This window comes from Hyperoodon ampullatus (assembly GCF_949752795.1).
Source record: "Hyperoodon ampullatus genome assembly, chromosome: 6".
In the NCBI taxonomy this organism is placed as follows: domain Eukaryota; kingdom Metazoa; phylum Chordata; class Mammalia; order Artiodactyla; family Ziphiidae; genus Hyperoodon; species Hyperoodon ampullatus.
In genome coordinates this window covers 113,637,434-113,755,035 of record NC_136919.1, presented here as the reverse complement: position 1 = coordinate 113,755,035, position 117,602 = coordinate 113,637,434, and the positions used below count along the sequence as shown (strand labels likewise).

Genomic DNA, 117,602 nt, shown 5'->3' with positions numbered 1-117,602 from the left:
CATCCCACACAGTCGCCCACCGGCAAGAGAGGAGAGTTCCACAATGAACTCAGAAGGTCCCTGGGTGGACCTGTCTGGAGGACAACAAGGCCTATATAAGGGTCTGAGAGCTAACACGTGTTGAATTGGCTTACTCTGTACCAGGCACCCTCTGTGCCCTTTGCATAATTTAACTCATTGCTCTCAACGGTGCTATGTGGTGGTACAATTGTCATCCTCATTTTATAGATGAAGACATTAAAGTAGAGAGGTTAAGTGACTTGCCCAAGCTCAACCAGCTAATAAATGGCAGAGCCAGTTCAACCTTTCCTCCCCTTCCGGAGCCCAGCTCAAACACCCAAGTAGGGAGGGGGTCAGGCCACAGCAGGGCAGATGCCTGATTTGTGTTTGAGACTGAGGTTTCATAAGACAATGGCTCAGCCACCTGGGGGAAGTGGCCCTGATTCGAGGAGGCAGTCTGGAGAACCCCACCTTCACGATGCCCTTCATTTATGCAGCACTTGATACTTTCAAAAAGCATTTACAAAGTTCCCATTTCTCTGCAACACCTCCCTTTGAGGCAGGCTAAACAGAAATAATTATTCCATTGGATCTTTCCTTACGTCACACCTCCGTGCAGTGATGGAGCCAGAACTCAGACCTCTCGTCTCCTGCCTGCACTGGGTCACGCTGGCCCATCCCTGCACACACAGAAAGCCAGCCCACAGTTGTCCCCAGTGAGGAGGGTGGCTCCAAACACCCACCCACCCACCCACCGCAGGGACAGCAAACATGCATCTCTGCCCGTGGAACAACAGAAAAGCCAGACTGAGGACACATACGACTGTATTTTGTACAGAATGTGTACATGCCTCCATAAACACATAAGAAGGAAGCAAGTCCTAAGTAATTTAATAAAATAACCAAAAAAAGATAGGCGTTCCATCACAAACTCTCCCTCCTCCCATTAGCCTAGCATAGCACAGTGGTCAACAGGGCAAGTATTGGGGTCAGACTATCCGTTCGAATACCGGTTTGATTACTTGTTAGCTGTGTGACTCTAAGCAAATTGGTTAACCATCTAACTGTTTTAGTTTCTTCATCTGTGAAATGGGGATAAGAGCTCTGGCCTCACTGAGGCCTCAAAGATGAATTAATCCAAAATGAGGTTAACCCACGTAAAGCATCTAGCACGGTATAAGGCTGGTGGAGATGGGACCCCCTGCATACAGGTGAGGCATTCTAGGAACTCCAGCTCCAAAAGAACCAGATCAAAGGCTCTCCTGGTCTCTTCTAGCCACGGACCCCAGGGTCCAGGGCCAGAAAATCACAGGTCCTGCTGCCAGCCTTAGGTGGTGACCTTTCTCTACCACCCAATACAATTTGTAGACAAAATCAGAAAGGGCCACTCCATCCTGTTTGCCCAACCCTTAATCTATGAGGGGAAGGGAGGATGTCACAATGTTAATCAAGTGACCGTGGGTCCTGGCTGAGCATGGGCCCCCGCTGTCCACACACAGTCTGGCTCTGAGGGCCCTCAGCCTGCTGCCACTATGACCACCATTGAGCAGGCTACTGCACAGGTGAAGCTGAGGCTCGGGGTGCATCTTTGAACCCAGATAGGGAGCTCTGTACTGTTAGGCTGGGCTCTGCCCTATGCCAGCTGCTTCATTTGCCAGGGATGAAAGATAGGAAAACTGAAGTGTCACCTTCAGTCACCGCAACGGCCACCAAAGCAGCCCTGGGGGTCACATGCTGCAGGTAGTTGAAGGGGCTGGTCTGCTGAGGCACAAGTGCAGGATAAAGGCGGTGGAGCACACGATGCCAAAGGCCAGTCAGATGTCACATAAGTCCCCAAAGGGCTAGTAGCCAGCTGCCTGGGCTGCCACTTTCCAAGGCATCACCAGCAGAGCCACCAGGAGGTCCAAGATGACCTTTTGTGCACGCTGGTGGCAAAAGTGCAACACGCCAGCACACACCAGGACGTTTCTCAGCAGCGTACAGGTGAGAAATCAGAGGAGCCCCGCACTGACGCCAACGCGTAGCGGGCCTGACTCACCCCTGCTCTGCCCTCTGCTGGACTAGGGCTTTGGTCACCTCTGGTGCCGCCGTGAAGGCCTCCTGGCTGGGAGTTCTGGAGGCTTCCGAGCAGGGCCGAGATTTGGAACAAAGGCCAGGTCGTGAGGCCAGGACGGAGGCACCAGCCTTCTCCCTTAAAATCAACCAAATGCACCCCAGGCTTCCTGCGGGGTCCTTCTCCCTGCGCTGAAGAGGTGCCCCTGGCAGGATCCTGCTGTTGGAGGAGGTCCTTGCACAGCGCAAAGAATAGGACGTCCTGGATTTTACCCGGTGAAGGGAGCAGGGAGGTCTTGATCCGTGGTTCCCGGACTCCTCCCAACGTCGAGGAAGACGCCAGTACGGGCCCAGTAAGGGCCCAGAGCCTGCGCCAGGGACCGACGTGGGGGCATGAAAGGCCTGGGCGCAAGAAACGGCTGGAGAGGGAAGCGTTATGAGGGACAGGCAGGACCCGACCGGGGGCGCAAGGATCCGATAAGAGCGGACTTCCCGTCTTGCTCGGTCGCCTTCCCCCGAGGACCCGACTCCGGAGACCCGACTCCGGAGACTTTTCCGACGGGTTCCCCGCGCCTGGCATCCAGCGTTCGCAGCAAAACGAGACACGCGCCCCGCTCCAGAGCCCCGCGGCCGGGTACCCACACGCCCACTTCCTCTGGAGCGCGGGATTCGCTCGCACCTCCTTCCCCGGGGGTCCGGTGACCCAGAGCTGCGCTCCGCTCCTGCCCCGAGCCTGCGTCGCAGAGTAAGCGCCAGTAGGGACGGGATCGGCTCTCCCAGAGGCCTAACTGCGCGCGCTCCAGGACCCTCCGCGACCCCTCCCCGAGTCCCCGCCCCTTTCCCGCCTCCCCAGGTGCCCGCCCCCTACCAGTCTCACGGGCACCCCACCGAGTAGAGACTGGACAAGAGCGACTCTGAACATATCTCCGACTCTGGAAGCTTTTTTTCTAGAAGGATCACTTCTTCCCACCATGGCTCGTCGCTGGACTCTGGAGGACCAGAAGAAATGTCCTCTTGCTATAGCGGTGTTTTGAGACGACGGAGGGGCCTGGGGGATCCTGACGCCAGAGAACCCCGTATGCAGTATCAGTGACAGAGAATCAGAACAGGGCGCTAAGGAATCTCACCTCTTCCCCATCGTCCTCTCATTAATGCCCAGGACGATGCCTGCAGCTCGCTTCTAATCCTGGAAACTGGTAAAGACAGCTGAGATTTGGGTCCATTCTATAAAGGGCCCCACCCCCAGAAGCTCTAGTTGGTGCTCCTGGTAAACAAAAACAAAAACAAATTCGGTTCTGGTTTCTGGAAGTTTCTCTTCCAGTCCTCTCCTACAATCAAAGGGAATTATTCATATGAAACTTGCAGAAAAGCTGCAGTTTTCAAGAAACAACATGGTATGTGTGTGCGCTTCATAAATCTGGTAGGATGATCAGAATCACAGCCAACTCTTGCCCTAATTGGGACTAGAGCAGAAAAAGAGGAAAGGAAAAGAAGAATGCAAAAATTAGATTCACCCAGCTAAAGCCTCTCTCCATCATTAAAAGGGATTCTTTACCCAACTGCACTGTGTAGGGAGGTGGGGAGTTTTCCCCACACCATCAAGCAATTCTTGGACACCTGCTGGGTGTCCTACAATTCAACTCAGTGCTAATATTATCTACTGGGAGATAGCATCAGATCCCAGAGGTTAAGGGCTCAGTCCCACAAGAATGACCTCCCCTACCCAGCTTCAGATGGCAATCACAAGTCCAGGTTGTTACCTATACTTCTGACAGACTGGCTATAAGTCAGAGATTCCCACACCCCCTCTTTGGGTTCAATTAATTTGCTAGGGCAGCTCACAGAACTCAGAAAACCTGCTCTGGTTTATTACAAAAGGCTATTAAAGAATACGAATCAACAGCCAGATGGAGAGATACATAGGGTGAGGTCTCAAACAAAGGCGCTTCTATCCTTGTGGAATTTGGGGCCCCATGTGGTGGCATGTGAAGACATTTTGGTTACCCAACCTGGAAGCTCTCTGAATCTTTTTGGGATTTTATGGAGGCTTCATTACCTAGGCAGTATTGATTAGATCATTGGCCATTGCTGATGGAACTCAACCTCTAGCCCCTCTCCCTTCTCTGGGGGTTGGGGCAGGGGTGGGGGAGAATGAATGTTCCAACCTCTTATCACGTGGTTGGTGACCTCATTAACATAAACTCAGGTATGGCTGAAAGAAGTTTTTATAAATATCAAGACATCTTTTTTGTTCTCATCGCTTACGAAATTCCAAGGGTTTTAGGATCTCTGTGCCAGAAACAGGGACAAAGACCACATATATATTTCTTATTATAAATCACAATCACAATCATCCACTGGTAACCCTGGACAAATTATTTACCATTTCTAAGCCTCTGTTAATTCATTTGTGAAGTAACAGTACCTGGCTCATTGGGAAGATTAAATACATTCAAAGATCTTAGCACAGCCAGAGAGTCATGGAGATGCACTGTCCAGGGCGCCCTTCAAGGATTTGCTGCCCAGCTGCAGGGAGTGTGGTCAACAGCCTCCCAGCCAGCTGTCAGCTCCTTCTAGGCTGCCCCAGCTGCAGAGAGCCACCAAGCTGAGGTCAGGCCCTTGCCAGGAGTATCTGATGACTGAGGGAGAAGGGTAGGGATGGATAAAGGCCTAGCTGTTTCTGCTTGATACGAGATATTCATGGACAATACTTGCTCTAGAATTTTCCACCAGTGTGACCAAGAGTTTAGGGGGCCTGCACTGTAGATTGACCTCTTCTCCCTAATCGTGCTTCTTCCCATTTTCCTTCACAGGTGGTGACCCTGATACCCCAAACTCTGTCTCCAGGCCTGCTTCTGAAGAGCCCAACCTGTAGTGTCCAGCAGACAGTAAGCACCCAATAAATGTTAGCCACTGTTCATTTTTTTAATTATTGCATTAAAATAGGAACCATAGTCCAAGATTGGGCATTCTCCTCCCAACCCATCCAACCCCTGCTCTACAAATTCCTAGTACTATACTAAACCTTCATTGTGCCAATACCTTGGAATTACCCTTTGCTATAGACGTTTGTGTCTTCCCCAAATTCATATGTTGAAATATGTTGAAATCCTAACCCCCAATGTAATGGTATTAGGAGGTAAGGCCTTTGGGGGGCAGTAATCAGGCCGTTAGGGTGGAGCCCTCATGAATGGGATTAGCGCCCTTATAAAGGAGATGCCAGACAGCTCCCTTGCCCTCTTTCCATCATGTGAGAATATGAGAAGGGGGCCATTTGCAACCCAGAAGAGGGCTGGCCCTCACCAGAACCAGACCATGCTGGCACTCTGATATCCGACTTCCAGCCTCCAGAACTATAAGAAATAAATTGCAGTTGCTTGTAAGTCGCTCAGTCTATGGCATTTTGGTATAGCAGCCTGCACTGACTAAGACACCCTTCCTCTGACTTTAAGTTCCTGAAAGGCAGGGCCCCAAACTAAAGCTTCCTTCTTTCCTCCTCTGATTTGTTAGCTCACATGTAATAGGCACATCACTTGAGTTTGTGTTTTGTTTTTTAATTTTATTTATTTATTTATTTTGTTGCACCGGTCTTAGTTGCAGCAGGCGGGCTCCTTAGTTGCGGCTCACTGGCTCCTTAGTTGTGGCATGTGAACTCTCAGTTGCAGTATGCATGTGGGATCTAGTTCCCTGACCAGGGATCGAACCCAGGTCCCCTGCACTGGGAGCTAGGAGTCTTAACCACTGCACCACCAGGCAAGTCCCTTGAGTTTGTTAATTTTTAACTTTCCTGGGTCGAGAACTTCAGCATGGTATTTTTGTGTGGCTGAATTCTCTTCCAACATGTATAATCTAAATACATTTCTATTATCCTAGGCTAGCCCATTATTATCCTAGGCTAGCGCAATAAGCAGGCCTACACTCATTACACTGTGCAGAAGGATGGGAATCCACTAGCTGAGGTTTGATCTGCCCTGCAGTTCACAAAATGCTTTGGGGGTCCCTTGGGGGTATCATGTCACCTAATCACAGCACTGGTTATCTCACAAGGGCCCTAAGTCTGGCTCCTTCAGGAAGTTCAAGGCAGCCCAGAGCTGCAAATTTTTTCTGCACAGTTGATGTGCCTGCTATAAAATACCAGTCAAGAAAGATTACCATGGGCTTCCCTGGTAGCACAGTGGTTGGGAGTCCGCCTGCCGATGCAGGGGACACAGGTTCGTGCCCCGGTCCGGGAAGATCCCGCATGCCGCAGAGCGGCTGGGCCCGTGAGCCATGGCCACTGAGCCTGCGCGTCCGGAGCCTGTGTTCCGCAACGGGAGAGGCCACAACAGTGAGAGGCCCGCGTACCGCAAAAAAAAAAAAGAAAGATTACCATTATGGTGCATATCAGCAAAGGAACAGTGTGAAGACTGTCCTGGTTTCCCTAAAAACTGGAAACTGGCCAGCCAGTTAGGAGGTGGTTTTCTACACACAGAAGTCTGTGCAATCACAGCACTGACAGCCAGAGGAAGCTGAGCTGCCAGCTCAAAGCACTGACACGCCCGACTACCACCCACCCACCACCGACCATGAGAAGTAGTGTACTTTGGAGTTACATGGTTTCTGAGAGCCTGCCTTAAGAGGAGCCTGGTGTACTGAGAGACTACCAGCCCGGAAGACAGCAGTCCTAAGTTCCCATGTGAACTCTGTGCCTTGGGCAAGTCACCAAAGCTTCCATGTCTTCATCTGTGAAACGGAGGCTTTGCCACCAGTTGCTGAGACTCCTTCCAGCTCTCATGCTTGGGTGTCTATTGTTTCTGTGCAGGAGGAGGAAAGCAACCACACTTTCCCCAAAGAGTAGCTGCAACTTGAGTAAAATGAAACGTTGGTGGAGAAAACAGTGAAATACTTCAAAAGACAAGAGAGTTGCCGAACTCCCCCGTCAACCCCAAAGCCAGGCTGCTTTTGGATTCCTGTGCGTCAGCAGCTCTGCCAGTGGCCTCGCCCCTCTGAACAGCTTTGGTAGCTCTCTCTCTTCTCCGATGGCCTTGATGACATTGCCAGCAGATTGAACCAGCATATCCTGACCTCTTCCTGGGGTCTGCTCAACCTTGGACACCCTCTCTGCCCTTTGGGCAGGCAGCGATCATCACAGCAGTTTCACCCTTCCTGGGCCCTCTCATAACAGGGTGCCCGACCTCGGAGCCCACGCAGCCGCAGGGCTCTGGCTAAGAGCCGCTTTCTGGGAGGCCCAGCAGACTCTGAGGCTGAGCCCGTTCCCTTCCTCCCACCCCCACCTGCCCTCCGCACACCACATTCATGTCCCCAGCGGACAGGGACTGGGGACTCTCCAGCCACCTTTCCAGGCGTGGCTTTGCTGTGGCACTGCCCTGACTCCCGTCACGAGGCAGCAAGGTTTCAAGAGAAGGGAGAAGCAGACTGCTCAGAAGGACCCTAAGACCATCAGAATTTCCGGATCACCCTGTCTGTCTGCATCTCTTTATGAATGAGAAACAAGAGGCCCCGTGTTTCCAAAGCCACCAGTTAGTGGCGGAGTTGAGAACTGGAACCAGGTTTCCTGATCCACATCAGGACCAGTCCCTACCTGATGAGCTACACTTTCTCTCCCTACTTGATCTCAGTGGAATTAAGGATATATGATATTCTAAAACTTGTAGATTGCTTGACAAGATTTAAAAACCCCAAGGAAATATTCAAGGGGAATGAGAGCTTGGCCGTCGTCTCTTCAATGAAGCCCTCCCTGAGCCCTTAACTTGAAATAGTTGTTCCCTGAATGTCCTTGCTGTGTCTCTGGACCCCATAGGGAACTTCACTCCCAATAGGACAGCATCTGAACCTGATTCATCTGGGCCTGATCTCTCTGCACATAGAAGAAAACTCACCAGCTCCCTTATTAAACCGAGTCAACTCCTTCAAGAGGAGAGAATTCTGAGGCCAGACCCAGGCCCCCCACGGGAATCCAATGCCGAAAATGCAGCCACCACCAGACGGCGGCTTGTCTTCACTCTGATCCAAGCCCTGGATCAACCTCTTAATTTCCTGTTGCACAGCAAAGAACCAGGACGAAACATTGGAGCAAGGACTCCTTATCAGCTCAGGTCAGCGAGAGAAAGAGTAACAAGAGAGCAGATAAGAGGCTCCAAGTCCAGGCACTTACACTTTGGGGGGCGGAGAGGGTTCCCTACTACATCCCACCCCGCCCCGGCCTATCTTCACTCTGTTCTGTTCAAACCGTCTCTGCCCTTGGCTCCTCCAGTCGCCTTTTCCTGGTTGGTTCACCTGCTAACGTACCAAGTGCTGCGGCAGATCTTCTAGCCTGTTCTAGCTCTGCTCGCAGTCTCAAAACCTGTCTCCCGCCGTGGACGGCAAACCCCACGCATGTAACAGGCGCTGAGTAAATACTGGTGCCAGACTAAAATATGGTACGATCACACGGGCCGAGGAAAGTGGGTCATCTAGAGGGAAGAGGGAAAGGAAAAGAGTAAGGAAAGTGATGACGCATTCTTAAACAAAAGAGGCCATTTAATAACAGCATCGGCGTGAGAGCGATCAGGTAGGCTGCCCACTTTCCCAGCAGCTAGGGACTCCCGCTAGGAAGCCAGTCAGCCTTCTCCTGTGGTGTCAGTGAGAGAACCCGTGTGTGTGTGTGTGTGTGTGTGTGTGTGTGTGCTGGAGGTGAGGGTGGGGATGCAGGAAGGAACAAGGCACTTTATACAACCTAAAAAAGAGACGAGGACGAGGCGCTCAGGGTTTTTCTTTTAATTATTTACCAGATAAAAAAAGAAAAAATAGTGATTGTTTCTCTTCACCCCCAACATTTCAGTTTCCCAAGGCCGAGTGGGAGAGAAACTTGCTGAACAGTGATTTGTGCTCCTGGCCTGGAGCAAATTCCTCCCCTCTGTTCTCCGTCACCCTAAGCAGGAAGGGCAGGGCCAAGGGCCAGGCAGGTGTCCGGGACTGCGCAGCAGAGCGGCAGTATGGCTGCTCTCTTCTCCCTGCTGCCAGCGCACTCAGGCCTTCTCCTGCCTGTCCCCCTCCGCCATCCTCCCCCATTCGTCAAAGGAAGTAGAAGGACGGCCCTTCAAGAGGCGGGGCCGGGCGCAGCGCAGGACAGGGGAAGCACACAGCAGACGTGACAGAGGCCACTGTCTTCTGCATCTATTGCACATCCTGGCTCAGATCCCCTGCCCCGAGTGGCGGGCTACAACGTAACATGCTTCTGAAATTCAAACAACCTGCTGTTGTCTTCCAGGCTCAAGAAGGGGAGGTGTGCTGTTGTGTGGCTTCTTCTGATTTATGTATTTAAGTTATATTTAATTTATTCACCACGGGGGCAAGGCATAGATGATGCCGTTTTAAGAAAGCATATGGGGTTTGGACACCCGGGGCCCTGTAGTCCCCTGGGCTTCTCCTCGTCAAGTTCAAAAGACCAAGTGTAACCATTTCTCCAGTCAGCAGATCTTCTTTTGCATAAGATGGAAGAGGCGGCAGTGGCCACCAACCCCACAAGGCCCCTCTCCAACTGTCAAGACTCTGAGCCACTCGGGGGTTACCCCTCTTTCTGAACACCTGGAGAATCTGAACCCCAGAGGAGAACCTTTCACACTGTGTGTTTCTCCATAACGTGGCAGCTGTTTGATTCTCCTTCTTCTTGCTACCAGTGGAAACAGAGAGGGGCTGGGAAGAGCTGTGTAACAGACCTACTGACAGAATCAACTCCTCTGAACACAGTGAGGGTGGGGGACGAGGACAGCTTTTGATTTGGCAAAGCTGCACGAATCTTTCGCCTTCGCTGGCTGGAACAAAGCTGGTGGGGGAAGACAAACCTAACTGAGCCCGTGACAGAAGCCGCAGGCTCTGAGAGACGACAGGGCAAACACAGAACTGTATAAACTGTGGCACTATAAAGATGAGAAGGCAGGGCCACGAGCCCAGCTGGCAGCACGCCTCGCGAGCACGCTTCCAGAAATTCTATCTGTCCCGTAGTAAGTGGTAGCATCCAGATACATCAGAGTGGTGGTCCTTCCTCCTCTTTCCAACACATTCCGAGAGTTTCTCGTTTAAATAACTATGTACACACACACAAGCCTGGTCTCTCTTTGACACGAGGGTCCTTCACTTGAGGGTCCTACAATGGCTTTATAGAGTCGGTTCCAATTGTCTTTTTGGAGATTTACTGCTTGGGACCAAACCTGCAAGGAGAAGAAATGACTGAACTCTATACCAGGTAGAACTTTTTTTTTTTTTTTTTTTGGTACGCGGGCCTCTCACTGTTGTGGCCTCTCCCGCTGCGGAGCATAGGCTCCGGACGCGCAGGCTCAGCGGCCATGGCTCACGGGCCCAGCCGCTCCGCGGCATGTGGGATCTTCCCGGACCGGGGCACGAACCCGTGTCCCCTGCATCGGCAGGTGGACTCTCAACCACTGCGCCACCAGGGAAGCCCCCCAGGTAGATCTTTGAGATGAAAGCATCCCAGTGTTTAAGGGACCGAGTCTGAATAATGAGCCCACAACTCCCTCACCCGACTTCGGTACCCTGGCAGATTGGGCAATGGGGCTGGGACACGTTAACCTCGAGCCTCGCTACTGTCAGCCAGAGGACCACAAGCCCACCAGCAGCCCTGGGAATACAGCTCCGTACCTCCCTCTGATAAGGACAGTTTCTCAAGTTCAGCTTCAAGTTCAGCATCCGAGATCCTAGGGTGAGGCACACTGTTGGTATAAAACGTCTCCTGGGGGTTGTCGGGCAGATCCAAAGGTTCTTTGGTGGTGTCCTGAAGGAGGATGTCCAATTCCTTCTCCAGTTCCTCACTGTCAAAGTCTGGAAAGAAAAGACAACATAAGGACACATAAAGTCCAGGGAGGAAACGCATTAATGAGTCAAGGATTGAGGACTGCAAACCCAGCTCGGCTTTACAAAAGATGCCCAGGCCTCCTTGAAGGTTTATTAAAAAAATCGTGTGAGTTGGGAGGCAGAGGACACCTTCAAGCAGATATGCTTTTTCCATACACAGAGCTAAGTCATCAAGGAGGTGTATTTTGCTGACACCATGGAATGGACCCTGCTTCTCCTTGCCCTTGAAGAGGCCTAGGGAGTAAGGGACGCCGGAGCACCAAGGGGTCGTTAGCACAGCCTATCAAGGAGGAAATGCCAATTCCTTCTCCTTACTCCTGTGGAGAAGCCCCAGAGAGAGGGGAGGATGGGCCAGCCCTGCCTGCACCAAAAAGAGCAGATCCACGGCGAAACCTATCACAGCACAAGGAGCTGAAGTCACCTTAGAGAGGAAAGAAGACGGAATCACCATGTCAACTCACCTAGGCCATTGGTTACCCCACCAGCCAGAGTCTGAGAAACTTCGTCCTGGGTGTCACACAGCTGTAAGAGAAAAGCACAACGCCTTGAACTCTGAATGGTCTTGGGGTCTCAGTGTTCAGGGTTACAAAGTAATGCTGCCCAATTGGAGAATCAAGGAAAGCATCCTCAAGTTCACAAGGTAAACAGTTTGCGAAAGAAGGAAGTATGACAATGTCACTTCTGTCCTCAGGAACCGCCTTGTGTAGGTGTGTCCTCCCACCCCCTCCTGTACCTCTTGAATCTGATCCACAAGGCTCTCTGCCTTCTCCACGGTGACATCCTTCATGGAGAGTTTCAGTGCTCCTACCCCGGCCTGATATGCATTGAAAACCTAAAGAGAAAGCAAAGTTATCAGTGCAGATAAAGAACACTGGGCAAAATACAGACAATATTGTTTCATCTCCAAAAGAAAGCTTTGTGGTTTTTTTTCCCCACCCATGCATGATTCACCCCATGTCCACTGAGGCCAAAACTGCCCAATGGAAGAGGCAAAGGCAGTCCCAAGCATATCCTGAAAGAACCCAGGCCTCCTCCAAACAGCAAAGCCACAGCAGAGGGGATGAGCGGTGGACACCGCAGAGACCAGCCAAGCACTGGGGCAGAGGGGCAGTGGCTACCATCTGATCTGTCTGCGAGGCATAGATCCGGTCCAGGATGCCTTGAACAGTGTCCAGCTTGGCATGCAGGGCTTCGATGCGCTTCTCTGTCCGCTGCTTGGCCTTGAGAGACCTCAGGGCCTGGGGGGGCGGGGTGTGGAGACATGGTCATAGTCAGGGTCAGACCGGGTAGGCAAAAGGGCTAGAGGAAGAGAGCCCTTCCCAGATGATAAGACCATCCCAGGTTTGTAAAACAAGCTGTGGTGTCTGGGCCACCCGCAGACTGTTCCCCTCGAGAAGGTCACTCCCTGAACTGGGGCTCCTCTCGCTGTGGGCACAGGCACACAGCTGTGGGGGGAAGACAGAGAACTCACCAGCTGCTTCTTTCCTGCTCGGCATGCCCGGCGGGCTTCTTCTTTATACCTATGAACAAAGGGACAGCTCAAGATGACGAGGCCAGAGGATGCGGGTGGCACGGTCCTGAAGTGTCCCCAAGACTAGCACTTTTAGTGAAGGTACTTTCAAATCTGAAGATCAAATTCATACTACCCAATGGCCAGAAAAACGATGCCCAACAGCCCACCGCCAAACCCCTGCAGCAAGCTGAGATGTGGGCTGGGCGGGTCTGCCCGTGGGAAAGGCAAAGGACCAAGGAAAAGCTGTTTCAACCCACAGCGGGGGAGGGGCGGGTGTGGGGGTGTGCAAACATGCTGACGAGGCACCCTGAAGACAAATGGTAGGGAATGACTTCCTACCACCACCAATGACGCTGGCCTTCCCACAACATGGGGTTTCTCCCACTGTAAGAGGGCGTGAACAAGCACATGCTAATTCCATGTCTACATACCCTACTTTTTGGAGAAGTGGTAATGTGCCTTTAGCAGGGACGCCTTGCATAGTCATTGGAGGGGAAAAGCAGAGGTCCCTCAGCAAGACCCCTGGAAGGCAGAGACCTGTCTCGTTCACTACTCTATCCCCAAGTCCCCAAGACAAGGCCTAGCTGAATAAACACTGGTTAAATGGATACTAGCACGGAAGAGCATAAACATAGTGTGAAAAGCTGTACTCTTTGGGGAGGAATTCATTTTTTTCTCCTTTGTGATAGTCTGTGCTTTCCATGATGGCTGCACTGAACAGTCAGTACTTTCACAATGAGTAAAAAAAAATAATAATAATAACCTTTTTTTTTTTAAGCACCCACAGACACCAGCTCTAAGGGCCAGGGTGGAGGTCAGAGGTGCTCAGCTCAGGGGGAGTTACCTCTCTGCTTCCTGGGATAAGGACTCCACCTTGCGCGACAGCAGCTGTTCGCTCTGCATCAGCTGGTAAACCCCGACATCTACGTCGTTGACAGGAGAGACCTTGGCATGTGGGCCCCGGGCAAACTTCACAATCTGAGGGACAGGGACAAATTACAGCTGCCCCGACCCCAAATGCTGAGAAACCACCAGGCAGGGATGCTGGCGGGCATGTCAGTACACACTGAACAAGTCCTCAGTGAGTCAGGGAAGGAACAGCGAGTTTCCATACCTTCTCCCCATTCTGCTCAAGGACGGTGACTCGCTTCTCTTTCTGCAGCTGCAGCAACACCAAGTAGAAGGTCCTCTCGTCCAGACAGGAGCCCGCACAGAGGGTGCTCAGCTCTGACAGGGCCACCACGGGGTGCGAGGAGAGAGGGGAGTTCTGATACAGACGATACACCTCCTCAGCCTTCTCCTGCAGGGAAAGTGAAAGGTGCTTGTGGGCCCTGATCACTGCCCACGGAACCCGGAGAGCCCTGACCCCGTGCTTCAGATCCACGATCACACAAGGCAAGAGCAGAGGAGCACCGACCCTGTCTTCAGCTTTGGAAATGGAAAAAGGATTTGTGTTTTTTTAAACCTCGGAGGAAAGTCTGGGGAACACGGACGAAATGAGGTACGTCATATACTGGGAGCCAGATGTGTGCTTGCCCTTCCAGCTAGGACTTCATGTCTCTGCAGCTCCCTGGCCCGTGGTCCCCCGAGGGGAGAATGAGGTGGTGTGGCGGGGTACAATGGCCGGGAATGAGAGCCAAGGCCTGGTGGTTGATCTAGCCTGTGTGACCCTGGACCAGTCAGTCTCACTGGTCCTCAGCATCCCACTCACCAACTGGAGAAGGTGGATGAGATGAGATTTAAATTCCCTGCCAATCCTGGTCTCTCCATTTTTATGCCAAATGGCAATCCTGCAAACCGGAAAATTATTGAGTCTATAGTCTTATGTGACAAATGGGTGGGATAGGATTTTGGTGAGAAGTCTAAGAAATACAAGTTCCAAAAAACAATGCCACTGTCTTCCTCTTTCACGGAAATTACTCTCTCGGTCTTCTGTAAACAAGAAATATTTACTGAAGTATGCACAGAATGCTATGAAAATACAGGGAAGGAATACCCAAGGAGTTGAGCAATGGCTCAGAAAAAAAAAAAGATTGTTGAGCAGAATCCTGTAGGGTGAATAAGTCATTAGGTGAAGTCGGTGGGAAAGGCATCGTGGGAAGAGGGATGGTCACGAGTCCCTCAACGGCCGGGAGTCTGAGTCCAGCGTGGTGTTTACGGATGCGGGTGGGAAGGGCTGAGACAGCAGAAGCCCTTCTACCTCATACAAAGTGTAATGTATCTTCTATGCTGTCCTTACTCTGCAGATGGTGGGTAGTCCCTGAAGGGAAGGCCATGGCTAGATTAACAGAGATGTAGCTGACAACGGGGAAAGGTTGGATTGTAGCAGTTAGGCTCAGAGGCAGGGAGACCACTGATGCAAGAGAATACGAGGGACTGAACAGGGCAATGGGAATAGGGACAAAGAGGCAGGGATTCAAGCAAAAGTTAAAAGATAAAACTGGCAGTCCATGGTAACTGGGTCTGGGGGGAAAGGCAAAAGAGGAATCTGGGATGACTCCTGGGTTCTGGCTTGAGTGACTGGGTGGATTAACAGCAAGAATTCAGGAGGAAAAGCATACTTTAAAGGCAAGACAAAACATTCCATTTTGGACATGTTGGTTTGGGATGCTTGAGATTGTACAGGAGATAATTGGATATAAAAATCTGAAGCTCGAAGGAGACGCCAGGACAGGAGATATATTAATCTGAAAGTCCTCAGCATATAGAAGGTAATTAAAATCGCAAGAATGCAGATAGCAAAGTAATAAGCTGAAGGAAGACCAACGTTCAAAATGTTCAGGAGATGAAGGAACTCACAAAAGCGATCCAGAGGGCTTCCCTGGTGGCACAGTGGTTGAGAGTCTGCCTGCCGATGCAGGGGACACGGGTTCGTGCCCTGGTCTGGGAAGATCCCACATGCCACAGAGCGGCTAGGCCCGTGAGCCATGGCCGCTGAGCCTGCGCGTCCGGAGCCTGTGCTCCGCAACAGGAGAGGCCACAACAGTGAGAGGCCCGCGTACCGCCAAAAAAAAAAAAAAAAAAAGCAATCCAGAAACTGCTTGGGGAGAACCAAGGAGAACCTGCACTGTAGTGACAACAAAGTCAAGGTAACGGAAAATTTTAAGGAGTGAGTGGTCAACAGTATCCAAGGCAGCAGAAGAGTCTAATAAGACAGAAACTAGAGCTTTCATTAGATCTGACTGTGCTGTCAAATAAAAACATTTACTACAAAGCTACGGTAGTAAGAACGGTGTGTTGTCCACACACACATACATTAATGGTACACAACAGTAACAAATGATGTTAAGACAACTGGCTACTCATTTAGAAGAAAACAGTTTTTCTCTACCACATATACAAAAATACATACCGAATTATTAAAACTTAAATTGAGAAAATGAAAGTATAAAATACTTCGAAGAAAATATTTTAAAAATCTGATAACCTTGAAGTAGAGGATGCCTTCCTAAGCAAGAGCAGAAATTCAAGAGCCATAAAGGAAAATTTGAGAACTCTGTAGAAATATAAAAACGTTTATATAGTAAAAGACATCATAAATAAAAATGAAAAGCAAACAAGAGACTGGGAAACAATATTAACATCCCTAATACTAAATATATTATGTATCTATCTATCCCTAATGAAGAACTCCTACAAATTAATATATAAGACAAAGAATCCAAAATAAAAACAGGCAAAGGATATAAAGAGGCAATTCACAGAAAGGAATATGTAAATGGCCAGTAGATAGGTGAAAAGATGCTCAAATCACAAATAGGAAGTATCATTTTTGTTCATCAAATTGGCAAAATTTGAAAGATTGCTGTTATCCAGCGCTGGCAAGGATGTGAAGAGCCTGGACACTTTAATGCAATCTTCATGAAAGTGTAAATTTATACAAACTTTTGAAAAGTAATTTGGCAATTTCTGTTAAAATTTAAAATTACATATGCATTTCTAGAAATCAATTCCATAAAAATAAAAGTAGAAGTACATACATGTAGGCACGAGGCTGTCAAAGAAGTATCTTTTTGTAGTAGGGAGAAATTGGAATGACTCAAATATCCATTTGGTAACTATTGCATAAACTGTGGCGTGTTTATAGATTATTCTGCAGCCATCCAAAAGAATGAAGTAGATCTATATTGTGTAGGGACCCGGAAAGATGCTCATGATATACTAAGGTGAAAAATAAAAAAAAAAGGAGGTTGCAGACCAATAGGTGAAAGCAGATTCCATTTCTGGAAAAAAAATGGAGTGTATGTATATACATATGTATGTATGTGTATATTCATTTATTTACTTAACTAATATTTACTGAGTCTCCACTATGTACCAGGCACTGTTCCCAGAGCCCATGGAACTTCTCCTTCTGGTAGGGGAGACAGCTTATATAGTAGATAAGTAAACAAGTAAATAAGATTTCCAGGAAGTATTAAATGCCAACAAGAAGATACAATGGAAAGTAATATAATAGGCTCAATAAGAAAAGATGTGTGTGTTTTTACAGACACAAGCAGGAAGGGAATGGACCCAAAGAGATGGAAATGGGATGAATAGAAAGGAAACTTTAATTTCTTTCTTTAAATTTTTAAATAGCAAAATGTATGGGCAATTTTTACTTTTTGGTATTTTTTTCAAATAAAATTAAAAGTTGCTGGCTGCTTTCTGTGTTTAGACTTGGGAAAATCAATTTACCGCAGAAACAGGCTTTTTTGTTTTATAAAAATATCCAGATAAGACCCTTTATTTTCACACATGAAAACAAGTCTCTAACCAGGAGAAAACCATATCTTTGAAGTCACCATATATTTGATAGCAGATGTCACCGAAAGGGAATAAGTGTTAAGTGTTCTATTTAGTGATGTAAGCTGGGTACAGATTTAACAGTCCATGCCCCTGAAGAGTTAAATTTATTTTTCTACCTAAATAGGATTAGACTACTTTGCTGTTAGAAATTATTGTTGGTTCTTAGAAGATCTATGTAATTCCACTCCCACCCCCATCTCTGCATTTGCTCTCAAAAGACTGAGTCCAAAATCACATCTGTGGGGATAAGTGGGTCTACCTCTCTTTGCTCCAGACTGGAGAACACCGGAGGTAAAAGACCGCTAGGAGGGATGGAGCTGGCCCAGAACCACCTAAAACACCCCACGGTTTCTGTGGGGTATTGGCTGAGCCCCGGAGGTCCTGGAGGTCAGGGCCCTGGGAAGGGAGGGGGTGCAGCGCAAAGCGGGAGAGGTGTTCCCCTGAAGAAAATGCATGCTGCTCAGTCAAAACTCCTGGGGGGACAGAGAGCTGGTAGATTTTGGAGACCTGCTCCCCAGGCCGAAGGGTGGTGCTGGGGGGGTGTCTGTGGAGGTGAGGAGAAACTGGAGCTTCTCATGGGGCGGAGGCGGGGGATTCCGACCTGCGTTCGGCAGTGTGGAGGCCTCCAGGGCTATGCAAGGGCCCTGGGGTTGGGCTTGGTCTGTGAGTTTCAAAAATAACCACTGTCTCCGAGTCTACTCCTGCCACCTGGTGTTCAGTGAACTTTACCAACACACACACGCACACACTTAAGGTTACTGTAACCTCGCCCACAGCAATCGGGTGGAATGATGGGGGTGAAGCAGGTCTGCCCTGGGTTAAAGGGTGTGTGGAGGTGAGGACGTGGGGACAACAAAGCTTGGCCGAGAAGGAGAGACAGAGTGGTGACTAGCAGGGGCCCCAGGTCCCACAAGGAGTCATCCTGAGATGGGAAAACCAGAGTGGGTTTAGAGGCTGAAGAAGGAGAGTACCGACAGAGAGGGGAAAGGAATATACAGACCTGGAGGGTCACAGGTGCCACAAAGGGGAGGGAGAGGCTCGAGAGCACACGTGGGACACAGGAAGGACACTTCATCCTCTGAGCTTGGGGAGAAAGCAGGGCTCAGAGGAAGTCAAACTGGAGGTGGGAGGACGGACAGCTGAAGGCATGGCTAAGGGGATTCTACCTTCTCAGTGCAGTGACTGCAGAGAATGCAAGGCGTGTGGGAGGGCCAGGGAGGGGACGAGAACACTGGGCTGCGGAGTGGCTCCCAGGGCCCTCCTAAAGCTGGGGACCTTGAAAGGGGCCCCAGGCTTGGCGATACAGCGATTTTCTCTGGCAGGGATGGTGGACCATGGGGCTGATCTAAGGTGGCTGATTTGCTGGTGTCTCTGGTGTGGCCCGAAAACTGCAGAGGCGCCCCAGGGTGTTGATATGGGAAGCAGTCAAGCATCAGCTGCATGCTCTGGGCTGCGGACAGAAGGCAGGCCAGGAGGAAGCTGACTGACCAGGAGAGCATGAAGGGATCAAGGGCCTGGTGGCTTCTTTGATGGAGGTAAGTAAGTACAAAAGGAGGACCTCTGAGCCCAGTTCGCTGATTTAGGGGAAGGCAAAGCTGAAAGTCTAAGGCCCTCAGAAAGAAATTTTTGTACATAAACTACAGAAGGCAAAGCATTTTCTAAACTTTAGTTTATCATTAAGCCCTACAAATACAGAAAAGAATCAATTGTGTGTTAACTGACAATTCCTAGACAGAGGCTCACCCTTGAAATGTACAGGTCCAACTAACAACTAAATACTACAAAGTACAGCAAAAGGGAGGTTAGATAAACTCAGTTATCAACTCTGTCACTGTGTAAAAAAGATCCGTTCTTTTTCTAACCATTCACCCAAGCAACCCAAGGAACGTGGAGGGTCCTGCCATCACCCCAGATGACACCCAGACCTCTGGCTTCTGAGCACCCACCTTAAGAAGCTCCAAGGCCACGAGCACCTCCTCGGCAGGAACCTTATTATCCCCTAGCATATTGGAAAGAGTCCACTTGAGGGGCTTCAGCAGGAAGACTCCGACCCCCCAGGAGATCCAGCTGCTGTCTACACTGGCCATGAAGTCTGACTCCCGCTGCAGCTCCCCTCGACTGCAGGCAAAGAAAGAAAAAGACACGTAGTAGGATTCCTGCAGTGTCCCCACCTCCCTCCTTACCCCCAAAGAGGAATTTGGTCATCATCATAAACACCATTTACCGGGCACCTACTCCGTGCCGGCTACTGTGAGCGGTACTGTTTACGCTCCAGCTCTAAGCCTCACAATTTTCTGCAAGAAGAAATTGAGGGACTGAGAAGATGACAGAGGCCAAAGCTAAACTATGATTTGGCTCCAAAATGCAAGCTCTCCACTAAGAGTACAGAGAGGCACCGGAGGTCACACAGCCTATGTTGAGACTTCCCGTTACAAACGGAGCTCAAAACGATAAAATGAAAACAACGATAATGGATTAATGTCAAGAGCAAGACATGAGGAAGAATACAAAGACATTCAGAGAAAGGGTTTTCTGCTATTCCTAAGCTTGGGTGGAGATACGACATAAGCATTTCACGGTACTAGTGTTAAGTAGCTAAATTTACTGAATGCTTCCCCTGGGCCAGTCACTATGCTAAGGGCTACATAAGGAGTATCTCTTCAAATACTCACAATAAACCTAAGTACAGTTATCATCACATTTTATAACTGGTCAGACTGAGGCTTATGGAGGGGCATATAATTTTTCCTCTGTCACGTAATTTTGCACGTGGCAGAGCCTAGATTTGCACCCAGGCCATCTGGTCCTCGTGCAAAGCTGTTAACTACTCTGCTATGCTGCTTCTATGGAAAAATATCTCCCTGAGAAATTCTTCAGGTCCCAGACCCCATCAAGCCCCAAGGGGCATCAGTGGAGTGCCAGCAGTCAGGAGAGGAGAAACTGAGGTACTAAAGGTCTCTGGGTGGGAAGTGGCCGAGGATGGTCCTGTTGTAATAAGGAAGCCCAGGCTCTTCCTGCCCCTCACTGACTTTTTCAGCTACTGTCTCCCCACACTGGGCATGAACTGAAACTGTCCACAGTACACTTTCCTCGAAAGGTGAAGTTCCAGAAATGGCTTGCCCCATTAATGTCAGCCAAGGGAAGGGGGCTGGGGAGAAGGGAGATCTCTTAACCAGGAAGAGCAGAGAGCTAAAAGCAACATATCAAAGTTGACTTTCGTCTTCAGTCACGGAGGGAGTCACTGTGCTAGGGAGGCTGCTCTGGGTATGACATATACAACGTGAATTGCAAATGCTTTAGAATCAGAAGACCCGGCGTCCAGCCCCGGCATGGCCTCTATCTAGCTGTGTAACCCCCAGCAAGTCGCTCGATCTCTCTGTGGCTCAGCTTCCTCTTCTGTCTGCTGAGGATAATTCTACCACCTCACACACAGGACTGCTGAGGGAGCCAGATGGTGTACGCATAATACCTGCACGCTGCGAAGTGCAGTACGTCTGTTTCACGTGCATGCTACCACCTCAGGAACCTCCAAAACCCTGCACCTGTCGTACAGGTAGCACCTACAGGACCTTCTCGGGTCACCAAGAGAGGCCAGACACATGACCTGTGGCGGGGATGGGATGGAGGCTGCTGGCAAAACCCGTACAGGCCTCTTCCCCACCACTACCTTCTTCTTAGCTCTGCCCTTCCTTAGTTCAATAAATCCTGTCTCACAGACCTTCTGTTCCGGGGTTATTCAAATGTGGAAGCCCCGATGAAATAACTACATAACGGGATTCTAGTCCAGACAAATCACTGTCACCTCCGCCAGGCTGGCTTCTCCTCTTACCGTCTGGATCTCATCTAATCTCTCCCTCTAACTGAGGGGCTATCCTGGCCCCTCAATCTCCCCCCATACCCCGCCTCCCTCTCCCTCCAAACACCCCTAACCCGGCCTCCTTCTTCGCCCAGTGAGCAGACACAGACGGCTCCTGGAGGCCAGACCCCGGGCTGGTCGCGCTGCGCTACGGAGAACGACCTGGGTCCCTGCCCGCGGGGAGCCGCCCCGCCCCTGGAACGGGCCCGCCCTCACCGCAGCAGGTCCTGCAGCACGGTGGCCAGCCCCAGCGGGACGCTGCCCTTGCGCTGAAAGGCCTCCTGCAAGTCCCGCAGACGCAGGCGCACCACCCCCTGGCGGCGGCTGTGGCTCAGCACCAACGGCGCCCAGAAGCCCATCTTGCTGTCCCAGTCGGTGCTGTTCACTTCGCGACTCCTTTTGAAAGCGGAGAACAGGAAGGACATGCGCTCCTCATCCTCCTCCCACTCGGGGGGCAGTAGGCCCGCCGGGTCTCCCCCGGCCGGGGCCTCGGCCTCCCGCTCCGGGGACCACATTGGAACCCCAGGCCAGCCGAGGTTCCGAACACAGCCCTGGCCCTAGTCCCCTTCCGCTCTGGTTCCTTCCCGGCTTCCGTTCCTGGGCCACCTCCTCCTCTGTCATTACGTCACCGCCGCGTGAAATAAGTCCCTGCCTCCTCACAGCGCATGCGTTTCTCTACCGGCTTGCGCCAGGAGGCGGGATGATGACCCTATTTTCCGAGAAACTCAGAGCGCTTGCGCCGACCCCTCCTCCCGCAGCTTTTGTGCGGAAAGGAGGACGTAGCGCTTGCGCGGCGGGTAAGTGCGTGTCGCGACCCCCGGTAATCGTGGAGTTTGGCATGGTGTTGTAGAGAGGCAAACGATTACGCTCAGACTTGCGGTGGTTTCAGGTAGTAGGACTGGAGAGTCCCGCTAAGGGGCGCCAAAGGCGCCAGGATCGCCCGCGTGGTTCACCGTTTAGTGCTCCTCGACCAGGCGTTCTTACTTCGGACATATAATTTAAACTTCCAAGTTAGCTTCCGTTACGGTAATATCCGCGGATAAACGAAACTCTTGGTCACTCAAGCTCTGTGACAGTATATACGCCGAATTACAGGGATATATAAGGTTCTACTTGCTCCCCACCTTCTGGAGTGTCCCTCTGTTTCCTTCTCAGAATCAATATCCTATGGATCCCTTAAGATCCAGCTCAATTCTGATCGTCCTTGAGGGACTTCCCTGGCGGTCCAGTGGTTAAGACTCCGCGATTCCACTGCAGGGGGCATGCGTTCCATCCCCGGTGAGGGAACTAAGATCCCACATACCACGCGGCGCCTCCCCCTCCCCCTCTCCCAATCTTCCTCGGAACCGTTTCCGACTGTCCTGATGATCTCTTTCCTGGACTGAACAATTTAGCATTTACTAGTCTGTGTCCTGATATTTAAGCAATGGCTTAAATATCTACCACGCATAGTGGTTCCGTAGAAATATTTCATAAACTGAAAGGTGAGGAACTTCACTCTTGCCCTTCTAATATCTTAGGATCTTGTTCGAGTCTCACAAAAAAAATCTCATGAGCAAGGAACACGTCCAGTGTGTTAAGAATAAATTGGTTTTCTTTTTAACTGAACCACTTAAAAGGCGAAAGGAGGCCTCCGCACGCCTACTGGCTCTCGGGACTGCGGGGCGGCGAGGCTGCGCGCTCTTCTCGGAGCCGCTCGCTGCAGGAGCGAGTCCGGTGCCCCGGCCCAAGCCTGCGAAGCCGCCGCCGCCCCGCGACGACCACCGCCGCCCCTGCCCTGCCGCCGCCGCCTCGGGACCAGCTGTATGAAGGCCACAGTCTTCAATGAGTAGACATATTCCTCAGGTCTGTGGTGTTCTTGGTCACAGGTTTATGGAGTTTCTGAAGGGCAGTGGAGATTACTGCCAGGCACAGCACGATCTCTATGCAGACAAGTGAACTGTAGAAATTCATTATACTCCACAAAGATGCCCCCATAAGAGTGCTTAGAAACAGTGATTATTTAATGTCTGTCTATAAATCTCATTTTGTGCTGTTATAGAACACCTCCATTTTGAAAATCTGCATTGTACAGAAGCACATGTTTTTTAAGGTCTCCAGACAAAAAAGCCTTATAGTTAATTTTAATGTTTGCACTCTGGGGGTAGAAATACTTTGTTATTGTAGCTAAAACAATTCTTAATCATAAAATTTCTGAAATTCTTGTAATTTTTTTCATACTTACCTGAAGTTGTTTACCAACTTATTTTTGTTTGAAGTGTGATTCCCAACCTCTCTTGCAAAAAAAAAAAAAAAAAGAAGTGGGTCTCTGCTAACGAATTGAGCAGACGTTTAATATTTTATATGACTTTTGAGCTCTGTAACTTAATATTTGGATACCTGACAATTTGTTTTATTATGTAATGGATAAAATGGTGATGTGTATTAACGTTAGCTCAGCCATATATTTATACTGTCTGGGAACATGTGGTTATAGTTCTGTGGGAGAAATAATTTGTCATTGTTCACCAGCTTGTAAAAATCTAGTGTGAGAGCTTAAACATTAAATAAGTGATGAAATGCAAAAAAAAAAAAAAAAAAAAAAGAGTGAAAGGAGTTTCTTGTTTAATGGAACCAGGTAACAGTCATCAGAGTTGAATGTAAATTTGGCTTCTGCTTCTTACTGGCTGTATGACCTTGATCAAGTACTTAAACTTTCTGAGCCTCTTTTGTAAAATAGTATTTCCTAATAGGGTTGTTTGAAGGAAATGTTATGATGTATGTAAAATACCTAGCACATAATGTAGTAGGTGCTCTCACTGAGAGGCAGGATGTTTAGTAGTTGGGACTCAGTGTAAGGAAGAATTTTAATAAGCATTTTAAAGGAGGGGAAGGGATATGATTGGTTACATGAATGAATGTGTCCATTGATACTAATGTGTTGTGTTATAGTATTACAAGTACTTTCACAGTCAGTACCTCATTTAATACTCGTAACAACTGACAAAAATTTTCCTCGACCCCACTCTGGACAGGCTCCTCTGAAGCCTCTTCTTAACTATACCTGTCCACCTTGGCCCATAAAGACATGAACAAACACTAACATAGTTTCTGGCAGCTCGAGGCATATTCATTGGATGACCCTAGCCCCCCTTAACATGCCTACCTGGGAAAACTCAAGGTTGTCAAAAAATTTACTGTATGTTCCAGCCAACACCCGAAGACAGGGCTCCTGTCTCCTGGCCTCTGTGGGAGGGGAGGAGTCTTACTTTGATAAGCCCTAGTTAGCAAACCCAGATGAGTTTTACAGGGATCAACCCTCCCTTCCTGTAGTTTGTAATTTTTCACTGCCCTGACCCTACTGAGACACCCTCACCCTCTTCCCTCGTTCTCCCTTTAAAGAGCCCAGTCACCTCTGTACAAATGAAAGTTGAGTACAGTTCACCCTGGACTCTCTTCTCTATTGCAGTAGTATATTACTGATTAAAATCTATCCTGAGCACTTTAACTGGCGTCTGGCTTTGTAAACAAAGACCAGACTTTGACACAACCCTGTGAGATGTTTTGGCACTTTTTCCATTTTTCAGAAGAGAAACTTGAACCACGACTATTTTGAGTCTGGTGGAGAACATTCCAGAAAAGAAGAATAGTATGTAATGTGAGCAAATGAGTTGTACCCTGAGAGCCATATTTTGGCCATGCTCTCATGTCCTATAAAATGGCCAGTTGGTTTGTGTCATGAGAGAGACCAGGTTGTTTTGTCCCCTAGGTCTCTGAGTCTGATAAAAGTCCTGCTCCTAAGCGTTTTCAGGAGACCAAAGTTGTGCACCTGTGACCATCTGTATCTCAAAGAGCCACTGGGTTCCTGACACCTCTGGGCGCAGAGTTCTCTGCTTCCACCTGTTGGAGATTGGAAGAGCTACTGGGAGTGGTGGAGAATGGAAAGAAAGCTCTGCTGATCTTGAGGGGGCGATTGGGTATATGGCGAGCTCTTTCACACTGCCGGGCTTCCAACGGCTACACTCTTCCTCTGCTCTGCAGGACTGGCTCTTTTTCATCCTTAGGTCACAGCTTAAAGGTCACTTCATCAGAAAGGCCTTGTCTGAACACCCCATCTAACATAGCACCCTTGGCATCTTAGATATCCTTGTTTTTGTTTTTGTTTTTGTTTGCGGTACGCGGGCCACTCACTGTTGTGGCCTCTCCCGTTGCGGAGCACAGGCTCCGGATGCTCAGGCTCAGCAGCCATGGCTCACGGGCCCAGCCGCTCCACGGCATGTGGGATCTTCCCGGACCGGGGCACGAACCCGTGTCCCCTGCATCGGCAGGCGGACTCTCAACCACTGCGCCACCAGGGAAGCCCCTTGGCATTTTAGAATGGATGGGTCAGTTTGACAACACCTGCTGGTTAATCTTAACATCACAAAAGGAAAGACAACCCAACATTACTTGCCTCCCGAAGTAATGTGATGGGAAGTACACAGAACCACCTGTGAAGTATTTTTGTCAAAAAATTGAACCTTAATCTGATCAAGGCATTAGATCTAAGTACTAGTTGATGGAGGTTAAAAAAAAAATCAGAAGGTAGAGGAGCATGTTCGTGAAAACTGAGGTTGCAATTAGCAAAATCCAGACTGGGGTATTCTATTAGATAATGACCTTGTTTCTTCAAAAAAAATAATGGCAACAAAGAGACGTTTAATGGGCAATGTTATTAGATCTGATTTGGGTCCAATTTACACAAACAATCATAAAAACCCATCTATGATCATTAGATACTTTCAATATTAAACTGGGTATTTGATGATATTAGCAAATTGAGTGCAATGATATGGTGATTATGTTTTATTAAAAGTATATCTTATAGATACATCTGAAGTATTTATGAGTGAGACTTATGATACTTGTGGCAGGAGGTTGAGTGGAGGACAGTAGAGAAATATCTGAGTATAAATTTCATATTTTGTACCCAGCACATAGCTCGACACTTAGATATTATTCATTTTAAAAATAAAGAAAGAAAGAAATCACCTAGACCTGCATTCTTGTTTCATCTCTATTAGTAAAGAGCTGCATGGCCTCAGACAAGCAGGTTTCCTCTCAGATTCCTCCTCTGTGAATTAAAGGTTTCTATGTTACGATCTTGAGTTTTTTTCTAGCGCCCACCTTCTGCTTCTGAATGTAATATCTACTGTAGATGTGTGATTGCAGAAGTTCTTTAGTTCTGCGGAGTCTGAAGAACAAAATGCCACCTAAACATCAGCATATCATGGCAGTGATATGTACTTACTGATGCTCCAATATGTTTTTGGCCGGACACCGAAGCAGCCTCACTTCAGCCATAAAGCACAAACTCTGCAGATGCTACCGCAATGCCTCCATGCTGCACGATGCTCTGTGTCATCTCACCTGCTTATTGGGGATGCTTCATCATTTTTGTAGCAATATGCATGCCCTGTTGCATTATCCAGTTATTTCTAGTTCTTATCTCTACGATTTACAGCCATTAGGACTTGGCTAAGAGAGGACTGCGAAGGAAAATACATTATTCTTAGCCCACAAGGTTTATAGGGGAAGAAGCCAGGCACCGCTGTGTTATGGGAGATTTCCCCAATCTTTGTTTCCTCTTCCTTCCAGCTCCAGGCTGGATTGGGTGTCCCTCCTTATTTTTCTATAACCTGTGTCCCTCTCTATTATTTAAAGTGCCACATTGTTTTCTAAGTTTCTATTTGTGTGCCTGTCTCTCTGACTAGCTTAAGTGCCTTCCTGGTAGGGACAGTGTTCTTAATTATGTTTGTTTCTAGCACAGTGCCTGGTACATCCTAAGGACTCAGTTTGTTGAATGAATAAATGAATGAATTTAATTGATCAAACTACAAGTAAAGAAACAATTTCATCAAGGCCTATCCTTTACAGCATAAGAATATTTATCCAAGTATAATGTACTAATACAGTAACTGAATCTTTTATTTATTTGAATGACTATTTGTTTCTTAGCTGTTTTGGGCTGAAATCCCTCTAAATTTAATTGCCTGCATGTTCAGACAGAGGGGTTAGAGCAATCACAGATGTGGGAAATCCCCTTTCTTCTTTCTTCAAAGCTTGCAAACCATGGGAGACAGTTGCTATCTACTCATTAACAACCACGATCTTCTAGAATGCCTCAGTGACCATTTGTGAAACTATTCAGTTTTACCCCGAATAATTTATCCCTTTTTAATCTCACTGTCTTCTCTTCCACTCTCTCCTTCTAAATTGTTCTATATTTCCAGTCCAGCATGTAAGTAACTTGGAAGTCATCACTTTGTCCTAACAAGAAAAGAGCTGAAAAAACAATAAATTAACAACTCTTAGATCCATCAGAGAATTGAGATCAAAGGGCAAACTTCTACTACAAAAATTGGAGAGACAGACAGGCAGATACAGAGAATCACAACTTACTAGAGCAGAAACCTACAGGCAAAATGCTCCTTGGGAACCAGTATCAAAGTAGGAAAACCAGAACTGTATGTGTGGATAAATCTGAAAATTAAAGACAACAAGGAAGGCCAGTCTTAGAGGGAATCCCCAAACTATTGTGAGTTTTACTTCCAGGAGCTCTACCAGGTTCTCACAGTGAAGATTAAAAACAAAAACAAAAACAGAAACAGAAACCTCTTGCTTTCTGCAGGGAAAGGGGGAAAGTATCATTTTGAAGTAGTGTTAGATTTTTCTAAAGGCCTGCCTTCAAGAGAAACTTTTTTTTTCCACCAGCACTACACAGTTTTATTAACCATTCAAGTACAATAGCATCTGGTAAGATCTGGACAAAATTGGGATTTAAAAGTTTCGGCATCTAACAGTTTGAAAGAAGTCACTACTTACTCTTCTCAAGAAAAATAGATACATTAGAAAGAGGTCAACACTGTAGAAAAAAGAGTAGAATGCTTTCAGTTTCTCCCTTTAGCCCCTAAAACAATATCATACAGTATGGATCTACCTATACAGTCCTACCTCAGCCTCTAGAATATTTGTCAAGAGGGCAAAAATAAAATGACACTGGCCAGTACAGTCTTTGGATATATGAGAACTGGAGGGGGAAGGGGAGTCTCATCAGCAGGATCTTTTCATGTCTTGACAGCTCATTTCTTCATATTGCTGAATAACATGCTCTTATCTGAATGTACCACAGTTTATTTACCCATTCACCTACTGAAGGACATCTTGGTTGCTTCCAGGTTTGGGGAATTGTGAATAAAGCTTCTGTAAACATCCATGTGCACGTTTTTGTGTGGACATACATTTTTAACTCATTTGGGGTAAATACCAAGATATAAACGTTAGAATCAGTTCATTGATATCCACAAAATAAGATTTTGACTGGGATTATGTTGAATCTATAGATCAATTTGGGAAGAATTGACATCTTGACAATGTTGAGTCTTCCTATCCATGAAAATAGAACATCTCTCCATTTATTTAGCTCTTCTTTCATCAGTGCTTTGTAGTCTCCCTCATGCAGATTTGAATATATTTTGTTAGATTTATGCCTAAGAATTTCAATTTTGGGGGTGCTAATGTAAATTGTATTGTGTTTTCCATTTCAAAATCCACTTGTTCATTACTGGCATGTAAGAAGGCAATTAACTTTTATATATTAACGTTGTATCCTGCAACCTTGCTATAAATGCTCATTAGTTCCATTGAGGGTTTTTTGTTTGTTTGTTTGGTTTTTTTTTTGAATCTTCTGGATTTCCTACATAAACAATCATGTCATCTGCAAACAAAGACAGTTTTATTTCTTCCATCCCAATCTGTATACCTTTTATTTCTTAATGCATTAGCTATGACTTCCAGCATGGTGTTGAAAAAGAGTGGTGAGAGGGGACATGCTTGTTTTTTTCCTGATCTTAGGGGGAAAGCTTCTAGTTTCTCACCATTTAGTATGATGTTAGCTGTATGTTTTTGGTTGATGTTCTTTATCAAGTTGATGAACTTCCCTGCTATTCCTAGTTTGCTGAGAGTTTTTATCATGAATGGGTGCTGGATCTTATCAAATGCTTTTCTGCATCTTTTGATATGAACATACAGTTTTTTTCTTTAGCTTGTTGACGTGGTGGATTACATTGAATGATTTTCAAATATTGAACCAGCCTTGCATACCTGGGATAAATCCCACTTGGTCATGGTGTATAATTCTTCTTATGCTTGGCTAGATTTGCTAATACTTTGTTGGGGATTTTTGCATCTATATTTGAGAGATATTGGTCTGTAGTTGTCTTTTCTTGTAATGTCTTTGTCTGGTTTTGATATTAGGGTAATGCTGGCCTCAGAATGAGTTAGGAAGTATTCCCTCTGCTTTTATCTTCTGGAAGACATTATGGAGAATTGGAATAATTTCTTCTTTAAATGGTTGGTAGAACTCACCTGTGAACCCATCTGGGCTTGATGCTTCCTGTTTGGGTAGTTTATTAATTACTGATTTGATTTCTTTAATAGATATAGGCCAATTCAGGTTGTCTGTTTCTTCTTGTGTAAGTTTTGGTAGATTGTTTCTTTCAAGGAATTTGTCCATTTTATCTGGGTTATCAAATTTATAGGCATAGACTTGTTCATAATTATTCCTTTATTATTCTGTCAGCATCCCTGGGATCAATAGTTATGGTCTCTGTTTCTCTCTCTCTCCCCCCCGCCCCGTCCCCTCAAACTTGCGAGAGATTTCTCAAGTTTACTGATCTTTTCAAAGAGCCAGCTTGGTCTGGTTGATATTCTTTACTAATTTCCTGTTTTCAGTTGTATTAATTTTTGCTCTAATTTTTATTTGTTCTTTTCTTCCTCTTACTTTGAATTTAACTTGCTCTTTTTTCCCCTAGTTTTCTAAGGTGGAATCTTAGATTATTGATTTTAGATCTTCCTTCTTTTCTGATATGTGCATTCATTGCTATAAATTTCCCTCCATGCACTGCTTGTGCTGCAGCCCACAAAGTTTAATAAATTTTATCTTTATTTCCATTTAGTTCAAAATATTTGATTTCTCTCAATCCTTTCTCATTCGACCATGTGTGGTTTAGCAATTATTGTTTAATTTCCAAGTATCTGGGGATTTTCTAGATGTTTCTGTTATAGATTTCTATAGTTTTATTCCATTGTGGTTTGAGAGCAGACATTGTAGGATTTTTATTTCTTAAAACTTGGTAAGGGGTGTTTTATGGCCCAGAATGTGATCTATCTTGGTGAATGTTCCATGTCAGCTTGATAAGAATGTGTATTCTGCTACTGTTGGATAAAGTAGACTATAGATGTCAATTAGATGCAGTTGATTAATGGTGTTGTTGAGCTCAGCTAGGTCCTTACTGATTCTCTGCCTGATGGATCTGTCTGTTACTGATAGAGGCTGCTGAAGTCTTCAGCTATAATAGTAGATTCATTTATTTCTCCTTGCATTTCGGTCCATTTTTGCCTCACGTATATTTTGACACTCTGTTGTTAGGTGCATTCACATTAAGGATTGCTAAGTTTTCTTGGAGAACTGACTTTTTTTTTTCATTGTATGTTGCCCCTCTTTATCCCTGATGATTTTCCTTACTCCAAAGTCTGCTTTGTCTGAAATTAATATAGGCATTCCACCGTTCTAGTTTTAATGTTAGTATATTTTTCTCTACAGCTTTACTTTTTGTCTATCTGTGTCTACATCGCTTTTTTTCTTTTCTTTTCTTTTTTTGCAGACATCATACAGTTGAGTGTTGTTTGTTTTTATCCACTCTGTCAGTCTCTGTCTTTTAGTTGGGGTATTTAGACCACTGATGTTTTTAATTATTATTTATATAGTTGAATTATATATCTATGATATTTGTTACTATTCTCTATTCATTGCCTTGTTCTTTGTTTCTTGTATTGACTTCCACTTTTTCTGGCTTCTATGGGTTTAACTGAACATTTTATATGATTTCATTTTTAACCTCTGTTAGCATATAAGTTTTACATTTTTTTTAAAACTTTCTGAGTAGTTGTCCTTTGGTTTACAATATGCACTTAAAACGAATCCAGCTGGACTTCCCTGATGACACAGTGGTTAATAATCCGCCTGCCAATGCTTGGGACACGGGTTCAAGCCCTGGTCCGGGAAGATCCCACATGCCGTGGAGCAACTAAGCCCATGCGCCACAACTACTGAGCCTGAGCTCTATAGCCCGTGAGCCACAGCTACTGAGACTGAGTGCCGCAACTACTGAAGCCCGTGGGCCTAGAACCCATGCTCTGCAACAAGAGAAGCCACTGCAATGAGAAGCCCGCGCACTGCAACGAAGAGTAGCCCCTGCTTGCCGCAGCTAGAGAAAGCCCGAGCGCAGCAACGAAGACCCAATGCAGCCAAAAAAAAAAAAAAAAAAACCTTAATCCAAGTCCTTTTTCTAACAACACTATATCACTTCACAGGTAGTGCAAGTACCCTATAGCAGTGTCATCCCAATTCCTTCCTCCCAACCCTTATAACACTGCTTTCATTCATTTCACTTATCAAGAAGTTACAATCACTAGATACATCTTTGCTAGAATTATTTTGAACAAACTGTTATCTGTTAGATCAAATAAGAATAAGTAACCTTAGAATATAGTTTGTCTCTAATCTGAATGAGGTAGTTAAATTTTATAGCAATATAACTAAAAAACAGTTGTCACTGCAGAATCAGAAAGTGTATTATAATTATATTTACTAGTGGATAAGCTGCATGATGACAGTCTTTTGTTGTTGTTGTTGTTCTCCCTGGGTGTGCAGAGTCTAAATAGTTACTGGTCCATAGTCAGTGTTCAATAAAGAACAGCTGAATGTAAAACTTTTCTTTCAAAAAAAAATAAGAAGTAGGGACTTCCCTGGTGGCACAGTGGTTAAGACTCCATGCTCCCAACGGAGGGGGCCTGAGTTCAATCCCTGGTCACGGAACTAGATCCCACCTGCATGCCGCAACTAAGAGTTCGCATGCCACAACTAAGGAGCCTGTGAGCCACAACTAAGACCCAGAGCAACCAAATAAATAAATAAATATTAAAACAATAACAAAGATCTAAATAAATTGAAAGGTATTTATACAAAAAAAGAAGTAAAAGAAAAGATTTTAATTTGCCTTGTTTTATTCCTTCTCTAAAGCTCTTCCTTTATGCAAATCTGAGTTTCTGACCTATATCATTTTCCTTCTTTCTGAAAAAAAAACTTTTTTAAAACGTATATTGCAAGGCAGGTCTACTAGCAACAAGCTTCCTCAATTTTTTTTTTTTGTCTGAGAAAGTTGTTATTTCTCTTTTACTTTTGAAGGATAATTTTGCTTGATACAGAAATCTACGTTGGTGGGATTTTTTTCCTTTCACATTTTAAATATTTTACCCCACTTCCTTCTTGCTTTCATGGTTACTGAAGAAAAGCTCAATATAATTCTTATTCTTCTTCCTCTATAGGTAAGGTACTTCTTCCCTCAGGCCTCTTTTAAGATTTTCTATTTTTCTTTGGTATTCTGCAGCTTGAGAATGATATGCCTATGTATAGAATTTTTGGGGTATTTATCCTGCTCTGTGTTCTGCTAGTTTGGTGTCTGTCATTAATTTTGGGAAATTTGAAGTCATTATTGCTTCAAATATTTCTTCTTTTCCTTTTCCTTTTCTTTTCCTTCCAGTATTCCTCTTATGTATATGTTACTCCTTTTTTAATTGTCCCACTTCTTGAATATTCTATTCTGCCCTTTTTGTTCTTTTTTTTTCTCTTTGCACTTTGGTCTTCTAACTTTCTGTTGACATTGATTCAAGCTCACTGATTCTTTCCTTGGTCATGCCCAGTCTATTCATGAGCACATGAAAAGCATTCTTCATTTCTGTTACAGTGGAGGGTTTTTTGTTTGTTTGTTTCTAGCATTTCTTTTAAATTTTTTCTTGAAGTTTCCATCTCCTTGCTTACATTTCCTATCTGTTCTTGAATGTTGTCCACTTTTCTATTAGAATCATTAGTATATTGTTCATAGTTGTTTTAAATTCCTGGTGTGATAATTCCAACATCTCCCCCATATCCGTGTCTTATTCTGGTACTGGCTCTAACTCTTAAAACTCTATGGGTTTTTTTTTTTTTCTTTTAGTATGCCATGTAATTTTTTGTTGAAAGCTGGACATGATGTACCTGTTAAAAGAACTGAGCTAAGTAGGCCTTTAGTGTGAGGTTGTATTTTTGTCTGGCTAGGAGTTAGAATGTGTTTACTATTTGCCATAGCTGTTGCTGTCAGAGGCTATAATTTCATCTGTTGTGCTTGTTTATCTATTCTCTGTCATCTTTGGGTTTCCCTTAAGCCTTCCTTGTAAATAAGGTATTTATTTATTCTTCTCTATTCATTTTTCTTCCTTTCTCTTCTCCTCCTCTACCTTCTTTCTCCTGATTATCCCAAGGTTTTTTCCCTCCAAAGTAAAAATACAAGTCCTTGGTGATGTGAACATTTTTAATATGTCCTGTCAATACCACACTTTATTACAATTGTTTTACTGTAACCTTACTAGATTGCAAGTCTCTTGGAGGAGGTACTGCATATTTTAATCTTTGTATGTGTTATGTGTGGTACATAATCAATTCTCAATAAATAGTTATAAAATTAAGTATGCAGGGGCTAAAAAACATTTTCACATTGTCTACTACTGATACTTCCCATTACATATCTCTTCCTTCCAGGTAAAATTTATGTCTTCCAGTGGTTCTTAACTCTAATTCATGATAGAGTCTCTTTTATGGAGATTTAAAATATATGTTTGGTTTATAGAAAATATTATTAAAATGAATGGAAGGTAGGATATCTCAGCATACAAGTGATGACTATAAAACAAGAACCAAAAGGAAATTCTCGAGCTGAAAATTCCATTATCTGAAATAAATTCACTTGAATGTTATTAACAGAGTTTGAACACTGCAGAAAAAAGAATGAGTGAACTTGAAGAGAGATTTGATAGAAACCATTCCATCTGAAGAGCAGAGGTTAAAAAAAAATTGAAAGGAAATAAGGAACAGAGTCTTGGTGACCCTTGGGACAATACCATGGAATATATTTGGAATTGGAGACTGAAAAGAAATGGCTGAACAAATGAGAAAAAAAATGGCTGTAATTTTCTCAAGTGTAGTGCAAAACACCAAGTTACAAATTCAAAAAGCTCAGAAAATGCCAAAGAAAGATAAAAATAAAGAAGACACCACCTGGGCACAGCATAGTCAGTGGCTTTGTGCATGAAAAAAGTTTTTTTTTGCATTTGTAAGACCACTGAATGACAACTGACTTAAACAGTGGAGCTCAGAATCTTTGAAGCTGTGAAAGAAACCTGCTGAGTCATGATTCATTTATATCCAGTGAAAATATTTTTTAAAAACAAGGGCAAAATGAAGAAATTGTGGCAGATCCTATATTCCAAATAAGGCTGCAACGATAAATGTAACTAGAATAAACATTCCAGTTATAAGGCTGAGATCCTCCAACTGGAAAAAAAGCCAGCTGAAATTATAAGCTGTCTAAAGCAAAGGGACTTTATTTTTTTTTAACAAATATACATGCATATTATTTTTTTACATTCTATTCCATTATAGGTTATTACAAGAGTTTGAGTATAGTTCCCTGTGCTGTACATTAGGTCCTTGTTAGTTATCTACTTTATATATAGTAGTGTGGATATTTTAATCCCAAATTCCTGATTCCAGATAGAATGAAAGTAAAAGATGGGAAAAGGCATACAATGCAACCAGTAAGTATAAGAAAGCCGGTGTGCCTCTCATTATTTCAAACAAAGTAGATTCAATATTAGGCATATTAGCAAAGATAAAGAGAGATGCATAATGATAAAAGAGTCAGTGCATCAGAATTACATAATGCTCAAAAATATGTGTATACCTAATAACAGAGCTTTAAAGACTTGAAGCAGAAATGGACATGATTAGTGGGAGAAATAGACAAATCTACAGTTGTAGAAATTTTTAACACCCTTTGCTCAACAACTCATAGAACAATTAGTGAGAAAAAAAATCAGTAAAGTCATCGAAGTTCTGAAAAATTCCTCAGCTACTTTGACCTAATTAACATTTATAGAGCACTATACCCAACAACTGTAGAATACTCATTCCTTTTGAATGCACATGGTATATTCACAAAGGTAGATCATATTCTGGGCCATAAAACAAGTTTCGATAAATTTAAAAGGTTTGAAATTGTACCAGAGTATGTTTTCTGTTTGCAAAGGAATTGAATTAGAAACCAAAAACAATAAGATATTTTTTTAAAACTTCCATATCTGGAATTTAAAGAGCATACTTCTAAATAATCCATGAATCAAAGGAGAAACTACACATAAATTAGAAAATATTTCAAGCTGAATGATAATGATACTGCAACATATCAAAATTTATGGGAAGCAGCTAGAGCAAGGGTTAGAGAGTGTAAATGTTTATATTTGTAAATAAGAGAAGGTTAAAATCAATGATCTTGTTTGCTATTTGAGAAGCTAGACAAAGTCAAAATAAACATAAGTAGAAGAAAGATAAAAACAAAGAGAAGAAATCTATGAAATAGAAACAGAAAATGAAGCTGAAAAAGAAAGAAAGTTAATGTAGATCACATAGTTATTTGAAAAGATTAATAACGTTTATAAATCCCTAGCAAAATTCATCAAGAAAAAGAGAGAGAACTCAAATTACCAAAGTCAGAATAATAGGATATCACTATGATCATTAAAGATAATAAGAGAATAGTGTGAACAACTTTATGCCAGTATATTTGACAGCTTAGATAAAAGAGACAAATTCCTTGAAAAACGTCACTTGCCAAAACAAATACATGAACAAATAGAAAATCTGAATAGCACTATATCTATGAAAAATATTTGAATTTATTATCAAAAACCACACACATACTCAAACAAAAACAACAACGGATAGCCTTCGGGTCCAGGTGGTGTTATTGGTGAATGCTATCAAACCCTTACAGAAGAAATAATACCAATCTTATAAAAGTCTCAAGAAAATTGAGCTTATTTTATAAGGCCAGCTTGAGACTGATACCAAAACCTTACAAAGACATCATAGAAGGAGAAAATTATAGACTATTATCTCTCATGAATACAGACACAAAAAATCCTTAAGAAAAGTGTTAGCAAATCAAATCTAGCAAATATGTGAAAAGGACAATACATCATGACAAGTGAAATTTAGCCCAAAAATTTAAGGTAGGTTTAACATATTAAAGTCCATCGATTTGATTCATCATTTTAATAAAGGAGAAAAGCCATATGATCATCTCAATAGATGTAGAAAAATATCATTTGACAAAATTCAAAACTCATTCATGATAAAAATTTATACCAAACTTGGAACGGAAGTTAATTAATCTGATAAATGGTACTATGAAAACGCTACAACTAACCTCATATGTAACAGTGACATTTTGGATGCTTTCCCTCTAAAATTAAGAGTAAAACAAGCAATTCTGTTTTCACCATTTCTATTTAACATTGTACTGGAAGTCCTAGCCAGGGCAATTAAGCAAGAAAGACAAAAGGAATAAAGACTGGAAAAGGAGAAGTAAGACTCGTTTAGTTGCAGACAATATGATTGCTTATGTAGAAAATCCTAAACAATCTACAAAACAACTAGAAATGTATAAATTTAGTAATATCATAGGATACACGATCAATGCAGAAAAATCAGTTGTGTTTCTAAACATCAGCACAAAAACAATTTGAAAATAAAATAATCTAAACCAATTCCACTGAAAATAGCATCAAAAACATTTGGGAATACATTTACAAAAGATGTGTACAATTTGTACACAGAAAGCTTACAAAATATTGTCAAGATAAAGTAAGAAAGATCTAAAACAAAACCATCTCATTGATTGGAGAACAATATTGTTAAAATGTCAATTCTCATCAATCACCACATTCAATGCAATGCCACTTAAAATCATAGCAGGATTTTATTTTTTTTAACATCTTTATTGGAGTATAATTGCTTTACAATGGTGTGTTAGTTTCTGCTTTATAACAAAGTGAATCAGCTATACATATACATGTATCCCCATATCTCTTCTCTCTTGTGTCTCCCTCCCTCCCACCCTCCCTATCATATCGCACCCCTCTAGGTGGTCACAAAGCACCGAGCTGATCTCCCTGTGCTATGCAGCCGCTTCCCACTAGCTAACTATTTTACATTTGGTAGTATATGTAAGTCCATGCCACTCTCTCACTGCGACCCAGCTTACCCTTCCCCCTCCCCGTGTCCTCAAGTCCATTCTCTAGTAGGTCTCACAAGAGGATTTTTGAATTGAATATTTTAATTTATGTAAAACTTATATGGAAATGCAAAAAATTCCAGGAAAAAAAAAACGGTTGGAGGACTTAAACTACCTGATTTCAACACTGTATAGAGCTACAGTAATCAAGACAACATGGTATTGGCATAAGGTAGAAAATTAATAGATCCATGGAAGAGAATACAGAGTCCAGAAATGGAACATATATATAATCAATTGAATTTCAACAAAGGCAGTAATAATATTCAATGGGAAAAGAGAGTCTTTTCAATAAATGATGTTGCAACAACTGGAGAAACATATGGAGAAAAATGAATTTTAATTCCTACTACCCTGGCCTCACAAAACTGATACAAGGGGTGGACCTGGAGGCTCCCAGGTTCCCTTCTCTCCTACGCAGTCCCCAGCCCTTCAGTCACCCTGTGAGCAGGACCTAGCCTTGTGCCGCTTTCTGAATACTGGACTCCACATAACTTGGGCCCAGCAGAGTGCCCAGTGTGTAGGGACAGCTGGAAGGGCCTGACCCACCTAGGGACCCCCGTCTTGGCCCATTTGGTTTCACGTGCCAATTAGTCTCCAGCAGTTTTGTTTCCCAAGGGCTTTAAAGAATCTACAGAGAAGGAAAACCCCGAAGAAAGGCTTAATAAAGTGGATTCCTCCAGCTTGCCTGACTGCAGGAGCAGCAGGGTTAAGAAGAGATGGCATGAAGTCCTGAGTGCGAAAGTCAGATGACAGACCTGGAATTACGGGAACATGCAAGGTGGTGATGGGGGAGGTCGGGAGCCCAATGGTGACCTGAATTCAGATCCACCGCTTGCTGCCTCCGCGACCCTCATTCTGTCCACCCACGTGTTCATTGAGTGTCTGCTGCAGCCAAGCACCTGGTTACTGAGATGTTAAGATCAAGCCTCTGGCTCAGAAGCTTGGCACTGGGACAGAGCTGCAAAGTGACTCTGAAGGCAGTGATATCCATGCACCCACCCTGCCAATGAGGGTGGAAGGAGCAGAAGCTGAGAGTGAGCAGAAGGCTGTGGTCAGAAGCCCAGAGCGGTAGCTCAGAGAGCGTCGTTGGCCCTGGTAAAGGACCCGCTTCAGGAAGGGTTTTTAACGCCTACTCTGTGTTTTTTCCAGTTCAGAGGAAGACGGAGCTTCTTATTCGCCCGGCACTGACTACGCAATACCAGCGTAAGACTAGGCGGGGCCACCCGCTCCCTTCATTCACTCCAAACCCGCGAGAGCAGTGGGTCGGGACTGAGGCATCCCGCAGATTTCCAGCAACTAGCAATCAGAAGCGGACTTTCCCGCGTTCCGCAAAAGACACTCTCGATCCCTGATGGCTCTGCCGGCTGTCACCGCGCGGCGACCTGAACAGCGAGCGCTCCCCGACCGCACGAGGCAGCGGGGACATAGCGCGCCGGCCGCCTCGGGCTCCCGGGCCTCGGTTCCTAGTCCCAGGCCTCCGTTCCGGGGCCCCAGGGCTCTCATCTTCGTCCTTTTGGGTGTCCTGCTGTCGGTGAGTCCCTATCGCGGGTCCTGGCTCCGGAAGGCGCGTCTGGCGGCCGGGGAAGGGGGGGGGGCGGGGCGTGGGGGACACGGTGGGGTGCCTGCCCGAGTCACCTGCGGCCCGGGTTGTCTGAACGGGACCAACAGTGGGCAGAGTCGGGAGAAGGAGCAGAGTCATGACCCGGCAGGATCGACCGGGGCCCAGAAGGAGAAAAGCCCGCGTTCCTAGGCTTGTCTGGCTGCCCCAGAAGTAAATTCCAGAGAGAAGAGTTGAAAACTCCTTAGCAAGCCTTGATGTGGCCCGGCCCTTCCCTCTCATTACCATACTCCACTTCGCACCCCCTCTCTCCTCCCTCTCCCTTCCTTTCCTTCCCAGCTTCCTCCCTCCCCTCTGCCCTCCCCTCCCCTCCCCTCCCCTCCCCTCCCCTCCCCTCCCCTCCCCTCCCCCCTCCCCCCTCCCCTCTCCCCCTCCCCTCCTCGCCCCTCCCCTCCCCTCCCCTCTCCCCTCCCCTCCCCCCTCCCCTCCCCCTCCCCTCTCCACCTCCCCTCCCCTCCCCTCCCCTCCCCCTCCCCTCCCCCTCCCCCCTCCCCTCCCCCTCCCCTCCTCGCCCCTCCCCTCCCCTCCCCCTCCCCTCCCCCCTCCCCTCCTCTCCCCTCCCCTCCCCTCCCCTCGCCCTCCCCTCGCCCCTCCCCTCCCCTCTTTTATGCCTCTGTTTAAATTCTAAAACATGCTCATTGCATCTATTCTTCCCATTGATTTTTACAGATAAGTAGCTTTCCCATCCTCCCTTGCATTCAGCACCCCTTCTTGGCTGCTGTGAGCAATTTGCCAAATTCCTTCCGGGCATTTTCTTCCACAGCAACATACAGGGCTTACAGGGTAAACCACCAGTAATCATACAGCTGACCCCAGGGGCTGTGTCTTTAGTTTAGGAGGAAAGGGTGTGAAGCTTTTATTTTGATTTCCATTTTGAGATCGAAACAGGTAAGGTGTGCATCCTGGAAAAACTATTTAATGGCTGCCCTGAGCTAGGAGGCGGAAGGCTTTAGTGTTAACGTAGCTTGTCTTTTTACCGGTACAACAACCATCCAAACCCACAAAAATCTCAGAAGAAACAGACCTCAGACCACAAGAAGACCTTGAGAACAAGTCTGACGCACTATGTCACAGCTGCTCAGGTTAAGAGTAAAAGAACCAGACTCACGCGTATAGAGAACAACGTGGTGGTTACCAGTGGGGAGAGGGAAGCAGGGAGGGGCAACATAGGGATAAGGGGAAAAGAAGGGTTGTTATGGGATTATATGAAATCACGTGTGTGAAACGTTTGAAAATTGTAAAGCACTAGAGAATTTAAAGAATCTTAAAAAAAAAAAAAAAAAGAGTAACGGTGCAGCTTTAGGGTGTGTTTGTCCCGGCAAGCAAAGAGTAGTGTTTGTTTGGTTGACTCTTAACAGGAAAAAGAGAGAGTGAAGATCAAACTAGACTGTTCTGCAGTCTAAGGGGGGCCGGTGGGGGGGGGGGGGTAGGGTGGGAAGCGACGGGGGCGGGAAGCAGGAGAGGGAAATCCCTGCTCATGATTCATCTCTGGGCAGAGCAGGGTCAGTAGAGTCTACACAGGACTCAACATTAACACACTTCCACATCTCCTCCTTCCTTCTCATTTCCTCCCTCTTTTTTTTTTGCCATGCCGGCAGCATGTGGGATCTTAGTTTCCTGACCAGGGATCAAACCCTTTACTCCTGCAGGGGAAGCGGGGAGTCATAACCACTGGCCTACCAGGGAAGTTCCCTCGTTTCCTTCTCTCTTTTGTCCCACGCTGCTGCTCCAGTGCCGCCCTCCTGTCTCCCTCCTCTGTCTCTGTCTCTGTCTCTGTCTCTCTCTCTCTCACACACACACCCCGCCCCCACAGACACACACGTCTGTGGGTCGGCAAAGCCTCAGATCTCCACCGCACCCAGGTCCCTGAAACAGGGTGCAGTGGGGATTACACACTAGGAAGCCTCCTCCTCGCCCACCCCCTCCCCCTTTTACTTTGACTTCGTTCTTGTCTGTGCTCCTGTCCGTGTGGACTTTTCACTCCATGTCCACCAGTGTCCCTGCCACCCGTAGCATTGTCACCTCTGTCTTGCAGCCCCTCCAGGCTCTTTTCACCTTGGTGACCTTGGTGGTGTTTATGGGGGTGCGGGGGATCTTTGTGTCTCTGCCTCATTTCCCTATGGCCGGAACTGTCCCTGCACAGGGCTGCTCAGCAAGCTCCAGACGTGCCTCCCCTGAACGCACATGGGTTCTAAGATGCCTGCACTAACGCTGGTATGATGTCCTTGTCCTGTTCTAGGGGGTATTTATGTGGGTGGTGGGAAATATGACTGGCAGGTTGGGAACAGAACAGAGGTAACTGAATGTCCTGTTGAGGGACTGCCCAGGTCCAAAGGCACCATGGAGTCAATTTCAAGTTTTCACTTGATGTTACCAAAGATTTTTAAAAAGGCACCATCTGTAGTGTTAAAAATGTCAATTCATCAGGAAGACATCTTAATCATAAATATTATGTGCCTAATAGTAGAGCTTTAAAATATCAATACATAAAGCAAAAACTGATGAAATTAAAGGACTATCATATCACCCTTTAATGAAGACGAAAAAAGGGTAGTAACACTATCAACCACCATGGGAATTCTCCCGCAGTCCAGTGGTTAGGGCCCTGTGCTTTCACTGCGGAGGGCACCTGTTCACTCCCTGGTTGGGGAACTAAGATTCCGGAAGCCCTGCGGCACGACCAAATTAAAAACAAACTTAAAAAAAAACGAACCAAAAAAAAAACTATCAACCACCTTGACTTAATTGACATTCAGAGAGCACACTGCAACATCTAATGAAGTCTCTTTCTTTTTTGACGAACGTGGTACTTTCATCAACATAGACCACGTTCTGGACAATTTTTAAAAGTCTAAATAAGTTTAAAAGCAATGAAATCATATAGACTCTGTTCTCTGACTTCAATGAAATTACATTACTAGTCAAGAATGATCTCTAGAAAAAAACTCCAAAATTTGAACTTAAAGCGACATACCTCCAAAGCATTCATGGTTCTTAGATGAAATCAAGAGAATTTTTTAAAATTTCAAAATAAATAATAATGAATATATACCACATGGAAATTTGTGGAAGGCTGCTAAAGCAGTGCTTAGAGTAAACTGTGTAGTTTGCAATTAAAGACCTTCCTTCTATTAAAAGAATAGGGGGTTGGGAGAAATGGGGAGTAAAATTTTAAAAAATAAAAAATAAAATAAAATCAGTGACTGGAAGATCCACATTAATCACCATAAAATAAGTGCAAATTAAACTCAAAAGAATAAGAAGGAAATAATAATAATATGAGTAGAAATCAATGAAATAGAATACAAACAGTTAAAGGAATTGACAAACCAAGCATTGATTCTTTGAAATAATCAACAAAATGAATAAAATAAAATCAATAAACCAAATTTTAAAAGAAAGAAAACCAAAAAAAAAAAAAACCAATATCAAGAATTAATGATGGGATGTTATTACAAACTCTGCAGCCATGAAAAGGATAATAAGGGGATCTTATGAATAATAATTTTATGCTGATAAATTCGACAACTTGAATAAAATGGACAAATTCCTTGAAAAATACTACTTAGCAAAACAGGTACAAGGTGATTGTACTCAGGTCTTGGACATTGCTCTAAGTCAGAGGAGAAAGGCATAAAGATCGGAAAGGAAGAAATAACCAACTGTATTCATTTGCAGAGAACAACTGCTAGAACTAAGTGAATCTAGCAGGTCATAGCATGCAAGTCTGGGAGCATAGGAGGCAATAGGATTGTGTGAGCAGAAAAAGAGGACACAACCATTACCTAAACTCAGAGGAGGCCCAGCCTGGAAAAGGGAGGACTAGAGGGACACACATTAGCATAGCTGTCTCTAAGTTCTTGAAAGAATTTTATGTGTCAGAGGGCTGCATTTTGTTTTATTTGGATCCAGCCAGTCAAACTGGGCTCCGCATAACTTGTTTTTGGTTCAATCTTCTTTTTAAAATTTAACTTCCTGACTTAAAACACTCTCAAATTACAGAAAATTGCAAAAACCGTACTAAACACATTTCCTTGAACCATCTGAGAACAAGTCAATGACAGAATGCACATCACCCCTTAACGCTTCAGTGGGGGTTTCCAACAAACCAGCACATTCTACCCCCATAGTTAAATGCAGCCTTCAGAATCAGAAAATTAACATCCAAAGGGTACTATCAGCTAATCCTCAGACCCCATTCATATTTCTCCAGTTGTCTCTATGATATCATTTATTGCACAGAGATCCTATCCTGAATTGCTGTTTCATCTTTTTCTGTGACTCCTTGATATTTAGTGGGAAATTGACAGACTATTTTTGAGGACAGGTTGTCAACTTCCTTTTTATTTTATTTACTTATTTACATGTATGTTAGATGATTTTGTATTTTTCCTACGTGCCTGTTATGGGCTGAATTGTGCTCCCCCACCACCAAATTCATATGTTTAAATCCTAACCAACAGTAGCTCAGAATAAGACTATGTTTGTAGATAGGATCTTTAATTTATTTAATTTTTAAAATAAAAAATATTATTCAATTTATTTAAACTGAAAACCAAAACCATAAAAAACAGTTCATCCATTTCACCAATCCTGCACTCCCACCCCACCTCTTGCAACCATCAGTCTGTTCTCTGTATCTATGAGCTTTTTTTTTTTTAATTTTTTTTTAGATTCTGCATATAGGAGAGATCATATGGTATTTTTCTTTGTCTGACTTTTTCACCAAGCATAATGCCCTCAAGGTCCACCCATGTTGTCATGCATGGAGAGATTTAATTTTTTATGGCTGAATAATATTCCACTGTGTTTATATATATATATATATACCACAATTTCTTTATACATTCACCCATCAATGGACACTTCAGTTGTGTCCATATCTTGAGTATTGTAAATAATACTGCAGTGAACATGGGGTGCTTATATCTTTTTTAGTTAGCGTTTTCATTTTCTTTGGATAAATACACAGAGGTGAAATTGCAGAATCATATAGTAGTTATATTTTTAATTCTTTGAGAAATCTTCATACTGTTTTCTATGGTGGTTGCACAAATTTGCATTCCCACCAACAGTTCACAAGGGTCCCCTTTTCTTCACATCCTCCCCAACGCTTATTCTTTTTTTGTCTTTTTGATAATAGCCATTCTAACAGGTGTGAGGCAATATCTCATTGTGGTTTTGATTTGCATTTCCCTGATGATTAATGATGTTGACCATATTTTTATGTACCTGTTGGCCATCTGTGTGTCTTCTTTGGAAAAATGTCTATTCAGAACTTCCGCTAATTTTTAACTTGGATTGTTTGGGGGGGGTTTGCTATTGAGTTGTATGAGCTCCTTATGTATTTTGGATATTACCTGTTTATCAGATATATGATTTACAAATGTTTTCTCGCATTCAATATGTTGCCTTTTCATTTTGTTGACAGTTCCCTTTGCTGTGCAGAAGCTTTGTAGTCCCACTTGTTTATATTTGCTTTTGTTGCTTTTGCTTTTGGTGTCAGATTCAAAAAATCATTGCCAAGATCAGTGTCGAGTTGCTTACTGTCTATGTTTTTTTCTAGGAGTTTTATGGTTTCAGTTCTTATGTTCAACTCTTTAATCCACTTTGTGTTGATTGTGTGTATGGTAGAAGATAGTGGTCCAGTTTCATTCTTATGCATGTTGCTGTCCAGTTTTCCCAACACCATTTACTGAAGAGAATGTCCTTTCCCTATTGTATATTCTTGGCTCTCTTGGCATAAATTAATTGACCATATACGCATGGGTTTATTTTGGGGCTGTCTATTCTATTCCACTGATTTATGTGTCTGTTTTTATGCCAATAACATACTGTTTAATTGAAATAGCTTTATAATATAGTTTGAAATCAGGAAGCAAGATGCCTCCAGCTTTGCTTTCCTTTCTTAAGATTACTTTGGCTATTCAGGGTCTTCTGTGGTTCAGTACAAATTTTAATTCTTTGCTCTATTTCTGTGAAAAAGGCCATTGAAATTTTGATAGGGATTGCATTGAAACTGTAGATTGTTTTAGGTGTCTGAACATTTTAACAGTATTGATTCTTTAAATCCACGGGCATGGACTATCTTTCCATTGATTTGCGTCTTCTTCAATGTAGTTTTCAATATACAGGACTTTGACCTCCTTGGTTAAATGTATTCATAGGAATTTTCTTTTTTAGATGCAATTGTAAATTAGATTGTTTTCTTAATTTCTCTTTCTGCTGGTTTGTTATTAGTGTAAAGAAATGCAACCAGATGTTTTCATATTGATTTTGTATCCTGTAACTTTACTGAATTCATTTATTAGTTCTAAGAGTTTTTTTGATGGCATTTTAAGGATTTTCTATACATAATATCATGTCATCTGTGACATGTGACAATTTTACTTACTCCTTTCCAATTTGGATGTCTTTTATTCCTTTTTCTTACCTAATCACTCTGGCTGGGACTTCCAATACTATGTTAAATAAAAGTGACAAGAGTGAGTGTTCTTATCTTGTTCCTGATCTTAGAAGAGGTAATTTTAGCTTTCCACCATTGAATATGTTTGCTGTGGCCTTGTCAGATATGGCCTTTATTATGTTGAGGTCTATTCCCTCTATATCTGCTTTGTTGAGAATTTTATCATAAATCAATGTTGAATTTTGTCAGATGCTTTTTCTGCATCTATTGAGATGATCATATGATTTTTATTCTTCATTTTGTTAACGTGGTGTATCACATTGACTGATTTGTGGATTTTGAACCATAGTTTGCATCCTTAGAATAAATCCCACTTGATCATGTTGCATGGTCCTTTTAAGGTATTGTTGAATTCAGTTTTCTAATATTTTGTTGAAGATTTTTGCATCTATGTTCATCAAGGATATTAGCCTGTAATTTTCTTTGTGCGTGTGTGGCTGGCTTCCAGTCATCCTGAATCTAGGCACTGAGATCTTCTCCTTTGGGATAGGACATGTCTTGGCACATGCTCAACTACAGGGAACACTTAAAAAATATAATAGGCTGCTTCAGCAATCCCAAAAGTTTGAGAGATGACTAAGAGCTGGGGGAGGGCTGAACAAAAAATTCATTTCCTACACAAGGCTACTCCTTCAAGACTGGGAGAGAGATGGTTGTTTCATCTACTGAATAGAAACAAACACAGAGAGTCAAGCGAAATGAAGAAACAAAGAAATCTGTTCCAAATGACAAAATAAGATAAAACCTTAGGGAAAATCCCTTAATGAAATGGAGATAAGTAAGTTCCTTGATAAAGAGTTCAAAGTCATGGTCACAAAGAAGCTTGCCGAACTGGGGAGAATGAATGAACACAGTGAGAGCTTCAACAAAGAGATGGAAAATATAAGAAATATAAAACATTGGGATACTTTTTTTTTTTTTTTAAATACTGTCTTTGAAATTCAGAGTGTATTTTTCACTTGCAACACACCTTGATTCAGAGAAGCTATTTGAAGTGCTCCATCCCCACATGGGCCTAATGATTACTGTATTGGACAGCACCACCTGGGTCTCTAGAACTGAGAGAAGAAAGTCCTAATCCCTGTCCTCAACGAGCTGCCAGTCAATGGAAGACTCAAAGAGGCACAGAAGTAATACAATAAGGAGGGAAAAGCCTTCAGATAAAGCTCATGCCATCTGCCCCAGCAAGAAAACAATAGGAAAAAATTTAAGCCTCAAAGAGTCAAACGGTGACCCAAAGAAAGGGGGTTCTGTGCTCTGGAATGCAAAGGTATTCTCCAGGAACTGAGCTGAAGACTTGCAGGAGCTGTCACGACCTGGGAGCCCATGTCCCAAGGCTTGACCTTCACCTCCAGGCTTTCCTCCTTCAGGTGACCTCACTCTTCCCTGCAGGATCTATCTGTCATTCTCATCTAATTCATATTTATCAGTAATGAAAGATACTCTAAAAAAACCAACTTTCAAAACCTTTCCTTAATAATATGTTATGATGATGACACTTCCTATCAATGATAAAAAAAGTGACTATTCAATAATGGTGATGGAGCAACTAGGATGACTTCCGAAAAATAATAGTGTCTTCCTTATGCTGTTCTTATATTAGAAAACTAAGACTAGATGGATCAATGAATTAATTGTAATATATGAAACAAAAAAGTACTGCAAAAATATGAGAAAAAAATTCGTACAAGTTTGGAGAGGGGAAAGACTTCTTCAGTATGACAAGAAACTATAAAACTTGCCTAAAGTCAACTATATAAAAATTAAGAAGAAAGCTGCATGGAAGAAATCATGACAAAGTTAAAAACAAATTAGAAAAAAATACTCAGAATACAAAGCACACTTAGAAGTGTAATTTCCTTAATCTATAAGAATTCATAATGGGGACTTCTCTGGTGGTCCAGTGGTTAAAACTCCGAGCTTCTACTGCGAGGGGCACAAGTTCAATCCCTTGTCAGGGAACTAAGATCCCACACACTGCACAGTGTGGCAAAAAAAAAAAAAAAAAAAAAAAGAGTTCATAATGAACTGGAAAGAAGATCAACAAGGAAATAGTAGACTTGAACAATACTATAAACCAACTAGACCTAGCAGACATGTATAGAGTACTTCAGTCAACCACAACAAAATACACATTCTTTTCAAGTGCACATGGAACATTCTCCAGATTAGACCATATGTGAGCTCATAGAACAAATATCAATAAATTTAAAAGGAGAGAAATAATAGAAAGTATACCCTCCCACCACAATGGAATGAAATTAGAAATCAATAACAGGAAGAAATTGGGGAAGTTCACAGCTATGTAAAAATTAGCCCACACTCCCAAATAACCAATTAGTCAAAGAAGACATCAAAAAGGAAATTGGAAAATATTTTGAGATGAATGAGATTGAAGATACAGCATACCAAAATTTACGGGATATAGCTAAAGTAGCTGAAAACTTAGAAAGAAATTTATAGCTGTAAATGACTACTTTAAAGGAAGAAGAAAGATCTCAAATCAATAACCCAATATTGTACTGTAAGACACTGAAAAATGAAGAACAAACAAAAGGTAAAGTAAGCAGAGGAAGGAAATAATACAGATTAGAGCAGAAAGTAATGAAATTGAAAGTAGAAAAACAACAGAGTATGTGCTGATGAGTGTGTGATGGGCCTGTGGTGCCCTAGCCCTTCTGCTTACCCATGACCATGGTAGAAACAGGGAAAAGCCGATGCTGGTCAGGTCTCCTGTGCCATGGGGAAGTGGTGAAGGAGGGAGATCAGGGTCATGGAGGGGAAGGGAACCTGCCCCCGGCTATGGTAGACTGGCAGCTCTGTGAGATGTTATGCTACTTATTATCTGTCTTGTTTTCACTAGCTATATTCCTAAAACCTAAGACAGGCAAGCACAGAGTGGGTACTCCCATGTTTGTTGAATGATTAAATAAAGGCTGCATAGTATTCCACTGTGTGGTTTTTATATAATTTAGTAATAATCTGCATAACACTAAGAATTTTTTATTTTTTTCAAAATTATTATTACATTGAATATATTTGAAAATAAATCCATATATATTTTTCTGATCATGTTAGTAGGGTGGCTTTCTAGAAGAATAGAATCTGGGTCAACCTGCAAAAGTATATTTTTACCATAGACCTGCATACACACACTCATGTGGGCACATGTGCATCTGGTTTTGGTTCATATAGTTCAGTAGTTTTGATCTTATGTTGTGGGCCTTTTTTCATTTTTGCTAACTACAAAAAAATTAATCGGTTTAAACTTGCATTTCTTTATTTTCATTATTTTTGTTTATGATTTTGGTCTTTTCTGCTTAGAGTCTTTCCAAGAAGACAAGCTATCATGCCTGTGCATTTTCTCACATACAGACAATAAGTTCCTAATTTTTTGTTATCATTTTATTTAGTTTAATATTTTAGTGTACAGAAATTTTCATTTTTGACTAGTGAAATTTGTAGATACAACACTTTTTAATTGCTTATAAGCTTAGAGAGACCCCATATAAGATGAAGTTCTCTAATCCCATAGAGAATTTTTATTTTTTTTAGCGTATAGCTATAACCTAAATGGAATTTATTTTGTGATTGATATGATGTGTTCCCTGAATTGTTCTGAGTCACTTTCTGGTTCTTCCAACCCCATTTAGCAATGGATTCTCCTATTTCTCTCTGCTTTTGGTCTGTCCTTGATCACAGTTCAAATGTTTATACAGACATTGGTCTCTTTCTGCCTAGACAGTTCCTTTTTGCTCTTTTCTTGCTCAATACACATTTTAACTTAATAAAGTGAATGTAAAAAAAAAAAAAGAAAGAAAACAAACATTTAAAAGGTCAATTATCCCTCCATCCTGATTAACTACTTTGATATTTTAAAAAAGAGGTCAATACACATTCAAAGTGAGAAAATTTAAATAGTACAGAAAGGTTCTCAGACAATAGTGAGACCTCTTTCACTCTTTTCCCAGCCCCCTGGCTCTTTTTATTTCAAGTAACTAAGAGAGGGAATTTCTTGTGATTGTTTGCCAGAATCTTTATGTATATGCCATGTATATATGCATATGCATATGTATAGCTGTATATTTTTACATGCAAGACATTATATTATGTAATACACTCTTCCCAATGAAATTTTCTCATATATTTTAGTATGTAACAGAGCAAATACCTTTTCCTTACTTTTAAAAAACTTATAATTTTACCCAGGCAGAATTTAGAATTGTTTCACAAGATTTCCTCCAACTCCCCCCCAAAAAAATCATTGAAGTTTTTATTAGATTTATCTTAAAATTTAAAAAATAATCTATTAAGAACTGAGATATTGTCAATATTCAACATATTTCTTATGAAGATAGAATTTCAAGTCAAGTACAGTTGTCCCTCGGTACCTGCAGGAAATTGGTTCCAGGAGTTCCCACATATGCCAAAATCTGCAGATGCTCAAGTCCCTGATATAAAATGGCATGGTAAAGGCAGCCCTCCATACCCATGGGTTTTGCATCTGTGGATTCAACCAACTACAGATAGAAATTTCAAAATGTGCAAATATGGAGAGCTGGCTGTATATGTTTTGAAAAAGTCCACATATAAGTGGATTCACAAAGTTGAAATCTGTGTTGTTCAAGGTTCAACTGTATTTTATTATAACTCAATTAAGATTCATGCTTTTCTTCACATAAATTATTACATTTTCTTGTCAAGGCTGTTTTCTTTGTATTTAAAGCATTTTGTAAGTTGGACCCTCTTGTAATAAATTTTCTGATTCATTTTTAAACTCTACAGTCATATCTAAAATAATGACTGTTTTACCAGCTCCATCCAAGAATCTGCCTCATTTTTTTTTTCACAACATGCTTCATAGGCTAGAGTTTTCAGAATAATGTTCAACTATCCTTAGAAAAGGCAGGTGTTTTCATATTGAATGGACTTTCTTGGAGAGGCCCTTAGTATTTAACCATTAAGATCAAGGTTGGGGATAAAAGGTCATACTGTATAGCACAGAGAACTATGTTCAATATCCTATGATAAACCATAATGGAAAAGAATATTAAAAAATTATATATATGAATAACTGAATCACTTTGCTGTACAGCAGAAATTAACACAACGTAAATCAACTGTACTTCAGTAAAAATTAAATTAAATTAAAATTTTTTAAAAAGAATGAGGTTGGGGCTTCCCTGGTGGCGCAGTTGTTGGGAGTCCGCCTGCCGATGCAGGGGGCGTGGGTTCGTGCCCCGGTCCACGAGGATCTCGCGTGCCGTGGAGCGGCTGGGCCCGTGAGCCATGGCCGCTGAGCCTGCGTGTCCAGAGCCTGTGCTCCACAATGGGAGGGGCCGAAGCAGTGGGAGGCTTGCGTACCGCAAAAAAAAAAAAAAAAAGAATGAAGTTGGGTCTTGGTTTCATGAAGAAATTCTTGTCATTGTGGATGCAGCCTCCAATTTTGAGATGGTTTCAAAAACTCAAAATTGGTGCTTAATTTTACCAAATGTCTTTCCACCTTCCATGGAGACTATCAGATGCTTTCATTCCCTTATTTAGATTATTGATATGGTACATTATTACTGATCAAAGCACCTTTGCATTTGTGGTATAACCTTTACTTCTATTTTCCAAAGTGCCCTCGTATATATTCTTCACTTGAGTCACATATAGCCTGGGATGGAGTGCCTGTCTCCTGATGGGGTGGGTGAGAAAGGACTAGAAGGAGCAGAAGGGAGCTGCGTGGGGTGCTGGGAATGTTCTGTGTCTTGATTGGGTGATAACTGCTCAGCTGCATACAGCTGTCAAAGCTGGAGCAGACACTTAAGAAGTGAGGATTACTGCAGGGAATGTGTCCATAAAAATAGAAAATATCAAAAGGAACCAAAACGAAATTGTAGGGCTGAAAAGTCAAATAGCTGAAGTGAGAAATCCACACTAGAGGTGTTTAACTGCACATTTGATAGGTAGAAGAAAGGATCAGTGAACTTGAAGATAGGACAAAAGAACACAGGGCAGGTAGCCCCTGCATGTGCATGGGAGTGGAAGAATTGATTTAGGAAATCACAGTGTCCCTGGTTTATCTCTTCTCCTTGAAAGGGAAGCAGTTGATTATCCCTTTGAAGAGTTTGTCGATAGTATCAAACAATACAAGAAAGGCCATTAGCTACAAAATATTTACATATTTATGAATCCATGACCAAAATATGTAATTTTAAATAAAAAGAAGTGTGTGTATGTATTTTTCTCCCCCATTCTCCTGCTCTCCTCTGGAGCAGTGCTGAGTGACCCAGGTGCAGGGGTGTTTTCTTGCTGTGTGACCAGCTCCTTTCTTCTACCCTTTATGCCTCAGGCTCACCCTACATGGGTGTGTCTCCTGCTCTGACTCTGGATTTCCAGGCACCAGGTTCCTGGGGGGCTGGAATCCAGCCCCTCCTCCCTCCCTCTCCTCCCTGCCCTTCCCCTGGGGGAGGGACTCCAGCCTGGCCCGGCTTCCCCACAGCCTCCCCAGGTGATGTCTCTGGGCCACACCTGGGCCTGCTGGGCTCCCTTGAGGTGCAGACCGGCTCTGAGAGACCTGCTGGGAAGGGGGGGGTGCCTGCTTGCTGGGGTCATTCTGTGACCCCTCACCTGGGGGCCTCCTGCAGCTCCTGGGCCACCTTCCCTTTCTGTCCCCGCTGGCCTTTCTGCATCCTCATCAGTGGGCCCAGTGGCTCAGCCCTGCAACCTCACAGAGACCCATTTCTTCTCCCCTGGACTTTAGGCCCTAGCTCTCCTTCTCACTTAGAGTTTCTGGAAGGCTCCATGGTCCCACCTCTGTTCCCTTCCCAGAACCAAGGTGCTGAGTACAGAGCTGCATCCCCCACCCCCAGAGGCTGCCTTTCTGCCCCTGCCCATTGGTACCTCAGCCTCACCCTGAAGCCACAGAAATCACAACCTGCTGTTTTAATCTTCCATAGTCCTCGAGTACCATCTCCCCCCTCCTCCACAATCTGCTCCTGCTCAATTATCCCCCTTTCTCCTTCCCTTTTGCTCCAAACCAGTACTAGGTGTCCTCTTACTATAGGGCATTCCCATTCTCCAGCCCTGTACCTTTTCTCCTGAATTTCACCTTTGCCCCAACTTCCCCACCCCAACACAGACAATAAACCTTCTGTGGTGTCACCTCTGAAGGTGAGGAAGATAACCTGTATTCCCAAGGTGGCAAGTGTCCATTGTTATGTTGGAGCCCTGCAACCATCCCCTCCCCCAAAGCTCAATCACCAGCATCCTGATAGCCAAGAACTTGTGAATATATTTCAAAATATATCTTCAGTTAGATTCTTGATCATGTTCTTAAGGTAACTCCCTAGAACAAGTGGAATATTGAGTTAAGCTGTAGAGATATTTTTTCCTCTACACACACACAAACACACACACACATACACACACATATGTGCACACATGCACATATGCATGCACACATACACACACACGTGCACTATTTTGGTTCCTACCAACAGCTCATTCATTTTGGTCTGGAGATTTTTGGGGAGCTATGGTCAGGGTTCCTCACAATTGATTCCGTGCACTCATTTAGCCCCATGCTGGAGGAAGGTCAGGCGCAAGACTGGGGTTGAGAAGGCAGAGGGTCATGCTGGGGCTGGGAAGCGGCAGGTCTTCACAGAGCTCTTCAGGGCCCTGCAGGTGGATGAGGACAGACCCTGGCAAAGTATTCACACCTTGAGAGGGATCAGGGCATCCTTAGGGAGGGAATGTCCTCACCACAGGGCGGGAAGATCCCTGGAAGGGAAGTGGCCCAGACAAAGCTCACCTCCATCTTGTATGCCCTGGGACAGGGACATACATCTCCTGGCTCCTGAGGTTTCCCTGGGAAAATCCCTTCCTGCACCCACTGCTGTCTTGTGAGTTGTTCAATCATTACTACCATTATGGTTATTCTAACTTCCCTTATTCAAAGAAAAGAAGTGTGCTGAAATTAGTGTATCAATTTAAAGGAGAAAAATATTCAATTATATATATACCTGATCATTAACTTTACACTTAACATCTTCCATCTATATCTGCTCACTTTTCTCTGTCATATGGGCCCAAGTCCTAATCTACCTTACTGCCATTTAGAATGTAGAATATTGCAGTACTGCCAACAGGTGGGATCTTTAACAATATCCAAAGGTATGTTTAAGGGAGAACATGCAGGATTCTTATTTCATTTTAAAAGTCAGGCACAATATATATCCAATATTTCAGTGTTACATTAGGAAAACAACCAGCTCATCAAACTTGTGCTTTACAGTTTGGAACCCTTTCTATTCTCGTACCTTGTCTTGTACATGTTTTAATGATCCATTACTAGGTTACTTTTGTGTTAAATTTTCTTCTGATTTTAAAATAATCCATGAGGCAGACATACCCTGAGATGACCACCAATGAGTCCAGCCCTGTGTAATCCCACCTGTGGGTATGGACAGAATCTGACTTGCTTCTCACCAAGAAAATGCCAAGGTGATGGGATGTCACCCCCTGATTGGGCTACATTATGTGGACAAAGGGATAGGATGGCACTCTTTGTTTCTATTAGTTGCATCCTCCGTCCACTAAATCTCCAACCAGACTCCTTCTCTCTCCACATACTCCCTGTGTCACGCAGGCACTAGGGGGCCTAGTGATGGTGACATTCAGCATACGCAGGAACGTCATGAGAGTTCCTCCGAGGCCAAAGCACTCAGCAGTGCTCCTACAGCACCCACAAAGGCTGTTCAGACCCTGACCACCAGGCAGGCCTGAAAGGGCCAGAGGTAGGAGGCAGTGGGTGAACTCATGCCCACTGGCTCCAGTGAGGTGCTCTCTACACTTGCGTGGTTCTGATTCTTCTAGCTGGCCAATAATCCAGGCAGAAGAAGTTCTGGAGGATCCTAGGTCACCTTCCTCATGGAGAACCTAAAACCCCTTCAACACTCACCATGCATTTAATTTTCTCCTCTCTTTTGGGAATTTAAGATGAACAGGAATGTTGTTAGCAACAGTTCTCAAATAAGTCTCATCAAAATTTGTGTGTACATATTGTAGAAAATAAATGTCCCATTATTGCAACAATCAGATAATACATAAATGTTCCTAGAAGAAATCTCTCTCCAGCATTGTCCTGGTTGGCTCTTGACTGCAGCTAAGGACAGGGAGGAATCTGTCCATGAAAAGATGCCCAAAAGAGGTGATGGGGTGACACATGAGGTCACCCATCCGAGTCACGTCTGCCCCGGGAGAAAGAGTAATGAGCGTCACAACTACTGCCCTCCTGAAAAGTAGATTCACTCTTGTGGCTTCCTCTCTGTGTCCTTCCCCAAAAGGGGAGGGTTCCACATATGACTGGGCTTTTGAAAGCATAGTTCGCTCACAAGAGAGGTCTGAGAGCAGCCGAGTGGTATTTGAATGTTGTGTAATGTTTTTCAATTGTAACTAAAGGGCAGTAGTTACCCTTTGCTGATCTAGATGTGTCTTCCTTATCTGGAAGTTCTATGCGTGGCATAATTCACAAGAATCTGAAAACTTTTCCTCTAAGATCAGGAATAAGACAAGGATGCCCACTCTCACAGCTTTTATCCACATAGTACTACAAGTCCTAGCCAGAGGAATTAGGCAAGAAAAAGAGATAAAAGGCATCCAAATAGGAAAGAAAAGGAGACGCAAGGGGGAGGAGATATGGGGATATAAGTATATGTATAGCTGATTCATTTTGTTATAAAGCAGAAAATAACACACCATTGTAAAGCAATTATACTCCAATAAAGATGTTAAAAAAAAAACAAATACGAAAGAAAGAAGTAAAACTGTCACTATTGGGGCTTCTCTGGTGGCGCAGTGGTTAAGAGTCCACCTGCCGATGCAGGGGACACGGGTTCGTGCCCCAGTTTGGGAAGATCCCACATGCCACGGAGCGGCTGGGCCCGTGAGCCATGGCCGCTGAGCCTGCGCGTCCGGAGCCTGTGCTCCGCAACAGGAGAGGCCACAACAGTGAGAGAAAAAAAAAAACCAAAAACCTGTCACTATTCTCAGAGAACATGATATTATATATAGAAAACCCTCAAGACTCCATCAAAAACTCTTAGAATTAATAAATGAATTCAATAAAGTTATCTTTATTGATATAAATATCTACTGTATATCTTTACACTAATAATAAACCCTCAGAAAGAGAAATTAAGGAAATAATGTCATTTACAATTGCATCAAAAAGAATAAGATTCCTAGGAATAAATTTAACAAAGGAAGTGAAAGATCTGTATATTGAAAACTACAAGACATTGAAGAAGACAAATAAATGGAAGAATAGTAAATGTTAATGAAATTGATGAATCAATATTGTTAAAATGTTCATATACCCAAAACAATCTACAGATTCAATGCAATCCCTATCAAAATTTCAATCGCATTTTTCACAGAAATAGAAAAAAATGATCTTGACACTTGAGGTAAGGAAGATGGTAGAGTAAAAGGACGTGCTCTCACTCCCTCTTTCGAGAACACTGGAATCACAACTAACTGCTGAACAATCATCGCCAGGAAGACACTGTATCTCACCAGAAAAGATACCCCACATGCAAAGGCAAAGGCAAAGCCACAATGAGATGGTAGGAGGGGCGCTATAATAATAAAATCAAATCCCATAACTGCTGGGTGGGTAACTCACAAACTGGAGAACACTTATACCACAGAAGTCCACCCACTGGAGTGAAGGTTCTGAGCCACACATCAGGCTTCCCAACCTGGGGGTCTGGCAACAGGAGGAGGAATTCCTAGAGGATCAGACTCTGAAGGCTAGCGAGATTTGATTGCAGGACTTCAGCAGGACTGAGGGAAACAGAGACTCCACTCTTGGAGGGAACACACAAAGTAGTGTGCACATTGGGCCCCAGGGGAAGGAGCAGTGACCCCATAGGAGACTGAACCAGACCCACCTGCTAGTGTTGGAGGGTCTCCTGCAGAGGTGGGGGGCAGCTGTGGCTCACCAAGGGACAAGGACACTGGCAGCAGAAGTTCTGGGAAATACTCCTTGGTGTGAGCCCTCCAAGAGTCCGCCATTGGCCCCACCAAAGAGCCCAGGTAGGCTCCAGTGTTGGGTCACCTCAGGCCAAACAACCAACAGGGAGGGAACCCAGCCCCACCCATCAGCAGACAAGCGGATTAAAGAATAAAAACCATATGATCATCTCAATAGATGCAGAAAAAGCTTTTGATGAAATTCAACACCCATTTATGATAAAAACTCTCCAGAAAGTAGGCATAGAGGGAACCTGCTTCAACATAATAAAGGCCATATATGACAAACCACAGCAAACATCCTTCTCGATGGTGAAAAACTGAAAGCATTTCCTCTAAGATCAGGAACAAGACAAGGATGTCCACTCTCACCACTATTATTCAACATAGTTTTGGAAGTCCTAGCCACGGCAATCAGAGAAGAAAAAGAAATAAAAGGAATACAAATTGGAAAAGAAAAAGTAAAACTGTCACTCTTTGCAGATGATATGATACTATACATAGAGAATCCTAAAGATGCCACCAGAAAACTACTAGACGTAATGAATGAATTTGGTAAAGTTGCAGGATATAAAATTAATGCACAGAAATCTCTTGCATTCCTATACACTAATGATGAAAAATCTGAAAGAGAAATTAAGGAAACACTCCCACTTACCATCACAACAAAAAAAATAAAATACCTAGGAATAAACCAACCTAGGGAGACAAAAGACCTGTGTGCAGAAAACTATAAGACACTGATGAAAGAAATTAAAGATGATACCAACAGATGGAGAGATGTACCATGTTCTTGGATTGGAAGAATCAATATTGTGAAAATGTCTATACTACACAAAGCAATCTACAGATTCAATGCAATCCTTATCAAATTAGGTATGGCATTTTTACAGAACTAGAACAAAAAACCTTAAAATTTGTACGGAGACACAAAAGACCCCGAATAGCCAAAGCAGTCTTGAGGGGAGAAAACGGAGCTGGAGGAATCAGACTCCCTGACTTCACACTATACTACAAAGCTACAGTAATCAAGACAATATGGTACTGGCACAAAAACAGAAACATAGGTCAATGGAACAAGATAGAAAGCCCAGAGATAAACCCATGCACCTATGGTCAACTAATCTATGACAAAGGAGGCAAGGATATACAGTGGAGAAAAGACAGTCTCTTCAATAAGTGGTGCTGGGAAAACTGGACAGCTACATGTAAAAGAATGAAATTAGAACACTCCCTAACACCATACACAAAAATAAACTCAAAATGGATTAGAGACCTAAATGTAAGACCGGGCACTATAAAACATAGGAAGAACACTCTTTGACATAAATCACAGCAAGATATTTTTTGATCCACCTCCTAGAGTAATGGAAATAAAAACAAAAATAAACAAATGGGACCTAATGAAACTTAAAAGCTTTTGCACAGCAAAGGAAACCATAAACAAGACGAAAAGACAACCCTCAGAATGGGAGAAAATATTTGCAAATGAATCATCGGACAAAGGATTAATCTCCAAAATATATAAATAGCTCATGCAGCTCAATATTAAAAAAACAAACAACCCAATCCAAAAATGGGCAGAAGACCTAAATAGACATTTCTCCAAAGAAGACATACAGATGGGCAAGAAGCACATGAAAAGCTGCTCAACATCACTAATTATTAGAGAAATGCAAATCAAAACTACAATGAGGTATCAACTCACACTAGTTAGAATGGGCATCATCAGCAAATCTACAAACAACAAATGCTGGAGAGGGTGTGGAGGAAAGGTAACCCTCTTGCACTGTTGGTGGGAATGTAAATTGATACAGCCACTATGGAGAACAGTGTGGAGGTTCCTTAAAGAACTAAAAATAGAATTACCATATGACCCAGCAATCCCACTACTGGGCATATACCCAGAGAAAACCATAATTCAAAAAGACACATGCACCCCAATGTTCTTTACAGCACTACTTACAATAGCCAGGACATGGAAGCAACCTAAATGCCCATTGACAGATGAATGGATAAAGGAGATGTCGTACATATATACAATGGAATATTACTCAGCCATAAAAAGGAACGAAATTGGGTCATTTGTAGAGATGTGGATGCATCCAGAGACTGTCATACAGAATGAAGTAAGTCAGAAAGAGAAAAACAAATATCGTATATTAACGCATATATGTGGAACATAGAAAATGGTACAGATGAACCGGTTTGCAGGGCAGAAATTGAGACACAGATGTAGAGGACAAACGTATGGACACCAAGGGGGAAAGCGGCGGTGGGGTGGGGGTGGGGCTGGGATGAATTGGGAGATTGAGATTGACGTGTATACACTGATGTGTATAAAATGGACGAGTAATAAAAAATTAAAATAAACATTAAATAAATAAGTAAATAAATAAATAAAATAATCTTAAATTTGTATGGAACCACCAAAGACCCCGAATAGCCTAAACAGTCTTAAGAAAGAAGAACATAGCTAGAGGCATCCTGCTTCCTGATTTCAAACTATATTTCCAAGTTATTGTAATTAAACAGTATGGTATTGACATAAAAACAGACACATCGATCAGTGGAATAGAATAGAGAGCCCAGAAATAAACCCATGCATATATGGTCAATTAATTTATGCCAAGGGGGTCAAGAATATACAATGGGGAAAGGACTTCTGTTTCCTAAATGGTGTTGGGAAAACTGGAAAGCCACGTGCAAAAGAACGAAACTGGACCGCTATCTTACCCCATACACAAAAATTAACTCAAAATGGATTAAAGATTTGAACATAAGAACTGAAACCATAAGACTCCTAGAAGGAAAACATAGGCAGTAAGTTCCTTGACATTGGTCCTGGCAATGATTTTTTGAATCTGACACCAAAAGCAAAAGCAACAAAAGCAAACATAAACAAGTGGGACTACATCAAACTAAAAAGCTTCTGCACAGCAAAGGAAACCATCAACTAAACAAAAAGGCAACATGCTGAATCGGAGAAAATGTTTGCAAATCATATATCTCATAAAGGGCTAATATCTAAAATATATAAGCAACTCATACAACTCAATAAGAAAAACCAAACGATCCAATTAAAAAATTGGCAGAAGATCTGAAAGATATTTTTCCAGAGAAGACATACAGATGGCCAACAGGTACATGAACAGATGTTTAATATCACTAATCATCAGGGAAATGCAAACCAAAACCACAATGAGATATCACCTCAAATTTGTTAGAATGGCTATTATCAAAAAAACCCAGGAAATAACAAGTATTGGTGAGGCAGTGGAGAAAAGGGAACCCCTGTGCGCTCTTGGTAGGATGGTAAATTGGTGCAGCCACTATGAAAAATTATGGAGGTTCCTCAGAACATTAAAAATAAAACTACCATATGATCCAGCAATTCTACTTCTGGGTATTTATCTGAAAAAAATGAAAACACTAACTGGAAAAGATATCTGCACACCCATGTTCATAGCAGCATTATTTACAATAGCCAAGATATGGAAACAACCTAAGTGTCCATCAATAGATGAATGGATAAAGAAATTGTGGCATATATATATATATATACACACACACACACACACACACACACACACATACACACAATGGACTATTATTCAACCATAAAAAGAATGAAATCCTGCCATTTGTGAAAACATGGATGGGCCTTGAGGGCATTATCCTAAGTGAAATAAACCAGACAGAGAAAGAGAATACAATATAATCTTTCTTACATATAAAATCTTTAAAAAAAAATCAAAAAACAAAACCCCAAAAAACCCCAAATCAAGTTCACAGATACAGAGAACAGATTGATGGTTGCCAGAGGTGGGGAGGGCAGGTTGGGGGTGGGGGTGGAGAAATGGGTGAAGAGGGTCAAAAGGCAAAAAGGAAAGAAAAAAGGACTGTACGCAAACGGAGAGTTAAGAGACTCAGAGACAGCTCCATGACTGTGGGCTTTAGCACAGGGGCTGGGGAGGATTTCCTCTGGCTGGTTCGAATGTCTCTTTCTTCCTCTTGTTCTCAGTGCCATGGTAGGTGACGAGGCTGGGGGTACCCAAGACCTCCACCAGCCTGAGTCATCAGTTCCATCCAATCTGCCTTGGATTCTCTCTGGCAGCTCCCCTCCCCAGGACCAGCTTAGACTCCCCTTCCTCTAGTTGGACTGTTACTAGAAGACCTGCCTCAGGCCACCAGGGTCAAGGGGCAGTGTGTAAAATATTTTTTAAATGTTTTTAATTTAAAAAAACTTTCCTCAAGTCACACAGGGATTTATTGACTCAGGGATGATTAGAACCCAGAGGTCTCCAGTGGACATGTTGGTTTTCTGGTCTGCAATTTAAAAAAAAGAAAAAAAAATCAAATATAGGGTCTGGTTGGGGGCCTTGCTGTGACAAATAGCAAATACAAAAGCACTTCCCTACCAGGCTTCTGGGCCCTCACCAGGCTTCTGAGGGGGCAGCTTCCTGAACACCTCCCTGTTGTGGTCCCCCCCACCACTTCACCCCACCACTACCACCGTGCAGCACAGGACAGAACAGTACAGGTTCCCAATCTGCAACATCCTAATAGGAAGTAGGCCTGTGGCGCAAAATGATGAAGGAAAGAAAGGAAAGGCATAGAGGGAAGAGGAGGATGACTTACTCTGCTCTGAACCAGGCTCACCGTGAATAGATTATTCCTTTCAGTGGAAGAGATTTTCATAATAAAGGTTCCTTTCTCTTTATTTTGCATCATTATATCTGAAAGGTGCCATAACAGACTTTGATGGAACATTTTTTTATTTTTCTAACAAAGTATTTGTACCTGCATTGTGTCGTAAATGCTCACACACCCCTAGGATAGAGAGCCCAGCACCAGTGAAGAATGGGGGACAGACTCGGGCTTGGGAACAGCACCATGGAGTCCACGGCAAGAGCCCACAGATATCAGAGGCCCAACCCAGACACTGGAGGGTGAGAGAGAGGGTAGAGGAAGATGCTGGGAACCCTGAGCGGGTATTCACCAGGGTCCAAATGTTCTATCAGGTAGAACTTCAGGTTTATAAAACAAACGTGATGAAAGTAAATTTATACAGCCATGCTAATGATAATTAAGGTCCTTAAAAAGTAGAGTTCGCAACAGGAAAATATAGTGTGTATCCTTTGCCTTTAAATAAATACTTATTTGCAATTCGATAGTAAATTGATCATTAACATTAATTACGCGAATAGGCCCAGGGCAAAAAATCCCTCCAGGTCTGTCTCATTCTCTAAGCACTTAAATCTCAGAAAGTGCAAGTGAGTCTGGCAGTCTACTGATTTTTCTAACAATTCAAGATTTCTTAGTTCACACCCCTACAATACGTGCAGGGCATCCACTCTTTGCCAAGCGGGGCTGGAGGCGCTCCGCAGACTCTCGGGGGGTCTCCTTCTTGGGAGTGCCTGTTCTCTGGCCTCCTTGGGGCCCTGGTCAATGGAGGGGGGGGCGGGGAGGAGCAGAAGCTGAGAGTGGGCAGAAAGCGGTAGTCAGAAGACAGGTGGTTCAGGGTTTATGAACGGGTGAGGCATTTGCCCCGCAAAGGGGCAGGGTCAGGACCCGCCTTGAACGCAGATTCTGAATCTCACAGCCCGGGTCACAACAGAGCCTGTGGGAAGTGCCCTGTCCCCACCTCCCAAAGGCACAGACCTTACCCTTGATGAAAAACCGCATCCCCGGGTATCAGCCGCCAAAGCAGGCAGTTTCCTCTATGAAACAGAGGGGCCCTCAAGGTCTCTGGGCTCCTCTCCTGAGCCACACGCGATTGGCTAAAGTGGTGAATGTTTACGTCAACTCGACGGAAGGCGTAGCTCATTCGCCCCCGCGGGTGGCGCAACCCCAGGCCGGTGTAAAGCTAGCGTCCGACTGAGTCATTACCCTGCCCCGCGCACCCGCAGGCGGCAGGACGATCCCGTGCTCCACGAAGCACACTTTCATTCCTGATGGCTCTGCCAGCTGTCACTCCGCGGCGACCTGGACAGCGAGCGCCCCGCGACCGCACGGGGCAGCGGGCACAGAGCACACAGGCCGTCTCGAGCACCCGGGCAGGGCGCGCTCTCGATCCCAGGCCTCGGCTGCGGGGCACCTCGGTTCTCATCTTCGTCGTCCGGGTTGTCCTGCTGTCGGTGAGTCCCCGCCGCGAGTCCCGGCTCCACATGGCGCTCTCCGTGGCCGGAAAAGGGCGGGGGCGAGGGGTGGGCGGCGGGACACGGCTGGGCATGTCCCGGCAGGACCCGCCCGGGCGAAGTCCAAGTACATGGGGTGAGGGGGTGGCGGGGTGCGGATCCGGGGCTGGCAGCGTCTACCTGCGGCCCCGAAGAAGAAGAGCCCGCTCTCCGCCTCCGGGTCCTTGGAGGGTCTGGCCTCCAGATTGGTCCCAGGGGAGCATCAGCGAGCGACAGACAGATCGCCTTTTCTTTCTCTTCCCCTTTCCTTCCTCCGATCCTCCTCACTCTTTCTTTCTTTTTATTTTGCACTACGTTTAACTTTTAAAACGTGTCCTTTGTAAATCGATTAACCGTGTAGGTCCCCGCCTTCCCCCACCACTGCCTTAAACACCTTTGAATTTCCTTTTCCCTGAAAGGGGAGCAACCTTTAACGTTGCTTGCTGTTTGTTGCAATTTATGGGTGCTGTGTAGAAACCATCAATCAACCCACAGTTGGGACCAGATTCTCCCCACTTCTTTTGGGGTGGGGGGCGGTACGCGGGCCTCTCACCGCCTCGGCCCCTCCCGCCGCGGAGCACAGGCTCCCGACGCGCAGGCTCAGCGGCCACGGCTCACGGGCCCAGCCGCTCCGCGGCATGCGGGATCCCCCCGGACCGGGGCACCCCCCGCATCGGCAGGCGGACTCCCAACCACTGCGCCACCAGGGAAGCCCCCTCCCCACTTCTTTAGGAGGCTAGCTGGAGGCTCTGGGGGCGATTTAGCACTATCGGTGTGCATCCTAAAGAAACTCACTATGGAAAAAAAATGTGCCTACTTCCACTGCTTTCTCAGGTTGTTTGAGGCTCTTTTCGAAGTTTCTTATATGTTCACAGGAAAAAAAAAAAAAATTAAGGGCCTAACAAGGTTACAGGAATCATGAAAATGTGTACTTTGCATGGTACAAATTAGTACTAAAAATCAGAAAAGAAATAACGTTTTGTATTCACAAAAAAATATAGAATTAGTTTTTAAAATATCAGTTTACCATAGGTAGGACTCACTTGAACACTGCTTGACGAATGGCTCTGGGTGCCTGTAGGCACTGTCAAGTATCCGTGTGGCCATGCGCATTGTCTGTTAGGTAACTCCTTAGAAGTGGAATTGCTGTCAGCAGGTTAGCTAATTTTACACTTTTGTTTAGTTAAGGATAAGCTGGCCTCCAAAAGAAGGCTGGACCATTTTACCTCACACCGAGAGTCCACAAGTGTGCCTGTTTCCCTACGCCTTTGCCACACTAAACTTTAATTCTTTGCTAGTCTAAGAAGTAAAAATGGGGCACCACAGTGCTGTGGTTTTGATTCCTCAAGTGCCAGTAGAGATTTTCAAGGAGCCATGAGATCTCTGAGACGGGGAGTGAATGACCAGGAGACCCCAGATTAGGCAGCAGGGGGAGGGGGCAAAAATACAAACAGTAAAAGAACTGACAAAAATCTTACACAAATTCCTTCAGGCAACATAAGAGTGCTTTAGTAGTTTCTAAGCCCAGTATAACCCTAATAGTGAAACCTGACAAAAACATTTGAAAAGAAAAATATTAATACCCTTCAATATCCTTCCTAAAAACAGAGGCAAAATTCCTTAACAAAACAAATAGTAAACTAAATTCAGGAATATTTAAAGAAGAAAACATGCCATGACCAAGTGGGGTTTATCACAGGAATAACATCTGAAAATGAATCAGTGTGTTTCACTATGCTACCACCATGAAGGAGAAAAACTATATGAACAGCTTAACAGTTGCAGAAAAAGCATTCGACAACACTTAACCTCCCTGTCATGATAAAACCTCTCATTATGTCAGGGCAGAAGAGACCTTCCTCCACCTGATGAAGGCCACTTCCTCTTGGAGTCACATAGGAGATTAGGATAACCTAGAAAGGGGTGTGAAGGAATGTTCTGTAGTAATGCTAATTTCCAGGATCTAGATAGAGGGTTTGGGTTTCCCAAGTGTATGCGTTTTTAAAAACTATTTGAATGGTACCCTTAAGAATTATGCATTTCCTTCTTTGTAAATCTTAACACTGAAAAAAACTGTAAAGAAATATGGAGCTCAAGTGACTGACAATGCTGAAGTATTGAGTTGCAGACGTGAATTTCATCATAAAAATAAGACACATAGGAGAATGGACAGAGGGATGGATAAAGAAAGAAATATGGGGCTTCCCTGGTGGCGCAGTGGTTAAGAATCCGCCTGCCAAGGCAGGGGACACGGGTTCAAGCCCTGGTCCGGGAAGATCCCACATGCCGTGGAGCAGCTAAGCCTGTGCGCCACAACGACTGAGCCTGCGCTCTAGAGCCCGCGAGAGCCACAACTAGAGAAAGCCTGCGTGCAGCAACGAAGACCCAACGCAGCCAAAAATAAATAAAAATAAATTAATTAATTTAAAAAAAGGAAGAAATATGTGATAAAGCAAACATAGCAAAATATTAGTTACCGAATCTAGGTGGTGAGTATATGAGAGTTTACTGTACAGATCTTTAAACTTTGTTGGATGCATGAAAATGTTCATAATAAAACATTGAGGGAGACAGCCTGTGAGAGAAGAACCAGGAAAGAGAGGAGGGAATAGGACTGTGAAGGCAGGGAAAGGAGATTCCACCAACTTGTGGGGAGTCAGAGGAGGCCCAGCCTGGGGAAGGGACAACTTAGAGGACATATGTGGGCTTAGCTGTCCCCAAATACTTGACAGGCTTTTCTGTGGAAGAGAGCTGCATTTTATCTTGTTTAGATCCAGGCAGTTGAACTGGGCTCAACATAAGCTGTTTTCATCTGAACTGTGTTTTTCTTTCTTTCTTTTTCTTTTTCCCTTAATTTCACTTTCTATTTTGTCACTCCCAGGTTAAAGCAAAGTTGCAAAGACTATACAAACCGCCCCCCCTTTTTTCCTGTACCATGTGAAAAATAGCTGCTGATATGATAGAGCCCATGACTGAATACTTGAATGTATATTTCCTACAAATGAGGACATTCTCCCCCAAAACTACAACACAGCCTTCAACATCAGAACACTAACATCAACACGTTAATCCCCATCAAATCCTCAGACCCCATTCAAATTTTTTCGACTGGCCCCATTGTGTCATTGTTTGCACGGAGACTCATCTCAAAACCCTGTATTGCTATTTCTTCTTCCTCCGTGTGACTCATTATGTGGAACGCTAACAGCTTCCTTTCCAGGACAGCTTGTCCGGTTAAAGCCAAAAGTTCCTTACTCAACTGTGATTCTGTATCCTGATTTTGAAAAAGTGTGTGCATAGTAAGACTCATTTGTGAAAATGTGTGTGTGCGCGCACGTACGCGCACGTGAGAAAGAAAGAGAGAGAGCCTGAGAGTATTACACATATGGTCAAATAGAAGAAGTAAAGACACAAAATAATGGATGTTTTCTCTAACTGGGGGGATCCCTGTGGTTTCTGTCTTCTTATAAAAAATGTTTCCTTGACCATACTTTCTGGAATAAACATATTTTATTTTATTATAAGAGAAAGGAATACCAGGAAAAAAATTTAAGTGTAAGTTACTTGGTAGCACAAAAGGCCAGGGGACAAACATGAAAAGAATGAGAGTTTATAGCTGGAAGAAAGGCCCCAGTTCTGTTTCGTCTTGCAGGCTGTGGTCAAGGGACTGTGGGATGCATCCTGGGAGGGATGAGAGTCTGGAAGCCACTCATGCCTGTCCCTGCTTTGTCTCCACAGATTGCAGCTGCTTCAGCCATGCCCATAAGGCAGGAAAAATTTCACCAGCAATTAACTGCCCTGCAGGGATGGAAACGCAGCCCCTCAGGGAAGCTGTGTGCACCAGGTACGTTCTAAGACTGATCTCCAACCCTTACCCCACCCTTGTCTCCAAGTCCTTCTGGTCTTCTGACCCCAGCAGTTCCTGGCTCTTATTCCACAGGCATTTACTGGAAGTCTTCCATGTGCCAGTGGAGGGCATGAGACCCCCACCCTCCTGGAACCCTCCTCCTAGGATGGTACCCAGACAGATGGACAAATGTGACAGTCAGAGAGATGAGATAGGAACCATGAGGATAATTGAGTGATGGGTGGGACAGAGTCGGGGTTGGTGAGGCCTCCTGGGGATGGTGACTTTGGTGCAGAGAGCCAGGTAGAGTGCTCCTAAGAGGGCCCCGGGAACTGTCACCCCAGGGGGCAGGGCTGGGCTTGTTTGAGCAAAGCTAGGGGGCAGCTGGGGTGAGTGGAGGGTGGAGAGGTCACCGGGACAGGTGGGAGGAGGCCACAGACCCTGAACACTGTGAAGGGAGCATGAGTTTTATTTTTTTAGTGAGGTGTTAAAGTAAGTAAAAATCTCACTCTTTTATATTGATACACGTTGAAATGATACTATGTTGGATATTGCCTCTTTCTTTTTACTCTTTAATGTGCCAACTATGAATGTGACTTTTATGTGTGGCTTGTAATATATTCCTGTTGGCAGTACTGGTCTAAGGTATGTGGTAGATGTAGAATCAAAAGATTAAAGCCAGGTCAAGGAGAGTTCCCCGTGTGGATTCCACTGATGGCCGAAAGAGGCAGCGCTGTCCACACTGCCAGCCTCTGGGAATCCTGTGGGGATTTACTCACCAGCTTTTCCCTTCCTTCCCAGGGTTCCATATGGAGGAAGCCAGTGGAGGTTGTACACCGTGCACGGATAAGGTGGATTACACCAATTATTCAAACACCCTCTCTTCTTGCTTACTCTGTAGGATTTGCAAATCAGGTACAGAACATGTCCCCATGCCTACATTTGGGTGATGAGATGGGATTTGAATGGAACAGGGAGTCAGAAACCTGATTTCCAGCCCAGCTAGGTCTTCATCCTACCCTGTCTTAGGTCAGTAAAATAAATGAAAACAGAAATTATTTGTATAACGTATGCCACCTGGTAGGGAAGTCTTTCAGAGCATCAGTTGGAAGGCGGGGAGTAATGTGTCCCTTGACGGAGGGGCTGGTTAGTGACAGCACGGGAGGCCTGGTTGAGTGGGACAGGGCTGGGTTTGAGCTGTGTGGCGAGTCTGGTTCTGGGCCGCGCCCCTGTGAGCCCTGTGACTTCTGCTCCAGGATCTCGGCCTCTCTCAGCCTTCATGACCAGCAGGGCCAGGTGTTGGGAAGTCACCCAAGTGGTCCTCTCCATCCAGAGTGTCTCATATTACACCCCACCCCGCCCCACCCCGGCTCTTGCTCCTGATTTGTGATCTAAAACCTTTTTCTTCCCAATCCTGATGTAATCTGTAATGACACATGGTCCCTTTTATATGCCTCTATTGGTGACACGTGAACAGTGGCTGTCCTTTGGATGGTCTGTGTGTGTTGCTGCAGAAAATGGCCCCCAAATTACTTCCTGAACTGAGTAGAACTGAGTGGGTGGAGATCTGGGTGGTGAAGAATGGTTGAGAGACACGTGAGGGAAACACCCCCCCAAAACCTTATCTTTGGTCTCCAGGGGAAGAAGAGAAAAGTCCGTGCACCTCAACCAAGGACACTGAGTGTCAGTGCAAACCTGGCACTTTCCGTAGAGAAGATGCACCTGAATTCTGCTACAAGTGCAGCACCCGGTGAGACATGGGAGCCTAGGGGGCTCCCAACCCACAGAGACCCCCAGTTTCCTTGTACCCCTTTCTCCAGTTTCCATGCAGCCCCTCCTACGTCCTCAGGGCTCCCTTGTGCCTGTGGGGTCTCCTGAGCATGCAGCAGCCCCTCCTCATCACTCTGTGTGTCCTTCCCCAGGGCCCCCTTCCCACACCTCCTCAGAAGGAGCCTAGAAAGACAAGTGTCCACCACAGACAAAAGTCATAATGAGGCCATATGTGTGCTCCTTCAAGGTTCCCATAAAACCCGAGCCAACTCAGCTGGCCTCACATCCAGCCCTTGTTCCCCAATAAGATCTGAATCTTTCCTATTTGGGGATTTAGAGGCCAATAGTAATTAGGTCTTCTCTGATGCTCCCGTGCTGGCTGTGATTGGTAGGAAGAGTCAACAGGTGGAGGACAAGAGGGTCCTTGTATTAAAGCTTGACTGGAGGATGAGGCTTGGCTTGTGCCCAAACCCTTCTGACCCTTGACTTGGATGAGATGCCCCCTCCCAGGGGCCCAGCTCCTGAAGGGGCAGCTCTGAACACTCAGCAGGAGCCCTGGGGCCTGAAGTGCACAGCCCAGATCCTTCTCCCACCCAACAAGGGGTAGTGAGGGAACCCAGCCCTGCAGACAGGAGAAGCCTGTCCCTCCTGCACTGGCTGGTCAGGGTACTGCAGGTGGGAGTTTTCTCCCTCGTTCTCCTCATCTGGCCAGCTTTCCCTGACGGATCCTCTTCATATCCTCCCTGTGTCTGTACCCAGGTGCCCTGATGGGATGGTCGTGGCCACGCCCTGTAGCCCCTTCAGCGACCTCAAATGTATGGACCGAAAATCAGGTACCCAGGCCAGTGGGGAGGCCCCGGTTCCTGGTGAGACAGTGACCATGCGTCCAAGACTGTCCACCACTCCCTCTCCCTCCTCAGGCACTTCAAAGCTGGTGATCGAATCTGTAACTGGAAGTGTGGCTGTCTGTGTCCTGCTGCTGACTGGACTTGTTATCTGGAGGTTCCTCATTAAAGGTGAGGTTCTAGGAGGGAAGGGGGAGGTGCTGGCCCCCTGCTCCATCTCCCCAATCCTCCTGTTCCCCCTGGCTTGGCTCTGATCTTGTTCCCCGGGATCCCCCTCCACCTCCCACCTCACCTGCTCCTACGAAGCCGGGATCACATGAGTCCCCCATCTCAGCTGACGGTCCCCTCTTCCCCCTGGCCAAGTATGGTGTAGCTGGGGGCAGGGTCAGTTCTTAATGGCTTTAGGACCCCCAGCCGGGGCAGAGAGGTGGTCAGCACCTTGACTGGGTGACAAGAGTCAGGGGAGAGGGTCGTTCAGCAGAACCCTACAGAGATTTTACATGGATTTCATTTTCCCCCTTCTCTTCTCCCTCCCCGAGGGTTCTCCAGATTTGGAATGGCCCGCTCCCTGTCACCAGGCCCGGGGCTCCTTGTTCAGTGTCTGAGCCCCCAGCCCACACCCTGTCCCTAGCACTGTCCCTGGGGAGGGAGGTGCTGCAAGAGGGCCCTCCCCACTGCTCAGGTGGATGCCTCTTCTCTTCTAGGTCGTGGTGTGGACCCTAAGTGCATGGACAAAGTGAGTTGGTTTCTCCAGGACCTGGTGGCATCAGGCCCTCAGTAACTGCTTGGCCCTGGGTGGACACAGTCCCCAATTTGTCCTATGCTGTTGTCCCTGGCTCTCTCAAGTGGCGTAGGAGCTCTGGGCTGACTGTAGGAGAGCAACTGGCCTGTTGAGAGCAACCCTAAGGCTGGTTAGCAGCCCGTCCCTCTTACTGCTTGTGAGGCACCCTCACCCCATAACGCTGGATGCACCCTGGGGCATGGAGGGTGTCAGGAAGGGGTGCTGAACCCCCCTGAGCACAGCACTAGGGTCCAGGTGCCATCAGCAGAGCCCTGGATGTGCTGAGCCTGTACCCACCTGGGGGGCACAGCATGGGATTAGGTGGAGAGGCAAAACCCACAATGTCCCCCGCAGACACTACATGGATCTGTGGGTATGGACTCCTGAGTCAGCTCTTTGCCTTCCCAAGGTCCTCTTCTGGCGCTCACATCCCTTAAAAGGTCCTGGGAGTCTGGACAATGCCCACAACAATATGCTGATCAACAGAGAGTCGCTGATTGATCTGGTCCCTGAGCAGGAGGTAGAAGAGCAGGTGAAGCCAACAGATGTCACGGCCCAGTCCCAGGGGGAAGCAAAGCGTCTGCTGGTGAGTGTGGTGCCCTGGCCCTTCTGCTTGCCCAGGACTACGGGAGAAACAGGGAAAGGCTGATGCTGGTCAGGTCTCCCGTCCCATGGGGAAGTGGTGACGGAGGGAAATCATGGTCATGGAGGGGAAGAGAGCCCACCCCCTGCTATGGTCGACTGGCAGCTCTTACGCTACTTATCATCTGTCTTGTTCTCACCACATTCCTGGTGTCTAGAATAGCCAGAGTGGTCACTCCCATGATTGTTCAGTGACGGAATTAAAGCTACATGATATTTTTCTGTGTGATTGTTACATGCTTTTAAGCCATTCCTCATCACGTTAGGAATTTCACATTTATTTCAAAATTATTATTAAGTTGAATCTATTTGAAAATTAGTATTTGTCTCAATGAATAGACATATTTGTGGGGTGGCTTCCTAGTAGAAGTAGAATCTCTTTGTCAACGTATAGAAGTATTTTTCACTGTACACACACACACACACAGACGTTTGGGGTCATATCATTTCAATAGTTTTGATATGAGATTAATATATTTCTTTTTTGGTAACAAGCAAAAAACTGACTTAAACTTGTATGTTTTTTGTTTTGATTATTTTCAGATGACTGTTGTCTGTTAAGAGTCTTTCTAAGCAGACATGCTCTTGTGCCCATGAGTACATGCATGTGTGTTTTTTCATTTGGTTTAGTATTTTAATGTGCAGAATTTTATATATTAACTAATTAAATCTATCGATACATTTATTTTTCATTGCTCAGAGCTTTTAAAGTCCTTTATCAGGGCTTCCCTGGTGGCGCAGTGGTTGAGAGTCCGCCTGCCGATGCAGGGGACACGGGTTCGTGCCCCAGTCCAGGAAGATCCCACATGCTGTGGAGCGGCTGGGCCCGTGAGCCATGGCCGCTGAGCCTGCGCATCTGGAGCCTGTGCTCTGCAACGGGAGAGGCCACAACAGTGAGAGGCCCGCGTACAGCAAAAAAAAAAAAAAAAAAAAAAAAAAGTCCATCAAACAGAAGATAAAATTCTTAGGTAGTCTTTTTTTTTTTTTTTTTTTAATTTATTTGGCTGTGTTGGGTCTTCGTTTCTATGCGAGGGCTTTCTCTAGTTGTGGCAAGTGGGGGACACTCTTCATCGCGGTGCACGGGCCTACCAGGGAAGCCCAGGTAGGCTTTTTTTAAATGATGTGATTGGTAGCATAGAATCCGCCTGCCAATGCAGGGGACACGGGTTCGAGCCCTGGTCCGGGCAAATCCCACATGCCATGGAGCAGCTAAGCCCATGGGCCACTATTGAGCCTGTGCTCTAGAGCCCACGAGCCACAACTACTGAGCCCACATCCCACAACCACTGAAGCCCGCACACCTAGAGCCTGTGCTCTGCAGCAAGAGAAGCCACCGCAATGAGAAGCTTGCACACCACCACGAAGAGTAGCCCCAGCTCGCAGCAACTGGAGAAAGCCCACATGCAGCAATGAAGACCCAACACAGCCAAAAATAAATAAAGAAATAAAATTTAAAAAAAAAAGCTAAGTGGAATTTATTTTGTGATAAATAAGACATGAGGAGCTCCCTGAATTGTTCTGAGTTACCATCTCATTCCTTATACTCGATTTAGCTGCTGATTTTTTCAGTATTACCTTAATTTATAAATTAATCTAGGAAGAACTGAGATCTTTTAGATATTCTGTATTTTTCTTATGAAGAGAGGTAGCATTTTCAAGTCAAGGGTTTTATAATACCTCAACTAGATGTGTGTTTTTCTTTGGTAAATTTCTCCTATTTCTTATTGAGGCTGTGTCTTTGTACTACAAGTGTTCTGTAACCTTATGAGTTTTTCTGACTCTTGTAATTCTTTATATAATTTATTATCTGCTACAATTTTTAACATTCATCCATCGATACACTCACATTTAAGTATTGTTGCTAAACCATTAGAGTTTTGTAAGAATACAATCATATGTCAAATAATGACTATTTTGTCTTCTCCCTTCAAATATCCTACATTGTATTTTTGTTTCACTTATGGCTGCATATGCCAGAATTTCAGAACAATGTTTGCTAGGCTCAGTTCTGGAATCCAGGACCCCTGATTAAGACCAAGGCTGTTCTCCACTGTGTTTTACAGGAACCAGCAGAAGCTGAAGGGTCTCACACGAGAAGAAGGCTGCTGGTTCCAGCAAACGGTGCAGACCCCACTGAAAGTGAGTGCTTTCCCTGGGCAGTGGAGCAGGAGTGGAGGGAGGAGGGAGAGTGTCCTAACTGCTGTCCCCATAGCTGTTAGGGCAACTCAGAGCAGGGATGGCTCGTCACTGGACCTTCGGGACTCTAATTCCCTCTCTGCCCCCTCTTCTTCTCCCCACCCTGCAGCCCTCTGTCCCCTAGCAGTGTCCCCTAACACCTCCGTGTCCTTCCCTCCCCCCCATCCTCCCTCCTCCCCTGTTGCTCAGGGCCAGGTTGGCCCACCCTGAGGCATCCAAGGGGCTGTGCCGTCCAGCAGGGCACCCAGTGGCCGCAGGAGGCTGTGGAGCACCTGACCTGTGGCCAAATCTGATGAGCTGTAGTGTAACTCGATACTGTATTGCAAAGAATTGGTAGGAAAAAGGACTGTAATATGTCTCATTAACAGTTTGTTGTATATTGATTACATGTTGAAACGAAAATTTTTAGAATATATTGAGTTAGTACCCTATTTTATGAAAATTAGTTATTACTTGTTACTTTTTACGTTTTTCAGTGTAGCTGTTAGAAAATACAAATTTGTATTCGGTGCCCACCTTATGTACCTATGGACGGTGGTGTGCACTGCATTTCACACACAACTCATTGAATCCCCAGTACAGTCCCGTGAGGTGGGTGGTGTTTGCTCCATTTTATGGGTTAAATTCTTGCTCCGAGTCTGTCCCCATCTAGCTCTGCCACAGTGTCAGTCAGCGAGGCCGAGCTGGGCGTGAGGCCAGAGACCTTCCTCCCTCCAGGCCCTTGCTCTGTCCCCATTGCAGAGGTGGCAGCCGGGGGACCTCACTCTCTTGAGAACGGCAGGTGCCCTCCTCTGAGGTCTGTTGCACCACTGTGTCCCGCCCTCTGTCTCCTACCACAGACTGCCTTCTCCCTCCATAATGTCCATCTCCCCTCCCTGGTGGGCCCTCATCCCCCCTTAGGGCAGGACTCTCTGGAGACCTGGACTCCCTGCAGTGCCTTGGGCACAGGTGAGGCCCATGCAGTGTGGCCTGATTCTCTGCTGATGGGAAGCATGTCAGGGACGCAGAGCAGCAGGTTCACCAGCAGGGGGCGCTCCTCAGGTCCCACCCTGGGTCTAGGCCTGACTGAGGGTCCTCTGCCCTTTCTTTTCTTTCTTTTTTTTTTTTTTTTGCTGTACGCGGGCCTCTCACTGTTGTGGCCTCTCCCGTTGCGGAGCACAGGCTCCGGATGCGCAGGCTCAGCGGCCATGGCTCACGGGCCCAGCCGCTCCACAGCATGTGGGATCTTCCTGGACTTGGGCACGAACCCGTGTCCCCTGCATCGGCAGGCGGACTCTCAACCACTGTGCCACCAGGGAAGCCCCTCCTCTGCCCTTTCTGAAGCCTGTCCCAATTCTGTCTCTGTGACTTCCCCCAACTTAGGCCTGAGGCGGTTCTTTGATGACTTTGCAACCATCGTGCCGTGTGACTCCTGGGATTCACTCATGAGAAAGTTGGGCCTCACGCAAAATGAGATCCTTCTGGTCAGAGAAGGGGTCCGGGTCCCTCGGGATGCCTTGTATGAAATGCTGGATACTTGGGTCAGCAACAAGGGACGGGAGGCCTCAGTCAACACCCTGCTGGACACCTTGGAAAAGCTGGGGCTAAGATTGGCAAAGCAGAAAATTCAGGACCACCTGCTGGACTCGGGAAAGTATGTCTATGAAGATGGTGAAGCTGGCTCTGCTGTGTCCTGAGTGTTTGAGGACCTCAGTCTTTCAGTTGAAGACACTTTTTTATCCTAATATACGTGCACTTTTTATTTGTATTTGTTATTTGTATTTGTCATTCATGTTGATATGTATGCATTTAATGATGTGTAACATAATACACATCATTAAAGTGCAAACATATTGTGAATCTTCGTACATTTATGTTTATATGTAGGTATTTATATAAGTATGAAAAAATTTTTGTAAATATAGTTTATAGGTTGCTTATGTGGGTTACCTGGATGAGGGCTGGCAATCAAAAACAATTAGAAATACAAAAGGAGGAAATTCCCTGGCAGCTCAGTGGTTAGGACTCTGTGTTTTTCACTGCTGAGGGCCCAGGTTCAATCCCTGGTCGGGGAAGTAAGATACCAAAAGCTGCGAGGCAAAAAAAACAAAACAACAACAACAAAAAGCACAAAAGAACAAACACAAAACAACAACAAAAAAAAAAGCAAAAGAAAAAAAAAAAGGAAAGGAGAAAAAGCCCACTGTGGGGAGAGCACTGATAGCATCTTCTCCCTCAAAGGAAGTTTGGTCACTTTTGGATGCCTGGTGACTTCTCCAGGGCCCACTTTAAACATGTCAGTTTTATAGCTGTGTGAATATTAACATTTTTTATAGGTAGGAGTTTACAAGTGAGCAGAGAGTGAGGAGAAGTGGCATCCATGTGCAGCCCTGTATCTGGTGTCTGTGAACTGGGCTGTCATGCCTGGGCCTCCTCCTGTTCATCTGAATTGGCTATATAAAGGATCTTAGCCCCTTTGGAGGCTTTGGCCTTCTGCAGAAGAGACTCACCCAAAAATACCAGTTCTTAAATACTGTGAGAATTGACCTAAAATGGCTGCTATATTAAGGTTTGGTCCTTTTACTGCTTTTTAAAAATATCTTTCTTCCATCAAACCCTTCTCCATAGTGTTCTAACTGCTGCAGGAAAACTTAATGGTGGAAGCAATTCTCAGGGGTTTTTGGTCTATTCCATCTCAAAGCTTTGTGTGTTGTCTTCCCTAAGGTTGATGTGGCTAATGTGGCCAAAACTGGAATTGTCAGTGTTTAGGCAAATCAGGATATAGCATGTGGAGTCCACTTGAGTTTATAGAAAGGCTGATCCTGTGGTCTTGGTGCTATATGCCCCTGGCCCTGATGTCCCTCCCTTTCCTGGAAGTCAGGTGTTTCCTGCCTTTGCTGTTCCTTCTGTGCAGGCCACTTTGCCTTCATCTTCAGAGGGAAATATAAATGAATTCTTGTCAATCAAGTGTTGGGTCACTTGTCCGTTTCTCAGAAGACTTCCTTGAATGCCCATCTAAAGTATTAGCCCTGCCAGTGTTTGTCAGCTATATTCACTTGTTCACATGTTTACTGTGTGTTTTACCAAGGAGAATCTTTAAGAAACACGAACTTGCATCCTATATTGCCTTATGCCAGTGCAAATATGATACTTTTGAAGTTTTACTTGAAAATTGGATGTCTGTTGAAGTCTCTTCTCAATGAGAGGACCCCTTCTTGAAGATTTTGTTAGAAATATCAAACAATACAAGAAATATCATTAGGTACAAAATACTCATGTGTTTATGAATTTGTGACCAAATTATGCAATGTTATATTAAAATTTTTATAATTTTATATAAATATGCATTTTTATGAATTCGTGACCAAATTAAATATGCAATTTTATCTAATTTTATGTGTGCTTTTCTCCTCCATCCTCCTGTCCTCCTGTAGAACAGTGCTGAGTGACACAGGTATGGGGTGTGTGTTCTTGCTGTGTGACCCGCTCCATCCTTCTCCCTTTTATGCCTCGGGCTCAAGCTTGCCCTGCATGGGTGTGTCTCCTGCTCTGACTCATGGATTTCCGGGCACCAGGCTCCTGGGGGACTGGAGTCCAGCCCCTCCTCCCTCCCTCTCCTCCCTGCCCTTCCCCTGGGGGAGGGACCCCAGCCTGGCCTGGCTTCCCCACAGCCTCCGCAGGTGATGTCTCTGGGCCACACCTGGGCCTGCTGGGCTCCCTTGAGGTGCAGACCGGCTCTGACAGAGCTGCTGGGAAGGGGGGGGTGGGGCCCTGCTTGCTGGGGTCATTCTGTGACCCCTCACCTGGGGGTCTCCTGCAGCTCCTGGGCCACCTTCCCTTTCTGTCCCCGCTGGCCTTTCTGCATCCTCATCAGTGGGCCCAGTGGCTCAGCCCTGCAACCTCATGGAGCCCCAATTCCCTTCCCCTGGACCTTAGGGTCTGGCTCTCCCACCCACCTAGAGTTCCTGGGCGGCCCCGTGGTCCCACCCCTGTCCTCCTCCCCAGAGCGAAGGTGCTGGGTGCAGAGCTGCACACGCCCTTGGGCCTCCCTCCTGCCACTGCCCATGCCTGTGAGTTATTACATATTACATCAGGATTAGGAAGAAAAATACTTTAGATCACAAATCAGGAGTAAGAGGTGAATTTATAATTACTTTAAAATAAATTCTTGAAAAGTAATTTTGCCTGTATGAGGCCCTTGTATTGAATCATCTGAATTGTCCTTGAACTGGGCAGTCTGATTGGGCCTCCATCTGTTTCTGTGTCTGTCAAAGTTTTACTGGAGCCTGCGGGGTGAGAAGGTGAAGGTGTTGGGGCAATATTCCACAGTCAATAGGCTTTATTTCACAGTCCACTTGGGGTGAACCTGAGCAGTTTTGCAGGATACGTAAAAGCCCGTATCAGTAGAAATTACTCTAAAACTTAGTGTTTTAAAAACCACAGCCTTTATTACATCACCATTTCTATGGATCAGGAATCCAGTCCCAGCGTAGTTGGGTTCTCTGATTCTGGGTCTCACAAGACTGGGGCTGTGGTCACTGCAAGACCTGAGTGGGGAAGGACAAGCTTCCAAGCTCACACACAAGGTGGTGGCAGGATTCAGTTCTTGGGGGCAGTTGGCAGGAGGCTCCCCTCGGTCTTTGTGCTGTGAGCCTCTCCATAGGGCTGCACACCACATAACAGCTTCTTTCGTCAGAGCGAGAGAGCAGGGAGAGACTGGGGGAGTGTCAGGGTGGCTGCAGTCACCGTCCTTCTACCCTGATCTTCAAAGAGACGTCCCGCTACTTCTGCTGTCCCATTTCTCAATATTTTGTTTGAAACTCTGACAGGTCTGAGATCCTACGAGCGAGTTAACAAGTTACCTTGCCACAGTTATATATGTGAGTCCTTGTGTGTCTGTGTAGACCTGGGTAGCATGTATGTATTTGTATCCATGTATACATGTGTATATGTATGTATTTGTGTCCATGTATACATGTGTATACGTATGTATACAAACATACATGCTAGCAGACTATACACACACCATCACGTCGTGCAATTTCCGGATCAAGGATCAGATTGTTTAGTTGCCAAGCAAACTTAGCCCCGGTTACCCAAGCCCCAGGTCTCCATGGAGTGAGGCAGTGGAGGCAGACGTTCCTGAGCGTGCAGTGGGGTTTATGCCACTGGAGAGGAATCCCATATCATGAAACTCAGAGCTTATACAGATGGTTGACACATCTGCCCCTGCTCTCCTCCTCAGTAAAAAAAAGATCATATATCTTACTCTGCAATAGAAACAAAGTCTCTTGGAGGAGAGAAGCCTAGAATGTGAGCACATGTCCTTGACAGGGAGGGGACAGCCTCTAAATCCCTCCAGGGAGGTAGCCAATCTCTACCTTCTAAGGCATGTTTACCACTCAAAGAGCCTTTAAACAAAGTGGCCCACAATCTTTGCTCAGAAAGCTTAAACTTGAAGCAAATCTGAAAAATGTCATCTTGTCCATTTTATAAATGAAAAACAATAGTATGAAAGGCCAGAAATTCATCCCAAGTAGTAAAGGAGATAACCAGGGTGCCAAGCAGTAAAGAAGATAACACAGCCTCCCGGCCTGGATGTTAAACATTCACTCTGGAATTTCATTAAATACATATAAACTTCTAAACCCACAATATCTTGAGATTGGACAAATAGAAAATAGAAAACTCATTTTTAAAAATAGATTTCCTGGGCTTCCCTGGTGGCGCAGTGGTTGAGAGTCCGCCTGCCAATGCAGGGGACACGGGTTCGTGCCCCGGTCAGGGAGGATCCCACATGCCGCGGAGCGGCTGGGCCCGTGAGCCATGGCCGCTGAGCCTGTGCATCCAGAGCCTGTGCTCCGCAACGGGAGAGGCCACAGCAGTGAGAGGCCCGCGTACCGCAAAAAAAAAAAAAAAAAAAAAAAAATAGATTTCCACAAAAGCATTAAGTGACTTTTCACCCACCCCTTTCCTGTGTCCTGAGTCATCTCTGCCGTTTTTGGATTCCTCATACCCAGGTTTTACCACCTCTCATCACTGGCCTGCTGTTCTTCAGGTTTCCTCTTTCTTCTCTGTCCTTGTGGCTGCACCTCATGCTCTCCCTGCTGAGTCACTGCAAAAGGTCTTTCATTTTTACAGCTGTCTCTCTCCTCCACTTACCCTTATAATCCTGTAGGAGCTCTGGAATCTTGCTGATCCAAACCACTTCCCAGGATTTCCACCCCTCCCCATGCCTCCCCCTGGAGAGTGTCCAAACAATGTCTTATTAAATGGCTTTTGCTCCATTCTCTGAGTCGCTGAAACCATTTCCACACTAATGACCATTTTAATCTACCTATTAGCCTAGTTAAAAAATCATGGATTATAGGAACATATGCACACCAAAATGTTTCTTGTAGTATTATTCAAATGTCAAAAACTTCAAAATAATTAAAATGTTCCCAATGGGGTTCTGGTTAAATTACTGGTGTTAACACTCATGCAGTATGTTAGGGAATTATTAAAAGTAATACTGTAGCAAAATAATTAATGAAATTAAAAAATGTTCAAAATATGTTAAGTGGAAAAAATAAGATTATTAATAGTATTTACATGTGGTGGTTTTAAGACAGGTGCACAAATTCTTTGATATTTTTCTTTCAAGATATATAGCTGAACATGGGCTGCAATTAGCGACTCACCTCTAATAAATAGGATATGGCAGAGGTAGCAGTATGTGACTTGTGATGCTAGATCATAAAAGGCATCCTGGCTTCCTCCTTCTTCTCTCTCTTGGCTCCCTCTCTGGAGAAAGCCTGCTGTCATGCCATGAGGACATTCAAGCAGTCCTATGGAGAAGTCCTGTGATGAGGAACTGAGGCCTCCTGCCCACAGCCAGCCGAGAGCCGAGGCTTCTTCATTAACCACCTGTGATTGTGTTGTCTGGGCAATAGCCCCTCCAGCCCCAGTCAGTCCTACGGATGACTGCAGCCCAGCTGACATCTGGAAGACAAACACATGGTCACCTGAGCCAGAAACACATGGTCACCTGAGCCAGAACCACCTGTCTAAGTCACTCCTAATTCCTGACGCTCATAAATGGATTACAGATTATGGTTTTAACCTGCAGCATTCTCAGGCAGTTTATAGGCAGTAATAAATACTATTAGAATATACAGGTTACACTGAAGACCAGTCATCATTGAATCATCCCAAATCCACTCCCACTTTCCTCCCTTCCTTCTTTCTATTCATCTGTCTGTATCTAATGCAATGCACTAATGAGTTGAGAGTAAAAATCTAGACAATGGGGAAATAATGGGGCTTTAAAATATACATGTATCATTTTAATGTTCTACAGCAAACTTGTCTAACTTATATATTAATTTAAAATATACAATGTTCTGCCCTTTTTCTTGAAGAAGCTTTAGTATGAGAAAATTTACTCTTATGTAAATATTTCTCCCAACAAATCAAATATTTATAAGAAGCACTACCTAGAAAATTACTATAAATTTCTTAGATCACAAGACACACCCATTCCTGAAAGAGGAATTCCAGCCAGAAGCTCATTGAAGCCATTGTTGCACTGAAGCCATTGTTGCAACCCTCACCATCATTGTTGTAATCCTCTCCCTTTCTGGTTGAAGAAACTTCCAGGGGATTTAAATGACTTGTGCCTTTTACTCCCCCTATCCCCCACTACTTTCATTTTTCTTTACTTCCCCTTTTAGGAATCACATATTTAAGGACTAGAACATTCAAAAACCACATATGTGCAGAATTCGGAAAGTCACTGTGCATGTCCAGGGAAAGGTGCAGGCTCAGAAAAGATTGGAAAAGACCTTAAGTGTACACCTCGGCTTAACTCTCAGCACACAGACCCTCTGTGCTAACAACAGCAAGAAGGAACACCCTGGGGAAGGAGGGAAATCTGATCTCTAGAGTTACCACATTACAAGATTTAAGTGTCCAATTTTCAACAACAACAACAAAAATCACAAGGTATACAAAGAAACAACAAAGTATAGCCTATTCAAAAGAAAAAATAAACCCAAAGAAACAAACATTGGGTTCTTTTCATCTTTTAGTACTATCTGACCATATGTATGAATAGTCTCTCTGTGTCTCTCTCTCTCATACACGCACACACACACACATTTTTACAACTGAAGGTTATACATTATGCAAACTTTAAAAAATCAGGCTACAAGATCAAATGTTAAATAATGAATTTCTGGTTTAGAAAGCAACCTCATATGCTTCCCGCAAAGGACTATGTCAATGCCCCACTAAATACCAAAGAGTCACAGAAAAAGTGACACATCAACACATGGATTCAGACCAGGATCTTGTGCTATAACTGACAGCATGGAGACAGCTGGAGAACTTTGAGTAGCTCTCATTATGAGACAGAAGTCATACATGGATGTTAATTTTCTGATTTTGAAGGTTGCTTTGTGGTTATGGGGGAGAATGTCCTTGTTTGTAGAAAGTACACACTGGATATTCAGTAATACTGTTTATCTTTTCAGCAGCTATTTTTCAAATGATTCAGGAAAAACCTTTTTGTAAGGTTTTGCAACTTTAATTTCAAAGTGTTTTAAAGTAGAAAGTTGATTTCAAGAAAAAAAATGTTAAAATAAAGACAATTTTTGTTGAGCCCAGTTCAAGTGCCTGGATCTAGAGAAGATTAAAATCAGGCTTCCCTGGTGACGCAGCGGTTGAGAGTCCGCCTGCCGATGCAGGGGACACGGGTTCATGCCCCGGTTCAGGAAGATCCCACATGCCACTGAGCGGCTGGGCCCGTGAGCCATGGCCGCTGAGCCTGCGCGTCCGGAGCCTGTGCTCCGCAACGGGAGAGGCCACAACAGTGAGAGGCCCGCATACCGCAAAAAAAAAAAAAAAAAAATCCAGTACTCTTCCATAAAAGCTTGTCAAGTATTTGGGGACAGCTAAGGTCACGCGTGTCCCTCAACTCCTCCCTTTTCCAGGCTGGTCCTCCTGTGTCCACGCAATGTCAGTCAAATCTCCCTTCTCTGACCTCACAATCCCATTCCCTCCTGTCTTCCCTGGTTTTCCTCTCTTGGGCTTTTTCCTTCAACATTTCATTATGAACATTTTCAAGCACTTGATAAAATTTAAAGACCTGTACAATGAACTCCCTTATGTATAATTACCACCTAGATTCTATAATTAATATTTTGCTATATTTGCTTTAGCACATATTTATTTCTCTCTCCATCCCTCTATTCATCAGTTTATCTCATTTTTATAATATCAGTTGCAGATACCAGTACACTTCTCTTAATACTTTAGAGTATATTTCCTAACTAGAGTTCAAAAGTTGTTCCGTTTTTTTTTTAATGGTGAAATTTAGAAATAGTAAAATGTACAGTTCTTAAGTGTACTATTCAATGAGTTTTGATATAAGGCATACATGTATGTAACCCTAATACACTATCATAGAACATTATCATTACCACAGAATATTCCCTCTTGCCCCTTCCCAGGTAACCCTTTTTTTAAAAAAATAAATTTATTTATTTATGTTTGGCTGCGTTAGGTCTTTGTTGCTGCACGCGGGCTTTCTCTAGTTGCGGCGAGCAGGGGCTACTCTTCTTTGTGGCGCGTGGGTTTCTATTGCAGTGGCTTCTCTTGTTGTGGAGCACGGGCTGTAGGCGCTTGGGCTTCACTAGTTGTGTCACACAGGCTCAGTAGTGATCACGGGTTTAGCCGCTCCGTGGCATGTGGGATCTTCCTGGACCAGAACTCGAACCCATGTCCCCTGCACTGGCAGGCGGATTCTTAACCACTGCGCCACCAGGGAAGTCCATTCCCAGGAAATTCTAATCTGCAAGGCCGGCCCAAGAGGCAATTATTCTTTCCACCGTGGATTAGGTTTTGCCAGTACTGAAATCTTAAATAAATAAGTGCATCTACGTCAGCCTCCAGTCACTCAGAATGTTGTTTTTGAGATTCATCTATGCTGTTTTATGTACAAGCAATTTGCTCTTTTCTGTTGATAACTTTCATGGTATAAATATACTCCATTGTATTTCCTTGTATAAATATACTCCAATTCCATCAAGTGCTTCTCTATTTTTTATTGATATACCCTAGGCCATTTCCAGTTTTTTGCTATTATGATTAAAACTGATATGAATTGTTCTTTTATAAGTTTTGTTAATATATGTTTTCATTTATTTGGGGTAAGAGGAATCGCTGGCTCAAAGGTCAGGTGAGTATTTAATTTTAGAAGACTCTGTCAGAATATTTTCATAAGAAGTTGTACGATTATATGCTCCCATTACCAACGTAGGAAAGTTCCAATTGCTCCACATCTTCACCAACATTTGCTGTTGTCAGTCCTTTTAATTTTAGCTCATCCACCATGTCTGTAAAAGCAGTTCATTGTCGTTTTAGTGTGCATTTTCCTCATGGTTAATATATGGTTCATTTTCCCTTGCACATACCAGTACATTCTATGTCTTCCTCTGAGAAATGCCTGTTCAAAGCTTTAACAACTTTGCACTGGGGGGCTGGGTTTTAAATCAATGAGTTATAGGTGTTCTTTACACCTTTTTCAGAAGCTGTTTTGCAAACATTTTGTCTGAGGCTGTAGCTTGCATTCATTTTCTTACTGATGTCATATGATAAGGAGAGGTTTAACACTGTGACAGACTCCCAATTATCAATTTTCTTTAATTTTTTTTTTGCATGCTCTGCATTAGAACTAAGACTAATCTCAAGCTGCAACTATAGTCTCTTAGGTTTTCAATAAGTAGCTTTATTAGTTTAGGTTTTATAGACAGGTAATGATCTATGTTTAATTTTTGAGTATGGAATGATTGAAGGGATGATATGCTTTTTTTTCCATGTGGATATCCACTGTTCCATCAAATATGCTAAAATACTTTTCTTTCCTCATCGAATTGTTTGACACCTTGGTTGAAAATTAAAGAAACATACAAGTTTGGGTCCATTTTACAGCCGTCTATTCTGTTCCATTGATTTAATTTTCCAATCTTAGGACAGTACCATGCTGTTTTAAATTACTGTCACTTTATAAAATGTCTTGAAGTCAGATAGAGACAGTCCTCTAATTTTCTTCTTCCTTTTCAGTATTGCTTTGGCTAGCTAGGACCTTTGTATTTCCAAATTATTTTTATAGTCAGCATGTCAAATCCTACCAAAAAACTCTAGTAGTATTAGGACTGGTATAGGGATTACATTGAATTTATGTATCAGTTAGGGGAGAATTGACAATATAGAGCTTCTGATCAATGACTTTCTATTAATTTAGGTCTTCATTAACTTCTCTCAGCAATGCTTTGTAGTTTTCTCTCTAGAGGTCCTGCATGTTTATGATTTATGTTTTTGACATTCTTCCAAATTAAATTTCAAAACTTTGTTTTTTGATGTTCTTTTAAACAGAAACTTAAAATTTGCTTTCCCCACAGTTTGCTTCTAGTACATAGAACTAAAATTGATGTCTGTATGTGGACAGTGTGTCCTGTGACATGCTAGAGTCACTTACTAAATCCAGTATCCATTGTCTGCAGATGAAGATAATTCTCTTTCTTTCCAATCTTTGTCTTTTCCCCTGCCTTTCTACACTGGCTAGGACACTGACTACATTGTTGAATAGATGTGATGAGCCAACACCCTGGGTATTATTCCCAAACTTCATGGGAACAAATTCAGTATCTTACCATTATAAATGATGTTAGCTGTAGCTTTTTTATACATACCCTTTATCAGATGGAGAAAATGCCCTTCTGTTCCTAATATGAGAGCTTTTATTATGAAAGGGTGTTAAATGTTGTCAAATGCTTTTTCTACATCTATTAAGATGTTGAATAGTTGTTCTCCTTCACACTGTTAAATAGTGCATAACATTAATTAATTTCAGATGTAATCTAACTAATAATCCTGGGATTATTCCCACTTGGTCATGATACATTGTTTTCTTTAATAATTTTGACTCTATTACATATTGTTTTTCTAAGGATTTTTGCATCTATGTTTTGGAGGAAACTGATCAGCATTTTTCTTTTTGTGTGAACGATGGCTTTGTCAGTTTGGGGGATTTTTTGCTTTGTTTTTCAATCAGGGTTATGTTGGCGTCATAAAACAGTGAAGAAGTATTCCTTTCTCCCATATTTTCTGAAAGAATATGTGTAAGATTGGTGTTATTTCTTCCATAACTATGCATAGAATTCACAAGTGAGACCACCTGGACCTGCAGTTTTCTTTATTACAAGGTTTTAAATGGGCTTCCAGTTTCTGGTCATGGCATGTAAGAAGCTTAGAAGTCACCACTCAATCCTAACAATAAGTAAAAATATGAACATACTAAAAAAAAAAAATCAACAACTCTTCTGAGATCTGTAAGACAAGTGAGGTCATAGGGCAAACCATTGTCTCCAAAATTGAAGAGACAGACAGGCAGGTACAAAGATTCACAACTCACTGAGCAAAAACCTGCCAGCAACAAACTCCATGGGAACCAGTACTGGATAGGGAAATCTCAACCATAACTGAGGAATTGATGGAGGCTCAGTGTGGACAAGATCGAGAGATAAAAACTCCAGTATGGTGGAGGGGGGGAATGTTGGTGAAACACCCTTTTGTGAGTGTTGCCTCTCAGAGCTATATCAGATTCTCACAAGGAATATCAGAGAAAAATTCCCTAATGCTTCCAGCAGGAGGAGGGGAAAACAACCATTTTGAAATACACCATAGCACTGTGTTCACCATAACAAGTTCTGCTGTCAGGAGAAACTATTTAACCAGAGCCTAACCAGCTGGGGTTTTATGAGAGCTTAACTGACCCCAGGGAATGGAAATATGCGATTCTATCCTGCTGGTCATCCTGTCCCACCTAAGTGAGGAGGAGAAGGAACTGAGAAGTAGGTGTGAGATGCACAATCCACATGTGGAGGCTCACTAAAAGACTGAGGAATGACTATCATCAAAAAATCTACAAACACTAAATGCTGGAGAGGGTGTGGAGAAAAGGGAACCCTCTTGCACTGTTGGTGGATATGTAAATTGATACAGCCACTATGGAGAACAGTATGGAGATTCCTTAAAAGACTGAAAACAGAACTACCATACGACCCAGCGATCCCACTACTGGGCATAGACCCTGAGAAAACCATAATTCAAAAAGAGTCATGTACCACAATGTTCATTGCAGCTCTATTTACAATAGCCAGGACATGGAAGCAACCTAAGTGTCCATCAACAGACGATGGATAAAGAAGATATGGCACATATATACAATGGAATATTACTCAGCCATAAAAAGGAACGAAATTGAGTCATTTGTTGAGATGTGCATGGATCTACAGACTGTCATACAGAGTGAAGTAAGTCAGAAAGAGAAAAACAAATATCGTATATTAACGCATGTATGTGGAACCTAGAAAAATGGTACAGATGAACCGGTTTGCAGGGCAGAAGTTGAGACACAGATGTAGAGAACAAACGTATGGACACCAAGGAGGGAAAACTGCGGTGGGCTGGGGATGGTAGGGTGCTGAATTGGGCGATTGGGATTGACATGTATACACTGATGTGTATTAAATTGATGACTAATAAGAACCTGCAGTATAAACAAACAAACAAACAAACAAAAACAACTAATAGTAAACTTTCTTTAGGTTATTTGTATGGAAATATGTTAATATAAATGTTTCAGACATTACTTGAAATTTCTAAAAATCTTACATGTTCTGGTATAATGTTATAAGTCATAATTCTAGTTATTACTTTAAAATGTATATCTCAGCAATAACTAAATTTCCTTGTCAATTGCATTATTATGAACTTTCATCAAATCTTTAACCGTGGTCATTTTTAAGTCTTTTGTCATTTACAGACAGTTCTGGGTGTACTCTGATGCTTTCGCAAAAATGTTCCTATAAAAGGGTTTCATATTCAAGGCATTCATGGAAAAGACTCTGACAAGTACAGGTTTCTGGTAACTGACTACACTGTTGAACTGAATGAATAAGCATTTTCAGAACTCTAATGTAAAACTGATGAATTCATAAAAGATGATAAAAAATTAATTACATGGGACTGAGTGAACTGATGAGGATGATTATAATTTTTGCGACTTTCTGTTTGAATAAAAAAAAATCCCACAAGGACTCAGAGGCAAAAAATATACAAATCAATTTTCACTGCAAAGTACCTGTGAAGGTTCTGCCCTGCATGGCCATCTGTCCACCAGGCCTCCCCTTCTAGGGACCCAGATGCTAGGACCACACAAATGCTGAGGGAGTGTCCACCTGCCTAAGGTACAGACACCCCTGTATCCATCTGCATGACTTCTACTGGGAATCAACAACATTTATGGGGATTCTCTGGCCCTAAAGAACAGACCAACCTGATACGAGCAATGCAATGATTCACAATTACCAGGGTCAATGTACATATACAAGGGCCCATAGCCCCAGATGCCCCACTCACAATTCACATGAGTGTCCCGTACGTACCCACCGATGCCCAAATATTCTTGCTTCATACATACATACATCCAAACACGCACATCAGTGGTACACTCGTAAGTGCTTGATAAAAAGCTCTCCGGGAAAGGCGGGAAAGACTTCACTTATGGTATCTACATGGTATAAATATTCCCAGCATGACCAATTTCAAGCTACCCACCTGACATCACTAAACACAGAGCTGGGAAGAGATATGCACCATTGACTATCCCAAGATAGTATGAACCAGTTCCAGCACATCCTATACCTTTTCCTATGAATATGTGCACAGAATCCACTTACACCCCAAGTAGAACCCTCAACTCCCACCACAGATATATAACCAAAAGGATACCACATATACATGTGTTTGTACATATACATATATATATATCCTGAACACACACGTACATTTCTACCCTCACCCTGAATAAATACACAAACAGACCACCTCTTACTACCTAAATTTTTACAGACGAAACCTTACTCACCCTGAATATTCACATTCCACTCTCACAACTATATATACACACACAACATGGGCCTGAAAACAAACCTGTGCAACCAGTATGCCATCCAAATGTACACACTGAGTACCTAAACACACAGGCTCACCAAGTACACAACTGTCTCATGTGCAACCCAAAAAAAGACCCATATGCAATCCCACAGCCCTAAAATACATATACTCCAGGATTCCCGCACACACACATAACCTACACAGTCTACTGGTTTCCAAACACACAAACTAAACTCTCACATCCCGCAGAATACATACCCCAAAAGCCCCAGGAACTCAAAAACACACACAGACACAAATAACCTATACTTATCAAATACAGCTGACCCTTGAACAGCTTGGGGGTTAGGGCACCAACCCTCCATGCAGTGGCTCTGCATCCATGGATCCTGTAGTAGTCCTGTAGTATTTACTGAAAAAGAAATCCACTATAAGTGGACCCGTGTGATTCAAACCCATGTTGTTCAAGGGTCAACTGTACATATAAGTCCACCTCACTAACACCGAGAACACACATACAAGCAACACCACTAAATTCTTCAGGCATTACATTTCAAACTAGACACATAGAGGACTCTAAGCCTCCTGATACACTCACAAATCACAAATACACACACCCACAAACTACTCATAAGTATACACCCCAAATGCTCAGACACACTCAAAACAGAAAAACACCGACAACCTCTGCAGTCTAATATACATACACAATTCTCACACACCTATGGACACACACATGCAAATATTCCTAACCCTTGAACATATGGATCCCCTCCCAAACACTATACATTATGCTACCTCTCCAGAATACAAGCTCCCCACCACTACCCCAACATATAAACTGTATATGTGTGTGTATATATATATTTCTACCCTCACCCTGAATATATAGACAGACCACCTCTTACTCCTACCAAACACATGTATAAACACCCTAGCATTCTCCAAAGAAATACACTTTGAATACTCTTAACAACTCCATACCTTATGAACAAACTTTGATAATGCATGCACCTGATGATGGACACGCACACGGATTAGAATACACAAGTAAGATACATGGAAATATCTCCAGCAAACCATTTATGAAACAACTTCCATATATCAAATTATCCCTAGCTATCAGGAGCCAGCTCACACATATGCAAGTACTAACAAATACCCGTATCACATATTTCTAATACATATAAATGCAATTGTCCATCTTCCCTGTAGAAACATAAAACCCCACCTCTCTATCAGATACACATATACTCATTTTCCAAAATACATAAGCCTAAGAGGCTCCTACTGAAAATTACAAATACACAGCCTCAGCAAATATTCCTCCAAGTGGCCATGCCTCTTGAACACACACGCAAACTCTTTTAACACACAACTCTCCACAAGTCCCAAATAGAACCACAATTACCCAGTACACTACAAATAGGCAATAATGTCACCCTATACGCCCTTTGTTCCAAATACACATACAGTACCACACGACTGGCATATACATAACCCCACATTCCCAACCTCTCACACAGAATTCACTCTGCCATCTTGCAGAATACAGAATCATACAAACACAACATACCTACACATTCAACATCCACCAGTCCCATAAAATAGTCACAGACTTGCCCTCTACACATCCAAATATACATAGACAGCTCCTGAAAATGCACACCCACAAACACCCCATAACCATATAACATGCCCTGAATACACAAATGATCAGCCTACATTCCCCAAATATACAAAATTAACAGACTGGACACCCAAAGTAATATACACCACTACTTTTCCTGACATTGCCCTTATGCATATGCAGATAATCCTTCCAAATCCACCACTAGACACACACAAATCCCCAAATTCATGGGTGAAAAAAACACATGTAAACATATTCCCCAAACACCAAATTACACACACCTAACCACCAACTCCTTGAGTATGCCTGCGTCACATCTCAACACCCTCCAAATACAACACTCACTCTTACACACTCTCAAAAAAACACAGGCATGACCTCCCTTCAAACACAAATATCCACAGACAAAACCAACCCACACATTTGACTACATATCAGATTCCCACCAACCAATTAAATATGTACAGACCCCATCTATGCTTGCAAATCAATCATGATTTGACACCAGACTACAAATACATGTTTATTACCACATTCAGCAAAGTTGCTCGCATCACTGACAAAAGAATGCAGTTTGAACATAAGTGGTGACTGATGTTTTTATGATAAGAAGGAAGACACTAGTGAAACGGTGAGTGTGTTCCTTCCAGCTTCACTCATGTTCCAATCACCTGAGCTACACCTTCGGAACAAGATGAGGGTTTTCAACTCGCAAGAACGTCCCTCTAGCTTTTGTACTCTTCACAACGCGCAGACTAGAACGGCACCTGTTTAATAGCTCGCACACACTATTTAGCCCCCACTGTAGGCCCCGCAATCACTGAACCCTTCATGCAGCCGGCTCCCCAGTGGTGCCAATAATCCTGGGGTAAACATCTCAAGGGAATCGAGCTCTATGGGGGCGTGAATCCACATTGTGGGGAGTCTCCTTACACGGACAACGGCACAAATAACCCACAGGGTGAACAACAGCGCAGAGCAGTGACACCTGAGGAGTGAAAAGTCCCCGTACCCCTTACCTCAGGATTCCTATAATTGACTCTAGAGGCCGCCATGACAGGCCCCTCCCCCGCCGGACGGCCATTGGGGCCCCACCCTCCGCGCTCGCGCATGCGCTCCTGTCTTCCGGAGCAAACTGCCCCAGCAGACGCCGGGAGCCGTTGGAAGACGAGGGACCGCGTGCCCGAGAGCCCCGCCCAGTGGGCGTGCGCAGGCGTGCGCAGGCGTGCAGGCGCGGGGCGCGCGGGCCTAGGGAGTCTGTGCCGGAGAGGAGAGGAGAGAAATGGAGGGTCGGGCCCGCTGCGGAACTTCTGTGACGACGCTCCTCGCCGGGAACCTTCGTGACGGTCTCTTCTTAAAACCAGCTCTTGTGAGATGTGCACTCGTGAGTTTTATATTGCACTCGTGAAACCCATGCACTTAGCTAGAAAGAGTTCTGGAGAGCTCCGCTGTAAGCACAGTAGCCTCAAATTGGGGCAAGTACTTTCATGCCCTTTGGACTGCAGTTCCTTGGTTCTTGTTAATGCCTTTCAAAAAACGGTAGGTCCTTTTTCCTAGCAAACCTGAAGTTTCCGTTAAAGAACAATGCTAGCAAAGAATTTCAGACCTGGGAAGCACTCTTAAGATACTGTCTCCTGACTCCGTTCCTAGAGTTTTTCCAACGCATTTACTCTACTAGAATATTTTTTCTCCGTGTATTTAATACATGGAGGTTGTTCAATAAGTGTTGATTCATAGGTGTTTCCTTTGTACGGTTTTGGTTTTTATTTTTTAATAATTTTGAGAAAGAGTTGACAATCTGGGCCAATTTCAACACAGCAGGTAGTATGGGAACAATTTTACTTTCCCTCCCTCCTTTTTTATAATATCTTGCAGAATTTCAATTGACAATAAAAACAACAACAACAACAACAACAAAAATAGTAGCGGGATCAACTTACTGACCTGACTTTGTAATACTTCCCAAAGAAACTTCAATCATCAGATCCGCTTTCTGGTCAATTGCAAGATTAGAGGATTTCTCACTCAACAGGATGCCTCTGAAGACCCCCTCACATCTAACAGCACTAAGCGCCTCCAAGTGCACAGACTTGAAAACTCCACAAGACACAAACATGGTATCTCTTCGTTTCTTTAATGTTTCGTGATTGAGTGGAAGATGAACTGTCTTCTGAGGCTTGTGATGCATGTCCGGAGGTGTTTTTTCTCAGTAGTCAATGCCTGCCCCCAGCCTCTGTGCAGGAATAGTCAGAGATCATGATCCAAAGGACTTTTAGATACTCCCTTCTGTGACTGGTCTTCCCAAATTACATTTGGGCTAATTTGATTATCTCTGTCTGTGGGGTGTAGGATTTTGAAGTATTACAAAAGTGATTGCAGAATTGGGACTGGCTAATTTTTGCACAGTGCAATTTTTGTATCAGTGGCCTTGAGAAGAGTCCTTCAAATACTGTATCAGAATTATGAGTGAGAATCTTGTAAATAATTGGTTGAATGACTGAACAAAGGGAGGAAGCAACAAGGAAGCCTGCCTTTCTCAAGTGCCTGGGTACAATATTTTGCCTCACCATTCCTCTAGTATGAAGTTATTGGTTGAAAATCATTTAAGTTTTCCTTCATTATAAAAGCTCCAGGGCTTCCCTGGTGGCGCAGTGGTTGAGAGTCCGCCTGCCGACGCAGGGGACACGGGTTCGTGCCCCGGTCCAGGAAGATCCCACGTGCTGCGGAGCGGCTGGGCCCGTGAGCCATGGCCACTGAGCCTGCGCGTCCAGAGCCTGTGCTCTGCAACGGGAGAGGCCACAACACTGAGAGGCCCGCGTACCGCCAAAAAAAAAAAAAAAAAAACCTAGGTTGGTGGATAAAGACGTGAAAGGAAGGGACTGTCTCTGGGCTTGTCTCTGCCCTCCCAGACACCTGCCTCTCACCCTTCTGTTGCTCAGTCATGCTGTGTTGAGTGATGTGTGGTCCACATTGGCGGGTGGGGTCAGGCAGGTGGGGGCTGGGCTGGGCACGGAGACTGACCCCGAGTGCTTACAGCCCAGTGCTTCGATCCCTGGCCCGCCTGAAGCCCACCATGAAGCTGGAGGAGGGACTGTGCAGGGCCGTGCAGGAATGGCAGCGCAAAAGCGACATTGACCGGAAGATCCACTGCAAGATGGAGGAAAAGTGAGTCAGCGTCCTGGGCCCAGGGGCTGCGTGGAGGGTGAGGCGAGTGGGTGAGAGCAGGTCTGGCCGTGCGGGTGCTCATCAGAGCGGACAAAGGAGAAGGGCTGTCGCTCAGAACAGGGGCCCCGCAGCCCAGAGGCCCTACAGTCCTCCAGAAACCCCTCCCTCACCTTGAGAGTTTGGGTCTTCTGTCCTTCCTCCACCAGGAGCTCTGCCTTCCCCTGAGTTTGGCCTACCCTTGTCCTGACATGAAGGTCTCAGGACGGGGCAGGGTGAAGCTGTGAGTCCAGTAGGGGTCCAACTCCGGCCATATGGGCTGGGCCGGGGAAAGAGCTCCACCCGCCAGCCTGCTGCTTCCTTAGTGGTGGGTGGCTGGCGGCCACTGACATAGATTTGGGACACCCTCTCCTCATGAAAAGTGGCCTGAGTGGGTACCCTGGCATCCCTGAAGAGGCTGGGGAAGCCAGCTGTCATCAGCCTAAGGGTCTCTGGCCCTTCCGGTGTTTGCTCCACGGTAATCCCCTTGGTTTAAGAAACAAAACCAAACAAACAAGCGCCTCTCAGAGGAAAGGAAGGCCTCTCCTCTAAGCTCAGCATCCACATCGTCCAGCCTCTCCTGAGCCCTGTCTCCAGGTCTATGTTCCAGGACTCTCAGTCCCAACCCAGGGTCCTGGATTCGGGCAAGGACCCCTGTGGGGAACACATGCCTGTTCCAGCCTCTGGCTGTCAGCCCTTCATGTGGTTCTGGATGGGGACGTGGGGGATGAGGAGGGTGCCCCCTGGGTCAGCCATGTCTCCCGTTGACCTGGTTCAGTGCAGCGACCTGGGTCTATGCTGTTGAATGCTCTCCAGTGCTGGTGAAGCAGGAACGGTCCCAGATCTTGTATCAGTTCCAGGAGCAGCTCTCTGCTGTGGACAGCACCTCACAGGGCCTTGACAGCCCCAAGGCACATCCTCTCCCAATCCCTCATTCTTGGCTGCCTTTGCTGGGCTCCAGAACCCAGGCCATTTTCTCAGGGTGTCCTGTGCCTCTGTCACCCCCCAGGTTCATGGAGTTTGAGGCCGAGAAGGAGATGCCAATTCAGCAGTTGCAGTGGATGCAGTGTGCACAGGGCCTGCCTCCTCCAGCCCCACCGAAGCTGGATCCTCCGGGGCCCCCAGCCCCGAAAGTGAGCCTTCAGCCAGCCACCCAGGTTCCCACTGGAGTTGAAGGCACAGGTAACAGAGGCCTAGGGTTGGCCACTGTCCCCATGTGGATCCTTTTCCTTCAAGACAGGGGCATTGGTCTTTCAACCATAACAGCCACCGAGGCAGGGGATGGGGGGCTGTGGTCTCAGCTGCCCTTTGTCACTGCGGGGTATTGACTCGGTCAGTTTTGTAACTCCTCTCACACCTCCCTGTCAAAGGACACCACACAAAGTCTGCCTAAGAAGTGGGCTTGATGGGGACACCCCTGGAAAACTGGAGGTTCCCCACCTCCTTACATGTGACTCTCTTAGATGCCCCCTTACCTCCCCCTCCAACTGTGCATGAGGCTTCAGGTGGTCCTGACCCCCCCACAACCACATCAATGTCCCCCAACAGTGCCCTCACCAGCGTGCGCTCGGTGGTCAGGAGGTGGACCGGGGGTCCCTCACCTTCCTTCCCTTCCTCCTGCTCTCCCTCAGCCTGTGCTCCCAGGATGTCCGGCCCCAGGGCCCAGCCCTCCCGCCCGACGCCACACAGGTCCCAGCGACCCCCGGAGCCCAAGGCACCCGAGGAGATTACCCCTGAGGCTGTGAGGGAGTATATGGACATCATGGAGGCACTGGTGGGGCCCGTCCACTCAGCCACAGGCGACTCAGATGTAGAATGGGGAGAGGACGGACATGAGCTGCAGCAGGAAGAGGACGGCACCTACTCGGACCCGGGCTTCTTGAGCTACATTGACAAGCTGTGTTCCCAGGAGGACTTTGTCACCAAGGTAGGCTAGGCCTGGAGCCTGGGGTCTACAAGATGCCAGGGCATGGAACACTCAGCACCCAAGATCTGGGCTCTGCTCAGGCCGTTGGGACTTAAGCTCAGCTCCTTGTTCCTGAGCCTGGTGTTAGGGGAGGTGTACACGGATGTTTGTGTGTATATGTTTGTGTCTGTCTGTGTGTATGCCTTTGTGTCTGTGTCTGTGCCTCTGTATATGTGCTCTTTTGTGTGTGACTGTGTATATGCATGTTTGCGTGTGTGTATGTGTGTGTGTGCTGACCATCCCCGCCTTGTGGAGGAGAGTTGGTTGGGTCTCTGCTTTTCACTTTCCCTCCTGGCCTTCTTGTCTCACAGGCCACTCCTGGCCAAGGATGCTCACAGCCTCTTCTTTCTGTCCGTGGTGGAGGCAGTCATTCACCCTCGATTCCTGGCAGATTTGCTTTCCCCAGACCCACAGCTGGATCTCTTGGCCCTAGAGAAGGAGCTGGAGCAGGAGGAAGGGCTCACCCCCGAAGAAGTGAGTCAGGGGAGGGAGAGGGACACTCAGGGAGCCAGGGGACCCCACGGGAGGGGGACCCAGGTGATCCAGGGGACAGGGGAACCCAGATGACCCAGGGGAGCCAGAGGAGGGACGGATCCCCGGTAGAACAGGAGACACAAGGGACACCCAGGAAGACCAGGGCACGGAGGGACCCCAGTGAACAGGGCAGAGGTAGGGCCCCAGAACAGGAGGGCCACATAGCGCTGTCCATCCCTCCCCTGCCTGGGACGCCTGGCATGGGGAGGGGCCCATTCTAGGGTGGGTGCAGTGCAGGGTGAAAGGAAGGAGAGGACGGGGAGCCGGGAGGGGAGGGAAGGTCACAAAGCTGGGAATAATGTGCAGGAGGATGGCAGGACTGCCACAGCGTCTGTATTTGGATTCGAGTCCTGGGGTCGCCCGTCCCCTCCTCCCCCCCAGGGCCATTGTCCCACTGCCCAGTGCTCCTCCTCTCACACGTGTGTGTGGAGCCGTCACTGTCCTCCTCCCTCCTACCAGCTGGTGCAGAAACGACTCCTGGCCTTGAAAGAGGACGAGGGTGTGCGGGCAGCCCCGAGTCACAGTGCACCCGGAATGGCCTCAAGTCCTTCTGAGTCTGACGCCGGCCAAGGTGCCCAGAGGCACGACCAAGACCCCCATCTAGCGGTCAGTGTTGAAGCCTGCCCACCAGAGACTGATTCTGAGGCTCTTCATAGGCTCATCCAAACAGACACTGACCTGTGCAGGCCCAAAGTCTTTGTTCCCTCTCGAGGACGTCAGGAGGTCTCTCCATTCCGGGCCGGACGGCCCTCCCGTCCCCAGGGTCAAAGGCACACTGGCCCTCTACAGGGACCCAGGGATGCATCTGTTCTCAGAGAGGCCTCTCCTGTTCGGGAGGCCCGAGGGCCCAGGGACGGGTCCAGTGAGGACGAGGAGGAGCTCTCCAGCCTGGCCTTCCTCTCTGGCTCTCTGCAGAGCCTGCTTCCTTTCTGGCTGTCCCAGAGTCCTGTGCGTGCCTCAGGCCTGGCCGCCCCTGGAGGTTGGGGGGCCCAGAGTGCTCCCCAGGCCCCCTCCCCTCAGAGAAGAAGCCTCAGCCCAGCTCCACCAGCCGCTCCCAAGTCGAGGAAGTGGGCTCTCTGGGGACGCCCAGCCGCTGCTGAGAAGCTGCCCATCCCCGGGGCTGGCCTCGGCGTCTCTGGGAGGCCAGCCTTGGCTCTGGGGCTGGCTCGCCCGTCACAGCCCAGAAAGAGAAAGCGTGACCCGTTTGTTACAGAGAAGCGTGGGTGGAGGAAGAAGAAGCCCTGCAGCCAGTAGGGAACAGCTGGGCCGGCCCTCCAGGGCGAGGCCCCAGGGCAGCCCCCAGGGGAGCCTAGGGCTCCTCCTCCTCCCAGTGCTGATCCTGGATGATGTGGGGGGAAGGGAGGGAGGGCAGGACCACCAGGGTGGGGAGGGGGAGCGGGATTGTGGGGGGTTAGGGAGGTGGGGGAGGTGGGTGTGGCCAGGGGTGGGTGGGAGGAGGACCTTTGGCGTGATGTATGTAAATTGTGAACAAAGATCGTTTTCGTGGGAAATGCTCTCAGGCCACTGTTGAGCTGCTCCACAGAGAGCGATCCTGAGAGGAAGGAAGGATGAGGGAGGTCACAGGAGCTCTGGGTCTACAGGTGGCCACACCTTTCCTCCACATAGACAAGGACTCCTCAGGCTGCCCCTGGGAACGTACAGCTCTCACTTTCCCCAGGGACCCCCTCATCACCCCCTTCTCTAACGCCTGCTTGGCTAGGGGCCTTCTGGGGCATCTGTACCATCTTCTGCATCCCTGAACCTTTTGGGATGGCAGAGCTGCTTTTGTGCCTTTCAGCTCTCTGGACACTCACCAGTTTTTAGGATGGAGCCTGGAGACAGCCCTTGTCATTATGGAGCTTCTCTCTGCTTCCCTGAAGTGGCCAGGTGACGGCACTGGGATGACCCTCCGCTCATCCAGCGTTTCCTGTGTGGGTGGCCTGACCAGAGAGGAAAAGTCTTGGCCATGGGGACAGGACTGTCTGCCTCATCGTAGCGGGAGCATCCTCTAGTCCCACTGGGATTATTGCAATGTGGAGAGTGGTGGAGGCAGCTACCTCTTAATCCCACTGAGGATGGAGCAAGGGGAATGGGTGCAGGGAAATTCATGGGGCACCCGCGAAAGGTGTGTATAAGGGAAATGAGAGTTGGGCCCCATTGTGGAACTTGTGGGATTTCTGTGCAGCAGCATCTCGTTCAAGAGGGAGGAGGACCCATCTGGCTGTGGCTGTGGGGACTGGCCTTAGGGGCCTACGGGTCTGCAAAGACACCCCAGAACTACTGTCCCTTCCCTTTCCACCCATGGCTGGACATGTGTGTGTATTGGTATCAACACTGGCTTGTATTCCCATATAAAACAGTTCCTCCTAACAAACTATGACCGCGTTTCACAAGAACAGCTTGCTCACAGGGGCGGCAGGGGTGGGGGAGAGGTGTCTGTGGCCCCAGATCTGGGTGGGAGCTGGGATCCATGCTGAGGAGTGTGGAGGCCTCAGTCACCGTCCTGTGGGTGCCGGCAGAGACTTCGAATCATCAGAGCAGAGGAAATGACCCGCTCATAACGGTGAGACGAGCAAACAATGAGGGGCAGGGCGCAGACCCCTGCTGTCTCCCCGAACTGCCCCCCTTGCGGCCCGCTTAGCCCCCGTCATGGCCTGTGCTGGTCCACCTCTGAAGCCCCTTCCTCCTAACGCACTCAGATGCTCTGATCCTTTGTGAACCCACCCTGGGCCTCACCCCCAGGCCTTCTCCCTGCTGGCCAAAGCCTCTTCTCCTGCTTCTGAGTTCTGATTCCTTCCCCAGGACCCAGGCGGGGGTTGGGACAACAGAAACTCCCTAATTCTCCCTCCTCCTCTCTCAGATCTTGACAGTCACCTTTGTATGTTTCTATGATTTTAACTACTGTAGATACTTCATGTGAGTGGCTATGATATGTCCTTTTATGAGTGGCTTATTTCACTTAGCATAATGTCTTAGAGGTTTATCCATGTTGTAGCATGAGACATGGTTTCCTTTTATTTCAAGGAAGGAAATATTTCATTGTATTTATAGACCCCATTATCCGTTCATCTGTTGATGGACATTTGGGTTTCTTTACATCTTGGGTATTTTGGATAATGTTACGATGAATGTGGGTGTGCAAATATCTGTTTGAGATCCTGCTTTGAATTCTTTTGGATACAAACCCAGAAGTGGGACTGCTGGATCACATGGTAGTTATATTTTTAATTTTTTGAGGAAACTTCATATTGTTTCATAAGGGTTGTCCCATTTTACACTCCCACCAACAATGAGAAAGATAGCCACCATCAAGAACTTGGTATATATCCATCTTATAAAAATGTTTATGCTTTCAGCACAGCTGTAGATAATCAAAATTATGTATAATAATATTTTGGTTATATATGTGTCATGTAAATCATATTGCCTTTGGCTTCTTTCAACATTCTTACTTTAAGAAAAACTGATATATTGGATGTTCTTTAATTATTTATAATTTTGCATTGTATGCATACATTAAAAATAATTTATCAGTTCCCTTGTTGGTAAACTTTTATAAATCATAATGTGACAAGGTAATCAGTTCCAGAGGAAAAGTTTTTCCTTTCAGAACTTTGAATATTTATTCCATCGAATATGGCTTTTGTTACTGTTTTTTGAAATTATGCCATCAGTACACCGTTTCATGGTGGGTGATCAGTTTCCTTGCTAATTGTTTTTTTTTAAGGTTGTCTTTTGTCTTTTGTGTTCTCCAGTTTCTTGACGTGTGATTAGTTTCAGGTTAAAAAAATTTATCCTCCATGTGATCAATTTTGCTTCATTAACGGATAATACACGTTCTTCATCTCATCCAGAACATAATATTATCTTTTTCGAATGATACTTCTACTCATTCTCTCCTGTCTCTACTTCTAGAACCCTGGATATATGTATATTAGACCATCTTATATATATTCTCTATGTTTTCATCAGCTTGGACGACTATAACAAAATGCCATAGACCTGGTGGCTTGAAAAACAGATGGTAATTTCTTAACAGTTCTGAAGGTTGGAAGGCCAAGCTCAAGGTGCCATATTCAGTTCCTGGTGAGAGCTCTCTTCCTCCTTTTCAGATGGTTGTCTTCTTACTGTGTCCTCACACGGCAGAGAGAAAGAGGGATCTCTCTTGTGTCTTTTCTTCTAATGGGCACTAAACCCATTATGAAAGCTCCATTCCCATGACCTAATTACCTCCCAAAGGCCCTATCCCCAAATACATTGAAGGTTAGGGCTTCAACATAAGAATTGGGGGGGGGGATATACATCCATAGCATTCTGCCCCTGGTACCCAAAATTCGTTTCCTTATTGTATGCAAAATACATTCATTCTATCCCAACAGCCTCAAAAGCCTTAACTCATTCCAACATCAACTGTAAAATTTAAAGTCCAAAGTCTGAGCTAAACACCATCTAAATCATATATGGGGGAGACTGGAGGTACTATTCATCCTGAGGCAAAATTCCTCTGTAGTTGTAAATCTGTGACCCAGACAAGTTAAGTGTTTCCAAATACGATGGTGGGACAGGCATATAATAGACATCCTTACACAAAAAGGAAGAAATGGGAAAGAAGGAAGGGGTGACAGTTTCCAAGCAAGTCCAAAGTCTAGCAAGGCCAATCCCATTAGATCTTAAGGTACGAGAATAATCCTCTTTGGTTTGAGGCTTTGCCCTCCAGGCCCGCTGGGGTGGCAACATCATCCCCACAGCTCGGTGGGGCAGCCCCCCGCCTTCAGCTTGGTGGGGTGCCACCCACACTGCCGCTCTCTGTAGGGCCTCCACCTATACCATGACTCTCTGTGAGGGCGACAATCTCACACTTTGAAACTGAGGCCCCCTGGGCCTGCGGTGGGATTGACAGACCCGATGACCTCGGAATCACCTTTGGGGTCCTTCTTCCCTTTTCTTCAAGAGGAGTACACATGCACAGCTGAATTGCTCTAGTCTCCCATTCTGTAGAATCCAAGACTTCTGACAGCCTTCCCCCATTCTGCCTGGCTTTCCCTGTCCCCTTTACTTCAAACTGGCAGTGTCCCTGCTGCTTTAATCCTTCTCTATTCCTGGCCTCTGCTGAGATGACTAATTAAATTAAGAGCACACCTGCTACACTCTTCGAGTTTTCTTCAGAACAAGCTTTCTCACTTTCAGATATGGATAGGCTGAGAAGTTTCCAAATCTCTAAGTTCTGATTTCTTTTTGCTTAACAATTTGGTCTTCAACTTCTCTCTCTCCTGATGTGTTTTACTGTGTGCGGTGATGAGGAACCAAGCTACTTCTTCCAAACTTTGTTCAGAGATCTCCTCAGATGAATATTCAGTTTCATCACTCACAAGGTCTACCTTCCAAAAAACACTAGAACACAGTTCAGTCGAGTTCTTTGCCACTTTATAATAAGAATTGCCTCGCCTCCAATTTCTAATAACGTGTTCCTCATTTCTGTTTGAGACCTCACCAGAATAGCCTTTAACGTCCATATTTCTATCTGTTCATGATTATTTCTGTATTCTCTACAAAGATGGAGATTTTCTCTCCAGTGTGCCTCTTTTCTTTCTGAGCCGTCGCCAGAATCACTTTTAATAGGTAAGGGCTGAAAGGCCTTTATGGTGATCTCAGCTTTTTTTTAGCATGCACTTCAAATCTCTTTCAGCCTTTACCTACTATACAATTCCAAGGCCACTTCCACATATTTAGGTATTTGCTACTCCTTGGTACCAAAATATGTCTTAGCTCAAGGGACTATAACAAACTACCACAGACTGGGTGGCTTAAACAACAGACGTTTATTTCTCACAGTTCTGGAGGCTGCAAAGTCCACAGTCAAGCCACCAGCAGACTCTAGGTCCATAAACTTCTCATTCATAATTTCTGACCGTTTCTTTTCTGTGCTACATTTTAGCTAATTTTTCACATCTATCATCCATGTCATCCACTTCCTCTTTATCAGTATCTGATCTGAATTCTTCCCATTCACTTTGATATACAGATGTGTGACGTTTGTATGTTGAATTTCATCATACACTATAAAATATTCAATTTCAATGGTCAAGATTTACTAACATAAATCATTTTTACTGTTGAAGACAGAACATTCTTAACTGGAACTGGCACTGGTAATACAAGTGTATGATAGTGAATACAAGCCCAACTAGTACAGTTTGGTGCCACTCCTTGATTTGGGTTAAGGTGCCAGCACTTCTGCCACCTTTGCTTTTGCACCATCAGTACCTATGTCAACACAATTGTTCCAGAGCAAATCATGAGATTAAAAAAGCTTCACCAACAGTTTGAACATTACAGCATCATGTTGTTTGTGATCAAGCATGAAGATCGTCAATATTATCTAGTGCTAGTACTAGACAAATTCAAGGAAAACAGAAAACCCAGTCATTTTTTGTTTCCTTTCCCATTTGAAAAGTTGCAAGCAATATTTTTTTGCTTTAAAGGGCTCATATATCTCTGTTTAAAATATTCCATTCCTCTCTCTCTTTTTTTAAATTCATTAATTTATTTATTTGTTTTTAGGTGCGTTGGGTCTTCGTTGCTGTGCACAGGCTTTCTCTAGTTGCGGTGAGCAGGCTTCTCATTGCGGTGGCTTCTCTTGTTGCGGAACAGGGGCTCTAGGCATGCGGGCATCAGTAGTTGTGGCACACTGGCTCAATAGTCCTAGTTCGTGGGCTCTAGAGTGCAGGCTCAGTAATTGTGGAGCACGGGCTTAGTTGCTCGGTGGCATGTGGGATCTTCCCAGCCGAGGGATCAAACCCATGTCCCCTGCATTGGCAGGCGGATTCCCAACCACTGCACCACCAGGGAAGTCCCAGTTCCTCTCTCTTTAAACGTAAAGTGATTGGACTTAAAGCAGGGCTTAAAGTTTACTGGTACTATAATCCTTGTTCAAAATTGCTCTGTGGCATAAGCCACAATGCAGTGAATTGTTGACACCTCCAAATCCCAGGGAGGCCCCTGAGTGCTCTCTCAGGAGGAAACTGAGGTCAGGTGTACCTGATGGCCTGTGTGCTCTCTGTGCTCCTGGTGATGTGGGGGGGCTTTCAGGTGAGTGCAGTGGGTAGACTCATGGACTCTTAGTCTTGGCTCGGGGAGACAGCACTGTCGGGTTTATTTTTCCACATTTGCCTCCTTCTGTGTTGCCTTTCTCCCAGTTGCATTTAGCCTGATTAGAGGGAAGGAGGAGATGTCAGTAGCTGGGCAGGTGGTTCTCCAGGAGCAAATGTCAGGGACGGTTGTGTGGGCAAGATCCCTAGGCCCTGTCCTGGCAATCTTGCTGTGCACTGAGCAGTCCAGATGAATCGGGTCCTTGACCAGAAGCCCATGAAACTTTTGGCAATCTGTGCAAAATTTGGGATCTGAGGATGGGCTCAGAAATTTCAGCAAGGATTTGGCGGTATCTTACCCTCAGGCTGTTTAAGAGCCCCTGGTTTTGAATGGCATGAAGCACCAGAGAGCCTTTGATCACATTGTATACAGCTGTCCTGTGTCTGGCCCTCCAGCAGCAAACCTCCTCTGCTGTGAACTCAGGGCAGGCCCCATCCCTCCCCCCACCCCACCCCGAGCCTCCTGCCCTGTGAAACATGAGGGTGTAACGCAGGCTGATTGTCAGTGCTTAGCTCCTGGCTTGCCTGACTCAAAGTATGGAGCATCTGTTCACCTTGTGCTGGTACCCTTCCCAGAATCAATGGGCTCACAGCCCAGACATTTATGCTGAGTCTGGGGGAAGCTGTGCCCTGAGAAGCCATGTCTTGTCACTTGGCCCAGGGAGCACCTCCTCAACGGACCACACTTTTCATATGGGCCTCCTGCTCTCGTGCCCTCTTGTTTGCTTCTGAGGCAGGTGGTTGTGATGGCCAGTACTGTGGGGTCTTGTGACCTCAGAGCAGACACTGGAGGCTGACTGACCCCACAGAGGTGGACAAGGATGTGGCCTCAGGCGATGGGTCCCTTCTTGGGTTTCTGCCTCTCCTCCCTGACACCTGACCCTTGCTCTCAAAAGCTCACCTTTCTGTTGTAGTTGCCTCACCAGGGGGCAGTGACGGGCTTTGCCCTGCTGACCTATACCCTCGGGGTAGGTGGTCACAGCCTGGCTTGTCACACAGTGGCGAAATCCTACACTGCAGAAGTCAGGGTTGTGCCTTGCTGGGCTTGGAACCCAGGTAGAAAGGTAGATGGTGTGGGTCTGAGGGACTGATGCCCCAGCCCCAGGACAGGTGACTTCTCCTGGGAGAGGTTGCCCATGGCCCCCTTTGGCCCCTCACCCCTGAAGAGGTGCTGACAGACGCCCCCTGCAAGCCACAGCCTCTGTGCATAGGATCCGCCCAGTATCACATGAGAAGCCGGGCCCAGGAGCCTCGCTCTCTGAGAGCAGCTGGTCATCCCACACTGAGGGGTGTCTTCTCGGACAGAGGGCACATAGCTGACCTGCAACTGACATATGGACTCTTCCCTGGGCTTTACCCCTGAATTTACCTCCGTTCTTGTCTCCTGTCTCACGGCCCCTGCCTCTTCCCCCAGACACCGGAGATCTCCAGGCTTGGGTGGAGTATGGCATGTTGTCAAGCTCAGTGGTGTCCACCTCACCAGCCCACTGGAATCAAGCCCCAGGAAACCTCTGAGAGAGTAAGACCAAGGCCTTTAAGAAGACTAGGGTTAATGTTAAGGAGCATAGATTGCAAGATGAGGAATTTCACTAGTGTTTTTCAATCCGTAAGAAGAATGAAATAGAAATTGCAGAATTGAAACTTGCACAGACATCAAGAAATAATAGTTTACAGGCCTCAAGAAATAATAGTTTAACAAGTGACACATTCACAGAATCAGAGAAAGGACCACCATCCACAGGATGTGCAAAGGAAGTGCCTAATCCCAGGAGCAGCAGCGAGGCAGGGGCTGGGCAAGCTTTTGTACGTAATATTCACCAAAGGGAACCTTGGCCAGTGATACCAGGGAAAGGCTATCATGGTGAAGGTGCACTCATCTCCAACACCCTCACTTGAAATCAAAGTATTGGCTGAAGAAACAGACTTGACAGAGACTTTGGCCACCTGGCCTGGATTCTCCCTACAAAATGTCATGTTTCTCCAAGAACAGGGCACAATTTTCTGAAAGGAATATTGAAAGGAGTCACAATTTTCCGAATCCCAGACTGCGTATCTTAACGGTACAACTATTACAAATTTGCACCTTTGTTTGAAGGGAATTGTTAAGTGGTGGGTAGGGAGTGATGTGTTCCAGGGAGGATTTGGGCCCTCTGGCTTGCAGGTGACCCTCTTATCAGACAGGGCAATTCTGCCAATAATTCATCACTGCCTTCATTCTTCAGGTGGTAGGGATACAAAGGGATTAAAAGGGGTTCGGGCAGAGGACAGCCCTCACTGACAGCACAGAGCCATCACCTACTGTCTCCTCAACACTGTCCATATAGCCACCGAGGGTGCCATCTTCTTTCTTTCACAGCAGCTGTTGATAGCACACCGTCATCCAAGGGGTTCTTGAGCACCAACTTTGCACTACTCAGCAGCATAATGGAGAAATCAAGGAGGGTCCGTGGAAATACCTAAGGGTCTTGTTTTAGGGCAAACGAGCTTATTCTGCACTATGTGCTTCTTAGTTAATTGGGGTTCGAATGTGCTTCCTTTTATGAAACAATGTTGATAATGTTTGAAAAATGAAAGGCTGGCAACCCCACGAGAAACTATGCTTTTATCTGAGTGGGGTTGGGGAGCAAGAGGGAGTCATGAAAATTATGGTTGTTGAAGTAGTGAGGGGACAGGGCTAACTTGTTCAAGACTGCCTCCCGGCAGGAGGAAGGCCAGCCTTCCTCAAGGCTTCATGGACATATAAAGCACCAGAGCCCAAAGTTTGGGTCCCTCTCCTGGACCCTGGATCCATACAGGATCCCTGTGTGCTGGCCCAGAAAAGTGGGGACCCACAAACTCCCCACTATTCCTGTGTCTGTGAACTTCCCCTGATAAACAGGGCTCCAGCAGCCAGGGTTACATATTTTTTGGGAATTCACTTATGGTTACAAGTGCAAAAGACTGAGAACTACTAAGTAAAATTAATATTTCAAAACTTCACTTCAGTGATATTTGAAGGACCTCTATAAAGTAACTAAACAAACATAATTGCATTTTATTCCACTGTGTCCAAAGTCTAAGCTTCAAGTTGTATAAAAATGAGAGTGAGAAGTAGAAAGCCTCCAAACGTCTGGAAATTAAGATGCACACTTCTAGGGCTTCCCTGGTGGTGCAGTGGTTGAGAGTCCACCTGCCGATGCAGGGGACACGGGTTCGTGCCCCGGTCCGGGAAGATCCCACATGCTGCGGAGCAGCTGGGCCCGTGAGCCATGGCCGCTGAGCCTGCGCGCCCGGAGCCTGTGCTCCACAACGGGAGAGGCCACAACAGTGAGGGGCCCACATACCGGAAAAAAAAAAAAAAAAAAAAAGATACACACTTCTAAATAATCCATGTTTTTATTTTTTGAATTTTATTTTATTTTTTATACAGCAGATTCTTATTAGTCATCAATTTAATACACATCAGTGTATACATGTCAATCCCGATCGCCCAATTCATCACACTCGCACCCCCACCCCCCCGCCACTTTTCCCCCTTGGCATCCATACGTTTGTTCTCTACATCTGTGTCTCAATTTCTGCCCTGCAAACAGGTTCATCTGTACCATTTTTCTAGGCTCCACATATATGCGTTAATATATGATATTTGTTTTTCTCTTTTTGATTTACTTACCCTGTATGACAGTCTCTAGATCCATGCATGTCTCAACGAATGACCCAATATCATTCCTTTTTAATGGCTGAGTAATATTCCATTGTATATTGTACCACATATTCTTTATCCATTCATCTGTAGATGGGCATTTAGGTTGCTTCCATGACCTGGCTAATGTAAACCGTGCTGCAACGAACGCTGGGCTGCATGTGTCTTTTTGACTTATGGTTTTCTTTGGGTATATGCCCAGTAGTGGGATTGCTGGGTCATATGGTAATTCTAGTTTTAGTTTTTTAAGGAACCTCCACACTGTTCTCCATAGTGGCTGTATCAATTTACATTCCCACCAGCAGTGCAAGAGTGTTCCCTTTTCTCCACACCCTCTCCAGCATTTGTTGTTTGTAGATTTTCTGATGATGCCCATTCTAACAGGTGTGAGGTGACACCTCATTGTAGTTTTGATTTGCATTTCTCTAATAATTAGTGATGTTGAGCAGCTTTTCATGTGCTTCTTGCCCATCTGTATGTCTTCTTTGGAGAAATGTCTATTTAGGTCTTCTGCCCATTTTTGGATTGGGTTGTTTGTTTTTTTAATATTGAGCTGCATGAGCTATTTATATATTTTGGAGATTAATCCTTTGTCCATTGATTCATTTGCAAATATTTTCTCCCATTCTGAGGGTTGTCTTTTCATCTTGTTTATGGTTTCCTTTGTGGTGCAAAAGCTTTGAAGTTTCATTAGGTCCCATTTGTTTATTTTTCTTTTTATTCCATTACTCTAGGAGGTGGATCAAAAAAGATCTTGCTGTGATTTATGTCAAAGAGTGTTCTTCCTATGTTTTCCTCTAAGAGTTTTATAGTGTCCAGTCTTACATTTAGGTCTCTAATACATTTAGAGTTTATTTTTGTGTATGGTGTAAGGGAGTTCTAATTTCATTCTTTTACATGTAGTTGTCCAGTTTTCCCAGCACCACTTATTGAAGAGACTGTCTTTTCTCCATTGTATATCCTTGCCTCCTTTGTCATAGATTAGTTGACCATAGGTGCGTAGGTTTATCTCTGGGCTTTCTATCCTGTTCCACTGATCTATATATCTGTTTTTGTGCCAGTACCATATTGTCTTGATTTCTGTAGCTTTGTAGTATAGACTGAAGTCAGGGAGTCTGATTCCTCCAGCTCCGTTTTATCCCTGAAGACTGCTTTGGCTATTCGTGGTCTTTTGTGTCTCCATACACATTTTAATTTTTTTGTTCTAGTTCTGAAAAAATGCCATTGGTAATTTGATAGCGATCGCATTGCATCTGTAGATTGCTTTGGGTGTTACAGTCATTTTCACAGTATTGATTCTTCCAATCCAAGATCATGGTATATCTCTCCATCTGTTGGTATCATCTTTAATTTCTTTTCTTTTCTTTTTTTTTTTTTTTTGCAGTATGCGGGCTTCTCACTGTTGTGGCCTCTCCCGTTGCGGAGCACAGGCTGCGGACGTGCAGGCTCAGCAGCCATGGCTCACGGGCCCAGCCGCTCCACGGCATGTGGGATCCTCCCGGACCGGGGCATGAACCCATGTCCCCTGCATCGGCAAGTGGACTCTCAACCACTGTGCCACCAGGGAAGCCCCATCTTTAATTTCTTTCATCAGTGTCTTACAGTTTTCTGCATACAGCTCTTTTGTCTCCCTAGGTCGGTTTATTCCTAGGTATTTTATTCTTTTTGTTGCATTGGTAAATGTGAGTGTTTCCTTAATTTCTCCTTCAGATTTTTCGTCATTAGTGTATAGGAATGCAAGAGATGTTTGTGCATTAATTTTGTATCCTGAAACTTTACCAAACTCATTGATGAGCTCTAATAGTTTTCTGGTGGCATCTTTAGGATTCTCTATGTATAGTATCATGCCATCTGCAAACAGTGACAGTTTTACTTCTTCTTTTCCAATTTCTATTCCTTTTATTTCTTTTTCTTCTCTGATTGCCATGGCTAGGTCTTCCAAAACTATGTTGAATAATAGTGGTGAGAGTGGACATCCTTGTCTTGTTCCTGATCTTAGAGGAAATGCTTTCAGGTTTTCACCATTGAGAAGGATGTTTGCTGTGGGTTTGTCGTATGTGGCCTTTATTATGTTGAGGTAGGTTCCCTCTATGCCCACTTTCTGGAGAGTTTTTATCATAAACGGGTGTTGAATTTTGTCAAAAGCTTTTTCTGCATCTATTGAGAGGATCTTATGGTTTTTATTCTTCAATTTGTTAATATGGTGTATCACATTGATTGATTTGTGTATATTAAGGAATCCTTGCATCCCTGGGATAAATCCCACTTGATCATGGTGTATGATCCTTTTAATGTGTTGTTGGATTCTGTTTGTTAGTATTTTTTTGAGGATTTTTGCATCTATATTCATCAGTGATATTGGTCTGTAATTTTCTTTTTTTGTAGTATCTTTGTCTGGTTTTGGTATCAGGGTGAGGGTGGCCTCATAGAATGAGTTTGAGAGTGTTCCTTCCTCTGCAAATTTTTGGAAGAGTTTGAGAAGGTTGGGTGTTAGCTCTTCTCTACATGTTTGATAGCATTCACCTGTGAAGCCATGTGGTCCTGGACTTTTGTTTGTTGGAAGATTTTAAATCACAGTTTCAATTTCATTACTTGTGATTTGTCTGTTCATATTTTCTATTTCTTCCTGGTTCAGTCTTGGAAGGTTATACCTTTCTAACAATTTGTGCATTTCTTCCAGGTTGTCCATTTTATTGGCATACAGTTGCTTGTAGTAGTCTCTTAGGATGCTTTGTATTTCTGTGGTTTCTGTTGTAACTTCTCCTTTTTCATTTCTAATTTTATTGATTTGAGTTCTTTCCCTCTTTTTCTTGATGAGTCTAGCTAATGGTTTATCAATTTTGTTTATCTTCTCAAACAACCAGTTTTTAGTGTTGTTGATCTGTGCTATTGTTTCCTTGTTTCTCTATCATTTATTTCTGCTCTGATCTTTATGATTTCTTTCCTACTGCTAACTTTGGGTTTTGTTTGTTCTTCTTTCTCTAGTTCCTTTAGGTGTAAGGTTAGATTGTTTATATGAGATTTTTCTTGTTTCTTGAGGTAGGCTTGTATAGCTATAAACTTCCCTCTTAGAACTGCTTTTGCTGCATCCCATAGTTTTGGATTGTCATGTTTTCATTGTCATTTGTCCCTAGGTAGTTTTTGATATCCTCTTTGATTTCTTCAGTGATCTCTTGGTTATTTAATAACGTATTGTTTAGCCTCCATGTGTTTTTGTTTTTTATGTTTTTTTCCATGTAATTCATTTCTAATCTCATAGCGTTGTGGTCAGAGAAGATGCTTGATATGATTCAATTTTCTTAAATTTACTGAGGCTTGATTTGTGACCCAAGATGCGATCTATCCTGGAGAATGTTCCATGCGCCCTTGAGAAGAAAGTGTATTCTGTTGTTTTTGGATTGAATGTCCTATAAATATCAATTAAATCTATCTGGTCTATTGTGTCATTTAAAGCTTCTGTTTCCTTATTTATTTTCATTTTGGATGATCTGTCCGTTGGTGTAAGTGAGGTGTTAAAATCCCCCACTATTATTTTGTTAGTGTCAATTTCCTCTTTTAGAGCTGTTAGCAGTTGCCTTATGTATTGAGGTCCTCCTATGTTGGGTGCATATATATCTATAACTGTTATTTCTTCTTCTTGGATTGATCCCTTTATCGTTAGGTAGTGTCCTTCCTTGTCTCTTGTAACATTCTTTTTTTAAAGTCTATTTTATCTGATGTGAGTATTGCTACTCTAGCGTTCTTCTGATTTTCATTTGCATGGAATATCTTATTCCATCCCCTCACTTTCAGTTTGTATGTGTCCCTAGGTCTGAAGTGGGTGTCTTGTAGACAGCATATATATGGGTCTTGTTTTTGGATCCATTTAGCAATCCTGTGTCTTTTGGTTGGAGCATTTAATCTCATCACGTTTAGGGTAATTATTGATATGTATGTTCCTATTACCATTTTCTTAATTGTTTTTGGTTTGTTTTTGTAGGCCCTTTTCTTCTCTTGTGTTTCCCACCTAGCGAAGTTCCTTTAGCATTTGCTGTAGAGCTGGTTTGGTGGTGCTGAATTCTCTTAGCTTTTGCTTGTCTGTAAAGCTTTTGATTTTTCCATTGCATCTGAATGAGATCCTTGCCAGGTACAGTAATCTTGGTTGTAGGTTCTTCCCTTTCATCACTTTATATATGTCATGCCACTCCCTTCTCGCTTGTTGAGATTCTGCTGAGAAATCAGCTGTGAACCTTATGAGAGTTCCCTTGGTTTTTTTTTTTTTTTTTTTTTGCATTACGCGGGCCTCTCACTGCTGCGGCCTCCCCCGTTGCGGAGCACAGGCTCTGGATGCGCAGGCCCAGCGGCCATGGCTCACGGGCCTAGCCGCTCTGCGGCATGTGGGATCCTCCTGGACCGGGGCACGAACCCACGTCCCCTGCATCGGCAGGCGGACCCTCAACCACTGCGCCACCAGGGAAGCCCCCCTTGTATTTTATTAGTTGTTTTTCCCTTGCAGCTTTCAATAATTTTTCTTTGTCTTTAATTCTTAGCGATTTTATTACTATGTGCCTTGGCATCTTTCTCCTTGGGTTTATCCTGTATGGGACTCTCTGCACTTCCTGGACTTGGGTGGCTATTTCCCTTCCCATGTTAGGGAAGTTTTTGACTCTTACCTCTTCAAATATTTTCTCGGGTTCTTTCTCTCTCTTCTCCTTCTGGGACCCCTATAATGCGAATATTGTTGCATTTAATGTTGCCCCAGAGGTCTCTTAGGCTGTCTTCATTTCTTTTCATTCTTTTTTCTTTATTCTGTTCTGCAGCAGTGAATTCCACCTTTCTGTCTTCCAGGTCACTTATCTGTTCTTCTCCCTCAGTTATTCTGCTATTGATTCTTTCTAGTGTATTCTAAGTCTTTGTCAAAAATTTCTTGCATCTTCTCGATCTTTGCCTCCATTCTTTTTCCGAGGTTCTGCATCATCTTCACTATCATAATTCTGAATTCCTTTTCTGGAAAGTTATCTATCTCCCCTTCATTTAGTTGTTTTTCTGGGGTTTTATCTTGTTCCTTCATCTGGTACATAGCCCTCTGCCCTTTCATCTTGTCTATCTTTCTGTAAATGTGGTTTTTGTTCCACAGGCTGCAAGATTGTAGTTCTTCTTGCTTCTGCTGTCTACCCTCTGGTCCCTTCTCTTATTTTAATTGAGCATTTTATGACTCCATTTTTTCTCCTCTCAATATTTCGTGTATATATATACATACATATATATATATATATATATATATATATATATATATATACACATATTTAGTGATATCCTTGATTTTGCGTTATACATTTACAACTAATCTAAGTTCAATTTCATATAACGTTATACTGCTTCATGGGTAGTGCAACTACTTTGTACCAGAGTATTCCCAATTCTTCCCTCCTTTTCCTTATAACATTGTTGTCATTCATCCATAAGCTATAGTCCGTCACTGAATACATAGTTATTATCACTATTTTGAACAAACTGATGTTTGTTAGATTGATTAAGAAAAATAAACATTTGTATTTTACCTTCACTTATTCTTTCTCCAAAATTCTTCCTTCCTTTATATTGATCTGATTTTCTGTTATTTTTTAACACTTCTTGCAAGGCAGGACTACTGGCAAAAAAAACCCCTTAAATTTTGTTTGTTTGAAAAAGTCTTTATTTCTCTCCCACTTTTGAAGGATAGTTTTGCTGAATACAGAATTCTATGGTGGTGGCTTCTTTATTTCAACATTTAAAATATTTTACTCCACTCTCTTCTTGCTTGCATAGTTTCTGAAGAGAAATCCAATGTAATTGTTTTCCTTGCTCCTCTACAGGTAAAGTGTTTTTCCCCCCCTCTGGCTTCTTTCACGATTTTCTCCTTATCTTTGATTTTTTTTTTTTTTTTTTTTTGCAGTATGAAAATGACACGCCTAAGTGTAGAATTTTTGGTATTTATCTTGTTTATTGCTCTCTGAGATCTCTGGATCTGTGGTTTGATGGCTGTCATTAGTTTTGGAAAATTCTCAGTCATTATCACTTCAAATATATATATATATATTTTTGGCAGTACGCGGGCCTCTCACTGTTGTGGCCTCTCCTGTTGTGGAACACAGGCTCCGGACGCGCAGGCACAGCGGCCATGGCTCACAGGCCCAGCCGCTCTGCAGCATGTGGGATCTTCCCGGACCGGGGCACGAACCCGTGTCCCCTGCATCAGCAGGCGGACTCTCAACCACTGCGCCACCATGGAAGCCCACTTCAAATATTTTTTATGTCCCTTTCTCTCTTTTATTCTCCTCTGGTATTCCCACTACTCATATATTACATCTTTTATAATTATCCCACAATTCTTGGATACATTGTTGTGTTTTCTCATTCCCTTTTCTCTTCACATTTCATTTTAGAAATTTCTTTTGGCATATCTTCAAGCTCATGGATCCTTTTCTTGGTTGTGTCCAGTGTACAGATGGGTCCATCAGAAGAATTCTTTATTGTGGTTACAGTACTTTTTATTTTTAGTATTTACTTTTTAAATTTTTTTTTAAAAAATTGAAGTGTATTTGATTTACAATGTTGCATTGTAGCATTTACTTTTAATTCTTAGATTTTTTTCATTTCTCTGCTTATATTACCCATATGTTCTTGCATGTCGCTTACTTTTTCCACTAGAGTCCTTAGTATTATAGTTATCTTATATTCGTGGTCTGAATATTCCAATATGTCTGCCATAATTGAGTCTGCTTCTGATGCTTGCTCTGTCCTTCAAACTGTTTTTTTATGTGTGTGTCTTTTTTTATGGCTTGCAGCTTTACGTCGAAAGCTGGACGTGGTGGACTGAGTGAAAGAAACGGAAGTAAAGAGGCCTTTAGTGTGAGATTTTATATTTATCTGGCTGGTAGTTACTCTTCTTACTATTTGGCATAGCTATAGGTGTCTGAGGATAAAAGTTTTTCTCATACCCATGTTTTTGTCCCCCCTGTTGTCTTTGGACTTCCCTAGAGACTTCTTAAATAAGGTCTAAGGTATGCGTTTCCTTCCGTTGTAATCCCCTCTTATATAGGAGCTCTATTAGAGGTGGTGGTGAGGTTTGTGGTGGGTAGGATATATTCTGTAGTCTGTAATTAGGTCTCTGTGAGCCTGTGTCCATGGACCTCGAGACCTTCACAACTGATTCTCTGTACCACTCCCTCCATGAGTTGAGACAGGAACAGTTGAGGGCGATGGAGTTGGGGATTACCCTTTTTCCACAGTCACTTAGGCTATTAAAAACAACCCTATAGATTACGTTCTGTTTAAATCGTTTCTCTTGAGGGCAGGCTTTTGTTAAGTAGAATAGAATGCTCAGAGCATATTTCAAAATGGTTACATTCTCCCTCCCCCCACCCCTTCCCCCGACTGGAAGCAGGAAGAGATTTTCTCTGATCTGCACTTTGAATAAGGCTGCAGAAGGAAAAATCATGAAAGTGTGGGGCCTCTCTGCAACTGGACTCCTCTGGAGTTTTAACTCTCAAGCTCATTTACGTCAAGCCTCCAGCACTTCATCAATTAAAATGTAAGTTCTCCTGCACCACTACTGGCTCTGGCATCTAGCTTCCACTCCTGGGCTTCACTCAAGTAAGCTGTGACGCTGTGTATCTGCCTGTTTCGCCAATTTTCAGAGCAGTGGTTTGCCCTGTGACCTCAGTTCCCTGATGAGTCTAAGAAAAGTTGTTGACTTTTCAGTGTGTTCAAGTTTCCTTGTTTTGAGGATGGGAGTGATGACTTCCAAGCTCCTTATATCCCAGACTGGAAACTGGAACCCTCTAGTTGATTTTTGTTAGTTTCTTCTCACCTCTGTAGCTTGTCAGTGCTTGACTTTGGCAGTGAGCACCAGTAGCCCATGCCAGTGCACCATTTGGGAGGGCAGGGAGTCCCTGATGACAGACCTTTCAAGTCCCTCTCTCTGCCAATGACTTCAGTGATCCTCCAGGCCCTACTCCCAGGCTCCCTGGCTCTTCCTGTCCTCTGCTCAGCCCTTTCCCTCCACCTCTGCCTTAGTCTCCCTATTCAGCAGTGGGTCTCTGGGGCTTAATCTGGGGGCAGGTCGGAGTGAGTATTTCCCAGGTGTCTGAAGAGAGGTCAGACAGACTAACAGGCATGTGGGCACAGCTTGCAGTCGTAGGAAGAACAAAGATATTCAAGTTCTCTCAAGAGAGGTCAAGGGTTGAATTCCTGTTCTTACTACTTTCTACCTATGTCATCTCTGAAAAGCTAATTAACCCTACTAGGCTTCAGTTTATCTTTAAAAAGCAATTAAACCAGGATAATACTGAGCACTAAGTTGGTTTCAGTTAATGGGGAAACTAGCTAGGCTGGAGATGAAATTTGGTCCATCAGTTGTGTGGATGAGATTGGGATCCCTTGGTTAGAGGTCTGAGAACATCCAGGAGGGGCAGAGAATCACCTAACTCCAGCAATATGGTGTATGAAGGCGAGGACCCCAGGGCCCAGCCAGCCTGAGGTTGCTGTGTTTGGGAGGAAAATAGGAGCTTAGGACCAGTGGAGTGGCTACTACTCCAGCTGAACTGCCTGAGCTCCCCTGATCCTGTGGAGAGTCACTGACAGCCAGGGGCCTGAGCAACCTTGCCTGAGACCCCATAGCCGAGTTTGCCACCAAGGGAGGGAATATTTATCTTCCCCCGTCCAGAGACTGCTGGGCTTTTAAGGGCTGATGCTGGTGGACACAGAGCTAGGTGTGGTGGTACCTCAGTGGTAGAGCTCCAGCCAGAGGGATGGCCAGAGGCAGGGAGTGAGGCAATGCCTAGACAGGTGTGGATGCTGGGAAGACACTTTCTTGAGGCCTCCTAAGATCATCTTGGGAAGGGAGTTCCTGTGCAGGGTCCTGGCTCCAGCCAGTGGCATCCCAGTGTTCATGTGCATACGAGTCCATTTGTGCTCACCTGCCAGTGAGGGCTCAGGATATTTGGGCAATGCCAGGTGTGGAAAGAACTTGCACTGAACCCTTTGAATGGCACCTAGTCCATATTGGATATGTGCTAAATGGGAAATTTACCACATTATCATGGGTTCTGCAGGCTGGGGCGGGTGCATTGTGAGGCCTCCTGGGATCCCGTTGGCTGCACAAGGACTCTGTGTCAGGCATATTGGTAGAAAGGATGACTAGAGCATTGCTTCAAGGCTTATTGCCAGGCCACTAAGTGCTGAGTCAGGTGGCTGAAGCCAGGCCCTGGGGTTAGTGCCAGACTACTGGCATGCAGAGCTGTGTCCTGGGGTCTAGCTGCAGGGCCCAGGAATTCCAGAGCTGGTGTCATATCACTGGTGCAGGGGAGCTAGTTCCTGACACAGTTGGGTCTGGGGTCTGGGGTGTCCTGAAGCTTGTGTTGGCCTGCTAGTGGGCAGGACTGGGTCCCAGCTGGTCCCAGGACAAGGTCTTTCTTGCCTGCTGTGGGTCTGCAGGATTGTGGTTTTCTTGCATTTGGTGTCTGTCCCCTGGTGGGTGAGGCTGTCCAGAGGCTAGTGAAGGCTTCCTGGAGGGCAGGGCCCATGCCTGCCCACGGGTGGGTGGAGCTGGGTCTTGGCCCTCTGGTGGGCAGTGCCATGTCTGGAGGCACGCCTACAGGTGTCTGTGGGCTCAGGAAGTCTTTAGGCAGCTTGTCTGCTGACGGCTGGGGCTGTGTCCCAGCCCAGTTAGCTGTTTGGCCTGAAGCATCCCAGCACTGGTGCCTACAGGCTGTTGGGTGGGGCTGGCCACCCCCACCCAACTCATTAGCTCTTGGGGCTCATGAGCTAGAGGGAGGATCCCACAACGATGCCTATCAGCACCAGTGGCCAGCAGTGGAAGGAGCTTCTAAGTATGGCTGCTACCAGTGTCCATGTCCCCAGGGTGAGCCGCACCCACGCCCTGCCTCTCTGGCATGTGCTCTAAGACCAGCAAGTAGGTCTGGCCCAGGCTCCTATCAAATTACTACGTTTGCCCTAGGTCCCAGTGCATTTTATGAGATTTTATGCGTGCCCTTTAAGAGTGAAGTCTCTATTTCCCCCAGTCCTTTGGGACACCCAAAATTATGGCCCTGCATGCCTTCAAAGCCAAATGCTCTGGGGGCTCATCTTGCTGGTGCAGGACCCCCGGGCTGAAGAGCCCGATGTGGGGCTCAGAACTCTCCTGTGGAAGAACCTCTGCAATATAACTCTCGAGTTTGTGGGTTGCCCACCCAGGAGTATGGAACTTGATTATACTGTGAGTCTGCCCCCTCCAACCCATCTCACTGTGGTTCCTTCTTTATGTCTTTAGTTGCAGAAGATCTATTCTGGTAGGTTCCGATCTTTTTCATCAATGGTTGTTTTGCAAATAGTTGTAATTTGGGGTGCCTGTGAGAGAACAGGAGCTCAGGGTCTTTCTACTCTGCTATCTTGGTCAATCTCTATATTGCAATCTTGTTTTGAGAATAAAGGCTTGCAAGCTGGCTTCTCTTTGTGATTCTTCCTCTCCTCCATCTGCCCCTCCCAGCGCTTGGTGGGAGGTTTCCTCACTTGACTACTCTGCCTAAACAAGGAAGATGCACGGCAGCACCCTCAGCTGAGGGGTGGTAGACCACTTTCTCTTACTTTAAAAAATATTTTGTGACCACTTCAGCCCTCTTTCCACCCTACCTATCTCTGTAGTATTCCAGTCGTGGCAAGATAATGTTATGGAAGTAATAATTCTCAGGTTTTTGGTCTTTTCCATCTCAGAACTTTGTGTGTCCAAGAGTGGCATGGCTGGGCCCAAACTAGAATTGGCTGAGTATTTAGACATGTTCAGGGCATGGTGTTCTAGTGGAGGTTCGTAGGGGTCCTACCTCGGTGGCATTGGGGCGGCAGCCCTTTCCCTGTTCCTTCCAGAAGCCACACTTTGCTGCCCCCCCCCCTCCCTGGAAGTCAGGCGTTTCCTGCCTTTGCTGTTCCATCTGTGTAGGACACTCGGCATTCATCTTCAGAGGGAGAAATAAATGAATTATTGCCAATCACGTTTCACCTCACTTGTTCCTTTCTTGGAGGACTTCCTTAGGTGTCCATCTAAAGTATTAGCCTTGTCAGTGTTTGTCATGTTTATTTATTTAAGGTAAGCTGAATGAGAGCATGAAGTTGTCTTTTTTGTTTTATATCCAGTCCAAATAGCACCTGACCCACGCTAGGCACTTAATAAGTGTTTCATTAGTGGTTGGGTATCTTTTCATGCTCCTCTCCATTGGAAGTTCCCACCTTGGAAGAATTTGTTGGAAATATCAAACAATACAAGAAAGGCCATTAGGTACAAAATATTCATGTGTTTATGAATTCATGACCAAATTAAATATGCAATTTTATATAAAAAGAGGCATGTGTGTGTGTGTGTGTGTGTGTGTGTTTCCTCCCCCATCCTACTGTTCTCTGGAGCAGTGCTGAGTGACCCGGGTGCAGGGGTGTGTGTTCTTGCTGTGTGACCCGCTCCATCCTTCTCCCTTTTATGCCTCGGGCTCAAGCTTGCCCTGCATGGGTGTGTCTCCTGCTCTGACTCATGGATTTCCGGGCGCCAGGCTCCTGGGGGGCTGGAGTCCAGCCCCTCCTCCCTCCCTCTCCTCCCTGCCCTTCCCCTGGGGGAGGGACCCCAGCCTGGCCCGGCTTCCCCACAGCCTCCCCAGGTGATGTCTCTGGGCCACACCTGGGCCTGCTGGGCTCCCTTGAGGTGCAGACCGGCTCTGACAGAGCTGCTGGGAAGGGGGGGTGGGGCCCTGCTTGCTGGGGTCATTCTGTGACCCC

General features: G+C 44.8%; 4 protein-coding genes across 5 annotated transcripts; 3 read left to right on the top strand and 1 right to left on the bottom strand.

Annotated features, from left to right (window-relative positions):
- Positions 1-9,969: 9,969 nt before the first annotated feature.
- Positions 9,970-21,577, bottom strand: CHMP7 (charged multivesicular body protein 7; the record flags this gene model as incomplete). 2 transcript variants are annotated; one of them, XM_079706336.1, is made up of 10 exons in its annotated part: positions 9,970-10,241; positions 10,690-10,869; positions 11,364-11,424; positions 11,636-11,734; positions 12,021-12,140; positions 12,374-12,422; positions 13,260-13,393; positions 13,530-13,715; positions 19,153-19,324; positions 21,279-21,577. In XM_079706336.1, 10 exons carry the CDS (start codon positions 21,575-21,577, stop codon positions 10,189-10,191), a joined length of 1,353 nt encoding a protein of 450 aa, XP_079562462.1. In that variant the 3' UTR covers positions 9,970-10,188. The 2 variants fall into 2 exon arrangements, with proteins under 2 accessions (XP_079562462.1, XP_079562461.1); XM_079706335.1 differs by lacking the exon at positions 11,364-11,424.
- A 747-nt stretch (positions 21,578-22,324) lies between these two features.
- LOC307054887 (uncharacterized protein) lies at positions 22,325-24,075 on the top strand (the record flags this gene model as incomplete). Its single annotated transcript, XM_079706750.1, has 3 exons — positions 22,325-22,340; positions 22,682-22,778; positions 22,874-24,075. 3 exons carry the CDS (start codon positions 22,325-22,327, stop codon positions 22,998-23,000), a joined length of 240 nt encoding a protein of 79 aa, XP_079562876.1. The 3' UTR covers positions 23,001-24,075.
- A 14,588-nt stretch (positions 24,076-38,663) lies between these two features.
- Positions 38,664-76,048, top strand: LOC307054186 (tumor necrosis factor receptor superfamily member 10A-like; the record flags this gene model as incomplete). Its single annotated transcript, XM_079705771.1, has 9 exons — positions 38,664-38,843; positions 66,336-66,441; positions 67,246-67,359; positions 68,083-68,194; positions 68,974-69,230; positions 69,764-69,795; positions 70,250-70,426; positions 72,546-72,621; positions 74,041-76,048. 9 exons carry the CDS (start codon positions 38,664-38,666, stop codon positions 74,352-74,354), a joined length of 1,368 nt encoding a protein of 455 aa, XP_079561897.1. The 3' UTR covers positions 74,355-76,048.
- Positions 76,049-90,346: 14,298 nt separating this feature from the next.
- On the top strand, positions 90,347-96,248 carry LOC307054886 (NUT family member 2D-like; the record flags this gene model as incomplete). Its single annotated transcript, XM_079706749.1, has 6 exons — positions 90,347-90,633; positions 92,330-92,458; positions 93,504-93,676; positions 94,126-94,421; positions 94,818-94,934; positions 95,454-96,248. The coding sequence occupies 6 exons, from the start codon at positions 90,347-90,349 to the stop codon at positions 96,246-96,248; spliced, it is 1,797 nt and encodes a 598-aa protein (XP_079562875.1).
- Positions 96,249-117,602: the final 21,354 nt, after the last annotated feature.